Genomic DNA, 144,179 nt, shown 5'->3' on the forward strand with positions numbered 1-144,179 from the left:
TTTGTCCTTAACGACGTAAAATCAATTTTTTAATTATGTTATTTTTTATTTGGGATATACTCTGAAATTAGTTTCTTCTAATTATGGATTAGCATAGTTTAAACTATTTATATACTTCATGTACTTCATGTACTTTATAGTTTATATATACTGTACATATTTTTTTATTTTAATTTCAGTTGATGGTTTGTGAAATTTGATGATATAAAGTTGAAATTATCAATATTGTAAATCAATAATAAGAAATGACGTTTATTTTTCGAAATAATACTTACATTTATGCGTACGAACTTGATGTATATATGATAACTCCGCAATTTATAAAGTTTCTAAAGCTTCGTCAATAAATTCTAAGAAATAATGTCTTTCATTTAAAATAAATGATAAAAAATCTTATATAGACAATGTTTGTCTTGACTAAAAGTGAGTGAATTATCCCGATGTAAAATTTATCACATTATAGTTGTACCGATCGTCTAGTTCCCTTGTAATGATAAAAAATTATCTTTATCAAATTTTAAGTTTAATAATAATATGTTTTAGAGATACTACATTTAATAAGTTATCACATTATATAATAATAATATAGTACAACCTTTCATCCGCATGAGTCATTACAAACAGTGATATCATTATAATATAAATTAAGACCTCTTTATCTCTTATTATGCTTTAACACATCTTTTATTATTTATATATACACGTAAATTTTCACAAAATTTTGTTATCAGCAATTCGAAAAATGAATTTAATGAATATAAGTAATTTAGTAATTCTTTCTTTAAATAAATAACATTTTTAAGAATTTAACAAATATAATAAATTTAGTAATTAGAAGAATGTTAATAATTTGAAAATATTTCCTTTAACTACAAGGATTGCAGAAATCGTATTAATGGCTAATTTTATTACTATTTTATTCTAAGATTATTAATAATTTACGTAATAAATTTATTTGCAACATGCCTTCTTCTAATAATAAAAATTATACAGCTCATTTATATTTAGTAATAAATTTTATTATTATAACAAGATGTATGATTATACCATTAGTATACTTTGTCGATATTGTTACATATTACGTCTTTTACATAAGAATTTCAAGAATGTTCATTTATTTCTAAAGTTTGCGATTACGGATTTTAAATTAATGAAAAATTTATAATAATAAACCGGCAGTGCTTAAAATTTCATTTTAATTATGTATTATACTGTTAATGTTTATGAAGCAGGAATGAAAATAATATGGAAATTTTATTATGATATTTAGAAAATTTCTAAGTATTTGAATGAGTTATTTATTTATGGGTTATTTATTATAGCAGTAGAATAATAATTATTACAAACAAGTTTAAGTATTAATTATGGTTTAATTAAAATTAGATAATTTTTTTCTATAATTTGGAAGAGTAAAAATCCTTTGTTTAATATTACTATTGGTAAAATATGATGAATAGAATATTTAGGTACTTTGATAGAAAAGTATAAATCAATTTATAAAATTTTAAAAAATGATGTGAGTGCTTATTTTTATATATGTAAAAAAAATTTATATAATTTTTATGCATCACGTGAATTGTAAATTTTTCGGTTCACTATATTAAAATTGAAGCCATAAATATCTTTGTCTGGATATTTTCTAAGTCCGCTTGAATATGTCTTAGAGTGAGTAATATTAAATCATAATTAACCAAGTAACCAAACGAAATAGTTTAATTAAATTAGCTTATCTTAGAAAACAGTTGGAATAATATTCGCTCACAAAACATGATCATATTATTCATACCATAATGACATAATCTATTTAAAAGTATGAAGAATGTTCGTATAATAACTTTAATTTTAAAATGACTCATATTCCATTCCTGTCTTTCAAAATATTTCCTTTAATATTAAGCGATTTAGATGATTTTATAAAGATTGAAGATAAAATTTCAATGTAGACCATTTCACGTAAAAGGAATTAGTACAAATCTGTCATCAAGTGATAAGTATTCCATCTTCTAAAATATATAATATTCATTATAATGTCAAAAAATTATGGATGCTAATTTTAAGAGCGAAAAAATACTATATTCATTATCTTACCGTAATAGATAACGAAAAAATGATGTAAAATATGGAAACTTTAATAATAACATATATAAATTATTTTTAAAAGTTCGATAAAAATTTAATATATTGTATTTATAATTCATATTAAAACACAAAATTAAATGATATTTATTATAAATACGTAAAAAATCAATGTAATATAATTAAAAAAGTTAACTTCTGTGGATAAAATTAACCTTATAATTGATTTAACTAGTTTTAATACGTTTTCCTGCTTTAAATATTTTAAAATTTGAATAATATTAGCATTAATAAAATAAAATAAAATAAAATAAACATCATCAACGAAGCTAAATAAATATTTACCACTATCGTCTTGGATTTCATCTTCAGTGTTTCGCTTTTTTAATGAGGTTGAAGAATTTTGAATTGTTATATTTTGTGGTAAGCTAAATTACAAATTAATATCAATTAATCAATACATAGTTTAGTAAATCATTCAAAGTATAATTGTGAATACCTTATATCAAGCTCATTTTCTTTCGAAATATAATTATAATCATAATCTAATGAAAATAATATGTATTTTAAAGATTACTGTATATAAAATACTTAATTACAAATTAATTTTTTTATAGTAATACCTTGGTTATTACCAAATGAAATTGTTGATGATGAATTTGTAGATAAACATTTAGAAATTAAAGCACTTAATGCTTGTATAAATGGCTTCTGGGTGATATTTTTTAGCAAATTGCGGACCAATCTTCTTTGATTCTATCAGTTTTTCTCTTTTTGCTTCAGCTTGAACAAATTCTTCTTTGTTTTTACCTTTATCAGACCAATTATAAATAGTTAAACAAATTTCTTTTATTGGTGGTCTTTTTTTTGGATCAGGATTCCAACAACTTTTCATTAAATTAGCATAACATTTTGGTGTATCTTCTGTAATTTTGGGTCGTTCTCCATCAAGGATTTTATAAATAAGATGAATATCATGTTCAACATTAGCAAAAGGTTTACATCCTGTTGTAAGTTCCCACATAATCATACCAAAACTATAAATATCAGCCTCTTTAGAAAATGCAGCCCCTTTAAATATTTCTGGTGCAATGTAAGGTATAACCCCATATATTTCATTATTTGGTGATTCACTATTTTCAGATTGTGCTAATCCCAGATCTCCAATTTTCCAATTATTTGCTGAGAATATATTTCCGCTATGGAAATCTCGATGTATAAATTTATTATCATGAATATATTTAAGTCTAAACAAAAAAAAAGTTAATTACTAAAATTTTAAGAATATAATGAGCACATTTAAAATATAAATACCCTTTTGAAATATCCTGTAAAATTTCTAGTTTGTTATTTTTCAAATAATTATACCAATTATTCAAACTATTAAACCACTTAAAATCTGTAAATTTCCGTTGTAATTTCTTATGTAAATCTCCTCCTGACGCATATTCCATGACTAAAATATAATCATCTGATTCAGGATCTTTTGCAAAACCATAAACTTCAATTAGAAGTGGTTCATTTTTACAAAGTTGATTTGATTTTAACTATTAAATTTAAAGATTTAATTAAGGCAGGATTAAAGACTAAATTAATTAGTAAAAATCACTCACAGAAATATTTAAAAATACTCACCTCGTTTAAGAAATATTGATTATTATTTTTAGAATTTTCAAATCTTTTTAAAATGACATCTATATATGAATTAGTACGATCTGATCTGTCCCAATCTGCTTTATATATAATACCATATCCCCCTTTTGTCATTTCTCTTATATTATTAAATTGAGAATAAGGTATCCACTTAACTGATTTTACACTACGTTCTTTATTAAAAATATTTAAAATAGAATATAATAGAGTTTCTGGTACAAAATATTTATCAATTGAGTTTGCAATATGATCAAAATCTAAGTAGTTGTTAATATCATTAAGAAGAGAAAAAACGAGATCTCTATCTACATTACTGTATATAATGAGTGATATTCTTTTACATTTTCTTCATTGAGTTGGCGTGTAAGTCCAAAAACAATGTTTGTTGTTAAACAATATCTGCATCCAATATAAGATATAAAACAAGTCTTACAATATTTTTGACTATCTGATGTAATCATTAATCTTGTCGAACAATTTATACAAGAATAACTATTGCACCACCATGGTAAGTAAAGAATTGAAATTTGTTTTTTAACCAAGGTTGATTCTACACATTTAAAAAAAATTCGACAACAATCTGAGCATCGTCTTATAGTACGTTTATCTAGTGACTTTCCACATAATTTACTATTAAAATCATTGATATTACTAAGATAACCATTACTTAAATATCCTTCTATTTGTTTAAAACTTAAAATTTTCAAACAATTTCTACAGCATTCTAGAATACTTTGTGGTACTTTTGTCTTACTTATCTCATGTTTATTACATCCCAAGTCCATTATGGCCCCTGAATACGAAGATATCACATTAATATAACTGTTTCGTACACTTTGGGAATAATTTCTCTAAGTAACATAAGTGTAACCATGTACACTTTGGCCATTTTGATACTAGTAAACATAGTAGATATCACATCAATTATCACGACGAGGTTCCAATCATCACATTCAGGGGTCCTTTCATCACCTTTATGCATTTTACTCTTCGATAAAGTATTTCTAAATTTAAAATGAACTTTCTATAATAATTCAAAATTCCATATACTTTCTGTATCACTAACAGAATGTTCTATCTTTTCAAACTGTATCATTCAGATATAAATAAATATATACTAAATAAATGTCAATAAAATACGTTCAAATTTTCCAAATTAAATTTATTTCTTCTAATGGATATGATATAAATTGTATTTTTTGTTGAAAAAAATATATTAAATCGCTTTTTTGTCTGATCAAAAATATTGCAAAAAGGGTTTATCGCGTTGTATTAATAATATTACTGATAATAATATATATTACACAATGGACTAGGTGATGAAGCAGAAGCAGGAGTGCATAGTGCATGGTTGGCTATGTATGTGGTTCAGGGACGATGATTTTTTGTGATCACAGAATTTCACAGAAAATCACAAAATTTGGCTATAAAAATGTTGATAATTTTCAAGTTTTTGGCCTGATTTAGGATTTGAAATTATTATAATTCCGGCAGACACTAAATTTGGCCAGAATTTACGAATCGTAATGTTGGCCAACCTTGCATAATTCTGGCCAAATCACAAAATTTCACAAAATTTACTTTTACCACACACAAAATTTACTTTATACCGCCGCAAAAAATCATCGTCCCTGATGTGGTTAAACATCACATGTGACAAGTCACGTGACAATATATACGTGACACAATAGATCGGTCCAGGCTTTTCCTTATTTAATAATAAACAATATAGATCTGTATGATACGCGAGTGATATTTAACAAAACCCAAGATATAAGATATAAATTCATACACTGACTACATGTTACCCATGAATTACTTACTTAATTAGTTGAGATGCATAAGATCAACTAGCGGAAATATTTCTTGCTTAAGTATCAGGCGTAAAAATATTTCGTCATAGAAGGTAATAATGGAAACAAAAAATGTTACACGAATTAAGAATCATGGAAAAGCGAAGGAAATCAATACTAGAACAACGAAAATTTGAACAATAATGGATAAAAAGAATTTTCTATTTTATCCGAATATGAAATAAGGTCGAAAAATAATTTTGTACGATACGTGTAAAATTTTTTCACGCAAAAGATCGTCTTAATAAATACTGAATATTCAATACTGTAAAATCTTGTAAGTTAAAAAGGATAAATACCAATTCTTACTAAGCAACACATTTAAGGGGTAGAATATTCTGTATTCCCCTTTACCTTTGGTTACTGAAAGTAAGTTTAATATTTGTTATTATAAAAGTAAGTTAATTATGTACTAGTGCGGACACTCTAATTTACTTATAATAGATATTTAGAATAAGTACATAAATTTATTTCATTTAATTTATTTAAAGAATAAATGTATCTTGCCCCTGTATGCTTAAATCTCGCATTTTGTAACAAAAATTTGTAAAATAATATACAACTTTTTTAAAAAATCATACGGTATATGCATTTTTGCCTGCCCTGCAAGTTTACTTAAAGCACTAAAGATGGTTTTGAATGTCATTTTGACTTATTTGACAATTTTTTTTTGGTTTTTTTCCGTTAAATCACATGACGTATTTAATTCTGGCCAGAATTAAACGATCGGCATAAAAATCCTTTTTGGGATAAAGGCGATTAAGATTTAAGAAGCACGTGAAACAAATTTGTGAGCCGTAATGTGTGTCAAATTGTCAATTGTCAAGCCTCATTGTTACGTAACAAATCACAAAACAGAGAAAATTTTCTTTTACATAATATTTAAACTTCTAAAATTCATTAAGTAGATATTTTGATTTTTTCAACAAATTGCTCTTGAATTATACCTAATTTTATCTCTATCATAATTTTTTGTTATTTAATCTTATTGCTTCATTTTTTTTCGTTTTTTGTACTGTAAATTGGATAGTAGATATTGTATTAAGAAAATATTTGATACAATATATTTCTCTTTAATTGAATATAATATATAGTGTGCAAAAAAAAAATACAATTAATTATTAGATTTTAATAGTTTATTAATATTCTGTACCCCATGCCTTTTGTATCACTACACCACGAATATATATTTGGTAAAAATTGTGCAGCAAAGGCTAGGGTTTTCTATGGCCGTGTTTTTTCTTTCGCAATATACGAAGGATTATTTTTTTTATTTTGTAATTTATTTAGACTATTTTAGATAATATATTTATATAATCATGTTATCACATTTTATATTTCGTATATGTGTATAAATATTTGCATAACCTAATAAAGAATTCAGCTTAACAAGATTATAAATAAAAATAAAAATAAGGATTTTTGTATAGTGTAATCACTTTATTTTGGCTTATTTTGATATGCGGATAACATTAAAAGGTATAGACATTTTATTTTTTACTAAAATGAAATAATCAATTTTATTAGAGAAAATAAAGAACTCTAAAAGCTATTATTGAATAATTTTTATATAAAAATATTCTTGGTTAGAGGTTTCGGGTAAACTATATAAATTTGATATACCAAATTGTTAGTATAGTTAAATTTTATTTCTTATTAATTAAATGATGGTAATACTAATTGATTGTAAAATTCGTGAAATGATAAACTGCGTATTATGACGATTAGTTTATCAGTATCTATAATCGGTTATCGTAATTATTTTTTTCATATAAAAAAAGAAAAAAGTATGCAAAAGAGAGCCCAGTGCAGGAATTGAACCCGCGTTTCCACGATTCACCTTTGAAAACTTATATTTAATAAGTTGTGGCGTTCTAACCAACTAAACTAACCGGGCAATTATTTTGTTTAACACCCCATTTTATTATTGATATACAGAAAAATAAACATAATTTTAATCTTTATTATATATAAAAAAAGTGTATACAAAAAGAGAGCCCAGTGCAGGAATTGAACCCGCGTTTCCACGATTCACCTTTGAAAATTTATATTTAATAAGTTGTGGCGTTCTAACCAACTAAACTAACCGGGCGATTAGTTTGTTTAACACCTCATTTTATTATTGATATACAAAAAAATAAACACAAAATTGGTTATCATTTCATAATTTTAATCTTTTTATATATATAAAAAAAAAAGAGTATGCAAAAAGAGAGCCCAGTGCAGGAATTGAACCCGCGTTTCCACGATTCACCTTTGAAAATTTATATTTAATAAGTTGTGGCGTTCTAACCAACTGAACTAACCGGGCGATTAGTTTGTTTAACACCTCATTTTATTATTGATATACAGAAAAATAAACACAAAATTGGATACCATTTCATAATTTTAATCTTTTTTATATATAAAAAAAAGAGTATGCAAAAAGAGAGCCCAGTGCAGGAATTGAACCCGCGTTTTCACGATTCACCTTTGAAAATTTATATTTTAATAAGTTGTGGCGTTCTAACCAACTGAACTAACTGGGCAATTAATTTATTCAACACCTTATTTTATTAATTATATAGAGAAAAATAAACCGCATATGATGCAATGTTAATAACTTTACGCATCTGATGACCTGATATGAGCGAAACTACTGCAGGAACATACATGATAAAAAAGTTATTATTACTTCAGAATCCAGATAGATGCAATCTTAATTATATAATATGACTCGTGAATATGATTCTTCTATAAATGATCATTTGCACCGCTCCTTTCTTACTGATTTAGTATATACTGAGCAAGAAAATGTTACTATTACATAGAGTATATCGATTATTAGAACATGTGACAAATTATTACTCATGATATGTTCTGGGATTTCAAAAAAAAATTATTAGATCAATGATCTTCGTGCTTTACTGCATCTGCGGCCAAACTTTGCACAAACTGTTACATCATATAATTGGGTTGATGGCGTAATTTAAGAAACTCAAATTTTTTCTCAACCTATAATACTAGCCAGGCGTTGCCCCGGTTTACTATAATATTTTAGTGTTAATTTGTTAAAACAATATAGTTTGTTATAATATAAAAGATTAAATTCTCGATTTTTCACGTGATCAGCGTATTGTGTCACCTCTTCTGCGGGGGATCACCTTATCCACCACGTGATGGCACGTGATCGCGACACATGGACACATGGTTCATTGATTTATAAGGCGTAAATTTTGTGTGAAAGTTTGTGGAATATATGTATATATTTTTTGAACAATCAAATACGATGATAAATATTCTTATTTTTAGCTCTAATGTTTGCATATAAAGTGAATTTATACTATTTCTAGTGATTAATCGAACAACGAAAATTCTAATAAAGAATTCTATTTATTCTATTTATTCCTTTCATAAGAAAATATTGTCAAATCACCTAAATCCTATCGGAGTATAAGACCGTTTACGTATGCTTATAAGCTTATAAAAAATACTTCCTTTTTTTTCAATTGGAATATTTCTTTTCCAAATTTTAAAATTTCATTATGGCCAACATTCGTTATGAATTAATTTTTAGTACATTAAATAAATCAAAATCATTAATAGATTTAAATATTCACAATAATTTAGAAAAGAAATATGAATACATAAAACAAATTATCCTTAATGATGAAGAAATTCTTACGAAAGATGAAAAGTTAGAAGCAATAAAATTATTAAGTAATACATTTGACAAAGATAAAATTCTTTATAATGAAGGAACAAAAAGAATTTGTGAAAATTGTCAAAAAGAATGTTTGGCCATATCATATTGTGAATATTGTATTAGAAATTATTTAAAAGAAAATTTTTCAAATTGGACTTCCGAAAATGTAGGTATTGATAATTTGATACGAAAATGTCAAATGGAATCATATGTTCCTAATAGGATAATAGAATGGATTCCATATAATAGTTTACAAAATACTAAATATTTAACTGAAGGTGGTTACTCCAAAATTTATACGGCGGACTGGATTGATGGAGAATATTTTCAATGGAATAATCAAGAACGAAAATTAAAAAGATTTGGAAAGCAAGAAGTAATACTTAAAAGATTGGAAAATGGTGAAAGCACTAACAGAAATTGGTTTGATGAGGTAAGAATTTTAACTTGATCAAGGGTGTTTATAAGAGTATAGGAGGTTTTACAGTACTCGTTCATAGTACCCCAAGAAAAATTTAACTACGCATAAATATTTTTCGTGTAACATCATCAGATTCGCACGCCGCTTTTTTTAAAAAAGAGTAAACTTTTTTTTTAAGCGACCTTAAAGTACTACTAGGAAAAGGATTCATTTAGGAAAATGATTTTTTTTAATAAAGAATGTTGTGAAACATTTTTTTATTTGTAATTTCCCTTTCCCAAACTTAAATAAAATGGTTAATCACAATCCGCTTAATTAACAAAGAATTTTAACCTCTTAAATTTTTATAACTTTGTACTAGAGTTTGGAACCGGTTCTATTTTCGAAAACCGAATTTAAAACGGGTGCAACCGGTTTAATCTGTTTCAAACCGGTTTCGCGATTGAAACCGAATAACCGATTAATTCTGGCCAGAATTAAATGTGACAAATGACAAAAGTTCGGAGTCGGAAAATGTTTAAGATAATTATAATCTTATATTAATTTTATATTTGTAGGTTAAATCTCATCTAACTTTAAGCAACAAATGGTCCGGCGTAGTAAAATGTTACGGTTTAACAAAAGATCCATCCGATGGAAATTATATGCTCGTAATACAACAAATGAATATGGATTTAAGAGAATATTTACAACAAAATCGTAACCTTACATGGAAAGAAAAAATTGATATTATTTTTTATATAATTAATGCACTTTCTCAAATTCATAATGAGAATGCAATTCATAGAGATTTACATTCTGGAAATATATTATTTTCCCAACTTAATCAAGAATTTTATATCAGTGATCTTGGATTTTGTGGACCAGCCGACAAAAAATTAGATAATATATACGGGAATCTATCTTATGTAGCTCCAGAAGTTATTTTTAAAAAAGAAACCAATTTCGCATCTGATATTTATAGTATTGCAATTTTAATGTGGGAAATTTCGTCCGGGCAATCACCTTTTATTAATTACGCTCGTGATTACTATTTAGCAACGGAAATAATGAATGGGATGAGACCGAAAATAATGTCAAGTACACCTCTAGAATATAAAAAATTAATGGAGCAATGTTGGCACGCTGATCCAACAAAAAGACCTGATATCAATAGTCTTCATAATAAAATTTTTGAAATAAGAAAATTATATTATCAAAATAATCAATACGAAAATAATAAGCAACATCAAACATGTAACGATAATATAGTTACAAGTAGTAATTATACAAGCGCTACTAGTATTTATTCATCAGATAACAATTCTAGTAAATTCGGAAATTTACTTGAAATAAGAACTGTTACCGAAGGTAAGATATCAGTCTGTATATTATTTTTAATTTATACTTTTTGATACTAAATTTTAATTAAACATTCTTTATATTATTTAGCTCATCGTAGTCAGGATAATTTTAGCATTCCGAACAGTAAGTAATTAATTTATAAATGAGTATATTAACTATAAATGAAACATAATTTATCTAATTCAAATAATTTTATCTTGTTTAGAAATTGAAGATATCGGGAATAATTCACTATCTAGTAAAAATAATTAAGGATGACATATATCATATAGTTCCAGCACCACTACAAGAAAGATTTCATAGAAAAAATCAAAAAAACATTGTATATGGCACGTTCATCATGTATTATAATTTTCAAATTTAAACCATTTTATTAGAAATTAAATGAATGGGGTTTGTTAACCTTTTCTTTATGTTTTGTCCTTTAGGAAGATGTGTTATTTGAAAAATGAAAGCTTATTTAGTTTAAAAATTTCGTGCTGTATAACATAAAAAATATATTTTGACAAATGTTCTTTGCGTTTTCTAACAATTTTCTAACAATTTTCACTTTCTTTAGTTTCTATTGAACAAAGTTGGAGAGTTTAGTTTCTACGATTTTTGTTTTCATTTTTTTTGCGTACATATCGCTTCTCAACTTTTTTTCCCATCTTTCAATAGGAGAAAATAGGAAAGCAAATAGAAGATAAAGCTGGAAAAAATAAGAAGCTTAATAAATAAATTATCTCGCGTCGGCACTACGAAGTTCTATACTGGCCTGCCGGCTATCTACTATTGGAATTTTGGAATTTTCAATTTTTTCGAGTGTTACTGATTTATTGCCATACAAAATGATCGTTCTGTATTTCTTATATATTTTATGTCTTATTATTTGTTTTGAGTCATCAGTTCTTGTCTTTAATCTTAATAATGAAAATAAAAATAAAATGTCTTATTATTTTTCTGTTGTTATAATTATTATAGAAATTATATTTTATTATTTCTTTATATTATATTACTATTAGTCTATTATTTAGCTATTTTATTGATTATCAAACATTTTATATAAATATCTTTTGTATTTATTCATGTAAGAGGTCAAGTTCTTGTATAATTAATTATAATATTGAATTTAATAAAGTAAAACCTTTAACATGAAAATTAAACTTCTTGTTGTTAAATATGAATAAAAGTGCTTTACTACTTCACTATAAAATATATGTTAAGCGCGTGAATTAAATGTTATGCATCGATAAAATTAGTAATAACTGTGTCACCAATGTGGCTTTGTAAGAGTTACATTAACTATTTTTCTTGAATATGCTTATTTATTTTTAGAAAAATGCAAGTTACAATTCAATATTTGTTCATTTTAATTAATGTAACATGTGGCGCGGTCAGGCTCAGCAGAAAGTTTGTCGAGTCACTGTATATGTTTTTTCATTTATAACCCGATTTGGAACATTAACAGAATAAATTGTTTAATGAAATATGTTTTGTCACCTGATTCAATTTATATAAGTGTGACTTATCTGACTAATGTGAGAAAAAAAGTAAACCGTATTTATACTTTTTTTTTAAATTTTTTTTTACAAATTAGATCTTCTATGAGGGAAACCAAAACTTTCTTATATATACATATATCTACATCTTGTGATTAATGCTGGATTATATATATACAGCTTGTCAGCTTGATTTGGAAATATGACGAGGTTATATTTGGAATGGACTTACACAAAATCTTTAAGAACTGAACACTTTGACAATTTGTTTACTTTCTAAGAAAATAAACATTTAAGTTCACGTTCAATCACAATTTTAATTTTAATAAAATTAAAAATTATATTTTTTTCAATTAAATCTTTCATGAATCTAAGCAATTTAGTTAATCTGATAATGAAAAAAAAAATAAATTTTGTATCCTTACTAGGGATGGCAACGGTCGGTCATGGTCGGTCATCGGTCGGTCATAACCGGTCAAGAACCTTTGACCGACCGACCGACCGTTTGACCGACCATTTGACCGACTGGTTAACCGATCCTGAAAACGTTTGCGAAACGTAATTTAATTGAAATACTTAATAAAAAACGTTTTCGCAACGTTTTCTATTAAAATAATTAAAAAAACGTTTGTGAAACATTTTTTTTATTAAATTACGTTTTGCAAACGTTTTCAGGATCGGTTAAACGGTCGGTCAAACGGTCGGTCAGAGGTCTTTGACCGACCGATATCGGTTACGGTCATGACCGGTCATAACCGGTTAATGACCGTGACCGTTGCCATCCCTAATCCTTACAAGAAAGAAATTCTTGACTTAGATAATTTTAAAATTATAATCATATTACTGCCTATTTCAGTTAGTTACAAATTATAGAATTAATCAATAAAATTTTTTTCCCCAGAAATCTTGTGCCATATTGCTCGTCCTTATTTATAAATGGTCTTTTATTTTTATAAATATAATTTGTACCACATTAATATCAACAATTTTGGTAGTTACCTCAGTCATAAGAAAAATACAAATCTAAGGAACTATCATGTCAAAGTAATTACCGCAGCTGATCGATCAAGGAAAAGGAATTTTTTTTTTTACTATTTTGTATGTATAATTAGAAAAAAAAATGATTTTTTTTACGTAAAATTTGATGATAATAAGCGAATTTCTAATCAAGCTGCAACAAATACAATTTCAAAATGAAACTATAAGGAAATAATTTTAAACTTTTTAATTTTTTTTTTTATTAAAAAAATAAAGTATTGTAACAATTAATTTTTATAAAGATGTAAGCTAAAAGTTGTATAATAAATTCATAGAGAATATAGTATTTGTGTATTATAATATGTTCTTATTATTGGGAATTTTTTTTAAGGTAATTACAAATTTATCTATCCTATGTACTGATATTTATGCACTGTCACGTTTAGCTATTTATTGTGTAACATTGGTAGTTAAAACATGTGATCCCTTTGATGCTGCGGTCGATCTAAAGAAGCAAGGCCCTTAAAATATTTTTGAGAGAATTTAATAAAAACATAAAATATTTTTAATCATTTTCCTTCAGTAAGTTTTATAATTACATACAATTACAACATTTCTGTAGTATACACTTTCAAAGGTTCATAAATTAAAAATATTAAAAATATTAGAAATTAATTCTTCCATATTTTCAAATAATAAAAGATTTTGAAATGGTTGCTTATCATTATTTGAGATAAATTAAAAATTAATATAAATATAAAAAGATTTTAATGTGATTTGAATTCAATAATAAAACTCTTAATCTTATTCGTAAAATTATCAGTATTTCCATTGGTCAGAAAATCATTATTATTAATTATCTATTTTTTTTTATTTTTATTTTTGTATTTTAATTTAGTAATTTTAAATTTTAAAATTTTAAAAAAAGAATATATATGTGATAATTTTTGATTATTAAGCAAAAGAATACTTATTAAAATAACAATACCATAAAATTCTATAAAAATTATGATACTGCAAACCTAAATATTCTTACTATATTATAATATTGGGAAATATTAAGAAAGTAAAAAAAGTAAAATATATATAGATTAACTAAATATACCTAATAAAAATAATCTGAAACATAATCTTGGGACAACTCCTGGTAAATAGTTAACATCATTGTAAGAAGTTTGACGATAAAAAATGTGCTAGAGACGGCACAACAGAAGCTTATAATGAAAATTTGATTAGAGTCTATAATGTAATGGTAGGACGGTCATGTTGAAACATCTTGAAGAATAATTTTCTTCTTGTTTATAGATTTTATCAGAAGGCAAATTAGGAATTAGGTTTGAATCCATATCTAATGATATCTTTTAGTTTCTAGTTATAAAGTATTGATATTTATTAAAACTCCCTATTTTTATTAATACTGCTATTAGGAGTATTAACAAATTATTGCATAAGCTACAAAGATGTTTTTTAAAGTTTAAACTTTCTATTAAAAACAAATTATACTAACAGAAATTGCATGTGAAATCTTACAAGTTATGACCATGATAAAGAGAAATAAAACTCATAATAATTAGTTATGACGTAAAAGGTTTTTGATTTGAGATGATTTAACAAATTTATAAGCCCGATAGGATACAAACCTAATCAGATTGTATGTTCATGTTCTTTTTTTTTTAGAATACATTTTTTATAATTTATTAATAATGCCTACCATTTTATCTCTCCTCCTGAAGAATTTACTAGATTGCTGGTGTTACTTTAAGATGATTACTATAAACAAAATTTTATTGGAAAGAAGGTATTCTGTTTATGGTCATGAGTAGATATTCTCTTTAAAAATGCAACATAGCTTATATAGTTATATCCATCATTAGGTATAAAGGAAAGAATTATTAATCCTTAAAAAAGAAAAGTTTAGTCAAAGATAATGACATATATTTTACTAAAATAGAAATTATTGAGTAACAACTTTTCATATTGAGTTCAAAATTACATATACTTCATCACATTGCATCAAAATTACGCCTATGATGAAGATTACAATATAAAAGCTTAAATTAACTTATTTTGATTTTTCATTTTACATGTCTTACATTTCATTAAAAACAAATAAAATGCCTCATCAACTTACTTATGATTGTCTCGTTGATATATTTGAATATTTATATGATGATGAAAATACCTTATATTGGGTCAAAATTAGTAAAATATAATATAAAAAAAAGCAGTTTTGGTGTTTCGTTTACTATGTAATACATTTGTTTAAAAAATATCATCAAAAGAAGTATAATTTATTGATGTCAATCATTATAAAAAATGACAGTTTGCTAGTAATTTTTTAGATCCATTGCTATAACTATATCTTTTAAGAATAATAATGAGTTAATAGTTTCTTGATCATTAAAGGATGTTAGTTTCAGTTTCTCATGATGTATTTTCTAGTGTAACATATATATTGAGGAATTAATAATTGTTGTAAAATATTTTCATATTAAAACATAAATTCATATAAAATATGGATCATTTTAATTCTGACCAAATTTACAGTTTTATCAGAATTAATGAAGTCATGAATAATAGTTAATCGGCCATAATTATTATTCATTTTAATATAATATTTCGCAAATTTCAATAAAATAGGCTTAAATGTACTAGTTTCTTTAAGGGTTGTTTTTTTCTTTTGTTTAATAATAAAAAATTATTACAAGTATATTCTCTTTTATACAAAAAAAACAGCTATTTTAGGAGTGGTGTCTTAGTATTTAGTATTTATAGACATAAATAGATTTCTGAAGTGCAGAAGAGAACATAAAACTAATTCATCCCTATAAAAAAAAAAATTCTTTAAAATGTACTTAAAATATACTTATGTATTTTTTTAAAATATACTTAAAATATACTTATATATTTTAAAATATACCTAAAATATACTTAACATTTTAAAATATACTTAAAATATACTTAAAATTGCAATTTTAAGTATATTTAAAGTATAAAATTTTGCACTTAAATTATACTTAAATTATATTTAAATTGCAATTAAGTATATTTTAAATGTAATTTAAGTATAAAATTTTATACTTTAAATATACTTAAAATTGCAATTTTAAGTATATTATAAGTACATTTAAAAATTTTAAGTACATTTTAGATATATTTTAAAATATATAAGTACATTTTAAGTATATTTTAAAGAAATTTTTTTTCATAGGGGCATATTTGATAAAAATTGTCTATCTGCTAGTTTCGAATTTACTTACTTCAAACTCACTTCTCTCTCTCTCTCTCTCATAAAGTAAGTATAAAAAGAAATCGACTAAACACATTTTGGTTTCCTAAGGAGTTGTATATCAACAACAATTTCTTATTTGGTGCCATATGAAATGCAAGAAAATTATTAATCAAATCTTTCAGGTAATATTATACTTTTAAAAGAAAATCTTCCGAAGTTTATATGATAAAATCTAATTATGGGATAAATCTACGAAGGGTTCTTTCCATAACTATTATTTTTCTCTTATTCTTCTTTTTAATTAATCTTGTTGAATAAAAGGAAACACCATTTAATCAAATTGTCCCATATATCAATTTCGTCCAATGATAAATCATCTCGTTTTAAAAGTAATTCTAATAAAGGTACCTCTAAATTAATAAATTTATCAGATTTAAATAATATGGTCCAGACAATAATCCATAAATCTTTAAAAATCTCATGTTTATAGATTGTTTCAAAAATTTCTACAGCATATTGTTGTAAAAGTTTATGTATATATCGTAAAATATTTGATAATGCTTACCACCCGTAGGCCGTAGATAATGACGCCATAACCTTCGCCAGTTTCAAGTAAATTTTCTAAATCGTTAATAACTTCTTGAGAATATCCGAAAGACATTTTCCTTGCAATAATACAATAATAAGAGTAAATTATAAAATAATAAACAAAAATAACCGGGAATAACAGGTATAAATACAAATCGGTACACTCTTATATAAAAAAAATATTTGGCGAATCAGCCGAATCACGTGCATATTCAAGAGTTCAAAAAAGTATATCACGTGATTATCAATTTTTCAAAAATCCAAAAGTAGGGCAAATTTATCCTAACCACAATAAATAATTGTAATTCACACGATCCATACCAAAATCAATTATCTAAAAGCTAACTTACCCGTAAAATGTCCTACATTCCTTACAAATTTAGTCCTGACCTAAGCCTGATTTAAGAATTTTTAGGTTGAGTGAATAATACATGAAAAAGAAATTAAAAAATATATATATTGACATTAATTATTGCCATAAAGAGCATAATTAAGTTTCATTATTATATTGTAGGTATATAAATTGTTCACTTTGAAAAGTATTTGCGATTATAATACAAATAATATGACTATACAATCATTAGATAAAATGGAAAGATCAAATACAATGTCATTGCTTTCCATACCAGAAAAGCCACAACTCATCATTTATCTGAATTAGCCATTATATTATTGTCGGTACTATCCCTTAAATAAATGACTGGTTTTCACTATATATTTCCCACATCAATAACATTGAAAATTTCTTACTAATTTGTTTAATGATATATTTGAATATTTAACATATTTGTTGCGAAATTGCAGTTAGGATTTTATGGAGAAATACTTGGAGCTTTTTTTATAAACCACGTAAATGTTCACTACTTTAATTGCTTGTCTTGGAATCAGAAGAAATTTTGCAATAAAAATGAGATATTATTCCAGTTTCAACTAAGAGACCTCCATTTTTAATTATGCATCATTTATCAAATTTAACTCGTTTTATGAAATTAGAGAAATAATTGCTCATATTCCTAGGTATTGGTATTAAAAATTAATTAATATTTAAAATTCTCTCGCGATGTTATTCATTTATTATCAAAAGAAATATTTTTTGAAACTAAGAGTTTTGGTTATCTTTTTTATTTTCATAAAATCCCCATTATATTTATATTATAAAAAAATTACAAACTTAAAATATTTAACATATGATTAATAAATAAATCTCACTTAAAATATTTTAATAAATTAATCTCACTTAATAAATTATATGCCTTTTATGATGTACAGTATATTATTACTTGAAGCTATAAATATTTGTTTATTTTTCAATAACTGTTCTTGTCGTAATAAAATAAAATTATTTTTCAATAACTTGGAATACTTCATAATCTTCTACATTAAAATCATTATAAGAATAAATATCTGTATTAGGATTTGCTGGTATATCAATTTTAGGATAAGAAAATACATTATAACTTTTCCAAACAGTGTCCTTATATTGAAATAAATCATGTCCATTACCAAAGGTTGGTCCATAATGTCTATTACAATAAACGGAATACCTAAAATATCCATCATTAATATGTCCCACTTTTGCTGTTTGAAGATTTGTTCTATTTGTAAATGAAAATATAAAACTACTTTTTGTAAATTTATACGTATTACTTGTATCCCAATAAAGTGGATTATATCCTCCTACTATTTGTTCAGAATCTGTAATTTTCGCTACAACTAAAGTAGCTCCTTTATTATCACATTTATTATGAAATTCTTCGGCAGTATTACCATCTCTACTAGCACGATAAATTAATTTAAAATAATAAGGATTATTTCTTAAATTATAATAAGAATCAGATTTTTTCTCAATCCATCTAGAAAAAATAACAAAATGTTGAGGTTTAATTATAATTGTATCGTATTTTGGTTTTCTAGGGTTTGGTATATTATCATTAAACTTATTTGTTGACATGTGAAATGAAAGTAAATTATTAATTAAATCTTCGGGTAATAATACTTTAAAAGGATATATTTCTAAACGAAAATCTTCCAAAGAAATATGATGAAATCTAATTAAAGGAACGAATCTTTGAAGAGTTCTTTCTAAAGTTGTGACTTCATCTTTATTCCATTTCTCAATTTCATGTTGAATAGAAGGATGTTGAGCTAAACACCATTTGACTAAGTTGTTCCATATTTCAATTTCATCCAATAATAAATCATCCTGTTTTAAAAGTAATTCCAATAATGGCGCTCTCAACTTAATCAACTTATCAGAATTGAATAATATATCTGGTTTTTCACAAATTGTTTCAATAAAAAAATTCCATAAACTTGTAAAGGTATTATGATGATAAACATGATAAATTGTTTCAAGAATTTCAATAGGATTTAATCGTAAATACTCATATTGATGATTAATCAAATATTCTCGAATACAAGTGATTAATGTTTGAATATTAAGTTCGTCTACTGCCATTAAAAGATCTAATAGTTCCGGTCCTTGTAATTTTGCCAAATCAATTTTTCCACAATAAATAAATCTAAAATTATAATTTTTTTTTAATAATAAAAAAAAAAACAGATGATAAAATATAATAATATTAAATTATTTATTCATTACCTTAAAATAATTTCAAATATTTGAGGAGAAATGTTGGGTTGCCTTAGAATAAACATTCCATCCTTTTTATTTGCCCATTCATTAGAGAATGCAGTACGAAAATATTGAGACCTAATACATAAAATAAGTGAGTGTGCACGAATTTCTTTTACATTTTCTTCTTCACCAGTGTAAATAATAACATCACATCCTTTATCATTTTCAAGTAATTTTTCATAATCATCAATAAGTTCTTGAGAATAATCAAAAGACATTTTACAAACAACAAAACAACAAAATAAAAAAATTTTTTTTTTTTGCAAAAATGAGTAACGTAAGTTAACCATGTGGTCACACTAATTGCTTTAAATGAATATGATCTGCATTTTATTGTAAATTTCCCTTTAGAAATATGTCAATCACATGATAAACTTTCAATTGTATTTCTATATGGGTCGTAAATTATGTAGCTATAATAGTTCAAAAAAAAAAAAACACTTGGCTAATAATCGTTAATCAGAAACTTAGTTGCGATAAATAAAGAGAAAATGAGTTTAAATTATCCAATCCGAATAAATGAGACAAAACCATGGAATTTCTCTGGATTTGTCCGGAAGTCAAAAGCGCTTCGTACATAAAGAGTGAGATAAAAAAATAAACAAATGTTTGCAAAAAAATCCACTTTCTTGGATTGATTTTTATAATATATGGTACTTTCAAAAATTTAAGTACGCTATTATCTTGTTAATTTAACGATATTTATTGTGGTTTTCTTTGAGTGAAGTCGATCATTGATCAGAAATTCGGGTTAAAAAATTGATCGTTATTAAAAGTATTTAAAGTTTAATTACAAAGAAATTAAAAAATTTTAAAATTCATTCAAAAATTTACTTCTGAATATTTTGCTATTCCTTATTATATAATGGATTATCCGTTCATCTAGGATCACGCCATGATTAATTTTAAATAATGTGAAATTATTTTAAGATTAAATTTTGTTTCCATGCAATATTTCAGCATTCTATTCTTTGAAAGTTCGTAGTGAATATTGTTTTGCTTTTTTAAGGTGAAAATGATTGTTTTAAAAAAGCCGAGATATTTGTCTTTGCACGTAAAATACACTGACAAGTAAAATCATATAAGAAATAAAATATTTATTATTATTAATAACATTATTTGCTATATAATTTGAACTAGAATAAATGAAAGTATTACGCCAATCGAGGTTAAAAGCAAATTATGGTACTATACTGTATATTACTGTGCATAACATAATTAATATATGTAACATATGTCATACAATAATATTCTTATAACTCTACTCAAATAAAAATTTTGTGTCACTTATATAATTAAAAAGTTTTCTAAACTTTTAAATTTACAAGAATTTGCTATATAAAAATTACCAAAAAAATCATGCATTATCAATAAAATTTTAAAGCAAGTGCAAAGCAGGGATTAACTTCAGGCGTGGCTTAAAAAAAATGAAAATTTTTTATCAATAAAATAAATCTTATATAATGGTTCCCCTGAAGCAGAGGGCAAGCTACAGATGTTGCTCAAACAAAAAGAAGTTTATGACTTTTTTAAATAACCAAAAAATTCTCAAATAAAAATAATTATTTTTTCATGAATTCATTCTGTATGTGGAATATTTACGATCAGTCTATTATTATTTTCCGGCTAGTTTTAATCAGACTATTAACGTCATGGATTTTATGTATAATATTTTATGCATTAAGTAGGTAATTATCTCTAATAATCAAGTCCAATCAGCGGTAAGCCTCAAACAAAAAAAAAAAACTGATTTAGCAAAGCCTAATTGCTGTGCATCTTAGTAAACATCTTTTAGCCCTGCCACACTTTGTCATAAGTAATTTTATACTTATTAACTCTTTTGAGTCTTTTCCCCTTTTATTTCTCTTCCACTTATTGCTTGATTAATATTTTACATATTACACTTTATCATCCTTGAATATTTTCCCTTTGCTATTATGTGCTCATTCCCCTTATTTTAAAAAACTAAATATAATTTTCTCTAGATGTTTTCATTAAAACAACAAAAGCCATACCTATTATTATCAAATATTTTGAGTACTCATGCCTTCTTATAATTTCACACAAATAAGTACATTAATGTAAACTTTTTATAGTATTGTATTCTTAAACCTTAATCAATAATTTTATTATTTACACATTAATTCTTTAAACAATAAAAAATATTCCCTTACATACAATAATATTTGAAGATTATATTTTACATCAATTTATTTGTTGAATTTTTAAAGCAAGAAAATAGCATTATACTCGGTTATGGGCCAGGAAATAATTTTCCCAATACAATAACCAAATTATTGGTTTGTAAATTATCACCCAAAAACTTTTGGAGACAGCTAGAAAATGTTTAACCAAACTATTACCAGTCATTTCATCTCTTTTACTGTTAACTTCAATATTTGTATTCACCTTTCCTTAGTCAACTATTCTATCGGGTTACTGATACGGTATGTTTTGATGCTGGTAATACTAGAACAACTTGTTCCTACCCCTCGTGTCTCTACTGCCGAAGATCTCTTTAGATTGACATCATCATTGGATTCAATCGCACTACTTCATCAACTTTCCACTGGAAATGCAAAAACATATTAAAACCAGTGAAAGGACCATTATGGGCATGGATGCAACCATTTACACAAAGAAAGCTTTGAAATGCACAGAATGCAAATTTCTAATACTGTAAAGGAATCATACTAAATACAAATTCGTATACTGGAACTTCAGAGATTGGATATAATTTCTACATTATTAAATATAGTATATGAATCCTCAAACATCAAATGCAGCATTATCAGTAGTACTGCAGTATCTGCTCATTATTATAAATAGTTACTGTTAGAAAGTAATGGCTAAACATTAATAAAACAGAATTTATATTCATTAAACAACCACCAATATAAAGACAAAATTTAATAATTATAATTTGCCAGGATTGGTAATAGTGGAATATTAATAACACTTTACCAATATCTTTAAATTACTAGAACATAGAACCACTTCTATTTGTTTTTTAATTAGAGACTTTAACATCAATTATAATTAAGTCATCTACCATCTACAATGGGAAAAATATTAATGAACTTCTTTGAGATACATATATTAGAATTATATTTTTAATATAAAATTTCATAAGAGTCTGAAAATATTTTCTCAATACATATCAAAGTCTTCTTACCCAATATTAAAAAGTTCACTTGAGGTTTATGAGTAGGCTTAATATAAATAAACATAATTTACCAATATCATATTTAGTTATTTTGCATTATGTTATTCATTGTAAGATATAGTATAAAAGTTGCAAATATTTAGCATTTTACAGTATTAATAGTATTAATCAATTCCATCCATATTTAAATAATTTAACAGAATTTATTAATATATTTGTATTATCATCAAGAAATTTTTATAATCCAGAATACTGACTATTCTTCCTTTACTAAAAATAGTCAATTTATTGAATTGGTATTATTAAAGAAATATCAGAACTCAAAAGACTCTTAATCAAGATTTATCAATCACTAGAATTATTTATCCTATTCCAAAAGTATCCATTTATATCATTAAGTTCTTTCATCATGTTGCAGAATATATTGTAAAATTAACTAATTTCTAATATTTGGCATGTAATAAAGGTTTACCTATAGAATATCAGGGCATTAAGCAATATATAAAGATTAAGAGGACAATTTTTTTCTCATATAATTCAAGTGGAACTTTACTATCCAAATTAGGAATGGGACCACAAGATTTTAAAATGAAAATTTATCAGTAATTATTCTATTTACAAAGTATTAAGTAATAATGATAAAATCATCAAAATACATATTGGAGATATAATAGAAATTAAAGTAGAAAATGAAGCAATAGTAAATGTAATTTTTTGCAAAACATATCCTTTCAAATTATGATTGATTTGAAAAGGTTAAAGGAAGAAATAGTTTTGATACTTTAATGACATGTAAAAGTACAAAGTATTTTTCTTGGATTGTTATTTGAAAAAAATTAACAGAATATCAACTGGAAAGAAATCTGCTGAAAACAAAACCTGTCATAATTTTTTCAATACTAAATAGAGATACTAGAAACATATATGGCTCAACAAATACTTATGTATATATATAGAAATAGAAAAATATTTTGATATTTCCCTATTTCTTAAATTTATTCAACTTTATCACCAATTACAAAGAATTACTAAGACAAGCATTAAATTATACTTATTACTGCATTCTACATTAATAAATATGTAATCCTCAATTTTATCACTATATTCTTCAAAAAACATAAAAATATCAAAGGAGATCATAACTGGCTGCTTCCATTCTATTCATATAAAGAAGAGTATAGGGTATGTAAATATTTTGGACACCCATTTAAGAAATGCCAAACATCATTTCTTCATTCTGAGAAAATTGTCATTTATATATTCCTGATAAAAATCTGTCATCATAAAAAGTTGAGCAAATGTGCTGATTTGTGTTAAAGAGGAATTAGAGGAATTGAAGTTTTCAGTTCCATAATTTGCATTTTGATATTGTATTAGTATCTAGAGTACAAGTTGTTTTCTTTTGGCTCTGGACCTGAACCTACAAACAGAAAAAAATCTTTTGATATATTCCATGATAACAATCAGATCTGGGAAAACAAGGATCTGATTGATTGTTACATTGGACTACAATCATCCTTCTGTTGGTGGCATAGGGTAAGTAATATGATAAAACTAGTTTTTGTCTTTTGAATCTCAGATCTCTTAGAAATTTGACTTTTTTCCAACGTCACATTATGGTTTTTTTGCATGAGATTGGTTAATTTTACACATTTTTGAAAATTAAACAAAATATATAAATATTATTAAATTTATATGAAAATTTATATAAAATATATAATGACATAAATATCAATATTACAGACTCTACAAAAAATACAACTCCTGATGTTTATCCTTTTTATTATTTGAATAACAAAAATAGTAAAAATAATAACAAAAATATTATATATTGATATACTACAATTAAAAAGTTAAAGTCTCAAGAATTTCAGACATTATAATGAACTGGAATCATTTTTCAAAAAATATTCAACCATTTTTTATTAACTATTTTAATGGATATTCTTAATATTGATTATACTAATTTAATATGTTAAAATTAAAGCTACAGCTATTCTGGAAATCCTTCTAATGAGTATAAAACTAAATATACTGAATATACTGAATATAAACATATATATATGCCATTATTAGATACACAACACTAAAAAATAATGTGTTTCAAAAATCATAAGATGTGTAATGATGATTGGAAAAACATTAGGACAAGTTATAGAAGACTGGAAAATAGAACTGATTTATCCAATTAATAAGACAATAAGATCAGATTGGAATCAGGATTTAAAATTGATGTGTCCAATTACTTTATTAGAGACTGTGAGAAAAATCTTTCTGAAAGTTTTAGTGAATAGATTAAGTGAAATCTTAACAGAAAATAAAATTTTAACAGTGAGTCAGGGACAAATTACACAGCATTAAAAAATGAAAGTACTTTTGAACCATTAAATATTATCCAAGAAGATGCAAATAAGACAGATGAAGAAGCATGGATTCTTTTGATGGACATCTCAAAAGCATATGACTCATGATGTTTGAAAAAAGTTTAAGAAGAATAAAGCTGCCAGAAAATTTTATTAATATAGTAATGGACATTAAATCATTTTAATAGAGTTTTAGCAAACAATAAGATGACAGAAGAATATTATGTGCAAGATGGTATAGATCAGGGAGGGGTATGGTCACCATTATTAAGGAGAATTTTTTATGATGCTTTATTAATGAGGTTAGAAGAAATAAAAGAAGAGGTACTAGGATATAAAGTGGAGATGAAAAGAATGAAGGATATAAATAAAAAGATAGCAGAAAATCAGTCAATTATTTTTAATGTGACAGCTTTTATAGTACCCTAGCCATGGCGAAAAAAAAGTAGCAGTCACGTGATATCAATCCACGATCACTGATATGATATTTCTAGCAAAATCTTTTTTTCGTTTAATTTTTTTTCTTTTTTGTTCTATCTTTTTGACAATGTAGAACTTTTTTGATATACAGTATATTTATTTAAATAGCAGCATATTTTACAGATATAATTCTTTCAGTTGTTTTTTATGTTATTTTATTATTAGGCTATATTCAAATAATAAACAATACTTTAAATTTATTCTATGATAACTTTATTTAACGCAACCAAAAAGCAAGTTTTACTCCATGTACTCTGTTGTGTATGAGCGCCTAGCTACTTTTCACACTCCTCTACAGCTTTGACGATTGGCTTCATAAGAGAATCAAGCTCTTTACAAAATGAGTATTATCTTTCTCTGTTTGATATATGTCAATTCCAAATTAAAGATTTTTTCATACCCTATAAAAATTTTTATCCGAATATTTCCATTATTTCTCCGTGTCTTCCGTAAAAATTCTGTGAAAATGATACATTCACGGATATCCGTGTTAGTGAGATGAAAATTTCCATGATTAATTCCATGAAAATGATACATTCACAGAAAAAACATGGAAAGATAAAACACAGATCAGATTTTTTACAAGGATAGTGAGCCAACTTCACCTCTATTTCATCTTTTGCACTATTTCTTTCTGCTAATTCTATACTCTGCAAATCACTAGAACTTGTGCGGGATTCTTTGATTATATAACCTTCAATAATAATTGAACGCATTAATCAAAAAATAAACGTCTGACATTTAATGGAGTCAGCCTGACTACGTGATACATCAAAAATCAATTTTCAGACATATAATGAGTCATGGATGTGACTGGCTCATGCCATTAGAGCTGCGACCTGCCCGACTCCAAAATGGGTATTATCCGTTTATATAGATATTATTCAAACTTTACTCCTTCCAAAAACAATCTACATGAGGAGGAGCGGCTGGAGCAGCTGAACCCATAATACAATCTCAATATATAATTCAAAATATTAACTGTATCCCCATTATTTATATTTAGTGATCTTTAATTAAATTATCATATTTTAAGTCTTACCTACGAATTTCCTAAAGGACATCCACCAACGCTTTTACCCTTATTCTTATTTGAATGACAGGCTCCATTACATCAACAATAATTGAGTCGTTAGACGCGTCAATTTCGTGTGGGTTCGTTTATGATAACTAAATAAAAGATGCATCAAATAACTTCTCATTTTAATTAGAAACCTGAATAAATTAAATTTTACCTAATACAATAAGAACTTTTAAATATATCCATATATTTAGAGAAAAATTAAAATTTTTTTAAAAAGACCGTTCTGGCATAATTTGAGATCTTATGGTCATCCTCGTGGCCAATTTTTTTCACAATAGCGACATTTAGCTGCAAAATGTCCAGCTGTTGCTAGTAAAGTGCTAAGGATGTCTTAATAAAATGCTCTCAAACAGGATCTTGTGGGTGTCAGCTTTACTTTTAAAGCCTTGAGCTTGTTGAACAGGTTGAAACTTTTTGCTGATAGTTTAAACGCTTCTAATGATTGAACACCAAGAATACAAATGAATAAATCAGAATTATATAAATAAATAACAATATATAGCGTATATTAACGGTCAAAGAAATTATATTTAACTTATAATAGATCAGAATATGTCTTTTTTTTTTTTTTACTAATTATGTTATTTTGTAATATTGTATTTTAAACTTATAATGGATCAGAATATGTGTCATATTTCTTGAAGATAGAAAGAAATTATTATTGTTATTGTCGTATATAATCCAAGTGAGGGAGTGCGTGCTCAGGGGTATTGCACTAATTACATGATCAGCGTCGTAAACTTGTGTCTCAAAACCTTCCAACTTTTCCAAAGATCATAGAATTATAAATAATCAAATAATATTTGATTGTCATCATCTTCAATACAACTTATTTAATGGCTTACTTAAAGCATATTGATATTAAGTATTAAAGCAGGATGAATTAAAAAAATAAAATATTTTTTATTATTCATAATTTTTACCATTATTTTATTTACCAAATCTCTTAATTATTTTTATTTATTTTTACTATATTTTAAAGTATTAAATTTTAATAAAACAAATATATTCTGAATATTTTTCATTTCAAATAATTTGCGTCTATGACGAACTATTTTTTAAAAACTATCCATGTATGTCCGATAAATATTCGGAGTGGGGTAATTTTCTGGACACTCGCACGCTATTATACAATATTTGATACAAATTAATACAAGATGCGGAAATTGAGAATTTTTAACCACATAAAAAACGTTCAATATCATGATGAATGTCCAATAAATGTCAAGTAAATGTTGGGGTCGATTTTCCGAACAAAAACGAACAATGTTTGGACAATATTTTTTATAGGGTATATATAATATACAGTATATCAGATTTACAGGTTGTAATATACTTAAGTTGATAATAATATATTTTTTTTTAAAAAAAAAATTTTTAACATCGACATTCAATGCTCTTTATTGAAGTTAATAGTTGAAATAATATATTTCACTATGTAATTATATTATTAAAAAATATAAGTAAAATATATAATTTTTTCATTCCACATAATAATGTATTTTTTGATTTAAGTAATAAATTCTTTTGCTATTTGCAATCCTTGAAATTTAACACACAGTATTCACAAATATCATTCCCAATATATCAATTACTTACATCCCATAGCTGTATTGTATCTTTTTTATGCGGATATTTGATCAAGATCTGCTGTTTTGCTTTTTCCAAGCATTTTTTTGAATCAAAATACAAATACACTATATTACCTATTTTATCCCGATTCCACCATCCAAATAATTCTGACATAAAATGTAATTCCATTATATTTTTATCATTAAATTCTTCAGGTGTATCACTGTAATCTATTTCAAGGACAAACTTATTACGAGGATGATAGTCTCCTTCAGTACATGCATATGTAAAATATTTATATTGACTACCCAAATAGTTATAAAAATGTCTTGATTTTTCATTAGCTGTTAAGTCATAATCACCTAAAAAAATAAGATTTCATGTTTAGAAAACTCATATTATTTCCAAACACTTTCAAATGCAAATAATTTTATTACCTTTTATCCAGAACCAAGTTTCTACTTTCCACCCTCGCTTAATGGCTTCCTTTGCTAAAGGATTGTAACTATCGTCACTTGAAATGATAATCATTGTACCAGGATCCTTTTCCTGTATGGTATTCATTCCAGCAATTGTTAAAGTTGAATTTATGAAAGTTAAGCTACCTTTTTTCTCTTTATTTATTGCATGAAATGTCACTTTATAACCCAAACTTTGAACATAATTCCATAGTGAATCCATTTTAGGTGGTTGAATGCCAACTATTGTTGGATTGTTGCTCATTTCTCGTCCACGTAATACTCTTGAAAGAAGACGGCCATAATCAATTTTGAGTTCATTAAGATATGCAGATTTTCTTCTTCGATCATATGCACTTGCATGCACAATACGTCCTACAGTATATTGTCCCTCAAAAAGAATACTCGAATTATCAATGAAAACAGATACAAGTTTTGTAAATGGTCTTGCAGTGCCTGTAAGAATATATGACATAATAAATGTGAATAGCTGTATAGGCCGCAATAAATCAATCATCATATTATATTTTCATACCTGGAAGATTACCCTTAGGAGCAATTTTGTTAGAAAAAGAAGTACTTGAAACATTATTAGAATGGGAAGCTCCTGAAACCTTGTTAGAATGAGAAGTGCTTGGAATCTTGTTAGACATTGTATAATTGTATAGTTAAAAAAAAAGGAACAGTTCAAAAAAGAATAATTGAATAATTTTGTAAATATTTTGTAAAATAAATGAAAAAGAGTTATATATATATATAAAAACTTGTTATGTTGTACTGATAAATTTTTATGTATTTTGTTATTCATTGACGACCAACATATAGGTCATTAGTCAAAATGATTCAATAATCAATTATTTGTCATCAAGCGAACATTATAGGAGACATCTATTTCTATTTTTATAAGTTAGATTAAATTTGGCTAAAACTTCATTCATGCTAGTTTCAAATTTAACTTTTATTTTTTAATAGTAATTTATTGATAATATTTCTCATCATCAGTAATGATTGACATCTTTAATTGATTGGTTTTATTAAGACACTTTCAATCAATAAGAATTCGGTTTCAAATGATTAACTGGTTTCAGTTTCATATATTAAATTATGACCGGCGCCAACATCTAATCAAGCATGTTTTTATATAAGAATAGGATGAATTTTTAATATTGTACTTTTATTATTAACATATTTTTTATTGCTTTGTAACATAACATATTTTTTATTACTAATATATTTTTATTATTTTATAACATAACATTTTTTATTGTATAATGGCTATAAGGATTGGTTAATTGCTTATTTTTTTATAATATGTGGCATAGATGACTCCATTGACTCCTTATCGGATTCATTGTACAAATTAGAACATTAATGTAAAAATACCAATTGGATGTCAAATTCCTTTACCAAATTTTGACAATCATAAATTGAGAAAAAATTCAAATTGAAATGAAATATCCATAATACACACAGTGTTAGTATATATTTTGACTACTAATGAAGCAATAAAATTGTGATATATATAAAATTATGGGATGCCTCAAAGGACATGTTCCTATAACTGCACATTTCTGAAAGATTATTTGAGCTGATATTTATTATTGAGACAAATTAGAAAAAATAGCTGAAAATGAAACTATTTACCATATTTCAGAATAAAAGCAACTAGTATTTTTCCAGTACTAGTAAAAAGTAATTATACAAGGTTTATTATTATTTTATATTATAACGAAATATATTTTTCCTAAGTCATTTGTATAATACATTTGTTTAATAAAAAAATTATCAAAAGTGTGTAATTTATTGATGTCAACCATTATAAAAAATGGCAGTGTGCTAGTAATTTTTTAATATAACTATCTCTTTTAAGAATGAGCTAATGGTTTCTTGATTATTTAAGGATGTTAGCTTTCGCTTGATGGTATTTTCTAATGTAACATATATGTTGAGGAATTATTAATTGTTGTGAAATATTTTCATATTAAAACATAAATTCATAAAAGATATGAATCATTTTAATTCTGACCAAATTTATAATTTTACCAGAATTAATGAAGTCATGTATAATAGTTAATCAAGCTAGTATCATTATTAATTTATTGTAATATAATATTTCACAGGCTTAAAATTATTTTAAAATGAAACCTATTTATTTGCTTATTATTGTTATCAATTAAACTATAAATCCCAGCATATAAAATTCCGATATAAGTCTTCTAGTCCCTTAAATTGAAAGTTTCAAATTTTTTTATAATGCCTAATTTCATATATTTATCAATTATTGTTTTCATATCCTTTCCCTTCACCTCTGAAATAACATTGTTACTAAAACCAGTAATGATAATTAATGAAAGTGATCTTTGTGATATACGATCTTGCCAGTTTACAAAAAATTCTTCTAACTCTTCATGAAGCTTCATTATCTACTATTTTACTATAATGACAATCTAAATTTAAACTATAAAAATATTTTTGTAAATAATTTGCCAAATCCTTGAAGATGGTTTTACCATTAAACCATTCATCACCATAACGAACTTTAATAATTTCTAAATATTGACAATTATTTAGAATTAATTTCAATGTTTCTGACTCATCATTCTTAAAAGGTGTACATAGATTTTTAAGATTTGGACAAAATTTAGCTAAAGCCATATTTAATGAATTTAATGAATCATAATAGCACATAGATATATTAATATGTGTTAAAAATTTTCAATTAATTTCCAAAAAGTTAATTAGAATTTTTACTCTTATAGATTTTATGCATATAAACTTTAAAATCTTTAATTGTGAAAAATGTATATACTGTAATTGGTCAAAATTAGAATTATTAAAATCTTGATGACATAAATTAAGTTCTTGTAAATTTTTGAACACAGCTATGAATGCTAAGTCTATATCACATCCAAATAATGTTAATTTTGTTAATGAAAAAGAATTCTTAACTAATAAAGGGATTATTTTATCTTTATTTTTGTAGTCAATTAACTTTATGACTTTTAGATTATTTTGTAAAGAAATTAAATCTTCTAATCCATCTGAAATCATAGTATAATAAAATTTTATACGTAATGATTGTATATTATGACATATTTGAGATATTTGACAAAAAAATTCAGATTTACATTCTAATCTTATGAGGTTTGCTAAACAGATTTTTGCTCTAGGTAATAAATAAATTTAAAATCTTCTGTATAACATGAATTAACCTCAAAAACTTTTAATAATGAAATTTGATTCATAAACATTTTTAATATTTCTTGTGATATTTATCCAGCATTTACTAAGCTTTCCGAAGTAATTGATTGTTGTTTTTTAAGTGTTCGTCTAGTTATTACTTTAATGTTATCAATCGAGATAATTTTGCAAAATGATGGATAATTAAACAATGGAGGTTTCTGAATTGGAATGGTAATACAATTCTTATGTAAAAGTTCTTTTGATTCCTTAGGAAGAAAAGCAATTAAAGTATTAATAATTGTATGTGGCTTATCATAATCACTAAACTTCCAAACATCCCTCCATAAATTCTAACTACAATTTCACAACAAAGACTGTTAACTAATAGACATGAATATAAGTTAGTATTTTTATCATCATTTAAATATTCAAATATATAATTAAGACAATCATAAGGATCTCTAATATATTGATGTGAGAAATGAATAATAAAGGTGAAAATCAGTTAAATCAGTTAATATCAGTTAAATCAGTTAAATCAGTTAATTTTAAGGATAATAATTTGTAAATAATTACGCTGCTAAAAACTTTTAATAAAAACTTTTAATATATTTAATAGGATTTAGCAAGTAAAAAAAATTACCCGCCCAATTATATATGTGAAATTATACAATTAAGTTATTAGTCATGATAATTCTACTAGTGATAAATGCTGAGCTAATATTATTCAGTTTTTTGTGAAAGAATTTGCATACGCAAATGAGTCATATTGTTGCACCATATAAGAAAACTTGTATTAAACATGTTTGATCAGCCTTTAACAGCAGGTCACGTAATCACACTCAGATGTGATAAATGGAACCATGATTGATAAGGTATTCATATCAAAGAAATTTTATGATTAATTTCTAATAAGCTGATTAATAGCCAATCAATAGCAATAATTTTATCTGTCAACGTAATTAACTATTTATAATATATATAATTAATAACTCAATCATAATAAATTCATTAGTAGTTTATTGTGTTTTTTTTTTTTTTTCACTCGCGTAAACGCGAAACTCCTTTATTAAAATTATAAAAAGCGCACCAATTACAAAATTAAACTGGAGAATCACTTGAAGTAACCAATGCAAGCACTGATTCAACCTCTCCATACCGGGCACTTCGGCCTACCGCTCGGTCAACCCACGATCCCCTTAAAATAACTACACAACTACGAAAAAAACTATCTATTTAAAAATTAAAATAAAATATCTACACTATACAATTTCTATATACGTGAAACTATTTCTTTTTAACTAATCTACGTCTGCCTCCTCTACCTCGTCCGCGACTACCTGGTTTTCCCCCTCTTTTGTTATGCGCTTCTGTACTTACCACCACTTGATCTTCTTCTTCTTCATCACTATCACTTTCTATTCCTTCTTCCTCTTTTACACGGTCACCTTGTGTCTTTCTTAGGCGTTTCCATTGTTCTGCTGCTTCTTTTGCTGCTTCGAAGACCTTCCTGTAATTATCACGCTGCGCTTGTCGTCGCTCCATATATTCTGGAGTACAAATCGGTTCTTTATTCTTTTTTTCATCTAGCCTCTTGCTACATGTTTCATTTATCGATTCATACTCGTGTAATTCTAATGGTGATACCTGTTTAGTATTTTCATTGGATTTTGCTTTATCTCTTTTTTCACTTTTAATCTTATCCAGTATTTTTTGATTTTCATTCACTTTAGTATGAACTACTTCCAATTCTTTTTGTAACGTATCACGTTCCAACCTTGCTTCATCCATCTTCTTTTTTCTTTCTTTTAAATCTGTAACTAGCGCAGCATACCCATTTCTACATCTGTCAATCCACTTTTCATCATCTTTTTCATCCTGTGACAACTCTTTGTTGATTTCTGCTCTCAAATCCAAAACTATGTCTACAACTTTCTTTGGTGAGGCGTAGTCTTTTATTGATGTTGATGCGATATTTTGTGGAGATTCATCTAATAAATTCTTCCTATATTTATTTACTACATCAACCACCTCGTCTGTACTAACGTTTTCTATAATTGTTGGCTTGGCTATAGGTTGTATTTTCATTGCAGGCATTACTTTTCCATTATTTCTTGGCGTAGTGCTGACCAAATCACTACGTGAGTCCCTTTTTGAGATCTCTACCGGTTGATTGCCCAAACCCTTACCATGAATAATCCAAGTATCGTCTGCTCCTTTGTCCAATGCCTTAGCTGCGTCCAACTGATCTTTGTCTTTAAAGTATGCAAGAAATACTAAGTTTTTTCCAAAACGCGCCGTTTTGCCGTACTCAAAAGAGTAATTTTTTCTAGCTACGTCTTGATAATAACTCGAACGAATTATTTTGTATGCCTTCCACTTACACTTTTCTTTTATAGATTTGACTGTACTTTGTCCTGGAAACCAACGAACTTGCATCGTTGTTTGTTTCTTTTCACTATTACCAAATAAAAGTTGTACTTTCCACGTTTCTCTCACAAACTCACTTTCGTATTCATCAAATAAACTAATTTCAGCTCTTACCGATTGGTATTTATAGTGCAGTTTATTGTGTTTTAGCTAAATGAATTTTTCGTTAATAAACTAAGTTTAAATATTATTCTGGTTAATAAAATTTTTGGAAATTGTTATACATTACAAACACAATTAGGAATTAGGCCGTTTTACAAGTGCAAAATTCAGATTCACTTAACATGATAATTATTTAATTCTTGTAATTGTGGAAGAACCTAGATATACTGTATAAGGCTAGTAACATAAACTCTGTTAGTCATTAAATATACATTAAGCAGTAATTGTAAGTTGTAACCTATTAAGCTTATGTACCATGAAATTTCTGAAATTATGTAAGTTTTGCATTTAGCTACAGTGATCGAATGGTAGTAGAAATTGATTGTGCAAATTATCTGTAGTTTTTGATTTAAAATAATTTTTTAAGAATTACATTAAAATAAACATCTTTTAATAATTCTTAAGATGTAATTCTCGATTGAAACAGCTTTTAAAATTATGTTGCATTGATGAAACAAAATATAAATAATTGCATGGAAGTAAGTAAAGATCTACAATACTGATAATCGCCCTAGAGGTCTGCAAACGGGACCCGGAACCCGGAAACCCTAACCCGGCCCGGACCCAGATCCGGGTCCGGGCCGGCACATGAATTTTCGTTGAACCCGGATTTTCGTAATTCTATCCAAAATCGTCTTAATTCCGGCCGAAATTAAACTGGCCAAAATTAAGTTGGCCGATTTTTTTGTTTTTACAACAAAATGATATAATAAAAGTCCGGGTCTGGTCCGGGCCAGGTTTTTAATATTTTAAGTCCGGGCTGGGTCAGGCCGGGTTGTAAAATAGTGGTCAATGCAGACCTCTAAATTTATCGCCCTATAAAAAATTTTCTGGGAAAAATTCAGATAAATGATCATTTTTCTAATTTGTATTCCAACTCCGACATGTGATCAATTTTCTAAAAAATTTTTTATAGCGTTCACATTTATTTGCGCCATAATCATTTAGGATCAGTAAATGTGTTAAAAACTTATAATTAATATATTATTGTATTAAAATTATTCAAATTTTAACTGTTAATAACATTAACAAGCAATAAACATAAAGACATAAATTGTTCTATTTGCAAACAATAGGAAAATGAATATGTTATGTAATTTTGGTTTATAATAATTAGTAAGTACATCAAATAATACGTAGATAGTAACAAATTGTGACAAATTTGTTTTATCACATTTTCAAAATTGTAAAATTTAAATTTTCCTTTAATGGTGTGGTGTACTTCAATATCGTTTTTGTATTATTTTTTAGAATATTAGAAGACAAATCGAGGACGGTCTCAAAATGCTAATAATGATTGGTAATAGATGCAACTTGATCAAGGGTGAATTAAGCACTATCAATGATTTTTGCTATTGCTAATTAGATATTGTTCAAGTGTATTATGCAAATAATGCGTATTATGGTTTCAAAAACGTTTTTACCATAAAGGTGAAGCACATTCAAAAACAGTATAATAATTATTTCCCTTCCTTTCATGCTAAATTGATTCTGCAACTCCGTCTAATATTTTCAACGATGATCAAAGTTGTACATGACAAAATTATTTTTATCAATTATTTAGAAAAATACTTAGCAGCAATGGTATAATTAATATTAAGATTTACAAGTTAAAACATATATATAAAGGAAAAAATGAAAAGAGAAATAAAGATTTTAAAATTCGTTTTTTAAAAAGTGAAAAAATAACTTGAAAAACTTTGTAATCATTTTTAAATATGTTATTATAATGCCCTTTACTAGGATCCCATATAGTACCATTTGTGTAAGATGACCTGAATTTTACTACGTTCCCTACTATGTTCTCTACACAAAAGATTTTCAGTAATTATGAGGGTTGGAATTAATTTTTTGATTATAATCATTTTAAGATGATGCGCACTAGAAAGAGATGATGATATAAATTATGAGTTAGAGGCGAATATTGAAGAAAATGATATTGAAACTATGATAAATGTTACTAGTAATGTTACTAGTAGCAAGAAAATGATTATAAACATTATATTAAGCTCGACATTAAATTTATTGTTTCCAAGTTTACAAGTATTAGACCAAAATTAATTAATAAAATCAAAGCACCTAGAACAAAACTAAAATTTATAAATTATATATAAGTTTTATTAAAATCAAAAATCTAATTTAATCAAACAAGATAAAATTTTACATTCACATTGAAATATTCTAACTTATTTTGTTTTTTTAAATAAAGATATAATAGAAGAAGATTTCTTTTCTTCTCTTTCTCTATCTTCTTCACTTATTTTATCCGCCTTCAAATTTCCTTCATCATCTAAATCTGGATCATTTTTTTGAATTTCAGTCTTCTTTTTTAAAGTATTTTTTGTTACCTTTTTCTTTACAATTTGAAAAACTTCATAATCATCTGTTTTTAAATTTCCTGTTGGAATTCCATCAATATTGGTATATGTATCGGAATTATTAATCGTCCATGTGTTATGATCAATACAATAAAAAAATCCACCAAATACTGGTCCATAATCAGGATAACAACCTATTGATTTTGTACCATTACTATAACCTAATTTTCCAGTTTTTATATTCATTCTATCTGTAAATGAAAATATAAAACTATCAGTTGTTGATTTATAACTATTACTTGAATCCCAATCAAATGGATTATATCCTCCAATAATTTTTTCTGAATCCTTAATTTTAATTATAATTATAGTAGCACCTTTATTATCACATTTTTTATGAAATGCTTCAGGAGTACCACCATCTCTACTAGCCCTATATAAAAGGTTGAGTTCATAAGGAATAGTTTTACTAGTATATTTCGTAATTTTTCCTTTTTTATCAATCCAATTTGAAAAAACTACAATATGATTTTGATTAATTAAAGAATATTTTGGACATCTTTGTGAAGATTTATCAAGAGTTGGTTTATATTCAGTAACCATATGAAATTTTAAAATATCATCTCTTAATTCTTTAGGTAAAATTTCTTCATAAGATTTAACCTTATTAAAATAATCATCAGAAGATATTTCGTAAAATCTAATTAAAGGTATAAATTTGTAAAGAATTCTTTGAAAATGATTAAAATATTCCTTGGACCATTTAGAAACATGTTGATTAGGTGTTTGTCCTTGTGCTAATCCCCATTTAATTAAATTTTCCCAAACTTCAATTTCAGGTAAATTTAAATCATCACGTTTTAGAATAATCTCTAATAAAGGAGCAGGTAAATTAATAAATTTATCAGAATTGAATAAAATTTTAGGTTCGAAACAAATTGTTTCCAAACAAAATTCTTGTAAATTAACAAGTGATTTATTATAATAAACGATTTGAAGAGTTCCGACCGGGTCACTTCGCAAGAATTGATGATGATTTTCAAGAATAAAATCTTCGGCAAGTTTAGTTAATTGTTCCAATTTTAATTCGTCAGAGGCTATCATAATATCCAAAAGCTCAGTTCCAGTTTTATCATCAACATTAATATGACCAGTATAAAGATATCTAAAAAAAAAATATATATGAATAAGTCAAATAAGTAATTTATAAGAAATAAAAAATTTGTATAAAAATAATTTTTATATAATTACTTTATAATAACTGAAAAAGCTTTAGGTGAAATATTTGGATACTTTATTACATATTTTTCATCTTTTTTTTCGATATTTTTTACGGAAAGTATTTTATTAAAATGATGGGATCTACAACGTAAAATATTAGAATGCGCATGAAATTCCCTAAAATTTGGTTTTTCTCCAATATTTATAATAACATTATAATCTATTTCTGTTAAGAGTAGTTGTTCAAATGCTTTTATAGCATCAGATTCAAATTTATATGACATGTTTTTATTTAACCGAATTTTCTGAATGATGTTATTATTATTTTTTTTTTTAAATCGAAAAAAAACAAGTTCTAAAATGGAAATAATGAACTTATAATTTTACATGATGATCTTTATAAAAGGATAAATTGAATATTACATAATCTCTTTTATCGGTCAATCATTTACCCGATTCCAGTCAACCAATTTTGGCCAAATTAATGTTTAATTTTTTTTAATTTTGGCAGAAATTTTATGACGCAGTAATCGAATTAAAATTTATTTTAAATGGTTTTTCTTTCAAAACATTATAAGTCAAAGACAATTTATTGTTACATAGTACCATAATAATCGTAATACTATCGTAATAGCTTACTTGTGAAGATAAAGTACTTACTATAGTAGCCAAAGTTATTTATAGTGCGAGACATTGTGATCTGCAGTCATGCTGTTTTGCTCATCGGTTTATTCGGTCACATTAAAAATTAATCAAGCCAATATAAACTAAATTAAATATATAACTGAACGTGGTTTTAGAGATGGTAAAAGATGAACAGGCTTTCTAAAGAATTAATAAAAATTGTTTTAAATGAATGTTATTAAAAACAGGAAATTTTGGCACCAATTTTATAAACAAACATATTTTAGCGACTGTTGTTTAATTTTCTGTCATTTGAACTGAGCATCAAGATAAGTCCGACTTCGTGTTCAACCAAAAATTCTTGGATAAGAGAAATAAATGATGGTCCCGCAATGATAAACCCATATTACAACAGAACTTCCCGAATACGAAGATATTACATTAAATAACTCTGTACACTTTATAATACAACTTCATATGTGTAAATTACTAATAAACTTAGTAGATATCACATCAATTATCACATACAGAGTTTATCTTAATCTGATATCTTAAACAATATTGAAAATCAGTATAGAAGAAAGTAGTCAGTATAGAAATACTTCTAAACTTTGAAGAATTAGAGTCTAGACCAAATATTACTTTACCGCAGATTATATAATTTAAGATGAACTTTATAAAAGTTTGATTTTGCAATTTTAATAATCTTTCATTATATAAAGTATATGACCAAGCACTCTTAACTGATAACAGATAATTACAGTTTATGTTAAATAAAAAATAATAATATCATCCTTTTATTGGTTAAATTTATTATTTTGAAAGCTAAATAATCCATATTTTAATCTATTAAATTTGAATAATAAAAACATCACGATATAAAATACTTTTGAAACATATGAAATAATTTAATCTTATATCGTTATCTACATAATTGCAAAATAAAATAAAAAAACTACTTGTTATAATAAATATAAAAAAATAATGAATGGTTTGATTATTAATTTAAATATTCCAATTAAAATATAATCTTTGATTTTTTTTAACTTTAACTGTAATTTTTAACTTTACCTTTCAATTATTTGAAAAACTTCGTAACTTTCTATTACAAAACTTTTTGGAATTGTTAATTTAGGATAATAATAACCACCATTATAAGACCAATAATTATTATCACAATGTAAATTACCCATAGTTGGACCATAAGTATTATGACAGAAAACAGCACATGTTGTACTAGTAACATACCCTATTTCTGCGGTAGAAATATTTTTTCCATCCGAAAAGTTAAATATAAAGCTATTTGTCGTAGCTTTCCATGAATTTCCACTCCAATCAAGGGGATTATACCCTCCAATTAATTGTGTTGAATTCTTAATTTTTGCTACCCAAATAGTAGCTCCTTTATTATCACAATGTCTATGAAAAGAATCAGTTCCAGCTCCATCCCGATTTGATCGATATAATAAATTAAAATCATAAGGAATTCTATTCTTGTTATAACCTGTAGCTTTTTTATCAATCCATGAAGCAAAAAGAGGAATATGACTTGATTTAATCAGGGTTGAATCTATGAAATTTTGTTTTCTTGAACGTTTTAAATTAATTTTAGGTTTCATATCAGGAACTATATAAAATTCTAAAAGATCATGAATTAAATCTTGTGGTAAGATTTCTTTATAACGATAAACCTTGTAAAAGAAGTCTGTTGGTTCGATATCATAAAAATGAATTAAAGGAACAAATTTATGTAATTCCTTTTTAATCTTGATAATATCATCTTTACTCCATTTTGTTGGATCATAATTAATATTTTTCCTACTAATACTCCATTTTAATAAATTCTCCCATATTTCAATTTCATCAGCATTTAAATCATCCCTTTTTAATAATAATTCCAATAAAGAAGCTTTTAAATTAATAAATTTATCAGAATTAAATAAAATATTAGGTTCTTCACAAATTTTTTCAAGATAAAAATTCCATAAACCTGTAAATGCTTCATGTTGATATACAATCTCAAGAATACCAGTTGGATTTTGATGTAAAAATTCAGTTTGATGTTCAATCAAAAATTCTTGAATATGAGAAATTAATGGATGAATATTAAGTTCATCAACTGCTATTAATAATTTTAATACATCAGGGCCTTGTAAATTCTTTAATTCAATATTTCCACAATAAATAAACCTAAAATTAAATTAATTATTAAAAACATTTTATAATAAAATTAATATATTAATAATATTATTTTAATATTACCTAAGAATGATATCAAATAATTGTGGTGAAATATTCGGTTTTTTGAAAATAAATTTTCCATTCCTTTTCTGAGCCCATTCGTTAGTAAACGCAGAACGAAAATATTGAGATCTAATACACAATATACTTGAATGAGCATGAATTTCTTTAACATTTTGTCCTTCTCCGGCATATATAATAACATCATATCCTATTTCTGTTTCGAAAAGTTTTTCATAATCGCTGGATAATTCTGCAAAAAATTTTGAAGACATGATTAAGAAATTAAGAAATATGTAAATTAAAGTTTTGAATCGAAGCCTTATTTATATTAACTTTTGATGATCGTGTACCAGTCGTGTAACCGTAAATTCTTGTAACCGGGAACAAATTCAAAATTACAAAAATTCAATTTATTTTACGTAATTAGTTTGAAGTTTCAAACTTAATTCATTTGAAATACTGTAAATTGGCTTATTAATGTAAGAAAATAAAATTTTTTAATCATAAAGGGTAAAAATAAATAATAATTTCAAATTTTATTTTTACCAACCTTTATTTAAGTGGTTATTATGCACTACACGCAGATATCGGGCAGGTGACATATGAATTAAATTAAATCATTTATTTTATATACATTAGGAAATATTTTAGGCGTAATCATGCAACAGGGGTATAACCTTGCGTAGATTTAAAGCTTACACAAGGATTTTGTAAACTTACGCCCTGATGCAAGGTTACGCAATTTCATCTCTATGACAATTACCGAATGTAGTTGAAATGATTGCTATAAACAATCTTCATTCATTATATATTGTGCATTAGCCTATCATTTGGTAAGAACGTAATCTCCCGAAAAAAATTTGCTTTCCAAATTTATATTTTTTTGATAATTTATTTTTACTTTTTTTTTTGCATTCATTAATTTATTTTTTTTCTTCGGTTTAGGTAACGATCGTCAAAAAATTAATTTGATTACCTAACGATCACGGAAATCCTCTTGATACAGAAGTAGAATATGGCGTTAAACAAAATATTAAATATTTAAATATATTAATCATTCTAAGTGATATTTAATTATGTTATTAGTTAAATTCCATTTTTATATAATAACAATTAACCTTATTTTGGGTTTATTTGAACTGCTGATAGCGGTAGATGAATTCAAATTGAATGTTTACGCTAAAATTCGACTGGTACTCTTGAGACTGCTTATCAACATGAAGAATTTACGTCATTACTGCTGAATAAATTTGTGAAGAACATGATATTTTATTTAATTACAATAAACTTTATATTAATATGAAGCTCAATTAGTTTTTACACCGCAAAAAGCGATTCAACAGTATGTAATTCGTGGGAGTTACTAATATGTAATCTAAAGTAATTTAACACCAAGAAAATCAAATTCTTTAAATTCTACCTTGAGCTTTGGTTAAATCAAGTCATTCTCTATTTTGCCTAATGAATTGAAAAAAAGATTCTTCACATAATAACAAATAGTAAATTCCCAATGGTTATAATTTTATATCATTCAACTTATCCTTTTCATAGAAATTGACTAAACAAAAATTAAAAATTCAGTACAATTAATTGGAAACTATAATTCACTTGATCGGAAAGATTCATGAAAAACTATAGCTTATGAATTCTGAGTTCAACTTGCCGATTTTTTATTGCAGACATGGAATACGTTAATAATGTTATATCTTGTACTGCTATTGTCATAATACCTATAGACCAACCATGGATGATCGCAATACATAAGTATATATAATTCCAAATGAGCTTGAAATATCAGACTTTTATAATAATGATATATATTTGTAACAAAATTAAGGTTATACGTATCAGTTTTCGTTAAATGTTGAAATATATTATTACTGTAACGGGTGAGCATGTTTAAAAATTAAATAGAACGGACCAAATCGAAACTTCTAGTGAAACTTAAATATCATTTTATTTTTCGTAATTTTCATTAAGTTTTATACATTCTCATATTTTAATAAATAAGAATTGAATCAAATTCACCAATTAATCTTATCTCGTTTTTATGATCGGTCAACGATTGGAAATCATATCTAGACATACTCGTTTATTATTCACCCTTGCTTTCAAGTTTCAACTTTATTTGTACTACTACTAAATATTTGAAATACATAATTCGCTAAACGTTAAAATATTCATAATACTATATATTACGAATTTGAATGGTGATTAGTTCTGATCAATGACTCATTTTTTTTATAAAAAACGTCATAAAAATTACAAAGTGATAATCATAATTTCAGTAAATGATTCAGCTTTTGTTACATCAACCTTACCAAAAAAATAAATTAATCTATGTTACTCACTTTATATACAACGTCGCATATTATTTATTAATTAATTATACATCCGCATTAAGATAAGGTATGACTCACAACATAATACTATACATAAGAGACCTTTTTTCCTTTATTTTTATTTATATTTTTATTAATTATATCGCCATCCTCGTCTCAAGTAGTGTTTCGATCCGTGACCGGGTCCAACCGGTTGGACCCGGATAATTTATTTTTTTCGGATATCCGGATAAACGCGGTTTTTATCCGGATAATTATCCGGATAAAAATATCCGGGTCAGATCCGGTATCCGGATAAAAAATATAAAAAAAAAATTTTTTAATATTAAATATCTTAAATAATAGTTCTTTTAATTTTCATTTTTATTTCAAAGTATATGATAGAATAATTTAATAATTAAAAACATGTAAATATTCTTATAATAAAATTCTTTATTTAATAAAATAAAATTCAATACATTTAATAAAAAATATTTAATAGAATAAAATTCAATACATTTAATAAAAATAATAATGAAAAATGTAATATCATTCATCTAATAATTCTTCCAATTCGTGTTCATCTTCCACATAATCATTATTTTCCACATCCAAATCTGGTGGAAATATATTAATATGATCCATAGTTTTCATGTTACGTTTTAAAAATACCATTTTACCTAATAAAGCAGGATCCAATAAGCTTCTTTTTGCTGTAATGTGGTTTCCTGCATCTGAGAAAAGTCGTTCAGAAGCTACAGAAGTAGCAGGAATTCCTAAATATTTTCGTGCAATAATAGAAAGAACTGGAAAAATTTCCTGTTTTGATTTCCACCAATCTAATGGGTTTTTATTTTCCCTAGCAACTGGTAAAAGAAAATAAGTAGTAATTTCATCAGCTATTGCTGATGATGAAGTAGAACTTTCTTTTGTTTGAAACACTTTTTTTACTTTTTGTTGACGTCTTTCTTGATGCTCATGTAAAGATCTCATGCTAGGAGTTGAACTTGTTGAGGTAGTTGAAATTGTTGAAATTGTGGGTGATGGTGGAGTACTAGTTTGTTGCTGCATTTCTCTCTTTAATTGATCATATTGTATTTGTAAACTTGAATGAATTTTTACTTTTGTTTCTTCATCAGTTATAAAATTAAGATCTTTATACCTTGGATCCAAAAGTGCTGCCATAATGCCAAACTCATCTGGCATTGCCCAATAATGTTTCAAACCTAAATAAATTTTATTTTTTACATTTTTTAATACTTCTGAAATATTACTATAATCTACTTCAATTTGTGAACTTTCTTCTTCTACTATATCAGAATTAATAGTATTATCATCAGAATCTTCTAATACTTCATATGAATTATCAGATGGTTTTAAAGAATTTGTGAGATCTGTAATAATAGGAAACATTTGACTTAATGTAACATAAGTATTTCCAGAAAAATCTCGTGTAGCTTTCTCAAATGGTGCCAAAATGTTACATAATTCATCTAATAACTCCCATTCATTATCTTTTATCATAATTTTTTTTAATCTAATTCCATCAGTTTTTTCTTCAGATATAAGAGAACAAGACAAGTTTACACTAAGTTGAAGCACAGCATATTGAAGAAAAATCAGCCGATCCCATGCCAAATATGAAGAGTTCCACCTTAAGTAATTAAACAACAATAATTATATAAATTAGGATAAAATTTATTAAATAATTAAATTGAATTAAATATTTACCTAGTAGATATATCTTGTATTAAATGTAATGGTTCTTCATAACCAATCTCTTTTTGCACTTTAATCAATCGTTCAATTTGTTTTTGAGTAGAAAAAAAATTTATTAGTTGTTTTGTACGTGATACCAAATTTTCTACAACTTTTAATCCTTTACTAATTGCCAGCTGCAAAGTATGAGCAGCACATGAGAGTCTTTTAATTGGTGTTAAATCTCGAATAGCAGCTACTACATTTGCTCCATTGTCTGTTGTTATTGATACAACAAGATTTTCAATTTCCCACTTTTGCATAGCATTTTTAATACCTTCAGTAATTGCTTTTGCAGTATGTGGTGTTGGAAAATAGGATATTTCAAGCAAAACATCCATTATTTCAAAATTTTTATTGATCCAAGTTGCTGTTAAGCCTAAATATCCATGTTTTGAACGAGAAGACCACAAATCAGTAGTTAAAGATATTGATTGAGCAGTTTTTAAAAGCAGTTTCAATTTTTCTTTATTATACCCATAACTGCGAGCAATCATCATTCTTAATTTTTTTTCTCCAGGAACTGTAAATTGTGGATCTATAATATACATATGCTCAATATATGCCTTTTGAGTTATGGTTGATAATGGTTGAGTTGTAAGTAAAATCCACCGTAGTGTTGATAATTCTTTTTCTTTTTGTCCATTTTTATTGGATGCAGATTGAGTATGCATTGGTGATATAATGCCGCTTTCTAGAGGTGGTATAATTCCATGTTTAACAAGATGGTAACTGAGATTTCCTGTAGACCCATCATATTTGTAATTTTTTGAGCATTTTTCTCCATCATCTAATAAAAACTGACAATATGCACGTATTTCTCCTTTATCATTTTGTTTTTTAATAAAATAATCCCATACCCAACTTACTTTTGTTTGTGGTTTAATTATTGCAGCAGTTTGTTTAAAGGGATTTGAATCATTTGGTGCTCGATCTGTTGATTCTAGTGTAGTATTTGTCATTTTTTGTTTTCCAAGGGCTTTAGATAATTTTGCAGGACGTCCTCTTTTTTGCTTTGCTAGTGGTGTTGGAGTAATTTCAACAATTTCATCACTAGAACCTTCATTTTCACTTAAGGTAATAATGTAATCTTGATCATTGTTATTTTCCATAATTTTGTGAATTATTTTAGCTTTCAATAAAATAAACTTTAATTGAAATTATGAAAAATTCAACAAGGGAATGTACAGTATTTATTAATCTTTATTATGGCTTAGAAGTTAGAACTGAATTAACTGTGATTTTATTTGTAAAAGTTTTAATAAACAAATAATAATTGTCATAAATCAATAGGTCTAAATAATAAATTTACCTGATTAATATTGTAAAATTTTACAAAATTTTATTGCTACAAATTTAATAAATTCCATGAAATTAATAATACGAAATTAATTAAACAAATTCCACGAAAATAATTAAACAAATTCCACGAAAATAATTAAACAAAGACATAAATGAAGTTAATTACAAAATTAATTAAGAAAATACTATGATATTAAACTAATAAACACTACGAAATTAATTAAGCAAATGCCACGAAAATAATTAAATAAAGCCATAAATTTAAGCCACAAAATTAATTAAATAAATTCTACGAAATTATTTAAATAGGTGCCACGAAACTAATTAACAAAGCCACACATTTAAGCCACAAAATTAATCAAAATGTTACGAATTTAATTAAATCTATGCTATGAATTAAATCTAATATATGCTATAAATTTCTTGATTTACAAAAAAAAAATTGTATAATTTTTATCCGGATTTCGGTTTCTATCCGGATATATCCGGATTTTTATCCGAACCGGATTATCCGGATAAAAACCGGATAATTTTTTTAATTTATCCGGATAACGGTTTCTATCCGGATCGAAACACTAGTCTCAAGATCATTCATTGCTTGGGCCAATTTTTTTAATTACCACACGTTTCTTATTATTTTTATATACTTATTCCCAATAATATGAAGTTTCTTTTAACATTACTAGTATGTTATTGGGTTATGTTTATATTTATTTTAGGAATCTGAACGAATACATTTAATAAAAATGACTATTCAATAACCATAAATCCAAAAGAAAATGCTTTAAAGATAAAGAAGAAAATCAAGGTAGGTTGACATAAGTCTTATTTTTTTATCGATTTTATCTGAATGTGTGTAACATCTACGTAATCTAGTCACCTATGTAGTGGATACTTTTATCATACATTAAATGCTCTGATAGTAAAAGCTCTTGTGAGTGACATATGCGTCAGTTCTAGTTACCTAGGAGGTTACCTACTGGTTTTATATACAACTAACAGTTTTTTACGCCTTTTTTCATGTTGTAAAAAATGGCTATAGATATACTTGAAATAAATACTTAACCTGCTGAAGAAACTATCGAAGGAAGTTCAAATAGAAGATCAAACAAAATTATTGCTTTTTAAAAAAAATAAAATAGAATACTCGTGAGAATTTTTCACACATTCATTTTTTTAATTTTTTTACTATGGCTATAACGCTATATATATTTATATATTGTTTTTATATTGCAAGAACTAAATAGTAATTAAGTTTGTATAGCTTTATTGTATTTTTCTTAAATGAGTAAACAATAAACATTTATAAAAAAATTCAAATAATATATAAAATATAAATTTATAAACGCGAAATTTTATATTTTTAAAATACGTCTCGAAATAAAAATAAATAAACGATTCCAAACTTTTAAATTTCAAATATGTGTTATCAACCATAGTAGGCTTTATCTGTAATCTTTTTTGAATATACGATCAATTATCTAATTCTAGCTTTGCATCATTAGCGACTACTATATCACCATAAGAATCGTTGGACTGACATCGAAAAACACGTGACTCAAGACATCATTCTGGTTACAAAAAGAGTGCTATAACAGCAAACCTTGTCATGAAGAAAACGTCATATGCAATTTATCACATTAACCAGAAGATTGTATTTCAGATTTTGGAGATAAAAAAAATAGAAATAGCACAGCAAATCTTTATTCATAAGCAAGAAAAATTTTTGCAAATGTCTGGTGTTTTACAGCATTAATTATGTTTTTCCAATGTTTATAGTTTCATTTACCACGCTAACAAAGAACTGTTCCATTAACAGCAGAATTTATTTAAAATATTATGTAACAAATGTAATCAATGCTGGTTCTCTCATATAAATATAGTTAATTTTTATATTGTATTATCTGGAGATACTGTAACATTACTGCAATATTAATTAATTGAATTATTTATTATATTGAAGTTGATCAAGGATATGCTTTTACTCCAATGACCGGGGCATGTAAAATAAAGTTATAAGGCATTATTAAAGTATTTGAAGGTATGTTTAATAAATTAAAATATTTGTCATTATAGATTTTTCAATATCTTAGTTTAACGCTGGAATTTTTTAATAATAAGTGATTTGATAGATAAAAAATCTCTTATTTAGAAAGCTAAACCTGGTTTAGTCATTCAGCTATCTACTTATTTATCCATTTTTATTTCTTTTTTTAAAAAAAGTATAAATATTCAATATAAATTTTCTCATTTTGTAGATGATGATAAAATTTATATATAACGGAAATCTGTGATGCGATAAACTATTAATTCAGTCAGTCTTATTTGATTCTCTGCTAGATACTGTATTTCACGAAAAATAATGCTGTTTTCGGCTAATTTCTTTAGTAAATGACCATTATCCTGAAATGGCTGATTTCAAGAACATATAGCTAATATCATCAAGCGAAAATTGTAACTAATGATTAGTAACTGTCATGGTGACTCTAATTTGAATATTTCACGATTAATTTCCGTAACTATAAAATCAAGCAAACCGTAAATAATTTGTCAGATAATATTCTTAAATAATAATACTTTATACTATAAAATGAGCTATTTCTTAATCGATAAATGATCACGTGATCATAGACGATAATTTCTTGTTCACATTCATATAGTCTACAAAATAGTGATGTTAGGGGTGTATGGCCATGATCTACCAGTCCAGTTGATTCTGAAAATAAAATAATTTATTAGAAAAAAAAAATTTACAGAAATTATTAACTGAATATGAAAATTGCTAACATGCATGATATTAAATAAACTTGGTTAATTCATCAAATGTCTCATAACCATATTTATTGCTTATCGAACACAGACCACCAAAATTCTCACGATAAATATACCTATTTCCTTACTTAATATAAAAGTAGATTTTTTTACACCATCAGGATAATTTTCCTGAAATTTTCCCCATAATTCTTGCTTCGTATTTGGAGGTAATGAACCGGTTCTTGTGTTAATTGTAAATAAGCATGATATTAAGTCATTTCAAAATTAAAAAAAAACTTGAAAGTTTGGAAAATTTTAATAAAATTTTATCACTTAAAATATTATCCTGTGTTACGCTCAATATCTTATCAAGATAAACAATATATCATCTGGTATACATGTTGTATATATAAGTTACTCAAAAACGCGTACATTACTCATTTTTTCTTTATCAGATGAATGTTAAATTACAATAATTTTGATTCTATTTCTACAATGCAAGCATATTTATTTATAATTATTTTTTTCATTCTTACATGGATCGTGTATACTGAGCATGTGTCAAAAAATAATATATTTGGTTCTTATATCATACATTAAATAACATCATGATATTAATTTTTTCACTAGATTAATATAAAAAAAATGTTATATTACGATTCTATTTATGCAATATGAGTCATATTTATTTATTCTTACATAGATCGCATCATATGTTAAATACATGATGATACTTATTTTTTCACTAGTTTGTTTTAGATTAATATGAAAAAATGTTATATTATGATTTTATTTATGCAATGTGAGTCACATTTATTTATTCTTACATTGATCGCATATAAAGTTTATAATCTTTTGTAATAACGGGTTGGACTGACAAAAGTTGAGTATTTATTAGTGCTTTTTTTCATGTCAATGAGTCATATGATTTTTTATATTTAAAATCCCTAATTTTTTAACTTTGCTTCTTTTTTTTTTCTAATACTGCTTTGCTTTTTACAAATATTGTTACTTTATACAATTAACTTTGCTTTTTTTTCCTAATACCATTTTGTTTTTACAAATATTTTTACTTTACAAGTACATATTATTTTGTAAGTTGACTTTAATAAATCATGAATGTAACTGAAAATTATATTGGATATGATGGTAAGAAATTCTAAATCTTTAACAAAGAGTTCATTCAGCTTCTAACTAACCAATTAACTACTATTATTAGCTCTTGTTTCTTACTTAGAATCAAAAAATCCAAGTTACCGTGGATTTTTGAATCTTAACCGAAATATCATTATTTCTTCACTAAATTCACTAACTAACTCTTCATTAACATTGGATAAATGGCAAAGCTTTGACATTACCTGGTACAAACGCTATTTATATGTAGCTAAATTATTAGAACCAGATATTTTTGTTACAATAGAGAATAAGGTGCGTTTTTTTTTATTTTGCAAAGTGTGGGTAACTCCTAAAACTTATAATAAGTCACTTAAGTGAGAATTACTGGATTTGTTCGTTTGGTAACCAGCCCAAGCTCTCAATTCAGGCACCCTAACTTTGTTGTTTAGTAAAGTCTGCTTGTTCTGGAGGAGGAACTGGCTATGTACCTTCTTTACTACTAAATAAAAAATTTGTGCACTATTAACAATCTCTTATTATTACAGATAAAAACAGAACATTTACAACGTATAAAAGAATTACAAATATACTGGCAAGAAATTATTAAAGAATGTGATCCAGCTTTACCTAAAAAGAAACAAGATATTAAGGAAAGTGATAAGAATTTAACACTTGCTGAAATTTCTCAACCAGATACATCACTTCCAAAAAAGACAAGTAAAGATTCTATTAAAAATCTTTCCAAAACTTTACAATCAGATTTACAAGAAGTTATTAAAGAATATGAAAAGGAAAATTTAATACTTGTTAAAACTTCACAACCAGATATATTACTTTCAAAAAAAAACAGTTAAGATTGAAAATCTTTCTGAAACTTCACAATCAGTTTTAACTAAAAAAAAGTTTCATTTTACTGACATTTGTTATGATATACTTCATGAACTTAAAAACAAATCTAATGCTAATTTATTCTATAAATATGTTGAAAAAGGTGTTAAAAATAAGGTTATAAAAAATCCAATGGATTTATTTACTATAAATTTAAAATTAAAAAATAATCAATACACAAGTTTAGAAGAATTTGAAAAGGATATTCGTTTAATATTTTGTAATTGTTATACATATAATGATGATGAAAGTGAAGTATATAGTTCAGGTAAAGCATTAGAATGTATTTTTAATAAAAAATGGAATGAAAAGCTTATTCTTCAAGGTAATAAACAAACAAGAGAACTAAAAAGAGTAAGAGATAATGATACTGAAGATACTGATAGATCCTGGAAGAAACAAATTCAAATTTTAGAACAAAATAAGAATAATTTAATGTATAGACAGGTTGTTGATGATGCACTTCTTATTGCTTCAGCATATGAAAATCTTGTTATAGGTAATATTATACCTTTTATTGAAATTCTAAAAACTTTTCTATTAACAAGATCAAAAATGTCTTTATCTTTGGCAAATGAATCTATGCTTCAAGCAATTGTTGAAAATCTTCTGCCATTAAAATATCGCATTCCAGAACTTTCATTAGTAATGGATGGCAAAAAATCAAAAGGATCAGGTCGCTTTGGTTATTCAGATATTTTTGTTTTAAAAGGAATAGGAGATAATTATATTAGTATAGAATTAAAATATATTTCATTGGTTGGTCTGATAAAAAATCATAAAGTTGAATTTGGTGCAAATGAATTAGAAAATTTAGATAAAATCCTTGAAAAAGAAAATGAAGAAATTTTATTAAAAAGAACATATACATATTGGTCAAAAGAATTAAGAAAAACTAATCAGACAACTATAGGTGAAATATTAAATGATGGTATAAGTCAATTGAAATCATATATGAATACAATTTCAAAAGGAAAAGTTGCTAATTATTCTAGTTCAGGAGTATTTGATAAACGTATTGAAATAATTAAATCAAATCCTAATAAATTAAAAGGATTTGTTATTTTAGTAATTGGCTTTCGATGTATTTTATGGAAACCTATTGAAGAAGTATTAGTCAATTATAATTATAACAAAATTTAATGAATTTTTACCTAAATTACATTTTTATTATTTTTATCTTTTAATTTTTAATATTTAGTATTGTAAATTGTTAAAGCTCACTGGTGATGATAGTTACTATACCAGCATTATGATGTATTTTCGACCAGAATTAAAAACCTAATAGAATACTGGCCGGCATTACATCATAATTTCACCATTTGTGACCATACCACCAGTGATGTTTAGCAATACCCTTTAGTACTGTATTTTTCTATCTTATTAGATTATCTATAACATTTTTTAAAATAATCTATAATATTTGCTATACTAATATAAATTTAATATCATATAATAAAAGTTATGAATAAATATATATATAACATCCTGTTATATATCTTATTGGTAATACCCTTATAAAATAAAATAATTAATAAATTCAATATATAAATAGAATTTAGATATACTGTATATAAAACAAGTTATAATTTAACTTTACTAATAGAAAAAAGTAAATTTAATCAAAATCAATTTGCAATTAATTCAACTATTTTTTTAAAATTATGGTTAATTTTTATGTTGTTGTCATTGCTCATATTCTGGATATCTTAATCATTTACAGTCGTACACACATAATCATAATTGATCAGCAGTAATTCTGGTCATAATTTTGGCCAGAATTAAAACACCGGAATGTTGATCATTTCCTTTTTTGTGATCTTAAATCTGAGATATACAAGTTACGAAGGTCTTTTTTTTTGAAGTAATCTAAATAATTAAAAAAAAGAATACAATAGAACAGATTCTATTTTTTTTAATAATATATATATAATTATCTAGGTTTTTTTATTAAAAAACCAAAGGCATAATTGTTTGAGAACTAAGATTTTTTTTTTCATCATAAATTTAAAATTGATCAAAATCTGAATAACAAAAATATAATAAAAAATAGAATAAAGTTCAATTTTACTTCGCATAAGTTAAACTAACCGAGTAATAATTTTTTAGTACTTGGATTTATATTGATTTACTAAACTAAAAAAAGAAATTAACTTCCTTTTTAAAAAAAAATTAGTAGTAATCCAGAAATAGCCATTTGATTTAACATAATACATTACTTTTTGATTATTTATGTAAATAAATTTATTTTTCTTCATAAATTTAACACCTAAATAAAAATTATTTTTTGTAACATTATTATAATTCCAATTTAACTAACCAAAAAAAGAAATGAATTATCAGAATTAGTAATCCATGATTGGCATATAACTACTTTAATCATAATTTGGTAGAAAAATTTATTATATAATTTTTTTTGCAAACAAATAAAAGATAGAGATTAGAAATAATTGACTATAAAATTTCTTGCCACATTTAAATCGTAAATATTAATTTGACATTTCTTAATACAATGTATAGTTATTTATTAGTATTATTTATAACAATAAATATCCAATTATTCTAATTACTTCACATTAAACAGTTTAGAAACGCCCCATCAGGGACTAAGGTAACTTGTGACTAAATAAAAATTATTCTTGGTTTTGAAACAAAAAAACAAAAAGCAAAAACAATTCGATTAAAAAGAAATATATTTTTTGGTTGTTTGAACCAAAAAAAAATAAAATAAAATAAAAAGCAAAGATTAAAAAAAAAATTTATTTTCAGTATTGAACTAAAAAACTGAAAATAAAAAAAAATCGATTAAAAATAATTTTTCAGTTTGACTGAAAAAATAAAAAAAAAAGGATTAAAAAAAAAATTTATTTTCAGAATTGAACTAAAAAAACCTAAAATAAAAAAATAATTAAAAAAAATAAAAAGTAAAAAAAATTTTATTCAGGTTGAAAAAAGAGGTGAAGAATATAAAAATATAAAAATTTCAAAAAAAAGAACAGTTTATAAGAACCAGTAAAAAAAAGGTATTTAAAAAAAAAATATAAAGATAAATCGGATATCTTCAGCGATCTGCTGCGGCTGATCGCATCGTACTGTAAGATCAGACGGATGTGTTTTAAATTGTTTTTATTTTTTTCAAGTCCTTTCACTAAAATGCGCTATTTCCTAATTATTATTTTTTCTTACTATTTTATTGTATAGTTGAAAAAGTTTTTAATACTAAAACACATACTTGAACCATTTTTATTGTAATAAATAGATTGGGATATCACATCTGCCCAGTAAATAGTTTTTGTATAAATTTGTTCCAAATGGGCTCATCCATATATAATTGGCGCTAGATTGGCTTAAATTTGGATTATTTTTTGCATAAATTTGAGCTAATTTCGAGCCAATGAGCCCGTTTGGCATAAATTTATACAAAAACTATTTACTGGGCTGATCTTACGTGATGTTATTTTTACCTTTAAAATTTCCAATCAAAATGTATGTATAACCATAATATTTTATGGAGGTAATCTAAATATAGAGATATAAGGTATAATGTGAAATTGAGTGTAAAGTTATTTGTTGCTGAAAAAAAAATTTCAACTGCAATGTAATTATATAAATCAAATTCGTAGTTATGGATTTACAGTATACTTCTTTTATAGTAACTTTCTGTTTGGAATTTCTCTTTCCTGATAAAAAGAAAAGTAAAAGGTGGGTTCTTGAATTTCAACCTATTCTATTTTGTGAAATATTAATTTTAAATCATTTCTGGAAAGAATCTTACCCTAATCTAAAAAAACTTTAGATAGACGTTCAAAATTCAATTAATCTTGGAATATTTATAAGTGGATTGAATATATTAAAATGTGTCTGTACTATTATAAATTCTTAAATATTTACACTTATTAAATTCATTTTCAATTTTTGAATTAATTAAAGCTTTCGTTTAAAATTACCAAATGAAGTAGAAATAGTAGAAATATTTATGATACATAATACAAATTATAAATTATATTTATTTAATATATACGAGGCATTAGAGGCATTCGAGGTAACCAAATTTTTTGATGAATTAAATTAAAAATGAAATCTAAATTTAATTAATTCAAAAATAGTAATTAATTTTCGATTTTTTCTACATTGTCAGATATGGAATGATATCAAAAGAGTGCATTCCAAAAAAGATTGAAATTATGCATGAAGATTGAATAAATAAGGCGGAAGCCTATGCTGGATCAAAATTATATTGTTATGAATGATATGATGTTGGCCTTACAATAACATACAATTACGAGTATCATATTATTTTGACTTGGTTAACTTGATCAATAAATTGATCTAATGACTTTTATTTTTTTTTCTCACAATTTAACGAATTTTTTTTTTTACAAAGATGTTTGGCATGCTATTGAGATGAACAATTATTAGCTCACGAAAATTATCAACTAAAACCTTAAACCAGTGGTATTTATTGAATTTTCTCTCTGTAATTCTGAAATCTTTAAAAAACAAAGCCCAAGGAATAAGAATAAACTAAAGAGTGAAATCTTTGACGTTAAGAATGATGTTGTTCGAAACAAAATAAAATGTTTAGTAAATTAAAAAAATGAAATTGGAATGTTCGTAACAATATTAACAAACTAAAAAACGAAATTTCTGACGTTGAGAAGAGTATTCAGAGTAAAATTGGAGATGTCAAGAATATTCACGGTGAGGTCCAGAATTTTTGCAGTGAGATTCGTGGTGAGATTTCTATGTTCATGAAAGTATTCGAAACAAAATGGCCAATCAGAAACTTCAAGTGTTTAGGTATTTCATGGATGGGAGTAACAGGTATTTATTTAAAATTATATTTCTTTTATTTCAGTATCTAAATTAGTAACTTGTTGAATTTTGTGACCAGGTATCTCTGGGCTCTCTGGAATCTCAGTAGTTTCAATGAGTAAGATTTGCCATTTCTCCTCATATTACAAAAAAATATTATCAATTAACATATTTATTTTACAATTTATCGCATGAAGCCATCAGATTGAAAAATTGAATATTCAAAATGAGTAAATCTTCCTTATATTACAAAAAGATATTATCAATTAACATATATTTATTATACAGTTTATCATAATGCGACGATTTACTGAAAAGATAACAGTGTAATCTTGTATTTTATGTAACTATACATATTACACTGTTACAGCTATTATTACTCAACTATAAATGATTTTAATGTAACAATGGATATTTGCTATAAATAAATATAATTATTTTCATTGCTTGTTAATATTGACAGTATCCGACATTGAATAAATAATGCATTGCTACTGGCCAACCATGATCCTTTCATCATTTGTGCTACAATATAAAGTCTGTGCAACAGAACAAGTTTATCACATACACTTACTGTTGCCGCTCAAATTCGAAAAAATACTAGGTATTTTTTATTTTTTTTTCACAATTTTTTTTTTCCACATGTATCACAAAAAATATTTCAACAGGATTAATTTATTATACGCTTTTAAATATTTTATTTTATATATTGAAATTTACTACAACTTATAATAAGGGGAAACAACAAAAAAAATATTACAATAAAAAATGAATAAAAAAAATAGTAGCAAAAAAAATCTTTTTTAATATAACTAGGACGGTCCGGAGCGTGATCAGAGGTCATTTGTGTAACATTTACTTGTTTGTTTTGACGTCAATATGTTCCAATCAGAAATGATACGGCGTGCACAAATGGAAAGACTAACCGAAAAATAAGAAAAATACTAATAATTTTTCGGTTTTGAACTGAAAAAGAAGAATAGAAAAAAGATTACAAAAAATAGGTATTGAGCTAAAAAACTAAAAATAAAAAAAAATTAAATTTTTACTTCGATTTAAAAAAAAAAGGAACCAAAAAAATAAGAATATTAAAATAAGTATTTTAGTTATAATAACTAGAAAAAGAAATAGATCATCTCGTACCTGCGGATTTTTCCGACCTCTTGATTTCAATCATTAGCATTTTAAATTTTTTGCATTTTATATCATTTTATTCTATAGCTTTTTTATATACTACATTTTTCCAACTTTTTATTTATTTTTTATTTTTTTTTAAAAAAAAGCCTTGCTTTGATAATTTACAATCTGAATAAATAATAAAAAAAAATTAACCTTTTTTTATCCTTTTCAATTTATTCATCTCTTGTAGATAAATAAATCATGTAAATATCTTTCTATAGATAGTTTTTTTAGTAAATAAATTTTAATAAATTTAAAGGTAATTTTAATTAATAAATAGTAATAATACGAAAACTTTTTTTTAATAGGTAAATACAGTATAAAAAATTCTTTGAAAGTAAATATGAAATTTTTAATACAAAGATATTTTTTTTAGTAAGTAATATAAAGGTTTTTTAACAAATAAATGTGAAGATTATTTTTTTTTTTAACAATCATTTTTTTCCTTGAAGGTTGGGATCTGGACCGGACTGGGCAGGATTTCAAAAAATAGACTTTGTACAGGACTCCACTCTTAGACTCTAGAACATTAAATTAGGAAATTTATATCGATTGTTAAATTTAAATCATAAAAAATTTCTTCAACCTCTCACCAAGTAAAAAAATACAAATAAAATTAAATAATTACATAATAAACATAGTAGATATGATATCTTTAAAGTAGTTTGAGCTTAATTACTTTCATCTATAATAAAATAAATATTTCAATTTAGTTAAAATCTAATAGATCAAAAAAATCACATGTAAAGAGTAATTACCTTTAGAATTAATATCAAGTTTAGTAAAATCCATTTTTAAAGAATCTATAAATATTAGTTGTTAGCATCATAAAAAAATTCAAATCATTATAGAAAACTATATGTGTTTTACCTGAATATTCTAAATCATTTTTGTCTGCATTTGTAGGTTCTAGAAGATTTTTAAAATCTAAAAGTCTGCTTGTGTAAACTGCTTGAGGATGTGTCATATATGAGAGAGCACTAGTAGAAGATGTTGGTGATTGAACTGTTGTGGATGACGGCTTTTCATTAATTTCATTTGCTTCATTAATTTGTTTATCAATTTCAGAATCTTCCTTCCAATTTGCAAAAATGTCAGTAAATAACTTTTGTAATTCATCTGCTTTAGGTCGTTTTAAAGGGTCTGCATCCCAACATCGATTAATTATGTCAAAAATTAATTGAGGAATTTTATAATTAGACTTTGGCCTTAACCCCTGACAAATTTTCATTGCTAAGAATTCATCATGAGCTATATCACAATAAGGAGGGAAACCTGTACAAATTTCATATGCAATGATTCCAAATCCATAAATATCACTTTTTTGAGTATATTCTTTTCCTCTTAAAACTTCTGGAGCCATATAAGGTAGTACTCCATATATTTTCTTATTATTACTCTGAGAATGTTCTATATTAGCTGGTTGACATAATCCTAAATCAGTAATATAAGCATAATCACCAAAATCACTTAATATATTCCCACAATGAAAATCATGATGAATTAATCCTTTATTATGAATATCTACAAGACCATATGTAATAAAACATAAATTATACAACTTTTGCTTCCAATTATGTGAAATGAAGTTATTATCTAAATGTTGTCTTAAGCTACCACTTTTTAAATTCATCACCATCGTAAAATTATTTGTTTTTGGATCTTTGGTAATGCCAAAACAACGAACTACCCAGCCATATGTAGATTCACATACTAAAATATTTGATTCAATCTTAAAAGAAATTATAGTTAAACATTTATAAAGGCTAATTAAGATTTATAAGAAAATATCTTACTTCTTTGAAAAAATCTGCTGTAATATCTTGTGAGTTATGTAAGCACTTTAAAGTAACTTTTGTTTCACCTTTTCTTTCCAATTGACCGTTATTATTTCTCCCCCAAGGACCATCTTTCCAAACTGCTTTAAATGTAGTTCCAAATCCCCCTTCTGCTAAATATTCAACATCTTTAAATTTATCATATTCAATCCACTCTATGGTTTGATCAAAATTTCTAGCATTTAATTGTGCTTTTTGAATAAATTCATCAACGTCATGATTTACACTTGTCCAATTTTTGAAATTTTGTTTAAAATATTGTGATTTACATGACTGACAATAACAATCACCAGTATTAAGCCGCTTACATTCATCACACAAACCATTTTTTTTATAACGTTCTTTTAATTCCTTGTCTGTTATTAGTTTATCAATTAACGATTCTTGCTCTTCAGTCAATTTCCGATAGTTGAAGTCTTTTATTTGTTCAAATACATCATCACTTAATTTAATTTCATCCATTTTAATAAACAATTTTTTAAACAAAAATATGTTATTAATTCGTATGTAAAAATTATTAAAAAATATTAACTGATAAAGAAAAAAAAAATGAAAAAAAAGTTATTTTATGTTGCAATGATTTTAAGATCGGCAACAACATTATTAAAAAAAGACTAGTTAAAATACACAGAGGAAGCACAATAATCTTGATCGGCAATTAAAGCGGTTTTACACCCCATTCGCCTGATCGGCAAAGGATATAACCTTATCCATCGCGTCTCAAATGCATAGGTTATATCCTCTACGGAAACCATGGTTTTTATTGGCCAATATTAAGCAGAGATCATGTGACCTTATAAGCGCGGACATTTTTGTCCTCATAATTTGAGGACATTTCTGTCCTTGTAACTTGAGGACAATTTTATCCTCGTAATTAAGGACATTGTTGTTCTTGTAAATTGAGTATATTTTGTCCTTGCAACTTTAAGGACATTTTTGTCCTCGCAACTATGAGGACATGATTTTTGTCCAACTATAAGGACACTTTTGTCCTCATATTTAAGAACATTTCTGTCCTTGTAACTTGAGGACAATTTTGTCCTTGCAATTGAGGATATTTTGTCCTTATAATTGAGGACATTTTTGTTCTTGTAATTGAGAACATTTTTGTCCTTGTAATTGAGGACATTTCTGTCCTTGTATTGAGAAGACATTTTTGTCCTTATAATTTGAGGACATTTTTGTCCTTGTAATTAAGGACATTGTTATCCTCATAATTTGAGGACATTTCTGTTCTTGTAATTTGAGGACAATTTTGTCCTTGTAATTGAAGACATTTTTGTCCTTAATTGAGGACATTTCTGTCCTCGTAATTTGAGGATATTTCTGTTCTTGTAATTTGAGGACATTTTTGTTTTTGTAATTGAGAATATTTTTGTCCTTGTAATTGAGGACATTTCTGTCCTTGTAATTGAGGACATTATTGTTCTTGTAATTTGAGGACATTTTTGTCCTTGCAATTGAGGACATTTTTGTCCTCATAATTTGAGGACATTTTTGCCCTTGTAATTAAGGACATTGTTATCCTCATAATTTGAGAACATTTCTGTTCTTGTAATTGTAGACATTTTTGTTCTTGTAATTTGAGGACAATTTTGTCCTTGTAATTGAAGACATTTTTGTCCTTAATTGAGGACATTTCTGTCCTCGTAATTTGAGGACATTTCTGTCCTTGTAATTGAGGACATTTCTGTTCTTATAATTTGAGGACATTTTTGTCCTTGCAATTGAGGACATTTTTGTCCTTGTAATTAAGGACATTATTATCCTCATAATTTGAGAACATTTCTGTTCTTGTAATTGTAGACATTTTTGTTCTTGTAATTTGAGGACAATTTTGTCCTTGTAATTGAAGACATTTTTGTCCTTAATTGAGGACATTTCTGTTCTTATAATTTGAGGACATTTTTGTCCTTGCAATTGAGGACATTTTTGTCCTCATAATTTGAGGACATTTTTGTCCTTGTAATTAAGGACATTATTATCATAATTTGAGAACATTTCTGTTCTTGTAATTGTAGACATTTTTCCTTCGTTGTAATTGAGGACATTTTTGTTCTTGTAATTTAGGATATTTTTGTCCTCATATTTTGAGGACATTATTATCCTCATAATTTGAGGATATTTTTATTCTCATAATTTTAAGGACATTTTGTTCTCAAAATCTTTACATTTTTATCTTTATAAATTTGAGGATATTGTTATTCTCACAATTTGAGAATATTTTTGTTCTCATAATTTAAGGACATTTTTGTTCTTGTAATTTGAGGACATTTTGTTTTTGTAATTTTGTTCACATAATTTGAAGACTCATAATTTAAGGACATTTTTGTCCTCATAATTTGAGAATATTGTTATTCTTGTAATTTTGAGGAAAACAATTTTATCTTCATAATTTTGAGAATATTTTTGTTCTCATAATTTTGAGGATATTTTATCCTTATTTTAGTCTTTGTAATTTTGAGAACATTGTCATTCTCATAACTTGAGGTTATTTTTGTTCTTATAATTTTAAGGCCATTTTGTTCTCATAACTTGAAGGCATTTTTGCCTTGTAACTTGAAAACATTTTTCCACTTAAATATTTGAGATTAGTTTTATCTATATGTTCTAGCTATCTAAATTAGGCAACAGTTTTTATCCACTAACTCATTGTATGTCTAATGGATGCTTTTACTAATTTTATTAGAAGTTATTTTAACATTACATAATACATATTGTATTGAAAAATAAAATTTATAAAAAATAAAAATAATTTTTAAAATTAATAAATTGATATATTCCATTAATTATTACATTTTGCTAATTTAATATAATTTTTTTTAATATAGTATGATGTATTGCATTATTTTAATCAATATATTAGACTAGCTATTGAACTGCTAGATCAAAAGTTATTCACAAAATATGTTTTTATCAAGATCAATTAGGGTCAAGTGAATCGATTCATATAGAATAATAAATTCTATCCAGAATTATATTAACTACAACTCTACAAGTGTCTAAAAATGGAAAATAGATAACATTACAGTACTATGGTTTTAACTTCCTGAGTTCCCTTCTTCCTTAGAAAATGATTTAATTTCTGGCCATTCTCTTGCAATATTTTAATTAATATATTATATATTATTAGAAGTTACTTTAACATTACACTATATATATTGTATTAAAATAAAAATTTATAAAATAAAATAATTTATATATATATTACCGTATAACGGGGGCCACAGTACCCTGGGTATGATACAGATTTCAGAGGTTTTGACCTTATACTTCCCACCATTTTGTGAGTTTTTATTATTAGTAGATATGTATAAAACTTATATAATAATTGGATATTTATTATGAGTAATACCTAGGTATTTATTAAATTATTTTAAATAATAAAATCGGTAGAAAATGGGAGTTCTTTTTTGTAGGGTACTGTGCATAGGGAGGGTACTGTGGCCTGCAAAATATGGTACATATTATTAGAAGTTACTTTAACATTACACTATATATATTGTATTAAAAATAAAAATTTATAAAATAAAATAATTTATATATATATTACATATTATTGGAAGTTACTTTAACATTACACTATATTATATTAAAAATAAAAATTTATAAAATAAATAATTTATATATGTTACATATTATTAAAAATTACTTTAACATTATATAATATTGATATATGGGGATAAGCACAGCAAAACAAGGGGATAGCCTCAAAAAAAAATTTTTTAAGTTTATATGATAATTATGCTCCAATTTATCCAAAAATTACAGTTGTAATGAAATCTCAAAAAAAAATTTTTAGATCCTATCCCCTTGTTTTGCTGTGCGTATCCCCATATATTGTATTAAAAATTTACAAAAATAAATAATTTATACTTAAAGAAAGCAATATCTTTTATTTACAAAAAAATTTATATGAAACTAAAATCAATAATTTTATTAATCATTATTATATTTTGTTAATTTTAATATAATTTTTTTTAATATTTTAATTAAGGATTTATTTTTTATTGCATCTGTATTATGTTGCACTCCTATAATATATTAAATATAAAAGTCAAAAATGACATTCTAAATCCTTTTTAATATATTAAGAAAACTTGTAGAGCAGTCAAAAATATACATAATATAAGATTTCTTATAATATATAGTAATTGCATAAAGTCTCATGCTAGGATTTTTGAAAAATAGAAAATTTTAATAAAGTGTCAGTAATCAAAATGATCAATATAATTAATATATAAAAATTACCAAAAAAAGAAGATGCGATATATCGCAAGTGCAAAAAAAACATATTCCTTTATTAATGCAATATATATTATTAGAAGTTACTTTAATATTATATTGTATAAATTGTAAAAATAAAGACTTATGAAAATAATTTTAATTAATATATATTACATATTATTAGAATTTAATTTAATATTATATAATATATATTGCATTAAAAATTTATAAAAATACAAATAATTTTTAAATCAATAATTTTATTTTTAATAAATTATACTCAAAGAGAGCAATATTTTTTATTTAAAGAAAAATTTACATGAAACTAAAATCAATAATTTTATTAATTATTATATTTTGCTAAATGTAATATATATATTTTTTAATATTTTAATTAATATATTATATATTATTAGAAGTTACTTTAACATTACATATAAATATTATATTAAAAAAATAAAAATTTATAAAAATAAAAAAGACAAATTTAATTATAATACCATACTATATATCTTATTTGTAATATTTTAAAATGGCATATTATTATTTATCAATTTATATCATATGATATTACACAAATCCCAAAAAAATTATTATACAAGATTTATACAATTTTTCAATTTTTTTACAAATTATTTAATAAAAAAATGCTTTTTATTAAATAAATCAAAAATAATATCTAAAACCAGTTTTGTCATCTTTAATAAATTTGCAAAAAAAGACAAAAATATATTATTTCATTATTTTTTATATTATATATTAATATATTATGAACTTTTTTTTTGCCATTTTATTTTAGAGAATATTATAAATAAAATATGTAACAAAATATTATATATCATATTTATTTAAATAAAAATAATTTTAATTTTTTTTTTAATTTATTTGTAAGTTGTCAGGATCCAAAATGGAAAATCTTAATGAAATCATGTGATTGAAATGATCAACATAATTAATATATAAAAATTACCAAAAAAAGGAAAATGCAACATATTGCAGATATAAAAAAAATATATTTTTCTTAATTAATATAATTTTTATAAAAATATAAATAATTTTTAAAATTAATAATTTTATTAATTATTATATTTTACTAAATTTAATATAATTTTTTTTTTAATATTTTAATTAATATTACATATTGTTAGAAGTTACTTTAACATTACATAGTATATATGATTAATATATATTACATTAAAAATTTATATAAATCAAATAATTTTTAAAATTAATAAATTAACATATTTTTATTAATTCTTATATTTTATTAATTTTAATATAATTTTTTTTAATATTTTAATTAATGTTAGAAGTTATTTTAACATTACATTATATATATTATATTAAAAATTTATAAAAAAATACAAATAATTTTTTTAAAATCAATAAATGATTTATATAAAAATATGTTAATATAAAAACATATACAAATAATTATAAATTATTGTATTTTATTAATTATTACATTTTATGAAAATAACTACATTTAATCAGAAGGGAATTTTCTCTTCCTAATATTTATTAGAGTAGGGATTAGATTAGATAAAAATGCTTGTTGAAAATAAAAAGGTCATTGCCAAAATAGTAGAAATAATTTTAATATTTTGATATAATGAAATGACAAAATTATTCTAGTTATTAAAATTGATCAAAATGTAAAAATAATTTTAACAATTTTGATATAACAAAATTCACTAATTTTGACAAGCAACTTTAAGGTTAGATTAAAATTAGATTAAAAGTTAGGTTTATTTATTACAATATATCACACCCTATAGTAGAACCCAAACAATATATATATAGGTCAGATAAAAAATTCAAAATTTACTAAGGTCAATAAGCAAATATTTTTTATATCTGCTAAGCAAACTTTTATCTAATCCATAAATTTTTTATACTGCTTAGCAACTTATTTTATGACACATATATATATATATATAATTTTTTTTATAAAATATGTATATAAAAAAAAACTAAAAAAAACAAAAATTTTTGAAATAATGCATGGATAAAGCTATTATTATTTTTTTGTAATATTACAACTAATAAATGTTTCTTATAAATATTTTCGTATATCTGTTCTGTGACTTCAGAGCGTAATTTAGGCACTTCAGTCAAAGGAAACATCCGATACCTTCTTAAGTAAAGTTGTTCAGCAGGTTTGAATCTACTTATATATAAATTGTTATCATGATTAAATAGATATTTATGGATTTATTCATGTTTTTGTAATGCTACCAATACGCGGAATTTTTATTTTTAGTAAAATTTATTAAAAAAAATATTTATAAAAAATTTTTTAATAAGTAAAAATGAAATAACTTTTATTGATTATTACAAAAATTATAGTGTAAAATTATAAAAAAACAGAAAAACGCTTATTTTTCCCTTTCTTTTAAATCTATATTTTTTCTGTGTTACACAGACGCGTATATGTTTTTATATTTTTAATGTTACGCAGACGCGTATTTGTTTTGTCAAAAACACGTTACACGATCACGTCTAAAAATGGTTCCTGTATCACATATACAATTAACTTATTCTTTGTGTTAAAAATAGTAAATTTCTTTTACACAAACATGTTTATAAATTAATAAAGCACGTTACTAATTTTTTTTTAAAAAAAACATGTTTATAAATTTGTTTACATATTTTATTAGATTTTTTTAATGTAAAAAAATGTAAATGTATATTTATATATATTAAAAAAAATCTATCCTGCTATATATATCTAACTATTAATAATTTAATACTTTGCTACACATAATTATATCTGACTATTTTAAAATTATGTTATCAAATAAGCAATAATAAATCTCTTTTAGGAAAAATTTTTATATTTTAGCTAAACAAACTTAAACCTACATTTATATATGTCCTTATTTTTGCTAATTAATTTAGGAATAAAAAATTTTTTTATTATTAAAAATCTTATTTGTCACTTCTAATTCATTACAGAAGGAATTTCCCCTTTGGTTAAAATTAGAAATTTTATATTTTATTATTTTAATAAATAATTAATTAATATTATATTATAGAAGTTATTTTGATATTACATATATATATATTATATTAAAAATTTATAAGGAAATATTATAATTATTAAAAATAAATGATTTTAAAATTAATTGTTGATAAATTATTATATTTATTAATTATTAAATTTAATTGTAACTTAGTTGTATGTGTATTGTATTAGCTTAACTCTTTAAAATCTTAATAAGGAATTATTTGTGCTGCAGCAAAAAAAAAAAAAAAATTTAATTGTAATAACCTATTATATATCTTTATTTATAATAATCTAATTTGGTATATTTTTATTGGCCAGCTTACATTATGTAATATTACACAAATCTAAAAATGGAAAATTTTATTACATAAGATTATACAAATTTCTAAAAAGGAAATTTCTTTGCTTGTTTTTATTAAATAAGTCAAAAATAGTATTTAAAATTATCTGTCATTTTCAAAGTAGGTAAAATTACATTCATAACATTATTTTTTAAAATCATACATTGTATTATAAACTTTTTTTTTGTCAAATTTTTTTAAGAGTATTACAAATAAAATAAATAATAGGATGTTATACAGTATGTATATTATAAATAGTAAAATATAATTATTAATAAAAAAAATGATTTATTAATTTTAAATTTATTTGTATGTTTTATTTTTTATTAATTTTTAGTACAATATATATGTAATATTAAAGTAACTTCTAATAATATTAATTAAAATATTAAGTAAAAATTAGCAAAATATAGTAAATAATAAAATATATTAATTATTAATTTTAAAATTATCAGTATATTTTTTTATATAATATATGTAATATTAATGTAATTTCTAATACTATAGTATATAATATATTAATTAAAATATAAAAAAAATTACATTATATAATAATTAACAAAATATACAAATTATGAGGACAAGAATGTCCTCAAAGTTACAAGAACAAAAATATGAGAACAAAAATGTTCTCAAAATTATGAGGACAACAATGTCCTCAAAATTATAAGGACAAAAATGTCCTTAAAATTACGAGGACAAAAAATTAACAATATTTACAGTTACAAGAACAAAAATGTCCTCATAATTGTGAGGACAAAAATGTCCTCAAAGTTGCGAGGTTAATAATATCTTCAAATTTATAAGGACAAAAATGTTAAGAAACAAGATTTTGAGGACAAAAATATCTTCAAATTTACAAGAATAAAATGTTCTCAAAGTCACAAGGACAAAAACATGAGGACAAAAATGTTCTCAAAATAATGAGGACAAAATGTCCTCAAATTTATGAGGATGAAAATATCAAGATTTTGAGGACAAAAATGTCCTCAAAATGAGGACAAAATATCCTTAAATTTACAAGAACAACAATGTCCTCAAAATTATGAGGACAAAATGTCATCAAGTTCCAAGAACAGGAATGTTCTCAAATTACAAGAACAATAATGTCCTCAAATTATGAGGACAAAAATGTCCTTAAATTACATGGACAAAAAATTAATAATGTCTCATAGTTGTGACTTGTGAGGACAAAAATCATGTCCTTATAGTTGTAAGGACAAAAATGTCCTCAAAGTTGCGAGGACAAAAATCATGTCCTCATAGTTGCAATGACAAATATCATGTCCTCATAGTTGCGAGGACAAAAATCATGTCCTCATAGTTGCGAGGACAAAAATCATGTCCTCATAGTTGCGAGGACAAAAATCATGTCCTTATAGTTGTAAGGACAAAAATGTCCTCAAAGTTGCGAGGACAAAAATCATGTCCTCATATAGTTGCGAGGACAAAAATCATGTCCTCATAGTTGTGAGGACAAAATCATTTCCTCAAAGTTGCGAGGACAAAAATGTCCTCAAAATATTGAGGGCAAAAATGTCCGCGTTGATAAGGTCACATGATCACTGCTTAATATTGGCCAATAAAAACCGTGGTTTCCATAGAGGATATAACCTATGCATTTGAGACACGATGGATAAGGTTATATCCTTTGCCGATCAGGCTAATGGGGTGCGGTTTTATTTAAATTCTCCATAATAGGTAAGATTAAAATAAATGAGTAAAATAAAAAAAAATGATTAATTAAATATAGTAAGTATTACGTATTTTTTATGTAAACTAGAATAGGTTGATGTGTGGCGACTTCGTCGTACTATGATAGTCTAAAATAAAATTGGTTAATTAAAAAAATTGGCAAAAAACAAATTAGTCATCGGTAAATATGCTGATCTACAAATTTTTCCAAATCAGCATTTCCCATTAGTCACTGGGTGATCTGCAATTTTTTTTTTTTATAAAAATAAATATTGAATTTTTTTTTTTTTTTTTTTTAAGATGTACACAACGTTAACTTTATTAAATAAGATATAAAATACAAATAAAAATAAAAATTACAATACTACAAAATTAATAGAAATTAGCTACACTAAGATCTACGACAAAGGGCATGCAATCAGGATAAGCAAACGTGAGTTGAATCACTAGCTACACCCTCAAATCCATCCAGTTTTCTCGCAGAAAAAAGGCCAGACCCACCTTAAATAGTACTGTAATTGAAAGGCACCAAATAAAATAAATTAATAAAATACAATAAATTCTGTAACAATACTATTTTAAGGAGTACAACTATCGTAGTATCCTAATATATCACTACCATAATATATATTGTTCCTAATTCCTATTAAATCTTCATATTTATTAATTGTTGACTGTTGTCTTAATCTATATAAACAATCAACACCATAATGCCTTTTCTTTAGATTTTTATTAATTCCTAAATCTTTGTCTTTTTTCTCCATTTCTTGACAACGTTTCAACCAATATTCATGGAAAATATGATGTCCCATTTTCATTCTAAATTGGTATAAAATTTTTGATGTTAATTTCTTTTGTTTGCTGAAACGATCTATAAAATGTGACAAATTTTTTGGGATAAAGCCTTTTATTAAGTCTATAAATGTAAATTTGTTATTATCTATATTTATATCCCAAATATCCAGATCATTAATTTCTTGATTATCTATATGCGTTTCATTGTTATCTATATGAGATAATATAGATTCTTTCAATGCTGTTTTAGTTGATGATACTAAAGTTAACATATCTAATGATCGGTCTACACACAACCATATATGATTAAAGTCTTCTTCCTCATTCTCACATATTGGACATAATCTATCCTTATAAAGGCTGTTCAGACTTTTTTGGATTTGGTGAATACAGGGAAGTTCTTCTATCATTAACTGTATTTTCCTTCGTCTTATTTTATTTTCAGCAAATGTAGTATATAAAGATCCTTCTTCTCCTTTTAAAAGAGAAAAAGTATTTTTAATATCTATATCCAGTTGTCGGTATTTCGCATTCCTATTAAGATTTAGGAATTTTTCTAAATTGGTGACATTTGTTGTTAATCTTAAAAATTTTCTTAATGGTTTTTCAATAATAACATTATTCCAACTAGGGATATATCGTATTAACTGAAGTGGTTGGTTTCTTATGTTAATACTATGTAGATCTACCTCATCATGAATACGTGCTACCTGTTGATCAACAAAATTATTATATATATCTTCGGCATGTGCTTGTACTTTAAATAAGGTTATATTTAAAGATAAAATTTCTATTATTTCCATTATTATTTGCCAAAGGATTCCATTATTTATCATTTTAAAATATTGTCTTGGTGTTATTTTAAAATTTTTTGACTGTAATTTATGGAATGTTGAAAAATTTTGATCATTATCTGTAAAAATATGAACTGTTGATTGTTTCGGCATTACTATTAGGCTGATTAAAAGTGGTAATAATTCAGACTTTACTACCGAAATATTATTTTCTCCACTTGAATAAAATTGATCTATAAATTGTTTTTGTGGTGTGTAAAATGTTGTTCCATAAACTAAACTTACAGAAGGTTTACCTAAATCTTTAACTGAACCATCTGTATAACAATGGAATTCTCGTTCAACATAAGTTTCTAATTTTTGTTTGATATAATATAAGTGAGGTTTGTCAATTGATAAATCAATATAATTATCTATAATATTAAATTTATATAAACACATATATTCATGATGACGAATATCAGGAGGTATATATAAATGTGGATGGAGTTGGAAATGTAAATGTAATTCTAATACTTTGTTAAGTTCTTGAAATTGATTTCCCAATAATTTAAAACCTTCTTTAAATGAATTTCTCTTTAAAGAATTATGTCGAATAAAAAATACATTATGTGAAGAAATAGATAAATAACATATGGGTTTCGACAATGATGATGAAAATATTCCTCTAAAAAATAAATATTGAATATAATACAATATAATAATAATGAACGGTCATTTAGGTCACACAAATTTCTAAAAAAGGTGATTTTTTTTGGAAAAGGAAATTGTTATTACACTAAAAATGATGTACATATATAAAATCATATTTGTTAAGGTAACACAAATCTCTTGGCGGATCATCCTTAATTATATTATGTTAATTATTTGAAACAAATTATTTGTCTAATTAAAAATTTTATTAATTTTTAGTTTAAATAAAAAATTATTTTATTTTATTTAAATAAAAAATAATTTATAAATAAAATCACACAAATTACATAAATTATATTTATTTCGATCTTGATCATCGATCCAAACCTAAAAGGCAAAAAAAAAATTTTGGTAAAAATAAAAATAATAATGGAAAAAAAATAAAAATATATTGCGGCAACTGAAATACAATATCAAAAACCAGTTAAAAATTATTAACCGACATGACAAATATGAACGACGTTACACAATTCAAATTATTTGTAATCTAAGCATGACAAATTTTAATTATATAGTTTATATAGATATGAAAATAATAAATTTAATATTTAAATTACAAACTAAGAAACCTTACTACTCTAGTCTTAGTGTTTAAATAATTTAGATACAAGATTACATATTTGTAATAATTTAATAAAAAAAATTAGCAATTGAAGTAAACATTATCACATTTTATTTGTAATTTACCATCAGAAATTTCCAATTCATTTTGTTCTTCGGAATGAAGATTTGGGTTATTATATATTTCAATTTCGTCTTAATTATCAAAATAAATAAACTGAATAAATACAAAAAAAACGATAGTATAAATAAATATATTTGACATTTTACTTACCACTAACGATATTAGACTCTTTTGTTTGTTGCGTTGTTTTTTAATTAAAATTACAATTAATAATTGTATGTATTAATGAATAATACTAGTTAATCTACTTACTATTCCTTATTTGTAGCTTTTCAAACATTTTAGATAATTTTTTACTATTAGCTAAAATTTAAATTATTATTAATTTACCCAATTATTCTCTATAAGAAAACTGTTATATAAATACATAAATAAATTTACTAACCTTTATTATTCATATTTGATGACATACCATCGTTCCTATTGCTTGATTTACTAAAATCATCAACTAGAGAAAAGTTAAAATCAATAAATATCTAACTACAAATATAATTTGAAAAATACTTACTATTATTTGGAATATTAATAAAATCGTATGATTTTTTACTATGAAATTCTGTTTAAAATAAATGTCAAATTATTTACTGTTTAATTTATTATGTAAGTAATGCAATATTATAAAATAATTTAAATGAAAAGTTGTATTTATATTACCTTCTAATTCCATACTTATTAATATTAACAAGTAAATAATAGAAATAATGTTTGTTAAAAATATTACCTCCTGTTGCATTTCTTGGTTCTGGTAGATTTTCAAATTGATGAATTTTATTTGTAAGTAATATACTGTTCGTACTATTATTTGTTTTATCTAGTTCTAAATTCCTATCTATTTCTGATTGAAATGATTCATCCGTCATATTTTGATAATATAAATTCGTTTTTTGTATCTTATAAAAAAGCGTATTATGATCAGGTCTTTTTGATGGATCAGCATCCCAACATTCTTTCATTAAATTTTTATATTCTACAGGAGTTCCTAGTATAATTTTTGGTCTAATACCATTAATAATATTTATTGCAAGATTATAATCATGCTCACGATTAATAAATGGTGGTTGTCCAGATGAAATTTCCCACATAAGCATTGCAATACTATATATATCAGATTTAAAAGTATATTCTTTTCCATTAATAACTTCTGGTGCTATGTAAGGAAGATTTCCATATATACATGTTGATGATTTATCAGCAGGGCCACAAAATCCAAGATCACTAATATACCAACGATTACTAAATTCTGAAAACAATATGTTCCCTGAATGTAAATCTCTATGAATTGCATTTTCCTTATGAATAAAATAAAGTGCCCTCGCTATTTCAAAAGTAATATTGATTTTTACTTTCCATGTAAGTTTATTGTAATTTTGTTGTAAATATTCTCTTAAATTTAAATCCATAATACGCATTACAAGCATATAATTTCCATTTGATATGTTTTGTGTTAAACCAAAGCATTTGACAATAGTAGAATATCTATTGCCTATGATTTAGCCTATATAAATTTAAAGACTTGTTAATAATATAAAACTGGTTACAGACTTAGTGTTCCAAAAGGGTCGGTTATTGACCCGACTCGTATTTAGGGTCGGGTTGGGGTCGCATGATTTGATGACCCGTAACCCCGTATGAACTCAACCCAACCAATCGGGTCGGGTTATACCTTTACTTTGACCTGGTGACCCTTAACTAAAAATTTAATTTTTTTATATTAAATACAACTTAACGGGTCGAACCCGGGTTATCCGAGTCAGACTATAATCAGGTTAAGTCGAATCTGAGTCATTACTTTTACACTCGTCGAATACACCTAAAACCTGACCTGACTTGACCCCTTTGGAACACTAGTAGACTCTTACAGTAATTACAAATACATTATTTAGATTACAAACCTCTTCAAACCAACTTTTATTTGCACTTTCGACATTTTCTAATCCTTTAAGTATCACTTTTAGTCTTCCAAATCTTTTTAATTGTTGTTTTTTAGAATCCCATTCTTCATACCTTCCATCAATCCAATCTGCTGTATAAATTTCAGAGAAACCACCTTTCGTTAGATACCTAATATTTTCTAAATTATTATATGGAACCCATTCAATTATCACATTTGGTTTAAGTGTTTCCATTTGACATTTCTGGATTAAGTTATCAATACTAACATTTCCAGATGTCCAATTTGAAAATTTTGCTTTTAAATAATTTCGAACACAAAATTCACAATATAATGTAGCTAAACATTCTTGTTTACAATTTTCACAAGTCCTTTTTGATCCTGAATTATAAAAAATTTTATCTCGATCATAACCTCTAATTAACCGCTTTATTCCATAAGTTTTTTCATCTTTAGTAAGAGAATTATCAGCAAGAACTATTTGTTTTAGAAATTCATGCCGTTTGTGTATATCATTATGGACATTATAATCTATTAGTGCACCTAATCTATTAACTGCTGCACGAACAATTTCTTCTCGAATAACAGACATTGAATTTTTTTTTTTAAGCAAGCTTTAGAAGGAAGGAAGTTTTATAAATTAAGAGCTAAGAAAAATTACGGCAAGAAAAAAAAAATAGGCTGAACGAAAGTTTTTGTAGCAAAAATTGATAGGTAATGATGATCTACGGTCTTACTAATCACTACGCACCAAATATCGTACAAATTCTACTAAGTATTGTAATGCCGCGACTTACTTAGTAGAATTGTTAATTGTGGGGCGCAGTATTATATTTAGTTTTAGCGTATAAGTGTAATGTTACAAGTGTAACATCCGTAATAATGATTCTTGTGTTCACTTTTATTTTTAGATATAGGAACGGGAACTAGGATTGAGATAAAACTATAATAAGAAGTAGGTTCGAAGATCAAATTGACAGTTGCTAATAGTGTAGAGAAAAAAGGTTTACTAAAAGTAAACTCATCAAAAGTGGAAATGGATGATTTCAAAATGAACTTAGAATTTATTTTGATGAAAATCATTTCTTATAAAAAGACGTATTTTTAGACTGGGATAACTTGATATGGAAATCCTTGATGGTGTAAACTGTAAGGTCAAATTTTACTATTAGATTAGTGGACCAGTTCAATATTTATTTTCAGTATGTAGTTTGTTTTGATGTTTATGTGGTTAATAGTCAGTGATCCAATATGATTATAGAAGAAAATACATTTATTATGAGATGTTCGAAAAGTGGTTTTTAAAAGATAGGATTAACATTTATCTTTAATCAGTCATTGAATAACCAGATCCAGCCAAAAATCCAGGAAAAAAAAAGCAGACTCGTGATAATTGCCGCAGTTCTTTTATCGGAATTCCAGAATCCGGTTAACTGAACGTAATAGATTCTTACAAATTTGCGTGTTAAAATTGTACCTGACCTAAAGGAGAGCTACAAACTAAAAATTCATAAACATACTAATGACTAATAATAATTCTATAAATAATTAATAAAAACTAAAAAAAAGTCAATCTATAATACAATTTAAAATAATTCTGAAAAAAATGAATAAAATACAAATTAATAATAAGTTTAATTATTACTTTAGAAACAGTATTTTAAAAAAAATACTAACCATCAGGAATTTCCAATATATTTTGTTCTTTTGAATGAAGGTTTGGATTATTATATATTTCATTCTCATCTATAAAATATATTTGTTAAATTATAAAATAATACAAATTTTAAATAAAAATTTTGATAAAATATTTTCACATACCATTAATATTAATATTCGCTCTTTTTATTTGTTGTATTTGTTGTATTGCTTCTTTTTTATAATAATCTCGAATATCTTTTATTTCAAATAAAAAAAAAATCATTGAATATTTTAATAAAGTTCATTGTTACTTGTAAATTTCTTTAAATGATATAAAATTATATTTACCATAATTTAGATTTACTTGTGACATTTCAAATATTTTGTTGGACAATTTTTTACTATTAACTAAAATCAACATATAAATTAATCATTAATGTTTGTATTAATTTAATTAATAAATAGAATTAATTACCTTTAATAGAAATATCCACATTCTGAATATCTGACTTATTAAATTCATTAACTAAAACAAGAAAGCAAGCGTAAGTCGGTCATTATACATTTTATTGTACAATTTTTAAAATATTAATAATTACTTACTATTATCAGGAATCTTAAAACCATATGATTTACTGTAGAATACTATTAATATAATATTGTTTTAAAAGTTATATCAATAATATTTAACAATCAAATAAAAAATACCATTACATACCTTCTTGCTCTTCTTTTATTAAATTAAATTAAAACAAAGATATTAATATACTGCATAATATACTGCATATTAAAAAAAAAATTTATAATAGATAGTAAGCAACTATACCTTCTGTCGCATTCTTTGGTTCGGGTAAATTTTCAAATTTATAAATATTACTTGAAAACAATCTGCTATTTGTAGAATTTGTTTCTAAACCATTAGGTTTATATACTTTTGGTTTTAATAATTCATTTTCCATATTTTGATATGATAAATGAATTTCTCTTATCTGCTTCCTATACGTTTTTATATTAGGTCTTTTTAATGGATCAGCATTCCAACATTGTTTCATTAATAGTTTATATTCTAAAGGAGTTTCTGGCACAATTTTTGGTCTCATGCCGTTAATAATCCTCATTGCTAGACTATAATCATGTTCATAATTTATAAATGGTGGTTGCCCAGATGAGACTTCCCACATAAGCATTGCAATACTATATATATCAGATGCAAAAGTGTATTCACTTCCAGCAATTATTTCAGGTGCTATATAAGGAAGATTTCCATATATAGACTTTGATGATTTATCAGCAGGTCCACAAAATCCAAGATCACCAATAAGCCAATAATCAAGGTATCGTAAATACAAAATATTTCCTGAATGTAAATCTCTGTGAATTGCATTTTCTTTAACGATTCTATAAAGTGCATTGGTTATTTCAGAAATAATCTTAATCCTTTCTTTCCATGTAAGTTGATTATGTTTTTGTTGTAAATATTTTCTTAAATCCATATCCATTTTTCTCATTACAAGCATGTAATTTCCATTTAATGGATCTTTTGTCAAACCAAAACAACGGACAATATCTACCCATTTATTGCCTATAGTTAAATGGGATTTAGCCTATAAAAATTTAAAACTTTTATTATAAAAATGTATTTAATTTTAAATGAAATTAGATAACAAACCTCTTCAAACCAAGTTCGATTTATACTTTCAGCATCATCTAATCTCTTAAGTATAACTTCTTGAGTTCCATTTCTTACTAATTGTTGATTTTTAAAATCCCATTCTTCATAATATCCATCAATCCAATCTGCAGTGTAAATTTCGGAGAATCCACCTTTTGTAAGATAATTAATGTTTTTAAAATTATTATATGGAATCCATTCAATTACTTTATTCGGCATGAAAGTTTCCATTTGACATTTTTGTATTAAATTATCAATATCATCATTTTCAGATGTCCAATTTGAAAAATTTTCTTTTAAATAATTTCGAACACAATATTCACAAAATGATGTAGCAAAACATTCTTGATTACAATTTTCACAAACTCTTTTTGTTCCTGAATTATATATAATTTTATTTCGATCATAAAATTGATATAATATTTTTATTATTTCAGTTTTTTCATCATCTGTAAGAGATTTATTAGATAAAAATGTTTGTTCATGAAATTCATTTTGTTTGTGTATATCATTGTAAATATTATAATCAATTGACATATATGCTTTCATACTCAATTCATAAATCAATTCATATCGAATATTAGGCATAATGAAAGTTAAATACGAATTCAATCAATAATATTGGATTAATAATAAAAAAAAATTTTGAATTTGATAAAAAAAAAAAGCATGAAAAATTTCAGAATAGGACTTTTAAACAATTTATATTCTATTTCGTAGTAAGTTTCCACGATTAAGGATCAGCGTTTGTAAAATTGCGCCAATTTCTTTCTTTAGCAAATCATTTCTATTCTAAGATTATAAAACCTTTTATTTTATATTTTTACCATACAAAATTTCATTCAACAATGGAATTAAGAATTTTGAGTAATTTACGATCTATATATATATGTGTATATATATATATATATATACGTATGTACATATATATGTTACTTGTACGCCTTTGTGAATTAATTTTGAATAATAACTTTTTTTTTGTTTGTTTATGTAAATTACTTTATAACAATGAATATGAAACATACAATAGTTTTATTATTTATATCTTGCATGCATTATTGAATTAGAAAATAATTATAAATTATTAAAAAAAGAAAGAGAAGGCCTGAAATACGGCCGAGTCGGTCAGGATAATAAATATTTAATATATTGTATTATTTGTATATGGGCTGGAATTGATATAAATATATATGTCGCCCCGGATATCCGGGCCCGAGCGACCAATTGCAGGCCTCTATATCGGATAATCTTAAGCCTTAGCCGAGTTATTTAAAAAATTTATCTGCATTGTCTATAATACTATCATCATTGTAAATATCGAAAATAATTTATATGTTACAAATATTTTTTCATAATAATAATATCGATTGTGTAAATCATTATCTTTTACATTAAAATGTGAAGATCACTACAATTTTTTTTTGTTTTAAATATTGTCATATCGAATAATAATTTTTTGATTGTGAAAGAAATGATTAGCATCCAAATAATAAATAATGTATCGTTAAAATTTCTTGACATATTATTTTGATAAATAATTACTTATTTTAATATAATATTTGATAAAAGTTCTTGTCCTATGAACTTTTTCATAATGGCCTAAATACTTTTCTTGTAAATAATTCAAATATATTTTCTTTTTCAACTACGACTCAAAATCATTTATTTATTATTATTTAAAAGAGAGAGTTTTTGATCGGTTTATAATTTTAAATTTAACGATAATGGTGGTTTTTGTGACGTAATTAAATTCTTTAGTACTACCAATCAAAATTATTAAAAAGGTTTAGAAAAAAAAAATTGGAGATCTTATTGGGCCAAAGTCACATGATAATATGAATGTTATGTTCGGATTCATGGGCGTGACAAAAATTTTACTAATCAAAATACTTATAAAGTGGTGGGAGGTGAACAATATTTTACAAACACGTGACTGAATTTAGGACGTATGCCAATTATGTAATCGTTACATCCTAATTATTACACAAAATCCAAAGGACATGTAGTGATAATACATTAATTTAATAATATTAGGAGGGTCAAGCAATTTTTTAGGGCTAGTAAAAAATCTACGTTACACACCTAACAAAAGTCATGTGATTTAAAATATCTTCGTTTAAATACCTTAATTGCGAATTGATGATAAATTAATTTGTAAACAATCCATGATCTAATAAGCAAACTTTATGTCCTTTTCTTACGTTGCACATACAATAAATGTCGTGTGATCTAATATTGGCAAGATTCGTAATATCAATCAATGAGAACTAATAAATACAATGAATAATATGACATATATGACGTAATAACAGTTTAGTAAGAAAAAGGCAAAAAAAATAAAATAAAATAACAAAATGTTTATGCCTTTTTACCAATTTATTGAACTTAAATGGCAATTTTAATTTTAAATACATATGTTATCGCCCGTGGTGATTGTCACACCTCGAATCTCCATGGAAAAATATGAAAAACGAAAAAAAAGATTACAGAAAAAAACGATAAAGATTATAAGTCTAAACAGTATGTTATTACATTCTTATTATGTAATTTACGCTTTTAAGAGGGTAAATAATTATAAATTAAAATCAATGGAAAATTTTTTTTTACGACCCATAAAAATAACAGTTTAAACAATTCTAATCGGATAAATTTCAATATCTTTCCCCGATTGAAATTGGTGGATTCTAAAATTAGTATACAAGAAAATAAGAATTTTACCATATCGGAGTTATTTATTGATTGTGAAAATGGGATTGGATCTACAATTACGAAAAATAAGGTTACAAATAAAAAAAAAAACTATCAAATATTATCGCAAATATTTCTCTTGCATATGATAGTTTATCATATGTAATTTTTTTTTTAATAATTTTTCTAGAAATTAAATTACTTAATTGCTTAATAATGTTTATTGTCATATTTTGTTAGTATTTTGTATATCAATCAATAACGAAAATCAATACTTAAAATAAAGTTAAGTTTTGTAACATAAAAAAATTTTTATTATTATTATTTTGTAAACAATTAATTCCTCTCTAAAGGAAATTTATTGAAATTTACATTTGTAAGTGAAATTGTACTTTATTATTAAAAAGAGGGTAATAAAAAGGAAAACAACAGATAAAAAAAAGGAGAATAAGGATTAAGATTATAAAGTTGTAGACTTATAGGATTTGATGGAGTTAATGAAATATTTAGTAAATTTATAGAAGGATTTAAATGTGTAGGGATAGAAAAAAGTTATATCGGAAGTTTCTTTAACTTTAATAAAAGAGGAAGTATTAGACGCTATACTAGCCCTTTTACAATTACCATCTTTTAGTAAACAGTTACACATAATATTTTAATATTTTTGGTGTCAAAATATTCAATAAATATAATACTGCGGATTTATTAATTTGCGTTGCAAAAAATAATATACACATGTCATCTTCCATTCCCGATTTGTAAATCGCGTTCATCATTTCATTTTCGTTGTTAAAGTATATTAAGATATATCTAATTTTGTTAATTTCCGAAAAATCCTCCATATTTCGTTAATAATTTCACCGTCTGTTGCATTACTTTCAATTGAAATTTTTTTACATGTTTGCCATCCGTATCTATTTCTTAATTCTTGTGGACCTAAATCAGGGTCGAACATTCTAAAGAAATATTGACGACCGTTCCTTATAATTGTGATATTAGCTCCACCTCGCTTTTTATACGTATTTTCGTACTCTTTGGTAAAGCGCATCTTAACTTTGACCATCTTATATTTATAACATCGTTTGACAGTAATTTTTTCCACATAACCTACAGTACATCTCTTATACATTCATAGATATCATCGTCCGACCAATACCTGATACCATACAATGTCATATCACTTGATTTATCAGAATAACTATTTACTTTCCATTTGGGTAATTTTGTGTATCTGAATTTTTTCCGACTTTTATGCCTCCATGCGCAAAGAATTTTTCTTTGTTTGGCCCAAGTTATCCTTGACATTTTTGTGAGATAAACTCGTGTCTTGTTCCTTTTTCTTCCCTAGATCCTTGACTTTTCCGAAGAATTCTAACTACTTCTTTCTCTAATTTTATTCGTCCTTTATCTGTTACATCAACTTCTAACCCCCCGAATATGATTTTCTAAATTTGTAATTTTTTCTTCGTGTTCCTTTATTGTTCGTTTCTTGGTGGTTACCTCATATTCTAAATTCCTAATTGTATCTTTATTCTTCGTTATTAATCGTATCTGTCTGTGTGGTCACCAAAGATTCCAATTTTGTTATCTTCTAACCCTGCTCACATGACTGTGAGTTGTTGCTGCGCTCGCTGGGGAGAGGAAATTTTTTAAGAAACTCACTAAAGTTTTTTCGTATTATACTAGCATTCCAGTCTAATAAAAAAAAATACTAAATATATTTCTTGAGGTGGTTGTACTATTCGTTTGTCTATTTCTGAAATAGCGTTATTTATTTGGTCTACTGGCACAGTTTTGAATGTCTTCGGCGATTTTATCTTGTATATTTCCGTTAAAAACCTCGAAACTTGCTATGAACTTCTCCATAACTATATTTTTTGATGGTTTTAGTGTTTTACTTAATAAAGTTTTGTTATCCGACTGTACAAAATTATTTTACAATCAAAAAAAGAAATTTTGAATAAATTTTTAAAAGAATTGAGTAAAAGTAATTAATTGTGATTGTTATTATAATTGATATTATAATTATTGTAATTGTAATTGTGAACATTAAGAGTTTGAATTCCAAATTCTTTCATAATTCGCTCATCACGTTCTTTTTCCTCGGCAAGTATCATTTCAAGTTCTGTAACTTCAACCTTACTATTTAAAGCAGCTTCAGCTTCGGCTATCATAACAGATATTTTACTATTAAGTCTTTTAAGGATAATATCTTCTTCATCATCGACATTATTATCGGTTGTATTATTGAAATTATTACTCATTTTTGAAGATGATTTGTGACGTACAAATCTACGGCAACAACGAACATGGAATTGTCTTCGTCGTGAAGTTGAATTTGTTGGTGAATGTGTTGGTGTCGATTGAGTAGTTGGGTAATCTTGTTATATTAAAAATTTTTTTTTTTATATGATCACTATATTAGAATCGTGTCAATCAGTTTTATACATCAATTTGATCCATCCTCCCTTTTTTGGATAGTGCCAGGCAACATTACGATATGCTGGCCCTGAAGAGATTGTGTAGAGCTAATAGTATTACCGCAACTTCACATAAAATGCGAATAATGACGTCATGCTAGCATCAAAGAAATTGAGTACGTGACGACTGACGAATAAGGATTTTATCTGTTAAAATTTTCTCCCACAATTTTTCGGATGATAATCTGAAAAGAATTTCACAAATTGTATAAATTTATAAAAGGCTTTTTTTAAAAAAATCCATGTTTCTTCGTGACTCTAATTAAAGCATCTTCATTAAGGATAATATTTCCTTCAACTTTACCCAAATTTCTATTTCACTTGAATTTAAGCGACCTCGTCTTATAATAACTTCCAGATTTCGAATGGATCATTTCATAAAAGTTTGTTGATAATACTTATCAAAGAAATAATTCTTCGTCAGAACTTGCTCAATCTATCTTCATCACCTTCTTTTCTGTTTCCAACTCTAACTTTTAACCTACAGGTGGAAAGCATACAATAACATATGCTTTGACAGGTTCAAATTCTGATCTACTAAGACAAAGTTTAAGATAATTTCGTGACTTTTACAAATATTTCACATTTACGTTACTATATTACATTTCAGCAAACTAAAAATTGATTTGTTTCAAGTTCAAAATGAATCTGATATGATTGCCTACTACAGAATTGCTTATTTAATAATATCTGTATAATTATTATTGAAATAGAAATATATATTTAGTACATTTTTTTAAAAAAAGTAGCAACTAACATACTGACTGTATCAAGTCGCGCCTTTCGTATATACGCACATTAAAAAAAAATACCAATTATTTATCATATGTTCCGCTATTTTCATAATGGCCTCCAGAAAAACATAGCAAACAAATAAAGGATCTATTTATTGTTCCTTTTTCCCTTAATACAATTTGTACAGTCGAACATTCAACATGGACGACGAAAGAAACATTAATAAAAGGTAAAATGGAACTTTATATCATTATGCATTAGTTCATTCTTTTCGATTTAATTCATTTTTATTCCTGTACCGTATTACCTTTACTGTTCTGATCGTATTTTCAGTAACATTTAATCAAAATATTGACAATTTTTCATTTGATTGTCTCAATAAATTACGAAACACGTTTTATTAATAATCACAATGGAAATCAACGCAATACGCAAGAGAAAAAAAAAGAATAATCGCAAGAATGAATTTTTTTCAAATAATAAAGTAATAAGGTTTATAATGTACAATACAGTTATATCCTTAATTCTTTTTAAAATATAATATGAATGACAACAGATTTTTGGTTAAATAGTACAAAATAAAATAATGCTAAACAAAATATATAAAAACTATCGTATTGTTTTTTTTATACAAAATCTTATAAATTTATAAAGTGAAGAAAACTTTTTTATAATAAATTGTAAATGAACTCATAAATTATGAATTCTCTACATAATGAAATGCTTATCATATAATTAATAGTTTTGCTACAGTCAAACTGATATAACGATATGTCGGGATCCGTATAAAATCTTTGAAATATCATTATACCAAAATTATAATAAAATTATAACGATATTCTCGTATAATATCGAGTTTTTAGTATCGGTATAACGAGTTTGACTGTATTTTCTATTTTCGATTTTCGATTTCCTGGCTACTGATATATTTCTATTGTATCATAATACGATTTAAACTAATCAAATAATAATATCTTTAATTTACGCCTTTTTAATAACCTGAAATACTTCATAATCATCCACGTAAAATTTCCCTATCGGCATTTCATCAATCTTTGGATAAGAAATTGAATCACTCTTACTACACCAATTACTGCCATTATTTTCATATAAATCAGTGGCTCCAAATACTGGGCCATGTACTGAATAATTTTGTATAGAATTTGGGTCACCATTACTATAACTTACTTTCGCTGTTTGAAGATTCGTTCTATCTGTAAGCGTAAATATAAAACTATCACTTGTAGATTTATTTGTATTACACTTCTCGTTCCAAAAAAGTGGATTATAAACTCCTACTATTTGTTCTGAATCTGTAACTTTTGCTATAACTATAGTAGCACCTTTATTATCACATTTTTTATGAAAATCTGCGGCCGTATTACCATCCCTACTAGCACGATAAAGTAAATTAAAATTATAAGGAATATTTCTCGCATTATAATGAGAATCATTTTCCTTTTCAATCCAACTAGAAAAAATAGCAAAATGTTGAGGGTTAATTAATGTTGAATCGTATATATCCTTTGATTTTCTAGGAGATTGTACGTTAAATATATTTAGTTTCTCATTTGTTACCTTAGCATTACTACTATGTAATGTAAATATATTGTTAATCAAATTATCTGGTAATAATTTTTTATAAGGAAATACTTTCAAATTAAAATCCTCTGGAGAGATACCATAAAATCTAATCAAAGGAATAAACCTATGAATAGTTCTCTCCATAGTCGTAAAATTATCCTTATCCCATTTCTTAACATCATGTGAAATATTAGAATGTTGCGCTAAACACCACTTTATTAAACCATCCCAAATAAGAATTTCATCTAAATTTAAATCATCTTGCTTTAAAAGGAATTCTAATAAATGTTCGCTTAAATTAATGAATTTATTAGAATTAAATAAGATTTCAGGTTCTTCACAAATCTTCCTGAGAGAAAAATTCCATAAATCCGTAAAAGAATCGTGTTGATAGAACGTATCAAGAATTTCTACAGAACATTGTTGTTGTAGAAATTCCTTTTTATATTTAATCAAGTATTCTTGAATACAATTGATTAAAGTTTGAATACTAAGTTCATCTACCGCCATCAGGAGTTCAAATACTTCGGAACTTTGTAAATTTGTAAAATCTATCTTTCCACAATAAATAAATCTAAAACAATCAAAATTTACGTTAGAATTAAGAATTTATTAAGACGAAATAATAATTTATCTATTTCATTACCTTAAAATGATTTTAAATATTTCATAAGAAATATTTGGTTTTTTAAATATAAATTTTCCATCCTTTTTCTCGGCCCATTTCTTAGAAAACCCTGTACGAAAATATTGCGACCTCGTACGTAAAACAAATAAATGTGCATGTAATGCTTTCATATTTTCGCCGGCGTATATAATGACATCATATTCCTCGTCAGATTCGAGAACTTTTTCAAAATCGGTAGCAACTTCTTGACAATATTCAAAATACATCTTTTTTATCAACGAAATGATAATGGTAAATAATTGAAATCTTTTGGCCGTTATATAAATAACTTCAATCACATGATTATCATTTCTTTTTTTTCACACGGACTTTGAATTTTTTACCATATATGAGTCAATATGACACGAAGATTTTCATGAATGACAAATAACATGTCATTTTAACGCAACAATTTGAGTCATTGATAAATCTATAAAGTTATAAAGTTAAAAGGCCAGGCACGTGACAAATGTAACACATGGCAATCTTTAATCAAATGATCAAGTCTAGCTGTTGATCATTATTTACTTATTTATATTGGTTATTAATAACCTTTTTTTTAGTAAATAAACATATGCTGTACCAATCTTTTAAAACATTTACATTGAAAATGATCAAATTTATATTTATTTAGAGGTTCTAATTGTCGATCATACAGTTATGGAACGTGGGCGTTCAAATAAGCCCTTTTATAGTATTCAACAATAAATTTCGTTTTTGGAAAAATTTCTTTGAGTCAGAGTTATTAATATTGTATAACCTATTAATTATCATTGCTTATTTCCTAATTTAATTCATAAGTTTTTTTTAAAAATGAAAAACAGAAATGTAAAACATTCATATTAATATTTTTTTATAAAAAAAAAAATATTAATTTAATATATGTTTTTTCTTAGAATAATTATTGTTAAGAGATTGAAACCGTCTAAAAGACCCTTAGCAGATTAAAAATCGAGTGACACGAGGGACCAACGATTCAAATAATAGTTATAGGGGGATTATAATTATTTCATTAATATTAAAAAAAAAACGGTATTAATTACTGTAAGATGTCTCCCTAATCGGTTAATCGTATTCGATCGGTAATCGGTAAAAAAAAATGCCGGGTCTTGTTCTAAAAATCAGGGAATAATTAAATACACCTTGTATTAAATTCCAAAATAATTTTTAATCACTTGAAAATGTACTTTGAATTTTTATGAATAAAGTTTCCATCTTTTTTAGTGGTCATTACCTTTTAATATATTAAACATGTAAATGTGCACGAATTTCTTCATCTTCACCGCCCATCCCGTGATCCGGAGTTAATCTGAAAGGATGATCCGGATAAGAAAATCCATAGATCATTATTTATACGAGGAAATAGAAATAAAATTTTAAGTGCGAAAATAATGCGAAAATAGTGCGAAAATAGCGCGAAAATAAGTTAAGAAAACCTATAATAAAAAATCCTTTGCGTCCCTACGTGCATTCACTTTATTTGCGTACTGCGTAACTTTTTAAATATCGCTATAAAATCAGTAATTTATTTTTGATACGTTGAAATTACAAATTTTGGTAAATAAGTTGTTTTTTCGATTATTAACAAATTTTTACTTCAAAATTCCAATATATTTTCAAATAAAATATCAGATTTACATACCAATTATTACACATAAAACGAAGGAATAAAAAACGGATCGTTCTATTTACTGTATATAAACATTCTACTATTTTCTACTCTATGTAATAAAATCATCGGCTATACGTCATACGCAATTGACTCTAAAAATTTTAACGTGAGCACATAAAATTATTATACAAATACTAAATTAAAATACAATAATAAACCTATTTCTTAAACAAAGATTTAAGGAAACTTTTTTTTTTAAAGAGTTTACGTTTATCATTTAAATTTTGTTTTAGCTTTTTAACTTGAAAAACTTCATAATCATCTACCTGTATACTTCCTGTTGGAATATTAATGTCAGGATATGAATGAAAATAATTATTAAATTTCCAATTAGTAGCACAATCTTTACAAGAAAAATCACCACCAAATATTGGTCCATGAGTTGGATAGCAACCTATAGAATATGTACCATTACTAAAACTTACTTCTGCAGTTTTCGTATTCTTTCTATCTGTAAAAGAGAACATAAAACTATCTGTTGTATATTTATAAGATTTACTTGAATCCCAACTAAATGGATTATATCCTCCAATAATTTGTTCCGATCCCTTAATTTTTATTATAACTATAGTGGGTCCTCTATTATCACATTTTTTATGAAATGCTTTAGCTGTTTTACCATCTTTACTAGCACGATAAATCAAATTAAATTGATAAGGAATATTCTTTTTATAATAATATGAATCACTTTCCCTTTCAATCCAACTAGAAAAAATCGCAAAATGTTGAAATTTAATTAATTCTGTATCATATTTTGGATACCTAGGGAGTTGAATATCAATATTCAGTTTCTTACTTGGTACCAAATAAAATACAAGCATTTCGTTAATTAAATCCTTGGGTAGCAATACTTTAAAAGGATATACTTTTGAATGAAAATCTTCTGAAGATATATGATAAAATCTAATTAAAGGAAGAAATCTATGAAGAGTACTTTCCATAATAGCAATTTCTTCCGTATTCCATTGTTTTATATCTTCTTTAATAGAAGGATGTTGAGCAAAACTCCACCTGATCAAATTATCCCAAATAATAATTTCATCCAATAATAAATCATCCCGTTTTAAAAGTAATTCCAAGATGGGTGCTCTTAAATTAATTAATTTATCAGTGTTGAATAATATTTCCGGTTTATCACAAATTGCTTCAAGAAAAGATTCCCATAAATCTGAAAAAGTATCACATTGATGAAATTGATAAATAGCTTCAAGAATCTCAATAAGATTCTTTTGTAAAAACTTATATTGATTATTAATCAAATATTCTTGAATACAAGTGATTAATGTTTGGATACTAAGTTCATCTACTGCAATTAAAAGATCTAATAATTCTGTTCCTTTTAATCTTGTTAAATCAATTTTTCCACAATAAATAAATCTAAAAATAATTTTTTTTTTAAAAATTTTTTTTTAAAAAAAAAATAATAATAAATAAATAAATAATATGACTAATTAGTATTAAAATATAATATTATAAAATTTATTTATTCATTACCTTAAAATAATTTTAAATATTTGAGGAGAAATATTTGGTTTTTCAAGAATAAATTTTCCATCTCTTTTTTCGGCCCATTCATTAGAGAACGCCGCTTGAAAATATTGAGACCTAATACATAATATAAGTGAATTTGCATGAATTTCTTTTGCGTTCTCATCTTCACCTGCGTAAATAATGACATCATATCCTTTATTAGCCTCAAGTAATTTTTCATAATCATTAATAAGTTCTTGAGAATAATCAAAAGACATTTTTCTCAAAAATGAAGGTAAAGTTTTTTTTTGAGTTTAAATGAGTACAAAAAATCAGCCATGTGGTTACACATAATTCATTACGTACAGTAAATGAAATTCTATAAACGGTGATCAAATTAATTTCACGTTAATTTTGGCTGGAAAATCCAATTGATCGACAAGTGAATTTCATACTGAAAATTAAGGTAATATTAACGAAAAATAGAAATCCGATCGTGTGGGGATCTAATTAATTTTATGTTAATTTTTGACCAAAATTTTATAGACAATCTAATTTCCATATGAATAATGAAAGATCAGAACATTAAATTTCTCAATTTCGCAATAAAAAATCTTCAGATCAATATAAATAAAAGAAATTATATTTTATACATAACATATGTAAATTCCTAATGAAGAACACGGATAATCCGATCGACGGAGATCAAACTAATTTCATGTTAACTTTGACCAAAATTTTATGGATAATCTTGATTTCCATATGAAACGAAAGATCAGATCATAAGATTTTTAATGCAAAATTAATTAAAATATATATAATTAATTGAAAATACATATATATATATTTTTAATACAACCGCTTTATTGAATATTTAGAAAATCTACATGAGATCATGAAAATTATACAGCATCATAATTAAAATAATAAGAAATTCTATATGATTATAAAAAAAATTCCTGAAAATTAATTTTGCCATATTAATTAAAATATCTTGCAGTTATAGAACTATTCTAAGATAAATTATTTATTTTTTTTTAATGACTTGAAATACTTCATAATCTTCTACATTAAATTCATTATATAACATATCGTTCGCATTGGGAATTGGGATATCAACTTCAGGATAAGATGATACATAACTTCTCCAAGTAGTACAATCAGCGTGAGATAAATCATGCCCGTGACCAAATGTTGGTCCATATTTTCGATGACAATAGACAGAATGTTCAAAATGATTAATATGACCGACTTTTGCTTTATTCGTAAATGAGAATATAAAACTATTTTTTGTAGACTTATAATTATCACTTAAATCCCATTCAAGTGGATTATACCCTCCTACTAATTGTTCTGAGTCTGCAACTTTTGCTATAACTATAGTGGGACCTTTGTTATCACATTTATTATGAAATGCTTCGGCTGTGTTACCATCCCTACTAGCACGATAAATCAAATTAAAATGATAAGGAATATCTCTTACAGTGTAATAATTATCATTTTTCCTTTCAATCCAACTAGAAAAAATAGCAAAATGTCGAGGTTTAACGATAACCGTATCGTATTTTTGGTATTTAGAAATTTTTTTATCGATATTTAATATGTCATTAGTCAAATCTTCGGGTAATAGTACTTTGTAAGGACATACTTTAGAAACAAAATCATCTGGGGGAATATTATAAAATTTAATTAGAGGAATAAAATTATGAAAAGTTCTTTCCATCGTTGTAATTTCTTCTTTATTCCATTTCTTGACATCTTGTTGAATAGATGGATGTTTGGCGAAACTCCACTTAATCAATCTATCCCATATAACAATTTCATCCAATAACAGAAAGTGCTCCTTTAAAAGCAATTCTAATAAGGGTGCTTTTAAATTAATAAATTTATTAGAATTAAATAATATTTCAGGTTCTTTGGAAATTATTTCAAGATAAAAATTCAATAAATCTTTAAAAGATTCATGTTGATAACACATTTCAAGAGTTTCTGTAGAAAAAAGTTGTTGTAAAAATTCGTATTGATGTTTGATCAAATATTTTTGAATATATTGGATTAAAGTTTGGATTTTAAGTTCATCTACTGCCATCAAAAGTTCTAATATTTCGGAACCTCGTAATTTTGTCAAATCCATTTTTCCGCAATAAATAAATCTATTAAGTAATTAATAATTATTGCGTTAGCTAACATATAATATTATTTTTAATTGATTTTCTTTCATTTACCTTAGAATGATTTTAAATATTTGAGGAGATATATTTGGTTTCCTAAAAATATATTTTCCATCCTTTATTTCGGTCCGTTTCTTAGAAAACTCTCTACGAAAATATTCAGTTCTCGTACGCAAAACAAATAAATGTGCAAATATTTCTTTTACATTTTCATATTCACCAGCATATATAATAACATCATATTCTTCGTCAGATTCAAGAACTTTTTCATAATCGTTTGCAACTTCTTGACAATATTCGATAGACATTTTTTTCCCCCCTATTGTAAATTCTCATTATTTATTTATATCCGCCACGAATCACATGACTACCATAAATGGACACTGATTATGTTTCAACACATACTAATTAAAATGACACGTCATTTATTTATTTATAAATTATATTACTCAATGTTAGTCATTGATATTATTTTATTACTTATTATAGCAATTAAAATCGGAATTATTGAGAATCCAGTCATGTGTTTCTTGTACAACACCGGGTTATCCCTTTTTTCATTAGAAATTTATTATGAAAGAAAATAATCCCAAAAATACCGATAATCCTAGAAGACCGTTTAAATATATTACTTTAGTCATTTTAAAGAAAATAAGAAGATATTAAAACCAAAATTGAACATAGGGTTAGCTTCGAAAAGATCCCGTATTGACCTATAATAATCTAGAGAAGAGGTTTTCCTTGAAGTACTGCGCCAACAAGTTTTGGATCAAGTGATATTCTCTAAAGCCATTTAAATTTTGATTGGATCGTCTTGTTACTAAGCCTGAGCTATTTATGCGAAAGGTTCTGCCACGTCTCAGTGGTACCTAATAGGGCTGTTGTGATTATTTTCAAAAAAAAAAAACCATCTTTATTGGGTTCATTTTATTTCACCGACAATTATTACAGTGAGTTCAACGATCATTTCATCGATAGGATTGTTTTACTGATAGCGCTATTTCATCAAAATCATTTTATTTCATCGAATTTTAAATTTTACTGTAATTGAAGAAAAGATCTAATAATCAATAACATAATTAGTTACAATTATTAAATAATATTTTTTTTTTTAATATTTAATACTATTTATTATGAAAATAACATAGCCACAATCATTTAAAGTGAATGCAATAATATATGTGAGTTTATTGTTTAAGGATCAATAGTATAAAGCGTTATTCGTATCTTTATTTCATCTTAATTTTATATATATATATATTTGTCTAAATGGATCCTCGTCATACATTGAAATATATTAAGCGTTTAATGTTTATATAGGACCCGAAAAATATTAAATTAGGTAAGGTCGAATAAAATTACTATTGGCTGTACGCATTTTTTCAGGGTCTTCAGGGCCGGGAATTATGATAGTGTCAGTCAGCTACTTAAAATTCTGGCCAACATTACCAAAAATTGTCAAAAAAAAAAAAAGATTTACATAACTAGTTTGACGCATTCTCTCCTACCTATTCCAGTAAAATTTGTATTTAATGATTATTATATTATGAAATATGAGTAATAAAAATTAATAAAGAATATAAAAAAGTCATTGAATCATTTTATTGAAAAGTTATTTACTTGGCATTTTCGGCGAAATAACTGTGTCGGTAGGTGTGACAATTTCGGTGGATAAATGGGGGCTACCGCGTAATCAGTTGATATTACATATCATGATTAAATATTCATGATGTACGATCCGATATATATCATATCCATGTTCTTATTCAAATTCTAAAGGAAAAAGATGTAGAAAATAACATTTGTTGTTATGACTTATGAATTTGTAAATTATAAGTTCATTAATCTTTGTAGTAATATTAATCAAAATAAAAAACATTTTAAACTCTTATGAGAGACAAAAGAATGAAAGTCTTCATGATCCGAATAAGACTTTTACATATTTTTTCTTGTCATTAATTTGTAGAAAAATTTTCATATAATAGTTTTTAATAAGGGTATTGCTAAATATCACCAGTGGTGACGGTCACCAGTGGTGGATTTATGATGTAATGCCGGTCAGTGTTTTATTAAATTTTAATTCAGGCCAAAAGTGCATCTTAATGCTGGTATGGTGACAATCACCGCTGGTGAGCTGTAGCAATTTTCTTTTAATAAAATATAAAGTTCTTAATTTTGTAATATGTTTACTAAAAATTGATTAAAAATAATTTAAATTTTGTGGTTTAATTCAGAAATAAAATAATACTTAATATTATATAAATATATGTCGTGAATATTTTACACGTAAATTTGTTGAATTTTCGTTCTGTTCTATTATTTATCGTTAAACCTAAAAGAAACGACAAATAAATAAATAACCCAGAAAATACGCCGAATACATTCCCTATTAGAAGGCAAAAAACGAGCGTTCAAATCCTATCTTCGATTCACCCAAAAAGTCCTCTTCGCAACCATGTCAAAAAAAAAAAAAAATTTCACAACAAAAGAAAAAGAAATGCATCTTAGATTCGTCTATTTAGTCATTATAACTGTTCCTAAAAAATTATAGAAAAAAGTTTGGCTAGAGAAAAGAATAAAAAAAAGGAGCGCCTACATAAATTCCGCTCAAAAGGACATTTAGTGTAACCTGTCTAGAAGGAAGAAATTTAGAAGTGTGACGAAAATAAAAGGAGAATGGTTGAATATAAAGGAGGTAAGGTGAAAGAGTAAATTAATCAAAAATCAAGATGATGATAAAATAAAAGAGGCGAAAATAAATGTAGGAGCATAGATGATAAAAAAGGAAGAATTTAGATATAAAGTAAAGAATAATGAGCGAAAATAATGGAAAAATAAAAAAGGAAAATGAGCAAAATTAAGATCAAAATAACCCAAAGATGGAAAACGAATATCCTAAAATAAAAAATAAAAATAGTTAATACATTATTCACAAAAATACTTTGTATAGGATCTTGTAAAATATTAGAATGTTTTGAGCAAGACATCATTAATTTTTTTTTTTTCGTCTAGCGGTAAATCGTCCCATAACTCCAATAAAGGTGCTTTTAAATTGGTAAATTTATTTGAAATAAATAATCTTTCGGAAATTTTCTTGATGCAAACATTCTGTAAATCTGTAAAAGCATTATTTGATAAACCTCTTCAAGATTTTCAATAGAATTTCATTATACATAACTAACATATCCACCTTTCATCAGATATTCAGAATGCAGTTAATTAAGGATTGAATATTGAACTTATCTACTGCATTAAAATATCAGTTGATTCAGTTCCTTGTAATTCCTTCAAATCATTCGCTCCGCAGTAAATAAATCAAAAAAATTTTATTAGAGTTTTTAAAAGATGTTATAACCATTTTAAATAATTGAGGGAAAATATTAGATTTCTTAGAAATAAAGAAATTCATTTGTATTACGTAAAAGATCACAATATTTTCGTCTAATAAATCGATGAAAAATTTATTTTTATCTTTACCTGCATAAACAATATCATCATAATCTTCTTCAGTTTCAAGTAATTTTTCATAATAATTAGGCTTTTTTTTAATGAAGTAAAAGTTCAAAGAAAATTTTTATCACGATGTCGGTAAAATGTTGATCCTTAAATCATGTCACGATTGTCACGTAATATGAGGCTAAGTAAATTAATCTATTAATAGCTCTTTCGGACATCAAATAATAACATCGTAGAAGAAAGATATAACAGACGTAACTTTAGCATCTAGTAGAGCACAAACCTCAGACCACTTGGTCAAATATTTAAACACAGTAAAGTCCAATATAATGGAACCATCAAATTTGTCAAAAATTCGTTATATTGAGAAATCCGTTATATCGAGGATAAATTAATTATAGATTATGACCTCAATTCCAATTTATCAAGACTTTACTTATGTTCCGTTATATCAAGGTTCCGGTATATCGAATTTCACTGTGTACTTGTTTCATTCGGATGATTAAAGTATGAAGAGCGATCACGTAAAATTACAAAATGGGTTGAAATTTTCTTGTATTGTTATTTCGCAACTTAATAATAACGTTAAAATCATCTGCATCATCATCTATATAATTGTAACGTTTAGATTACCTATTACGTAGTGACGTTAAACAAATTCAAAAAAGCGAAATTTATATGACGATCATATAATTCAGCTCCTGGTGCGAAGCAAACTAGTTTAATATTAAAAGAAACTTGAAAGAATATAAAAATTAAGGTCTGAGCCGAAAAGAAAATAAAATTTCAATGTAGACAATATCATGTAATGGAATCAGTGTCATCAAGTGGTAAGTATTACGTATGCAATCCTTCCCATTCTAGAATATATACTGTATATATTCGTTATGGTACTCACTATATTTTACAAGTTTCGATAAGAATTTAATTTAAGTTTATGAAATATTTGTTTAATCAAATAATTTTGATTCTGTAATCCATTTAAAACACGAATATTTCTTAAAATAAAATAAATGATATTTATTATAAATACGTAAAAATCAATATAATATACTTTAATAAGCCTAATAGTACATATAATTACAACGAATATTAACCAGTTTTAATACGTTTTTCTACTTTAAAATATTTTAAGTTTGAAAAAAAAAAAATAAATATTAATATAAACAAAAAGAAAAAATAAACAACAAGTATATTTACCACGATTATCATATGTTTCAAGGTTTAATTCTTCATTGCTTCGCTTTTTTAATGAGGTTGAAAAAGTTTGAATTGTTAAATTTTGCGATGATAAACTAAATTACAAATTAATATTAATTTAATTAGTACACAGAGTATCATTTAAAAAATATAATTGTAAATACCTTTCAATGTCTATATCAAGCTCTTCTTCTTTCGAAATATAATTGTAATCTAAATAAAATTCATTTTTAAAGATTACTTTATATAATATTTTTAGTTACAATTAATTTAATTAATTATTTTCTTGTAATACCTTGTTTATTACCAAATGAAATTGTTGAGAATGAATTGATGGATGAACATTTAGAAATTAAATCGCTTAATGGTCTACTTGTATAAATAGCTTCCGGGTGGCATTTTTCAGCAAATTCAGGACCAATTTTCTTTGATTCTACCAGTTTTTCTCTTTTTGCTTCAGCTTGTTTGAATTCTGCATCATTTTTACTATTAAAACACCAATCATTAACTGTCAAATAAATTTCTTTCATAGAAGGCCTTTTTTTTGGATCAGGATCCCAACAACTTTTCATTAAATTAGCATAACATTTTGGTGTATCATCAGTAATTTTTGGTCGTTCTCCATCAAGAATTTTATAAATAAGATGAATATCATGTTTAACATTAGCAAAAGGTTTACAACCTGTTGTAATTTCCCACATGATCATACCCAAACTATATATATCAGCTTTTTTAGAAAATGAAGACCCTTTAAATATTTCTGGTGCAATATAAGGTATAACTCCATATATTTCATTATCTGATGATTCATTATTTACAGATTGTGATAATCCCAGATCCCCAATTTTCCATGAAGGATCTGATAATATATTTCCGCTATGAATATCTCGATGTATAAATTTATTATTATGAATATACTTAAGTCTAAATAAAAAAAAAAGTTAATAGCTTAAATTTTGAGAATATAATGAATACATTAAAAATATAAGTACCCTTTTGAAATATCACTTAAAATATTTAGTTTATTATATCGTACTATATTATTATTCCACGTAAGATTTGTAAAATTCTTTTGTAAATACTTATGTAAATCTCCTTCTGACGCATATTTCATAATTAATATATAATCATCTAATTCAGGATCTTTTGTACAGCCATAAGTTGTAATTATATGATTACCAAATTTATTAAAACATTGTTGATTTGATCTTAACTATAAAATTTTAAGATTTAATAATCAGAGATTAAAGACTAAATTATTTAATAAAAATCACGCAAGTATTAAAAATATTCACCTCATTTAAAAAATATTTATTATTATTTTTCGAATTTTCAAATCTTTTTAAAATGACAGTTTCATTATAACTTAACCAAGTTGCTTTATATATAATACCATATCCTCCTTTCGTCATTTCTTTTACATCTTTAAATTGAGAATATGGTATCCACTTAACTGGTTTTACTCTATCTTTTTCTTCAAAAATACAATATAATAGAGTTTCTGTTTCAAAATATTTATCAATTGAGTTTACAATATTTGCAATATTATCATAGTCCTTTAAGTTATGAAATATAATATCATTAAGAAAGAAATCAATAAGATAACTATCTATATTACTGTTTATAATGAGTGATATTCTTTTACATTTTTTACAGTGAGTTTGACCTGTAAGTCCAAAAATAATGTTTGTTGTTAAACAATATCTGCACCCAATATAAGATATAAGACAATTTTTACAGTTCTTTTGACAATCTGATGTAAATGTTAACTCTGAACTACACATGTTACATTCAGAAATATTAAGCCACCATGGTAAGTAAAGAATTAAAATTTGCTTTTTAACCAAGGTTGACTTTACACATTCAAAAGAAATTCGATAACAATCTGAGCATAGTATTGATTGCCTTGCACATGCAGTAATTTTACCTAATGACTTTCCACATAATATACAATGTTTTTCACTTTCCATCACCTTATTGTATAAGTTGAGACTATAGTTACCAAAATAATATATTTGTTTAAAACATACAATATTTATATAATTTCTACAGCATTCTTGAATACTTCGTCGTACTTTTGTCTTACTTATCTTATGTTTATTACATTCCAATTCCGTGTAATGTATGTCCAAGTATATTTTATTATCAGTTATATCATTAATATAACGTGATAAACATTTTTCGCAATATTTTTGATTCCAATAAAAAAGCGTCACAATATATTTTTCTCCACAATAAATACAATTTATATCATTTTTATTAAAACAAATAAATTTAATTGGTATAGGACTAGATTTTAATCTTGGTGTTGGGTCAAAAAAAATTTCATCATTTGTATTTACGAGTTCCATTTTACTATATTAATTAATTAAGTATCGATAACAATAATGAATTTGGAAAATTTGAACGTATTTTATTGATATTTATTTATATTTTTATGAAAATATTATGTAATTTGAATTATTATGGAAAGTTCATTTTAAATTTTATCGAAACGTAAATGATGCATCGGCATTATTTTTTTACTAATTTAGTTAGTTGAGATACATAAGATCAACCAGCGGTTATTTCATCATAGAAGGTAATAATGGAAACAAAAATGTTACACAAATTAAGAAAGGAAAAATCATCACTTGAACAATGAAAATTTGAACAAAAATGGGTAAAAAGAATTCTAAATATGAAATAAGTTTAAAAATTATTTTGTAAGGCAATTGGACGTATAAAAATTTTATTCCGGAGCTCGTCAATTCATAATAATAAATACTACTGTAAAATCTCGTAAATTATCAAAATTTTATGGTTCTGTTAAAGCAAAAACAGGATAGAGTATTCCCTTAAATATACCAAAAAAATATTCGTAATACCAATTTTTTGTGCTGTCACTAGTATATCATTTTAATATTATTTATAGAAAGTTGAATAATTTATATAATTAAAAAAATTCTTTGGCCCGTGTAAATAAATTGAATTGTGTAACATGAAACGCGTGATATACTAATGGGGTAATTCAGTTCCTGTTAATGTCGGATTTTTTTTTTTATAATACTACCGACATATATTAGCTAATATTTTAAGGGGCGGTGCTACGGTAAGCACCGATATTTCTTTTTCTTTGTTGATTTTTTTTTATTCTTTTGCCTTTTAGGTTTAGATCAGGCAAGTTCTGCGATGCAATCGAAATAAATATTTTTTTTTAAAATATATCTTATACTGTATGATTTTTTTTAATTAGAATGAATGATTTTTAAAAAATATCCAGCCAAAAGAAAAAAATAAAATTAATGATTTTTTTAAATTATATTTATTTATTTATTATAGTAAAATTTTTATCTTTCGCCAAAATAAATTAAAATTATGTTTCCTAAATATATATCAGAAATTTCATCATGATTTAAACTCATTAATCCTGCTGCGAACGGGTTACAGCTAGTAATTATGAAAACTATAATAGTTATTTAGGAAATTTATTTAATTAATTTAATCGGACATTTAATTTATTTAAAATATATAATTTAATAAAACACTAAATTTTTTTTAAAAAATTAAGAAAATAAATTTTTAATAAAAAAATCACTATTATTTAAAACTTACTATTATCTTTTTTAAACTCTAAATAAGCTTTAAGAAAAATTCAAATTATACTATATTTCAGTTATTATTAAAAAAAAAAATAATAATTCTAATGGTTGCTTGAAGACTCTTGATGTCAGAACATCATCTGCAGTAATAGTAAATAGATCTTAAAAGTCTATACCTATGGGACCTCATCCTTATATCCAATTCCAAGTACGGTTATATCATGACTCAAGACAAAAATAAAATTTCGGTTCATCTTGAAAATATTTAAATATTATTAAATATTCCGTTATAATATAATTATCAATAACTTGTTCTCAAAGTTACTTTCTTTTTATAAAGAAATTGCAGTCCTGAATTTCATAAAATATCGTATTTCCGCCTTCAGCCATAAATGTTAAAATTCTATAATAATAATAAACAAATGAGCAAAATTATATTTAAGAATTCTTATTATTTTATTAAAATATTAATACTTTTTAAATTTACGTTAGTTTTCCATTCTACGAATATTTAAAAATTATTTACATATTTTAAATTTATTACAAGTTTTTGTTGCTTTTATTTCTCATGTTACTAAATTGCATGATATTTGGCGTGAGAAATCATTTTATAGAATATTTATAAATGGACGAAAGGAGTACGAAAGGCTTCGTAAGTTATCACGTGATAATTTGGAACAATTTTATTGGTTAAACGTATGCTGAACCAATTTTGTCTCTTAGTACATTAGTGAAAATATCAAAAAAAAAAAGTGATTATAAAAACTGATCAAATGATTCATTATTTATCACAATGTCATAAAATTACAAATTATTTTAATACTTAATCCTTACCATTTATTAAAAAATATAGGAATTTTTTTAAAAGAGGATTTTTCCATGAATACGTTCCTATTTCTATTTGATTGATTTTATTCGCGAAATAACAACCCTCTAAGGTTGAATTTCTTATTTTACAAATAATTAATTAATTATCCATTCCTGAATCATTCCTGAAATTACTTTTATTAGAACTTTGTATTCTAGTTTCACCATTTTAAAAAAAAAAGTCTTGTAATATGAATATTCATACACATTAACGTTAATCTTATATATAATGTTCCCTTTAATGATAATTTTTTAAAAAAAAACTGTATTGTGATTCAACTTGAACAACTTTTTACAAAAAGTAATTTGTTAAACCATTCCAAAAAAAGTCAAGTAACATGAATCATTCAAAAATAATGAAAAAAATCAATTCCTTATTAATAATATAAATAATACAAGATGTCCCTTGAAAATTTTTTATAGATAATAATTTAAAAAATTATTTCCTTTCAACATATTTTTGTTTACTAAACCAATTATACAGTTTTCTTTTTTATAAGATAAAATTTCTTTATTCTGATTAAATAAATAAAAGTAAATGGCAATTTATATCGCATTTTACTAAATTAATCATTACTTTATTTTTCATAGTAATTTCATAGTAATTATGATTATTCTTTTTTTTACTTAATTTTTCGTGAATACCGTAAATAAAGTTATTTATTTATTGCTTTTAAACAATTAATACTATATCAGTTGCTCGAATGTTAAATTGATAATATCCTGAAAAAAAAAAAAATCTCTAAAAATAATTTAATTTTTATTTTATTTTTATTACGCGATGAATATTTTTTATAAAAATGTTAATCGCTACCATTTTCAGCGAAATGTTCATTTGACGAAATGGAATTCAGCGAAATGGATTTTGGCGAAATGTACCGTAACCCCCTTTTGAATATTTATTACGATATTATCATTTTTTTATAAAAAAAAAAAATCGATAAATAAATAAATTAATAAAATATTTTCTTTCTAATAAAAAAGCGAAAAAAATTTACATTTTAACTATTTTCTTTTCTAATAATAAAAAAAAAAAATTAAAAAATAAATCTCTCTTCTTTTTTATTCGTAACAAAAGTGAAAAAATATTAAAAATATTAATAAATTTTTTTTTCTTTCTAACCAAAAAAAATTATCATTAATTTATTAAATGATCAAGAACTTTATAGCTTTTTTTTTTAAAAAAAAAATACTTTAGATAAAATTCTTTTAACTTCATATATATAAAATTTATCTGAAAAAAAAAACGAATGATTTCTTAAAACCTATCTCAGATGTAAATTTTATTAATTCTAATAATTTTACCAATTTAAATATAATTCATTGTTTAATCTATTTGAAAAAAAAAAAAATACCGTACCGCACTGCCTATAGTATCCCCAAAGTTAGTACCCCACGTTATAAGACCCGGGTATTTTACTAGATATAAAATTTTTACTCTCCCCCAAAATTCAAGTAACTTTAGCTTAATTCTGATTAAAATTATTATGTACCCCCAGGGCCCCCTCATATAATACCCGGTATCTCACAAAGTACCCACAGGTATTATATAATTTTTAAATCATGTATTTTGTATAATACCTGAGGTATTATGTACGGTACATATTTTCTTGTAAATTTATAAGGATTATTCTATGTTAAAAAATCAAGAATTAGCTTAAAAAAAAAAATTTTGTTTTCTTAAAAAAAAATAATAATATTTGACCAATCATATCATCATTATAATAATTTTATTTTTTTTATGGAATCTTTTTTTTAAAAAAAAAATATAAGACATTTAATAAATATTAAAATAGCAATTTCATAATTCTTATAAATTTATAAGTCAAATCGTATTACACGTTTACTAAATATCAGGATCTTCGGTTCTAACGGTGGCTTTTTCGAATTAAAAAAATTTCAGTACTGTGTCTTAAATCTTTTCAATTTTGATACTCTTTTATTGTCATTATTACTTTTATAGGCATTAAATATAGTGGGTTTTTCATTTAAATTTTAATAATTAGTTTGTTCAATTATCATAATTTGATTAAGTTTACAAATTAACCAATAAAATAATACATCGTTCTTTTCAAAAATAGATTAAATTAATATACTGTATTAAAATTAATATTAAATATTATCAAAAATAAAATATATAAATTCTTGTATCATGGAAGATTAATACATTCTAACCAGCAATAGTAATTGATATAAAATATTAAAGCATTTAGGAACGCTCGGCGATTGGATAACCAGCGATAGAGAAACCAGCAATAGGATAAGCTCTTTCTCCAAGACTCCCTCCAACTGTAGCAGTTGCACAGGCATATATTGGGGCTTTTGGATTAGTTGATACATCAAGAATAGCAACAGTAATACCGTATGTTTTGGGAAGTTTAGGTGTCTGAACATCTTTTGCAGTAATAGTAAATGGTTCTCCTGCGTTAAATGACTCAGTAAAATGTTGAATATCGGGGTCACCTATGCGATTATTACTCGTATCACTATATCCAATTACAAGCATGGTTTTTCCTGCGATTATATTATTAAATTTTAATGTACCGGAACCAGTGTAAGTCGCAGGTTTTTCAGAAACAAGAGGGTCAGGGTTGATTTTTACAGTGATTGGTTCGGCTCCACATGCATCAAATTTAGTTTCTCTTTTACGAAGTTGGTATGGAACGGCATTGATCATGGAAAATGTAGTTACTAATAAAATAAAAACAAAAATATAGTAATTTCGGTTCATATTGAAAATATTTAGTTGGAATTGTGGAATATTATAAAATATTTCATTATAATGTAACTTGGTCTTTTTATAAAGAAAAAAACTGTCTCCTGAATTCATGAATTATCGTATTTCCACTTTTTTTTGAAAAAAATTCCATTTTTTTTTTAAAATAGACGCAAATCAACATGTGTAAATTTTTAGCATGTGTAAATTTTTCGGGATTCGATTCCCATAATTAAGGGATTAGTCGTTTTACAGATTTAGATTCTAAAATTCGATTTTCGGTCTGACTAATTGAGGAAGAGTAACTCTGATGACCACAAATTTAATATAAAAATCATTTTATTTATTTAATTTTTTATGTTTTATGCATATGAATAAAGTATGTGATTTACCAGCAGAATTAAAAACGTTTGTAACATCATCCAAATTTTAAAGATCCATAATACGAGTAACACGAGTAAAATTGATACTGATTTTGATTTTGAAAATTTTATTATAATCGTCGAGCTTTTTTTTTTCGTATTTCGTAAAGAAATTATAATGCGTCGCATTCAACTCCGACAATCATTTTACCGACAAACATTTGGCGACAAACATTTGGCCAACAGGTACACATTTACCGACAATTGCTTACCGACAATAATTACTTACCGACAATTATTTATCGTCAAACATTTGGCCGACAAACATTTGGCCGACAAGGTACGCATTTTACCGACAATCATTCAACCGACAGGTACATTATACTGACAATTAAATTACCGACAAATATATTTATTTCATGGAGATTATTTTTTTTTTCTCGATTTTCAATATCTTAAATCTTTCTTTTTGTAAATTTAATGTCATTATTATTATATAGGAATTAAGTACTACAGTGTTCATTTTTTCATTTAGCATTCAGTTATTTTTTTAAAAATTGTAATAAATAGTTATAGTTTTTAAAAATAAAATTTAAATGATTTCGCTCATAAGAATTAATTATAAAAAAATCTGTTCTGGTTTTGTATGTTTGTTTTACGGTTACGGTACATTTCTCCGAATCCATTTCGCCGAAGCAATTTCGCTAAAGGGAAGTTTCACCGAAGGGACATTTCACCGAAAGTGCATTTTATCGAATCCATTTCACCGAATTGTCCATTTCGCCAATGGACGTTTCACTGAAAATAGTAGCGATTAACATTTTTATTGAAAATAAAATTTAAATTATTTTTAAGGATTTTTTTTCTTTCCAGCATATTATTACTTTAACATTCAAGTAACTGATATTAAATGTTAAGCGATAAATAAATAACTTTATTTTACTGAAAACATTTATTCGCGAAAAAGTAAGTAAAAAAAAAAGATTAATGTATTATAAACAACGAGATAAACTTAATAAAAATCAGCTAATTCAAAATTTTTTTTAGAAAAGATTTCTTTATGTAATTAGCATAAAAACGATAGAAATAAATAATTTTCAGCGAAATGTCCATTCGGCGAAATGTCCATTCGGTAAAATGTCTATTCGGCAAAATGTCCATTCGGCGAAATGTCCATTCGGTAAAATGTCTATTCAGCAAAATGTCCAATTGATAAAATGGCTTCGACGAAATACCCCTTCGGTGAAATATCCCTTCGGAGAAATGGCTTTGGCGTGGCGAAATGGGTTTCAGTGAAATGGACTTCGGTGAAAAGTCCGGATACTTTGTTTTACTATTTATGAATTATATAAAATATTTCTATCAAAATTTGTAAACAATATTGCTAACACTTTAATATAGTAGTTATTTCTTTTTTTTGTGTTCTTTAGTCATTTCCATTGGTAAAATTTTGTGCTATATGATTGAAGGAGGCAACAGTAGCTTTTTCTTGATACCAAGTCGCTTCTGTATTTGCTTCTCAGTGCTTATACTTTTTTTTTGGCTTTAGCAGCTTTTCCGTAATTGGCATTTTTTCTTGAGACGTAATTTCCTTACTTTAACCATATGTTTTGTTAGTAACTTGTTTGCTGAGATTAACTTTTTAAATGTGACTACTATGAAAATTATTCCATATTGCATTATAGTTTGTTTGATGATCTAAATTGCAAAATAATAGAATATAAAAACAATTGGGCAGTTAAGAAATTCAAAAAAAGGTAAATATAGATCTGAATATATACGAATATAGTTAAATGGGCCATCATAAATACTTTATTATTATTATACTAGGTGTAACCGTCGGGATAAAACTTCTTATATTTTGATAATAAATATTTACAATATGGTAAGGTTAGACTAATAAATTTATATAGTTTATATAATTTACATATTTAATTCTATTTCATCATTTTTAGGTCCTTTAGTTCTTCCAGTAAGGTTCAGTTGTTTTTCACTTTACATTTCGTTTCTTACTCATTTTTTTATTTTTTATTTTGTTTTTGTTTCATATTTCGTTTTTCACTAATTTATTTTATTTTTTTTCAGATATTTTAGTTCTTTTAGTTTTACAATTAATAAAGGTATTTTTTTTATTTTTTTTTATTTCGTTTTTATCTTATATTTCATTTCTTACTAACTTCATTTTTTGTTTACTTTATGGTTTATTTTTTACTTTGTTTCCTCATGATCACTTTTTTATTTTTGTCTCTCATTATTTTTCACTTTATACTACTTCTCATTATTTTCTCCCATTATTTTCTATTACATCTTCATTTTCCATTATTTCATTTTCTCTCCTATTTACTTCCCATCATTTCTTTTGTCTCTCAATCACTTCCATTACTTCTTTTCGTCTCTCATCACTCCTTTTTATCTTTCATCATTCCTCTTTGTCTTCCATCACTTCTTTTCGTCTCCCATCACTCCTTTTCATCTCCCATTACTTCTTTTGTCTTCTATCACTTTTTTTCGTCTCCCATCACTCCTTTTCGTCTCCCATCACTCCTCTTCGTCCCTCATCACTCCATTTTGTTTCTAATCACTCCTTTTTGTCTCACATCACTCCTCTTCATCATCCATCACTTCTTTTTGTCACCCATCACTTCTTTTCGTCACCCATCACTTCTTTTCGTCACCCATCACTCCTTTTCGTCACCCATCACTCCTTTTCACTTCTCTTCGTCTACAATCACTCCTTTTAGTCTCACATAACCCCTCTTCATCTTCCCATCACTCCTTTTCGTCTCCCATCACTCTTTTTCATCATCCATCATGTCCTATTTTTCCTTTTTGTTTTCTATCACTTCTCATCACTCTTTTTTACTCCCTTTCTTCTTGTATTACTTTCCATTACTCCATTGTTATTTCATTTTTTTTATTAGCATCTTTCTCCTTGATCATTGTCATTTACTTATCTTTTTTATTTATTGTTATTGTTTTTTTTATTGTATCACTTCATTAAAAATAAATACAGTGATTTTTTTCTTTAAAATCGAAAATGTGGGACTTAAATTTTAAAAAATTTCATTTAATAAGATTATTTTGAATAAATATGTTTGCAAAAAAAATTTTTTAAAAAATATCTTCGCAATAAAATTTTGTTTAACCGTCAAAAATTAGCTAAGTTAAAAAAATCTATACGTTTGCCGATCAAATAAATGGCCTTAACTTTTAAGTTTAAATCAGGCACTGAATCATGCTACACAATTCAAGATTATTTATACAGACTTAATCTAAACGTTAGAAGATCGACATGTATTTTTTTATTATATTAGATAGATAGATTCCCCTATAAGAAATATGTATACGGAAAGGATACGTTTTGTATACATTTTATGTACGTTTCTATAGATTCCGTATACAAATTCCATATATTTAATAAGCAATTCATTTTTGAACATTTTTTAAAAAAACTAATGTACTGTATACGGAAAAAATTAATCATTTATTTTTATTTTTTATTTTTAGAAAACAGAAAAGCGAACCCGTAGATTCAATTACACAGAGAACATAAAATAAGTCTATATATAATTCTATCACTACGCGGCAAGCCACCCCGAGGCGTGACGATTTCTGTCCTTTATGGAATAGGTAAACGCGAGTCAGATCCAAGAACTTTCCCAGGGACACCCGCCCGGTAAAATAAAAACCAGGAATAAGATAATAGAAAAAGAAAAAAGAAAAAAAAGAAGACAAGAAAAAAGAAAAAATAAAAAGATAAACTATCTAATGTCAAAAACATTTTTAAAGAAACTATTTTGTAAAGTAGAAAATAAATCTATATCATTGAACCCAATATTATCTCTATAAGTAGTCCAATGTCCTGAATGTAAATAATTGCTTGTCGTCCAACGAATATGGACGTGATTGTCATAAAAGCCGCCTTCCCTGTAATAAGGAGTAGTGGCAAAGCGCCAAGAGTTATAATTTCGACTTGGAGATAGATTGTGATCAGGAGCACCTGGATCGGGATGAGAGGGAGCTCTTTTCTTATGTCATTTTCTATAAAATCTTTTTTTGTTTTTGGTAATGGATAGAGTATTTTCCCATTGTTTAATTAAGGAAGCACGACGTATCCAAATAAGTGTATCAATTGAAGACATCAAAGTCGAAAAAAATTTTGAAAATAAAGAAAACCGTAATTTTTTGTCATTAATATAAATATTAAAAATTTTAGTAAGGTCACTCGGGACCAGATGGTGTATAAGTAAATAACCAGGATGTGATTGTGGTAAGGCATCAACAAAGGATATATCAAAAAGAGGAGTAGTTTTAATGATATCTTTCACAGTAAAGTTTTTATCCTTAGTATTCTTCATAATAAGTTCTTGTAAATCATGAGCAGCACGTGTTAATATATTCTTGATTTGATTTGAGTGTTCCCTGCATAAGCCCACGTGCATATTATCGTCGCGGGCATTGGCGCATTCAATGCAAGGTATGCTGCCTAGAGGGTATAAACGAGGGTAGTTGCATTGTTGTATATCGATAGTTGGATATATGAAATTACATTTTTTAATTCTATTTCCTTGTTGTTTGAAGAGTTTGGCGCTACACAGAGCGTCCTGATCATTAGAATTTAACCATTCTTTGGTGAAAGTCCAATCAATGTCACCATCGATAATTTGTTGCTTGATCGGAGATAGAGCTTTATTATTGACCATCGAATTGAATATTAAAGGTTGGATAACATTATCCGCCCATTTTCTGACGTTGCGGTCCACAATATGTAAACGATTCCAAGAAATGAAACCTAAACTTTGTTTGGAAAAAAATTTGTGATTAACAATAATAGGCTCAATAATATGAGCTCCAGCTTTTGCTAGTGAATCTGCTTCATCATTATAAGGATTATTGCTATGGCCAGAAACTTTATGTAAAGTGACTAAAAGTTGTTTTTCTTCAATTAAGAAAAAGATTAAATCCCATATTAAAAAATTTGATTGTTTCAATTTTTGTCTCGGACTAGCGATGCCTGATTGCATATGTGTGTTGAAAATGGTGATACAGTTGGCTGAATCTGTATAAATATTGATTCTACAATTGAAGGGAGATACCATGAGGGCCGTGAGTATACCCATGCTTTCACTTTTGGAAGACGATGGGAAGAAGACTGTGGATCCACTGAAATTGACTCGCGGCGTGAAGGGTTGAACTTGGGTCCATCCGTATCCACTAATACTATGAGTCGTACCGATATGTTGGACAGAACCATCTGTATAAAAAGTTAATAAATTTTCTAATTTTAATTATTTTGCACAAGATTTTAAATCTACTTTAAGGTCTGGATGACAAATTAAAGCCTGATAAATATGGTTATCTATATTATTTGAAGGCAAAGAGGGATAAGGTGTAAGAATAGCGTCCAAAGGACGTTGTAAAGAATTATTCAAGGGGGATTTATCTATTTTAATAAAATGTTCATATGCAATATGTCTAAGCGTATGAAAAGGTTTTGTAGCTACTACGAAATTCTGATGACTATAAAATTCTAAAAGTGATTTGTGTTCAAAGGAAGATTTTTTAAAAATATTAAATAATAATAATTTTTGTGTTCTAATTGCAATAACGCATGTCGGACGTGCGTCGTGTGGATAATAAGAGTGTAAAAGGCAGCCCTTGCACGCAACAAGGCCAAGTAATTGTTTTTTAGGTGTCAAACTGTTATTATGATGGGTTTGTTGGGGTATAAAATGTTGTAAATAAGAAATTGAAGTTGAACGATCTGTCTCTTGTGTTAAAGTTTTTCCAAAGATAATTTGTTTTTGTACATTATTCTAATGTATCGTCCATTGTGATTTGGGTGTTGTAACATCTGGTATAGTTGGGGGCGATTTATGTGTTCTATTGAGGTCGTACACAACGTCGTTGAGAGGGTAGATTAAGCGTAAATTAGTACTAAGTACATAATTTTCGGTTAAATTTTTATACCACGCCGGGATTGGACCGCTGTAGTTGTTGTTATTATTTCTTTTTACATCAGGCCACGAGAGTAGATAATTCCATCTGATGAAACGATTTGATCCATATAAATAATATTTTTAGCTTTAAGATATTTAATGTCGGCGGTAGAAAGATCTGACATATAATCTCGTATAGAGGTATTTCCTCCTAAAATATTAATATTAAAAGTGAAATTGACTGAAAATCCATATTGATTAAGCAAGCCTAAAGCTTACGTTAAATAGGTAGGCTTGACTATATGGTCCAAATAGGTATTAATATTGGATGGAATAGTGGGGTACCAGATCTCTGATAGCGTATTATATATTTTCTGAATCGCTATTTCTCGAAGAACCGGAGTGTTAAAAAGTGCACCTAAAATATTCAGTTGTGATTTCATTTGGATATCAAAAAAATTATTAATAGATTGGAAAGTATGGTTATAAATAATGTTATCCGCCGTATTTGACGGAAGGTTCAAACGTTGTTTGAATAGTCTTTTCAATGGTCCCATTAAAGACTGACATTGTTTCAAATTAAGGATCGTGTGTTGGAAAATATATTCCAATTTTGGTATAACTATTTTGTTAATAATATATTGTATGTGGTGATGTGTCAATTTTTTGTTTTTCATAATGTTGTAGTGAGCCATCACTATTTGTTTGCCTTTTCGTATCGTTTGCGTATGTTTATCTAGTGCATTAATATATAAACCTAGTATACGCTCGCCTTTGTTACGAGGTGTGACAGGCGTCTCGTATGGCCGATTGTTAATTGTAAGGGTGATATTCGGTTGTTTGATGGTACGGTCATTAGTTAGAATTTTGTATTTATCCATGTTAACTTTGATATTATTAAGGTCATAAAAGGAATTGGCAATTGATAGTTTTTCTTCGATTTGTAATTGTGAAGAGCCAAACCACGTAGTGTTATCAAGATAGCCCACTATGGAAATGTCAAAGGTATGAATAACATCATTCTCTATATGTTGACAATTTTTCTTCTGTGTCGCAAAGGTGGAGTAATGTAAATGTGTTAATTGGTTGATGCGATGAAACATCGGATCATAATATATATTCCAGAGAAGTGGTGAAACAACTTCGCCTTGGTCAATGCCTTGGAGAACTGCATAAGATGGCAGTAAACCATTCGTAGTTATGATTTCATTATGTCGTTCTGTAAATAAATTAAGAAAAAAAGTGATAATAATAGCAGGAATCTTTAAACGTTCTAGCGCCAGCTTCAATAATCGTAAGTCGATGTGATCGTATGCTTTTGATAAATCTTGTAATATGATCCAGATGGGTTTTTTCTTAATGCGCGCGTGTTCTATTAAATGTTGTGTAATCATAAGTGGTTCTAAGGTTGATTGGCCCAGGACGCCCGCTTTATTGTTGAATTGTAAAATCAGGTGTTTAGAGAGGGCTTGATTTAATCTAGTCGAAATAATATTGACTAGTAATTTCCTAGGAGTTTCCAGGAGAGTTATGGGCCTTGTATTGGTTAGTTTACTATTCCAATCGTGTGGTTTCGGTATCGGGAAAAGTAACGCGTGTTTCCATTTATCAGGAATCACTTTAAGTGTTATGCAGGCATTGAAGATTCTAACGAGGATCATTAAAACGTCCTCGTGTAAATGTGTGATATCTTCGTATGTGATTTTAGAAGGACCTGGCGCTTTGTTGTTATTCACTTTTTTGAAAATGGAGGAAAGGTCCAATAAAGTAATTGGCTCAATTAAATGATTCCACCATTCTTCATTGATATTTTGTAAAGTAGGATCATAATGATCTTTCCAGTCTTGTGGTATGGAGTCTAAATTCCAAATAGTCTTTTCATTTGGGGCCCCGCTTGATGTTGGAAATGTTTGATGGCTTCTTTTTCTATAATCTCTGGGTTGTTAGTAAATACATGTTCACCTTTGTTATCAATAAAAGAAAGTCTATCCAGCACTATTGCGATTTAAAATGGAATTGATCATTTTAGTTTGATCATGTTGTAGATTGTCATTGCGTTCTGTAACATAAGAACTAATTTTGTTGGAAAGGTATTTATCATACGCAGATTGATAAGCAATTTTCATCATATGAAATAATCGATAAATTTCGTCCTTTGTTGATATAAAATTATCAGGAGTGACCGTTAATGGTAAAATGATTGGTAATTTATTAAAGTCCAATAAAATCTTTAGGCGAGGGAGGTATTTCATCCATCCTTCATAATAGGTGACCCATATATGTTGTGGAATGTTGTGTACGGTTGATGGTGTGGGTGTGAAATTTAATTTGAAACGAATTTTAATATGTTTTAAATTTAAAAATTGTTTCACTTGGTATAAAAGAATCACGTGGTTATTCATCTGTCGTAATTCAAGAGGCAAATCTGGGTTTGATGATGTATTAAAGTTGATAGATTTTTGTGGTATAATATGTTCTTTGAGTTCAATTAAGGTTTTCTCAAAGAGATCCCATTGTCGGTTTAAAGTAGTTTTGTTATTAATTTGTTGAGGTTCTTTAGAAAATCTATTTTTGAAAGTTGAACGGCTACGATTCGTGTAAGAAGACCATAATTCAACAGTCATTTGATCGTATTTGAAGACTTTCTTAACTTCGTCATTCCGCTTATTAAAAGGAAGGACGTCCATGAACTTTTCAAATAAATGCTTATTTCTTGAATCGAAAAAAGTTTTTTCTAAAAGGGTTATAACAATATTATGATCAGTATTAAAAAAAGATTGTGGTATTGATTGTGTATATGAATGAATCGATTGTTCTAATAAATTCGGATTTCCATAATGGTAATCAATTCTATTTGTACTATGAGTGGAGTTATTATCTAAGGATACTTGATGATATTTAATTATATCTTTGTATCTGTTATTTTTGAGTAAACGGATGGAAGGATAATTCGGGTCTGATTTGTTCTTTGTAGTCATGTTAAAATCGCCAATAACAATGGCGTATGAATTTTTTGTCTTGTTGGATTTAATAATTAGTTTGTTCAATTTTTCGACACAAATAGCGCTGATTTTGGTTTTGGTGACGTCATTCTTAGGACTGGATGGTAAGTAGCAACAAGTTACGTTCAGTTGTTTTGATTTCTTAAAACCGAAGATAAGATTGATGATACGTCCTTCGAGAAATTCTGTATGATTAAGATGTTTTTCCATTTTGTCGGTAATCATGATGGCAACTCCAGTGCCTTTATTAGCGCCGGAGGTGTCGTGAACTATATATATAAAATTGTTAGGTAAGGTAGGATGCTTGTGTTTATTAATAATAATATTCGATTGATCTCCAAAGAGACTAGTTTCTGCTAAACCAAGGATATCAAAATTGTGTGTAACAAAATAATTAATAATATCATTAAGTTTGTTGTTAAAGGCTGTTTGAATATTAATACTGCCTATTTTAATGTAGTCAATAAAAAATTATTATCATTAATGTTTTCTTGATTGATTACTTGTAGGTTTGTAATATGTTCTTCATTAATCAAGTGATCGGGATTTTGTGACAAAGAGTGTGAAATATTAGGAAAGGGATCAGATATATTTAAGTTGGTGTGTGACATTATTTAAAATATTTTTGAAATTGGGATGTATGTAAACCAGAAATTGGGATAAAAACAATAAGGGGAATCAAAACGTTATGTCTAAATTCTTTATGATTATAAAGAATGAGTCACAGATTAAACCTGGGGTTTATTGCCCCAATTAAATGGGTTAAGAATGAAGCTCGATTGTCCTGAAGTATCTTGTTCAGCCGCTTCATATGTATTTTCAATGGTGCCTGTATCGGAGATATCTCCAGATTCAGTGTAATATTCGTCTGAAAGTGGGAGTGCATCACTGTCAGTCATAACCGATTCAGCAGATGGTTGGATGAATCGTTTTTTCACATCCTTCAGAGGAGTTTTTTCATATGGAGTACTAGTACGTTTGGCTTTCCTAGCTGGTTGTTGTCGGGTGGATGGGGTTTGTGATGCTTGTAAAGTGTTGATGAGCATTTGCATCTGGGTCATCAAGGTTTTATGTTGATTTTCAAGACTATCTTGTCTATGTGTAAGTAACGCTATATTAGTGTCAATTGTGGTTAGTTGTTGATGGTGCGAAGAGTATTGCTCCGTGAACGTTTGGTGGGAACCTTGTAATATGTTAACGTGGTTTGTTAAGGTAGTAATTTGTTGTTCCATAAGTGCAATTTTGTCTAAGATTTCTTGGGGAGTTGTTGTTGGGACCAGGATGAATTAGGCTTCTGATGCGTCCTATCCAGGTGATTCGTAGTGTTATTATAAGTTTGTTTTTGTTTGCCTCGTGTGTTCGGTTGAGGACGAGATTGTCCATTTGAGTTACCAGGATTGTCTTTGGAGAGTTTTATGACATGGTTGTAATTTTGTCTGGTTGTTTCATTGATGAGAATGCGATCTTTGTTACGTATGATGAAACGTTTTTTGAATATTTTACGTTCATTTTTGTCTAAGACGAAATCAGTACTAGTGCAATTTTTATATTCGTGTGTATGGTTACCACATACATTGCATGTTTTTTTGGTGTTGGTGTGTGGAAAAATAAAGATTGTGTGTTCACCAAATTTTGTACCCGTAATTGTGGTATAATCCTTTTTGATATCATTTGGGTGGACGTATATAAACGCGTTCTTGAAAAAAGATGAGCGTGAGGTTTGAGTAAAAGTACACGTACGTCCCTTCAAGTGTGTCACTAAAGGGCTTAAATCTCTTGCGTTCGTGTTTAAGGGTAAACCAGTGATTTTATAGAAAGAAGAGGTTCGTTGTGTGTATATTGGATGTTTTGGATTGCCTGGTAAGATTCTAGCTACTGAGTCCTCAATAGCTAAGCACCAGTCTTGTTCTAGTAGATAATCTGCTGCAGCTTTGTCCTCGAAGCTAATTATAAGTTGTTTATAAATTGGCTTGATGAAAATTGGTTTGTCATTTCTATTTCAGTTTTGGATTTTTTGAGGTGGTTTTTTAATTTCTTTGTAAGTTGTGATTCTTTTTCCCGTTGCGTCAGTTATTTGTTTTATCAGTAACGTGGCATCGTAATTGATAGGGATATCTAATATTTTGATGATGGTGTCATCTTGTAATTGGAGTTTGCGTTCAATTAGGGTATCTATATTTTGTTGTGTATATTCATAAATTTTAACATTAGGAAGGGTTGGAGGTGATGTTTTGATAAGGTGTGACAATTTCTCCTTAGTCGACACAGATATCATATAAAATTTGAACATCATTTTTTTCAAAGATCTGACTTTGATAAAGTCTTTGTCTCTGACAAAGATGGTGTTAAGTTTTTGTAGAATTTCTTTGTCTGTGAGTTTTGGTGGAAAACTATCTCGTGGGATAAACCCTTCAAAAGAAGTTTGTACTTGTGTGTTTGAGGCTGAAAATATGTTGTCGATCATGGGGATTTCCTCCATTGGTGATGGATTAGATCCTTCTGAAAGTTGTTGTGTGTCATTATTATTGGTAACTTCTATTTCCATTTCATCAATCGTTTCAACGATTGGTGCATTTGGTAAATAGGGAGTGGAGTCACGTGTTTTTGGAGAATTATTCCCAGGGACTTGCTCCACGGAGGAGGAAATTTGAGAAGGTGAAGTCAAAGCAGGCTCGGCTGTCTTTTGACTATTATTGTTGTTAGTTGTTGACATGTTCGACATTTTTCTATTTTTGTTATTTATAACGTTAGGAGCAAAAGTTCTATATATGTCTTCTTTATCGGTAGAAGAATGATATGTTTTTTCAATATTTTTTAGAATTTTTTGAGAAAACTTGGAACGAGTGTTTCTATTCATGTAAATAATGTAAACAAGAATGTAGAGTCCGAAAAATCACAAATTAGACCAGGTTTATATGTAGGAAAAATGGTTTCTATAGTATATTTCTTTAGCTAAAAAAATGGTCAGAGTGATCGTCCGGAAAAGAGTCTCTCTTTTCGGAAAAAATTAATCATACGGAATGTAAAACTTAATTTATTTAGTACAAAAATTCCGTATCATAACACGAGATCACGTGATTGTTTATTGTTTTGTTATGATACGTTTTTTGTTTTTATATAAACCCTTACTTTGATGAATTTGATCTTCCGATCTTCCTTTCAGTCTTTCCCTTCCTTCTCTTTTCTCTTGTCTTATTTTGTTATTTTTTCTAAATTTTTCTTCTTTTTTCGTCACTCCCCCCCTTTAAAAAAAAAATTTTTTTTTTCATCACTCTCCTTTAAAAAAAAATTTTTTTTTTGATTTTATTCTTTTATTCCCACTTTTCTTTTTTTAAAAAAAATTTTCTTCTTTCTATTTCTATTTCCTCTTTATAAAAAATTTTTTATTTTTCTAACTTTGACGTCCTCCCTTTAAAAAAAATATTTTTTTTGATTTATTCTTTATTCCCCTTTCTTTTTTATTTATATTTATCCCTTTTTTTATTTCATAGGCCAGCAGATTTTTTTTGTGAGAAGATTCAGTTTCTTTTTTCTTTTTTGTAGATCAGTTTGGGAGTCCTTTCCTTTTTGTAGGATTGTTCAGGATTTTTTTCTTTTTTTAGGTCAGTTCAAATTTTCTTTTTTTTTTTTTTGTAAGTTGGGTTCAGATTCTTTTCTTTTTGTAGGTTGTTTCAGTTTTGTTGCTTCAGAGTCTTCTTTTTTTGTAGGTCAGTTTTGGATTTATTTTGTTGTTTTGGTTTCTTTTTCATCAGATGTTTCATAATTCTTTTCATTTATGTAGGTCAGACATTCTGGAGTTCTCTTTCTTTTTTGTAGGAATGCTGACTTGGATGATTGCAGATACTATATGAAGGGGGTTTTTGTTTCCAATTAAGTTAGATGTTCTTATGTTTTTTTTTTTGTTTTTTTTAGGTTGTTTGACTCCAAATGAACCTAAACTTATAGATAATTTTGGTTGCAATAGGTAGTTTTAATAAGGAGGGAATTCATAATGTATTTGTATTTTGTTTATTTTTTATTTTTTATTTAATTTAATAAAGTAAAATTAGATTTATGTAAATATAATTATAGTAAACTGTAATACAAATAGTAAATTCAGTGACCAAATCATATAAATTTCGTGATAAAATCAGTGATCAAATCATGTAAATTCCATATGAATTCTGTGCAAATTCCATATTCAAACCATATTTTTAGTGATACAGAATTGTGCATTTTTCCGTATCCTATTATGATATGTTATTTCTAAGGAAAAAAATCGTATAAAAACTTTATAAAAAACGTATCCAATTTTTTTATAGGGATTATTTGTATATTTTGATTTTTTGCCTATTCATCATCATCATCGTTACAGAATTCTTTGATAATCCCTGTAAGTAATTGAGATATTTTCTAAAAAAAAACAAAAATGATTAATTAAACGAGATTATAAATATTGTTATAGCCAGTTCTTTAGCGTTTATAAACGTAAACAAATGGAAAAGGGTAAGCAGAAGGTATTTAGGTAGGCGGGTATAATCAATAAATAAACTATATGTATAAACACTTAATAAACAATCCAATCAGACGTGTAGTATAGCACTGTACGTCGGCATATACTCCCAATACGAATAAAGGATAACAAATTTATATTTCGTTAAATTCAAACAACAGTTTATTTAATATAATCATTAGAACCATTTTTATTAAGAAAACTCTTCTACTGAACTTGAACTTCATTCAACTACAGGTCTAATTACAGGTCTATATATATGTAAAAATACTAGACTAAAAATATCTAACATATTGCATTTATTGAATATATTAAATAAATTGAACATATTTGATATGTTACATATATGCAACATATGCAACATTTCGAACATTGATCGTCACCTCGTGATTAGGCCGAATTTTGGTCACGTGATCAATTGTTCGCTACAATATCAAAATTAATAATTTAACAAAATAATTTTTTACCAGCTCAGAATTTGTTTACAAGATAAAGAACCTTCATATAATCCAAATTCAAAATGTTAATTTTGAAAGTCCTGTATTAAAAAAATTTTATATCGAATATATCAGGTCAAATGCTGATAATAATAAAGGGTAATAAAATTTACCTTCAAGTTCTTTTACACCTTTATCTGTAACACAAGTGTATCCAACGCTAAAATATTTTAAACTCCTAAAATGGGGAAAATGCAGAATTACCAATTATTCGTAAAGATTCATTTTTAATCCTTGTTTAACTTAATATCTAGAAATTATAAAATTTTAGTTCTTTTTTTTTTAATAATTTAAATCGGAAATTCCAGAACTAACTTCGTAAATTATCCACTCCGATATTGATGATGTACTGTATGTTCCGATCAAGATACAACTTGGCCAAGTTTTCTAAATAATAATCAGAAAAAAAAACTAATTAAATATTCAACAAATAAATATATCTAATATATATAAGGCTAATGGTGTATACTTCCTGAAAGAAGATTGGTGACGGAAGTAAAAAAAAATTTATATAATAATATGATGACTTAAATTTATTAAAAAAAAACAAATTTTCATACTTTATAAGGCTATCAATTTATTCAATTAATTTAGTTCCAGATAAGTATAATATGTTAAGCTATCATAAAAAAAAACTATTTTTTTTTTAAATAAATAAATTTGAGGAAAAAAAAATTTGTTTAGTAATAAATTAATTATACTTTTCATAGCTTCAATGTACAAAAATACTGACAGTAGCATTGTTAAGTCGAGCTTATTAAAGGCAATTCTACAAGCAAATAAGTAAAAAAAATCAATTTATTTAATAAACCAATAAAAAAAAGCATATTCATCTTGCCAGAAAAGTTATGCAATATATCATCTAATCCATCTTGTAGTTGATGAAATTGAGAGACTTGTACTCTAAATAATAAAATTAAGATGTGAACATTAATTAATAATTAAAATAACAATAAATATACCTATTGCTATCCATTTAAATCCATTCGACCAATTCCTGTAGTTTCGGGTCAAAGTTCATTGCATCTTGATCACAAAGTTTCATTCTGGAAATATTGAAAAACTCTAAATGTTGAAAACATGAAGGATTAGCTGAAACTTGAGGTGGTGTCAATAGAGTGCTGTCAAGATTAAGGGAACATATGTTCACCCTATTCACCAATGCCAAATTCATTAATTATTTAATTAATCTATGGTCCTGGAAAATACATTAAGAGTTTAAAATAATATTTACGCTGTCTTCCATTACAATACCATTACAGTATGATAAGTCCATCACTTCAATGTTTTTGCGAAGAAACAATTTGCAAATAGTTTTCTCAAACGCCAATCTTTGATAAATTTAAATTTCAAATCCTATAATTTCTTATTTAAAAAAAAAAATTATTTATATAAAACAAAATTTTATGATTAAAAACCTTTTATTAATTAATAAAAATTAAATACCTTGTAAAGCTGGAAGAGCACGATCTTTAACCTTACAAGACGAAACTCTAAAAATAACACCAAATTTTTAATTTAGATATCAAGGAATGAAATGCATTACATAAAATCGTTATAATTTTTTTAAATTGAATCTCGTAATCCATCAATCCCGTATTGGTTAATACTTCGCATCATCTTACAGTAAGCTGACTCTCATAACTAAAGCAAGCTTGAGTGTTACTGATAACTTCCAATAAAGAGTCAGTTGCCCGCAGATAATTATCTAATACAATATTCTGTAAATTACTGATTATAAACAATTAAATAATTAATTTCAAGGATTCTATACCCTCCGCAAATCATCTAAAAGTAAGGGAACCAATTTTGTTTAATTTTATCAACTCTGCCATTTCCTAGCATATGTTTATGAACCTTAATGACATATATGATCACGTGGCGAAGTCCGTTTATCTATGGAAAGCCGCCATGGTCAAAAGTACATAGCAAAACATAGCGTGTATATGCTATGTTTTGTAGCGCGTATACGTTATATTTCATGACGGGTTACCCCTGTTCTGTCTGTTTCAGGGGTAACCTGTTGCGTTTAATACGCTATATTTCATAGCATTATATACGTTATATGTTATGATGGGTACCCATTATAAGAAACGGCGGGTACCTGTTATAAGGAATGGCGGATACCCGCTATAAGAAATGGCGGGTACCTGTTATAAGGAATGGCGGGTACCCGTTATAAGAAACGGTGGGTACTCACTATAAGAAACAGCGGGTACCCATTATAAGAACTGGCAGTCAGCATATTAACTTTTGATAGACATCCATAATGATAATTATTTATTTAATGAAATTTTATTTGCAAATATTAAAATTTAAGTCACACATTTACGATTTTAAAGAAAAAAATCACCATATTTATTTTTATTGAAGTGTACAAATAAAAGAAACAATAACAATAAATAAAAAAGATAAGTAGCTAATAAAAAAATGAAATAACAGTGGAGTAATAGAAAGTAATAGAAGATGAAAGGGAGTAAAAAGAGTAATGAGAAGTGATAGGAAACAAAAAGGAGAAATAGGACATAATGAGAGATGAAAAGGAGTGATGGGAGACAAAAAGAATGATGGGAGACAAAGAGGAGTGATGGGAGACGAAAAGGAGCGATGGTTGGCTTTTTTTTATAAACAAATTTTGTAGAGAATTTTTATTTTTAATATAGGCAAAGGCTTTGTTTGATAGAATTTCATTGGGAATTTTTTTAATAAGAAGATTTTTTTTGATAAAAAATTTCGTTAGAAAATTTCTTTCATTGATAGGGACATTTCTGAGTTTTTTTTTGATGGATAATTTCGTTAAAAACTTTTATTTGATAGAAATTTCATTGGAGAATTTTTTTTAATAAGATTTTTTTTTTTTTGACATATACTTAATTTGTTAGAGCAATTTTTTTTAACAGGAGTGATTTTTTTGATAGAGAATTATTTGAGATTTTTTTTTTTTTTGTAGAAGATTATTTGAAGAATTTTTTTAATAGAGAAGATTTTTTTTTGATAGATAATTTCGTTAGAAAATTTTTTAACAAGTGAAATTTTTTTGATAGAAAATTTCGTTACGAATTTTTTTTTAATTGAGGGAGGGAGTTTTCCTTGATAAAGAATTTCTTTTGGGAATTTTTTTAATAGGTGAAAGTATTTTTTGACGGAGAATTTTATTAGAGAATTTTTTTTTAATAGGGGGATTGTTTTTGATAGAGAATTTCATTAAAGAATTTTCTTAAATAGATTTCGCTGAGAATTTTTTTTTTTGATAGAAATTTCATCATAGAATTTTTTTTTGATAAATAATTTCATTAGTGTAAATTTTTTTAACAGGGAGATTTTTTTTGATAGAGAATTTCGGTAAAGATTTTTTTTTTAATAGGAGAGAAGTTTTTTTTTTGGTATAGAAATTCTTTTGAGAATTTTTTTTTAATAGGTGGTAAGAATCTTTGAATTTTTCTTTAATCGGGATATTTTTTTGATTGAGAATTCATTAGAGAATTGTTTGTTGAAAATTTTTTTTATTTTTTTGATGGAGAATTTTGTTTAGAAATCTTAATAGAAAATTTTATTGAAAATAGTTTTTTTTAATAAGTGTATCGAGAATTTTGGCTTGAAAATTTTTTTTAATAAAGAATTTCATTAGAGATCTTTTTTTTTATAAAAAATTTATTGAAAATTTATTGGAAAATTTTTTATTAAATTTACAATTTTAATAAATTTTTACTTCTCTTCATCTTCCCATCACTTCTTTTCATCTCCAATAAAAAAAAAAAAATTTTTTTTTAAAAAAAAATTAAATGGCGGGTACCTGATATGTGAAACGGCGGGTACCTGATATGTGAAGCGGCAGGTACCTGATATGTGAAGCAGCGGGTACCTGATATGTAGAATGGCGGGTACCTGATATTTGAAATGGTGGGTATTCGATCCCTTAATAATTTAAAATTTGGTCCAAAATAAATTAATAAACCGTTATAATATAAAGCGCATACGCGTTAAATTATGTAGCGTATACGCATTGCTTTTTATGGCGGGTTACCCCTGAAATTGACAGGTTAACCCAACAGAACAGGGGTAACCTGCCGTGAAATATAACGTGTATACGCTATGTTTTGTAGCATGTACACGCTATGTTTTGCTACGCACTTTTGACCACTACCGCTTGCCATATTTATCCGCACGCGATACGTTCTACATTGATAAAAATAAATATTTATAAAATAAATTGTGATACACTGATAAACAAGATATGATAATAAAAAATATTTTTTCGCTCCAGACTCACAACGGTTTCCGTTTTCTAGCTTATAAAATTATTAGTATGATTTTTCGCATATCTATAAATTACCTTTAATATAACATTAGAAACTACAGTAAGACCTCTATATAGTCACACCATATAGTCATATCTTACGATCTATATAATCACATAGGTAATTATAAAGAAGTCCCACTGTAACTAATTTATTTTATTTGTGTTAAGAATCAATTAAAGTTTTAAAGAATAAAAAAAAAGTAGAGTTTACTGAACTTAATATCATTGACAATAATTATGCACTTTAATCGGAATAATAAATAGCTATGCACTATTTTACTTTATTTTTATAATGAACTTTTTTATAATTGATTATAAATTGGTTCTACCTCTAGAAAGAATAATACTTTATAATAAAACATAATATATCATTTATAATTATTCTAATTATGGTAATCTCTTCTTTATTTCTTGCATTTCTGTTAACATATTTTGTGAGGAATTCTTCATTTCTCGTATTTCTTCTAATATATCCTGTAAAGAAATTTCATATTCAAGTGGAATATTGAGTTTTTCCATTAATTTTTTTTTCGATTCTGGAATTTTATTGATATTCCATTCACCCTTATCAATCATTTTTTTAACTTTTTTACGAGTCTCATCAATATTAGCACAATAATATCTTAAATTAAATTTGTGTTAAATAGGTTAAATTATTTTAAAAAAATAAACAAATAGTATATTTTACATACACCACTTCAGGAAACCAGTCATTCCAACGTCTTTGATGTGGTAATAGGTAAAATAACTCAATTTTAGCCAAATACTATAATAAATAAAATTTTAGCAATTTAAGAAAAATTTCATATTAAATAGTTATTAAATTAAATACTACCTCTGCTCTTGTTATCAAAAATGAGTCTTCGTGATCTACGGTTGCCTCACTAAATAGAGTGATAAATACATTCAGAATATAAATAGCCATAAAGAATGCGAACAAAACCACCAATATCATAAGTGTAGGATTTTCTTCATATGACCAATTAGAAAAGGAACTTGTATCGCCTACATATTTAAACAAGTTTAATAAAGTTAATTAAATTTTAATAATAGATACTTAATTAAAAATTCATACCAGTGAGTAATAAACATGTTGCAAAAAATGAAGTAGCGAAGGTTGTAAACATGTTTGTGTTCTCATCAGGTTTTTGTAAAATAAATAAATTGGGATTAATGCTAGTATTATTTTCAAATACTTGATAATTAGGGGTCAAATTCCAAGGATTGTTAGGGTCATCATTAACTATACGTTCATCTAAGGGATAATTCATTTTTGGTGATAATAAAGTATAAAATGCATATGAAAAACTTATTAAAATAACCATTATAAAGTTTGTGAAGAAAAACATGACCCGTTTTGCAATTCTAATGACGATTGCATAATATGTTTCATAATATTTGAATACCCTAAAAAATGACATTAATTTTAAATTTAAAAGCAGACACGAAAAAGTAATATATGGAAGTATCTTCTCATGATCATTTCCTTGAAGCCACAAAATTGAAGTGCAAATAGAAAATACGTATACAAATAAATCTATATAATGATAAATATTTAGTTAGTACTTTCTCGAGTTTCTTATTAAAATTCTCTAAAATGATTATAATTTTATACCATATATTTTCCCAATATCAAGAATCCATTTAATAGGATTATAAATAAACTGACGAACTTCAAAACTTAGATAAATAAATTCAAATAAAGTTGAAATAATAAAAAGTATTTTTTGAATATCTACATATTCTTGTTGAGAAATTCCGGCAGCTACATTAAAACATATAAGTAAAATTAAATATCCACTCCAAATAAATATATGATAAACTATTCCATATTTCTTCCATTTAAAATTAAGTAATGCTTCTCCACTCCATGTTTTATAAATATCACTATCTATTGTTTCAATAAATGGACTGGGCTGAGGCCAAAATAATTCTAAAAACCTATTGTAATCTTTTGGATAGTTTACAAAGTTAATATATGGACTTGCGAAAATAAATGATGGTGTTTTTTTAGTTATAACAGTATTAAAATCAAAATTGATAAATCTTATTATTCTATAAAAAGTACCTAAAATTAATAAAAGAATAATTAATGCTAAATACATTAAAATAAATATTAAAGATATAATGAGAGTTAGTATTTGGGTCCTAATATTATTACGACGAAATGATTTCAAATATATAAACTGTTCAAAGAATGCTTTAAATTGATAATCTTTTTGAGGAAATTGAAAAGAGGAAAGATGTAAACTGTTTACTATATTATAAGAGGGTGAATCTACGATAATTTCTGTTTCCAATGAGTATCTTAATATATATTCTGGGTAATGTTTATCCAGTAATGGCAAGTTAGAATTAATGATACTTAAAAACATTATGTTATTAAAATCCTTTTCAAAATAATTTATACATTTTTTATAAATTTCTTCTATTAATTCTAACTTATGTTCTTTAATTGCAAATTTTAATAATCCTACACCATATTTTAAGAGACTTGATTTATTATTTTTTACATCTAAAACCCATTCAACATTATATTTAAAACTCTCATGATTTGGTAAAGGTAAAGTAGGTTTTGAAAATATTTGTAAAAGTTTTGTATTATCTTTACTGATTGAATTGAGAATTATATAATAATAATAATAGCTTAAAGAAATGGATTTATCATTCTCATTAAAATGGAAAATTAAAGGACCGATACTTGTTAATATGATGATGTCATCGTCGTTAATTAATTTAAATCCAAGTAATGATGAAACCACTGTTAACTCTACAAACTTTACATCTCTCGTGCAAATTGAAACATTATTTTTAAAAACTTGCAGTTTAATTTTGTAATCATTACAAGTAATTCTCCATTCAATCGAATTTTGACTCGCTTTTAGTTCATATTTACTATTATAATTTGTTATAGCTTCTTGAAATAATTCACGTACAGTATCCATATATGAATTAAGAAAAAGAATATGTAAGTGATCATACATCTTACTCATTTCCTCATTGATCTTAACGTCATTATCATATTCTTCATTGGTCATCGTTTTTTTCAAATCAATTTTCCAAATATTTCCATCTATAAATACGAATATGTGTTCACTTGTAGCTCGAATGACACTTGGAAAAAATTCTTTTGGTAATAAGTCATTCTGTTTTTTTAATTGGCATAAATACTTTTTCCAATAATCCTTCATAATCATGGAATCCGAAAATAATAGAGAACATAAAGTAGGATATTTGTCAAGCATACTTGGTTGAATATCTAAAAAAAAGAATGTTGTTAGTAAAGTTTAATAATATAATAATGCGATGTATAACCTTTAAAAAAACAAAATACCATTATTTAAATTCAAGGAAGCAACTGGAATTTTCAATTCAACTGAATAAATAATGATTTTATCCTTGATTCTCGTACAAATAAACTTCTCATTGTCGATAATTCGGATATTTTCTCTGATATTTTCTCCAATATTTTCGTCAATCACCAATATTTTTGTACTCATAAAAGTATTAAGATCCCATTTATAAATAGATTTATTTGAAAATAAATAACATTCATTATTGCATGATATGCTAATCAACCTAAAATCTTCAAAATATGTAGATATTTGAAACGTTCCTACGCAATACCATATATTATTTTTAGTTTGCGTGGAATAAAATAAAAATCTTTTATGTTCATCATTGTATAAAATAAGAACACGTTCTGAGTTAAAGGTACAGTAATCGTAACTTTTACGATTATTCCAATTTAATTTAATTTTTTGGTCACATTTCATATCGTATATTTCTAATGAAGGTATGATTAAATACAATCAGTATTAGTTGCCGTAGTTATCTTATAATATTTTTAAGAATTTTAACTTACTTAAAGTTCCATTTTTACTGATATACACAAGTTCTCCATTATTAGAAACACACATATAATGTAAGTCAAAATTCGCTTCTTCACTTAATTTAACCGTATTTTCTATAAATGGGTCTTTAAATAGAATATTCCAACAAACAATCGAAAGATCTTCATGACTATAGATAACGAGATAAACTTCATTTCGCGAAACTTCTATTTTTATAATGGGTTCAATTTTATCGTCAATTTTTTCATCGATTTCTAAGGTAATTTCATTCATTTGACTCATGGAATAATAAGGAATTTTAATTTTGTAAAAAAAGAAACGTTCTTAAAGCAACCACCTGTTACAGTTTATTTAATATAAGCTAAAGTAATACAAAGATTTATTGTTGGGAAAGCAAACTGGGAAATTGTGCATGATAATCATTCTGACGTAATAAATTTGGCATATCACGCTAATAATTATTATGTCGTACTAAAAAAAGCGAACCAATTACATTTAAATCTTCCTTTTGTAGAAACTAATTAATTTGGGGCACATTAGATACTATTATGTTAAACAATTATCAAAGTGTCCCGCATAACGGCTAATCTTATTGTGTGATTATGAACATTAAGTTGTGACTCATTTTGACCAAGCTCGGTTATAATATTTTTTGGAAAATTATATCTACATTGTTTATTAGCAAATAAGGAAAGGACTAGACCGTTCTATTGTGTATAACGTGACTTTTTATGTGATACCCTACATATTAATTATGTATTTTCTGCCAATAGCATTATCACCGTTAAAACGGTGGTAATTAAATTTTAGAATAAATTGCCAGTCTGACTGTACGATCAGCTAAACTGTACTGTACGAATAATCATTGTACGATTTTTTTTTCGTATAGTACAGTTCTTTTTTCACGTGATTTTGTCACGCGTATATTTAATCTTGATTATCGCAGATAATCTTTTTTTCATCCACTTTTCGACTTTTCGTGTATTATTTTTTTTTCTTTTGTTCTCTTATTTTTTGAAATCATCTTTTTTTTAAGACTCGGAATGACTTTCTTAGAAAAGTCTAGCGCACAGTTCAAGGTAATTTTTATTTTTTTTTATTATTTTACTGTTTTATTTATTTATTTATTTATTGCTTTTTACTTTTGCTAACTGTTTTTTTAGACAATTTCAACATAGTTGCTTCTTGCTGAAATATTTTAGCTACTAAGGAACTGAAGTATGTTATTTTTCCTATTATTTTATTGTTTTCTGTTACTTCTTTGATTTTTAAACTTATTAATCATTTCTTCTTTTTCATGGGCGGTGGTTTTCTTTTTTTATTTCTAATTTTTTTTTTGTTACTGTCACTTCCTAACATCTTTCTTAGACACCTTTTTTTATTTTTTTTCGCTCTTGACGCTTTCTTTCTTTTGTTTTCTGTCCTTGACGCTTCCTTTAATTTTTTTTCATTCCTGATACTTCTCTTTTATTGTTTTCCATATCTGATACTTCTACGTCTATTTGTTTTTCGTTTCTGACGTTTCCCATTTATCATTTTTTATTCCTAATATTTCCCTTTTGTTGTTTCTCATCCTTAACACCTTTCTTTCATTTTTTTCATTCCTGGTACTTCACTTTCATATTTTTAATTCCTAACAATTGTTTCTACTCATGATATTTTCCTTTCGTTGCTTTTCTGTTCCTTTTCATCTTTATCCTATCTCTATTTTTTACTCTTTTTAATTTAAGAGGCAGTTTTGAAAATAAAAAAATATTAAATTAATCGTATTTTATAAAAATATTAAATAAATACCCTTTAAAACTCATTAGAAATAAAAAAACTCCGTCAAATTGTAAAAAGAATTTTATGTAAATCAGTAATATTAAAATAAATAAAATAATTTAAAATAATTTTTTATTAATCATTATTACGATTGAAATTTTATTAAGAAAAGTGCAGTTACAAGTGAAAAACGTATAGGTTAAAAAGTTATTATTTGAACTAAGTTAATCAGTATGTCAAAAATTATTTACATGCCTATTATAAATATAATTACAAGTATAGTAATAAACTGTACTGTACGAATTTTTTTAATTTATCATACAGTACAATATAGCGCTTTATATAGTACTGTATTGTACTGTACGATAAATTTCGAAAAAAAAATTCGTACAGTACAGTTTAGCCAATCGTACAGTACAGTTTATCTCTATACCTAAGTAAATCTGTTGTTCTTTTATTAATAAACTAGCTGGATGCCCGCGTTTCACGCGGGCCTGGCTAATTAAAATTATGAAAATTAGTTGTTATAATAGTTATAATAGTTATAGTAGTTATTTTAAATAGGATGAAATATTTCATTATAGACAATGTTTTTGTTTGGCAGGTTTCACCATTACCTGCAAGAACTTTGACATGTTAATATGAAGTAAAAAATGTGATATTTATTTTTTAAAGAAAAAGAAACATCCCATGTACCACTAAAATTTACTTTTTTTAAAAAATACGTTTTTTATTTTATTTAAAGAATTTTTTTTTAAAATACAAATTATTATGATCTTGTTGGCGTACAAAGCTACATAATGTTAAGTCACTTTAACATGTCTAACTTTCTTTTTGATCTACCTATTTCCTTTAGTAATTATACTCTTTAACAGGAAAATAATTATTTAATGAATAAATTGGTGACAAACAACCTGTTGATTAACAATTTTGCATTTTTAATTATTTTATTTTACGTTAAATATATTATTATTCTGCTATTACTTTTTTTTTTTGTAACATAGAAAAGTTGAAAAAAATATTGTAGAATACTCAATTAATTAAATCTCATTTCAAATTTATTTACAGAAAAAAAAACAATTTTTTTTTGTATTACAGCAGGATAAAATATGTGAAAATATTTATAATTTAATAAATTATTAAACTTTTGCATGGCCTACGCGTTTTTTTGATGGAGGTGTAGTTGCAGGTGTAGTTGCAGGTGTAATAAGTATAGATGCAGATTCTTCCTGTTCTTCCCGCTCTTGAATTTCTTCTGTCACTATGAGTGTGGATATCTGAGAATTTTGTTAATTTAGTTAATTCAGTTGGCTGAAAATTTTTGTAGTAATTTCATGTTTTCCTAGTACAGGTGCGGATTGTTCAATTTTTTTATGGATTGCAGATCTCGTGGCTATCATATGTGGTGATGATGATGATGATGTAGAAGACCAGGGCATTTTCCTGGTAGATTGATATAAAATTTGATTGTTGAATACGAATAAAATTAAGATTATATAGTTCTGGATAAAACTTTCCTCAGTTGATGTTAAAGCACCTGTTTTAACATTGTAGTCTGACTTTTTAAGCAGCTTTCTTTTGGATGGAATAATGTGATTGGAATCTCAGTTGGTTTATCTTTACCAATATAGTACATTCAAATTGTATACCAAGATTCGTAGTAAGTACTAAATCTGATACCGAAGCTGTGCCTACAACATTTATAGGTAAAATAGTAGCAGTGGTTAAGATTAACTTGATACACATGCAGATAATATATGTATAATATAGTGTGAAATTTAATTTTAAAACAGAATAATAAATATATTTAAAAAAAATTAAAATAAAGTAATTTCTTACATCAATTTGATTATCGACAGGTCCAATTGCAAATTTTGAATTTGCAATAGATAAGACTTGTCCCTCTTCCAATTTTGGTACATAGCATGGTTTGTTTTTCTTTGTTAAGAGGATAAAACACTGTAATATTAAATTCTTGGGCAACTGAGTTACCCTCAAGTCTTGTGTGTCCAGTGACCATTCCTATGAAAATTTTACCTGATGTTTTCTCCCTATATTCTGAAATATAAGGATTGTTGATAGTTGGGCAGGCATTAAAAATTAAAGCATAAAATTTTTTAAAAAAAAGGTGTAATTTTTTATAAAGAAAAATTTTTAAAAAAAAGAAAAGGATTTTTTTTTCGTGTGGGAAATCCAAAAAAAAACTGAAAATTAGAAAATTCGTCGTATGAGAAAATTCAAAAAACTGAAAAATAATTTTTTTAAAAAAAACAATGACGATTTCTAAAAAAGTCAATGATGATTTCTCATGTGAAGAATTTCATTGTCACGATCAAATTGCTTAATAAATTTTTTATTTTATATTACAATTACTGATTAGATTAGTTTCATTTCGTTGCTGTAAATTTGTTCTACGCCAACAGCCTAATTAAAAATTGTATTGGGATTAGGGTCTGCCCAATTAAGCTAATCAATAGCAAATGATGCGCCACTCCGAATCTTATAAAAATCTGTAGCACAGGGCGCAGACACATGATGCTGGACGATCCAATTTAAATCCACCTTTTTATGCAGGGTAGTCTTAACGTCACGGTCGCACAATGCTTTTTTTTATAGATATAGAAGATTATCTGTTACCAGAATAAAACTCAGAAATTATTTCTTTTTTACTTTCAATGTATTTTCTTGTATTCTAAAATGATAAAAATACAAATATATAACGTTAATGATCAAGTCATCATGCGTCTATTATAAAAATATAACTTGTGAGTTATGATATAATAATAATAATAATAATAATAATACAAAATGCAATATGCCAATATGCGATGCAAAGTACGTCTAGTAACATTTTGATTGTTATATTTATTGTGATTTTCAAAAAAAAGGGAATTCTTGCACATCGAAGATTATAAATTATCAGATATTTGTATAGAGTAAAATAATGTCTATTTGACCGGAATTAAAAAAACTAGACATAAAATTTTACTTTAAATAATAAATATGTAAAATATACAAATAAACATGGTTAGATAATAAACGCACTAAAACTTTGAGAATTTAATTTTAAAAGAATGTTTTAAAGCAAATCAAAATTTTCTTACCCTTTTCTTACATCTTTTTGATTTTTAAAAACTTGTTATTAAAATAAAACAGGTTAACGGTAAACGTAAATCAAGAGAGGGAAATTTTAATATAAAGTTTGAAATCCTGTCAACCAATAATGTTGACAGTTTACATTCTACAATCTTGAAACCAAAATCCCGATAAACCCAAATTCCGGTTGAAACAAAATCCTGATAGTCACAAATCCTGACAGTTAAAATTCTTGACGGTCAAAATCCCAAAGTTTTCTTTTTTTTAAAAAAAAAACAATTACATAAAGCGCAGTATTGGTCTTAACTTATCTGATACACAGTGTATAATTAAAATATGATTTGAATTATTTGATTAGTATTAACGCAAAATATTTGTAAATTTTATCAATACAAATGCAAACTTTTTGCAAATTTTATTAATATTAATGCAAATCAACGAACATTACTATATTATTAATGAAATTAAAAGGAAAATTTTATTATTTTAACTAAAAGGACTGTGTACAGTAATATTACTAGATTACTAATCTTCTGAAATTAGAAACAATTGCATTAAAAATTAACTAATCTTAAACTCATCCCAGTCAGGATTTTGGCTGTCAAGATCGGGATTCTTTTTTTTTTTTTTTAAGTGGATGCAAAATCAAATTTGGATACATTGTAAAAGGATTATAATTGTATGTTATTGAACGGGGCGTCAAAATATCGGCCGAAGGCCGATATAGCCCCGTTCAATAACAATATTATTATACGTGATATTAGGATTAGTGCGTGTGCTAATATAATTATATTGTCGATCATCATTAAAAATATTTCGATTAATTCGATTAGGTAGGATCGATCCTAATTTGCTAAATTATTATGAGTTGAAAAATTAATAACGAATGTAATTATTTTTATAGCTGTTACACAAAAATATAATTTTTAATTTTATCACGATCGTCGATTATAAAAAGCCGCGTTATTTTTTTTTTTCGTAAAGGAATTAATCATAATGGGTTCCGACAATCATGTAACTGACAGGTACATTATACAGACAAATATATTTATTTCATGGTAATTATTTTTTTTCTCAATTTTCAATACCTTCAATCTTTTTTTTTCTTTTTACGAATTTAATCAATTTTAATATTCTATTATTATCATTATTATTATTTAGGAATTAAATATAGTGTTTCATTTTTTCATTTAACATTATTCAGTTATTTTAAATTTTAATAAATAGTTTTTAAAAAATAAATTTAAATAATTTCGCTCATAATATAATATAAGTAAATTGTAAACTTTTATGTCGATTTCTGAAACTATAAAAATGACATATTGTTGTATATTAAAAATACTGGGTTAAGAACTTTTTTTTAAATTTAAAATCATGATTTGTTTAAATTTTACAAGATTAAATTAATATATTATATTAAAAATAACATTAAATTTATCGAAAAATAAGTTCTCGTATCATGAATTATAACCAGAGATAGTAATTTATTTTCGTTGATACAAAATATTTAAGCATTTAGGAACGCTCGGCGATTGGATAACCAGCGATAGGGTAACCAGCAATAGGGTAAACTTCTTCTCCAGGAGTTCCTCCAACTGTAGTAGATGCACAGGCATATAATGGGGCTTTTGGATTATCAATTATATCAAAAATGTCAACTTCAATAACGTACGTTTTAGGAAGTTTAGGTGTTGGAACATTTTTTGCAGTAATTGTAAATGGTTCTCCTGCGTTATATGACTCAGTAAAATTTTGATAATAGGGGTCACTTAAGAGTTTACCGGCCGTATCACCATATCCAATTGCAAATATGGTTTTTCCTGCGATTATATTATTAAATTTTAATGTACCGGAACCAGTGTAAGTCACAGGTTTTTCAGAAACAGGAGGATCAGGGACGATATTTACAGTGAGTGATTCAGCACCACATGGTCCAAATTTAGTTTCTCTTTTACGAAGTTGGTGTGGAACGGCATTGATCATGGAAAATGTAGCTACTAATAAAATGAAAACAAAAATATAATTCCGGTTCATCTTGAAAATATTTAGTTGAAATTGTGAATATTATTAAATATTTCATTATAATGTAACTTGGTCTTTTTATAAGGAAAAAAAACCAGTCTCCTGAATTCATGGAATATCGTATTTCCGCCTTTTTGAAAAAATCATTTTTTTAAAAATGGACGCAAATCAACACGTGTAAATTTTCAATTCCCATAATTAAAATTGATTTAGGATCGACTGTTATATTTTAAAATTCGATTTTTGGACTAGTCGCTGTGACACTATTAAAATTATGGAAGAGCAATTTTGGTAATCACAAATTTAACATAGACATCTTATTAAATTAATTTTTACGTTTTGCATTAAAAATAAAGTATGAATAATCATTGATCGACGGTAGCTCTAACTTTATTCAAAAGATCCGCTGTGTAACAGTACTTTTTTTGTCATGTGATTAGATTTCGTAATTCGGGCCGGCACTATAGTATCGATTTTTTTTATTCGATAAGTAAAATCGATTCTGATTGAGTATTAAACTTTGATCGATTCCAATCCTTATTTTCGGCAAATTTGTTAAAGTTACTGAGTTGCAAAATTAATTTTAACACTCCAATTATGTCTATAAAAATATTTGTCATATTTATAGCGTTAAATAAATTCCTTTTTCACTTAGAATTTAAGTGTGTCAACCGAAAAATATTTTTATTGTCATAAATAAAAATCATTCTATCAATGCAATCATACTTTTTTCCTACATTTGAGCTAGTAATGCGATAATTATACATAGTAATCCAAATTAATAAATTATCAGACTATTTTAATTGATGAATGAAGTCTAAATTTTCAATAAAAAAACTCTTGTTTATATTTATTCATAATATGTATAATATTCATATTACTATGATCAATTAGCATAGGTGAAATTTATTGACCAATTTATAACAAAAAAACAAGTTCACAAGTTAAATCTTTTTTAATATAGAAAAATTATTATTTCACTTCTAATGCAAGAAATTTTTAAAACAAATAATGGAGAATATGATACAAATATGCATTATTGCTTTTAGCTTTCAATTGAGTTATCATTATCATAAAAAAAATAAAAAATAAAAAATCCGCTTAATTACTTTAATATGAATAATATCAAACCATAAAAAGAGTAAATAATTCTATTGATCTCGTTATTGATTGTGATACTTGAGCACAATGATATCAAATTGAAGGAGCTGCTTGAGAACGGCTGCTGATCAATCTTGCTCGATTAAGAGCCCTAAACAAAACACAAATCATTAATAATCTCGAACAATTTCGAACGCGTTAGATTTTAATAAGAATTTTAAGAATTTTGAAAAATTTTATGTCAAATAAAGAATCAACCTTATAGTGCCATTTAATTATAAATTGTTCATAAAAAATATTTGCAAAACATAATAAAAATTAGAAAAAAAAGCACAACAAAATAAATAAACACATAATTATACTATCACCACTGTTTTATTTCATGCTCATATTTTAATATATCTAAATTTAAGTAACGTGATCATGCAAATTTTCTAGCGTTGGCTGAGTTCTGAATCTTGATACAGATCTACATTCAACACTATCATAAATCTTTTTTTTTTTACAAAATTTAATCAATTTTGTTACTCTTTTATTTTTTTATAGGTATTAGATTTTTCATTTAAGCATTATTTCAAAATTTCAATAAATAATTAGTTTTCAATATATATATATATATAATATATATTTGAGAAAGTAATACAGAAAAATAAAAATTGACAATTTATTATTTTATGAGAACTGCAAAGAAGACTAGTGTGTCCCTGTATAATAAAAAAAAACTGGTTTAAAATTTATTTTTTAAAATCATGATTAAATTTTAAATTAATATACTATATTAAATTAAAATCGAAAATAAAATAAAATAAATTCTCATATTATGGAAGATTAATACATTCTATAAAACCAGCGATAGTGATTTTTTTTTTTTCTTTCATTGATAAAGACATTTAGGAGGATAAACTGCAGCTATTGCACAACCATAGATTTCGTATGGTTGTCCTGGAACCCAAATTGGAACTACAACTCCAATTTCAATACTGAATGCTTCAGGAAGTCTAGGTGTCGGAGCATCTTTTACAGTGATAGTAAATGGTTCTCCTGCTTTATACGACTCTGTAAAGCTCTGAAAATAGAGTTCCCCTATGGTTCTTTCGAGATCACCATATCCAATTCCAACCACGGTTCTTCCCGCAGTTATATCATCACTTAATGTACCGGAAACAGTATAAGTGGCAGGTTGTTCAGAAATAGGAGGGTCAGGTGCGACTGTTACATCAATAACTCCTTTTATTCCTGGACATGGATTGAATTCAGTTTTTCTTTTACGAAATTGGTATTGAACGGCATTGGTCATGGAAAACGTAGCTAATAAAATGAAGACAAAAATAAAATTTCGGTTCATCTTGAAAATATTTTAAATATTTCGTTATAATGTTTGAAAAAAAAATTTTTTTTTTTTGTTAATATTTAATATTGTACTTAAAGTCTATTCAGCCCTAACTCGTAACACAACTAAATGAGAACATTTTCGTCCCAGCCCAACTTAAAAAGGAAAAGATTGGGTCCACATCTGCATCGAAGGTTCTAAAGCAGAAAGCAAAAATTCCCAAGGTTCATTTTACAATGCGAATCAACACGTGGATTAATTCCAAATTAGGTCCGCAAATCCACGCTGATTTTCAACAGGTTAATCGGCACTGAACAAGCAGATCAGCAAAAAAATTTCCTTAATATTTGGAAAAAAAAAATACATTAAAGTGAAGCAATTAAAATAAATTTTACATCTTTTGAAATTGAAAACCTGTCAGCTATATTCATTTTGGTGTTTTTTCGTTTGAACGGATGAATGGTATATTAGGTAAAGGTAATTTATTTTTTAGTGTCGATTTTTTCATTTTCTTATTATAAATTCCTTATATTTTATTAGGGTCTTTGCCTAATAGCCACTGCAAAATTTAACCCGAAACACATATAAACGAAGTATTTTGAAGGGCGTCGGTGTAGTTTGTTAATTAGTGATTAAGAAAATTTAAAAATTTTCGGTGATATTAGGACAATATTTTGAATAAAATACATAAAATATTTTAAATTTTAATATAGGTAAAACTTGAGATAGAAGTAATAAATAAATTAATAGATTATTTAACTGATCCTAATAACCCTAAATAGACGCAATTAATGCTTTGAATTTACAATATTTTATAAAATGACATTTGACTTTAATTATTAGTATCAAAACTGCGAATAAGATGATGCTAATTTGGAAAATTCGTCCTTAATTTTGTTTGTAATTCATCCTTTAATTTGTCTGATTCAATTCATAATTCATCCATTAATCATCTGTAATTCATAATTCATTCAAAAATTTCCTAGAATTTGTCTGGAATTTTGTACCCAGAATTTATCCTATTCTATTATGCAAAAAAAAAATTATTTCCGTTGTTGAGTCCGAATCCATAATTATAAAAAAGTGAAAGTCAAAATGTTAGTAAGACATTTCGTTAAATAAAAACAATCAAAGAAAACTCTGATATCCACTAAAATTCACAGTCCAAAGTGCGGTCGCTTAAAAAAAAAGTGAAAAATTAAAACGTTAGTAGAATGTTCATTAAAGAAAATATAATCAAAGTAAATTCAGATACCCACTGAAAAATCTAAACGTCCAAGATCCGGTTACCTAAAAAAAGAGAAATTGAAGAAATTCCACGCGTCCAGATCTGAAGAATAAACTAGCATTCAAAAAAGATAAAAATGAAACGTTAATATTCGTTTCATTAAAGAAATACCTATTCAAAGAAAACTCCATACTGAATTACCCAAAAGAAATAAATTAAAAATTAACTTGCAATTCCCACCAAAATTCCACGTGCCCAGAGACTCAACCATCTAAAAAGAAAATTGAAATCTGAAACATTAGAAAACGTTATATTAAAATAAACAATTAAGAAAAAAATTTTCCTACCATATTCCCATTTCCCATAATCCGTCTAAAAAAAGTAAAACCAAACTATTAGAACTATTAGAAATTGTTTAAAGAAAAAAAATGACTAACTTACTGAAATGTCGCGTCCAGGAAGGCTCAAGTCTAACAGTGTCTCTATAAAAAGAGAAAAAGAAATATTTCTCTTTTTACCTTGAGCCTGAGGAAAGTCGGAACTCGGTGTTTCTACAGAGATACAAAAGAAAAATTCCCCCTCCGGCTATTTTTACAACAAAAAAATAATCAAAATATATAGGGGTACGCATTACTGGCGTTGCATAAAATTAATTTATTAGTCATATGATGTAATCATGTAATGAAAGGAACCAATTATGAGCAGACAGGCGACACTTTTTGTGTGACCATCGACAAAACATATATAGTCCTTCGCAGCGCTTCGGACTAATAATAACTTTTTTTTACTTATTTTTTCGGGAATAAATGTTTTCAGGAAAATAAATATTAATGTATATTATAAACAACGAGATAAATTTAATAAAAATCAGTTAATTCAAAATTTATCTAGAAATGATTTCTTTATCATGTATTTATTATAAAAGCAAATAAAATAACCAAATAGAATAAATAATTTTTCGGCGAAATGTCGGCGAAATGGAATTCGGCGAAACGTCCTTTCTGGGAAATGGTTTCGGCGAAACGTCCTTTCGGCGAAATGGTTTCGGTGAAATGGACTTCGGGATACCGTTATTCACTGTATATCAATGTTAGTTTTGAATTCGGGTTTTCTAATTTAATTTGTTGATCGTCAGATCCCCTGTATTATAAAAGGCTCATATTTCCGGAATTAATAACGGAATTTATCGAATTATTTTCATTTTCCGTAAATGGATCCGTGAAAGGCTCATTTTATGGAGTTTTTATAGAAATAACGGATAAAATTTTTTATAGAGATCATCACCTGATTTTTGAAAGCGATAATAAAATGTAGTAGTAACTTCATGAGTTTTATTTATTTTATTCCTTCTCATAATTAAGAAGTCAAGCTCTAAGTTTATTTAAAATATCAATCTCAAAAATTCGAAATTTATTCTTATTTCAAAAGATAAATTGTAAAAAATTATAATTATTTAAATGAGATTTACATTCCTTATATCTCGTTTTGACCAATTTATTATAGTACCGATTTTACTGGGACAAAATCATAAAAATCGAAATTTAAATGACCATGCAAATTTTAATTTTTTTTTCTAATGGTGGCTTTTTTCGAATTCAAAAAATTTTCAATACTTTAAATCTTTTTTTTTCTTTTTTTTTTATAAATATTTTAAATTTTAATAAATAGTTTTCAATTATAAAAATAAATTTAAATAATTCTGCGCATAAGATAATAAAAGTGAATGAATTGTAAACTTTTATGTCGATTTATGAAACTGCATAAATGACGTGGAAAGATAGTATATTACTATATATTAAAAAGAAAACTGGTTAAAATTTATTTTTTAAAATCATGATTAACAAATTAGTCAAAAATAGATCAAAATTAATATTAAATATTATCGAAAAATAGAATAAATATAATATATTAAAATTAATATTAAATATTATCGAAAAATAAAATAAATAAGTTCTTGTATCATGGAAGATTAATTTTGTTTCGTTGATATAAAATGTTAAAGCATTTAGGAACACTCAGCGATATGGCATGTACGCTCAGCGATTGGATAAGCTTACTCTCCAGATTTCCCTCCAGATTCTGCAAATGCACAGGCAATTGTTCCAAGTTCTTCATCCCAAATAACAACGTAAGTATCGTATACTTTAGAAAGTTTAGGTGTTGGAACATCTTTTGCTGTAATAGTAAATTTTTCTCCTGCTTTATATGACTTATCAAAAGGCAGCAAATAAATGTCACTTAAGGGAACACTGCCGTCCGCATCGAGATAACTAACTCCAAGTGAAGTTTTTTTTGCGATTATAGCATGACTTAATTTACCGGAAACAGTATAAGTCGCGGGTTTTTTAGAAACAATAGGGTCAGGTGTGACTGTTACATCGATTTGTTCAATTGCTGGCATACTACAGAGAACAAATTTAGTTTCTCTTTTACGAAGTTGGTGTGGAACGGCATTGATCATGGAAAATGTAGCTACTAATAAAATGAAAACAAAAATATAATTTCGGATCATCTTGAAAATATTTAGTTGGAATTGTGAATATTATTAAATATTTCATTATAGTGTAACTTGGTCTTTTTATAAAGAAAAAAACAGTCTCCTGAATTCATGGAATATCGTATTTCCGCTTTTTTGAAAAAAATTTCATTTTTTAGAACGGACATTTTATAACGCAAATCAACACGTGTAAATTTTCGGGTTGAAATCAGAATTGATTTAGGATCGTCTGTTATATTTTAAAATTCGGAAGAGCAATTTGGTGATCATAAATTTAGCATAGACAACTTATTTATTTAATTTTTACGTTTTTGCATGCATGAATAATCTAATTCGTGCCAGCAGAATTAAAACTTTTGTGTATCAAAAGATTCGTTGTGTAACAATACTTTTATCATAAGTCATGCGATTAGATTTTCGCCATTCGGGCCGGCACTATAGTATCGATTTTTTTATTCGATAATCAAGTAAAATCGATTCTGATTTGATTTTTGAATTTTGATTAATTCGAATTTTGTAGAATCGATTCCAATTCTCATTTCGGGATAAATTCCAAATTTGTTAAAGTTACTGAGTTGCAAATTAATTTTAACACTCCGATTATGTCTATAAAAATATTTATCATACTTATGGCGTCAAATGAATTCCTTTTTCACTTAGAATTTAAGTGTGTCAACCGAAAAATCATAAATAAAAATCATTCTATCGACGCATACTTTTTCCTACATTTAAGCTAATGCAATAATTATGCAAATTAATAAAATTATTTCAAATTATCAGACTAATTTTTAATTTAACAAGTATTTTAATCGATGTAATGAAGTTTCGTATTAAATTTTCCAAAGTAAGATATGGTAAAGTGTATTAACGACTGTAGATACTAGACCTTAATCCTATCTTTTATAGCTGTTATACAAAAATATAAATTTTGTAATAAAAAAAGGGTCGACTAATAATAATAAGCCACGTTAGTTTTTTTTCGTAAAGAATTTGTAATACTTATTTGAAGTAGATAGAAAGCTGAAATGTTTTATTTGAGATTGTTTGTACTAGTAATCAATTATTTATATATATTCAAATGTTCAAAATTAAATAAATTAAATATGAAATAAAATATATAATATAAAAATATATGTAAGTATAAAATATTTTATCACCTTGTATTTTAATAGACCTCTTTTATAATAAAACCCGACGCTATATCCTCATGAATAACTATCACGCAAATCACTCAAGATGATCGTCTAAAATTATTAAATATTAATAAAAATTATAATTTTTGTCTAAAAAAAAATTAAAGAAAAAGATTAAGTGTCAGGATAATGAGTGTCAGGATTTTGAACTTTCGGGATTATGATTTATCAGGATTGTTATAACGACATTCCAATCGTCGGGATTTTGAACGGCTCTCATTATTATTAACAACCAATACTCCTATTTTCATTGAATTTTTATAGATTTAGTTATTTTATTATTATATTATCTTTATGATATTGTATTATTTTATGCATATTGATTTTTAATTGTATTATTTTAGTTAGAATTTATAGATATATTTTACAATTATTATTGGCGCAGGGCAACATGTCACCTAAGACTACTGGCAAGTTGTAAATTGTCCGGTATAACGCTTAATCAAATTATCTGTTGGAATTTGCGTTATAGACATCACTCAAGATTAAGGAGGTAGAAAGATTGTCAGATTTTTAGGTTTTAAATCCCAATATCATCAAACTCAATAATTTCTCAAAAGAAAAAACTTTTTTAAGAGTGAGGCAACAGTAAAAATTTGTATTGATTATCAACACATCTTAATAAAATTTCTCATACAATTTATTTTCGAAACCCTCATTTTAAAACGTATAAACTATTACCTTTTAATCGTAAACTATTCCTTTATTTTCTGTTATTATCTTGTATTTAACGCGAATTCATGAATAAAAAAAATAAATGTAAAATTTTGAGAAATGATGACGAGAAAAAAAATATACATTGAATGCTAATGATTGGAGTGGTTTTGGTACGAAATCTCGAAAATCATTTGAATGACTGACACAGGACCGACAACAAAATCTCGACAATCCAAAATCTTGACAAATCAAAATCCTGACAAATCATTATACCGACAAGTTGATTATCCTGACAATTTTAGAACAAAATTATAAAATTTACCACATTTAAACTAAATATTACATATTGCAACAAATTATTTTATTAGAACACACATCATTAGATTTACAAAATTGTCGATATAATGACTTGTCGAGATTCTGTCGTCGATCTTGTGTTTATTACTTAATGAATACTACTATACTAGTTAGTCTATTCAGCCCTAACTCGTGAAACAACTAAATGAGAACTATTTATACATTTGTCACCCAACCCTAACTTAAAAAGGAAAAGATCGGGTCCACATCTTCGTGTCTATGCATTGACCTTTCATTACCTTCCAAAAGGGTCTAAAGCAAAAATTCCCAAGGCCGGCCAAGAACATTGGCATAAAAAGCCAAGGGATAAGGATTATCTTCATTTTACAATGCGAATCAAAATATGTAAATTTTTTGGGTTAATTCCAAATTTGTTAATTTTTTAATACTTTATGATATATCAAACCCCTTCCTTTTGCAACATTTCTTATCGAATATTTGGGAAATAAAAAATACATTGAAGTTTAGCAATTAAAATAAATTTTAGTAATTAAGAAAAATGAAACATTTTCCAAACTTTTGGGTGATATTAGGATAATATTTTAAATTTTAATGCAATAAAGCTTGAGATAGAAGTATTAAATAGATTAATAGTAGATTATTTATTTTGAACTGAATGCTTTAAATTTACAATATTTTATAAAATGAAATTTGACTATGATTTTTGGTAATTGGATAGAGTATTATAATATCACAAAACTGTAATATTTTTAATTTTAATAAATAGTTTTTCAATTATAAAAATAATTCTGCGCATAAGGTAATAAAAGTAAATGAATTGTAAACTTTTATGTCGATTTATGAAACTGCGTAAATGACGTGGAAGGATATAGTGCTATATTACTATATATTAAAAAAAACTGGTTTAAAATTTATTTTTAAAATCATGATAATAAATTAGTCAAATACCATTCTTTTCAAAAGTAGATTTGAAAATAAATACATTATATTAAAATTAATATTAAATATTATCGAAAAATAAAATATATAAGTCCGCTAGCGACGGTAATTTTTTTCGTTGATATAAAATATTAAAGCATTTAGGAACGCTCGGCGATAGGGTATACACACTCAGCGATTGACTTTAGTAAATACACAGGCAATTGTTCCAATTTCTTCATCCCAAATATTAACGTAAATTTGGTATACTTTAGAAAGTAAAGGTGTTGGAACATCTTCTGCTGAAATAGTAAATTTTTTTCCTGCTTTATATGACTTATCAAAATACTGCTTATAAGGGTCACCTAAGCGAACAATGCCATCCGCAATAAAATATGTAACCCCAAATGTAGTTTTATCTGCGATTATAGCATGACTTAATTTACCGGAAACAGTATAATTCGCAGGGTATTCAGAAACAATAGGGTCAGGTTTGACGGTTACATCGATAATATCAGTTTTTGACATGCATGAATGAAATTCAATTTTTCCTTTACGAAGTTGGTGTGGAATGGCATTGACCATGGAAAATGTAGCTAATAAAATGAAGACAAAAATAAAATTTCGGTTCATCTTGAAAATATTTAGTTGGAATTGTGAATATTATTAAATATTTCGTTATAATGTAATTATCAATAACTTGATCTCAGAGTTACTGTCTTTTTATAAACTTAGAAAATACAGTCCCCTGAATTCCATAAATACCGCCTTTTAAATGGATGAATAATTATAGCGTTAGAATGAGAATTTGAATAATCAACTTTGCAAATCAACACAGTATCAACACGTGAAAATTTTCCGCCAAATTTGAGTTGCAAAAAATTAATTTTCAATACTTTGATTTGCAGAACGGCCATTCACCGAAATACCAAAAAAATTACCGACTAGTTATAGACTTATAGTAACTGAATTGATATTAATACTGACCCTCGTTTATGTTTCGTACTGCATATTGGCCCTTAAATAAATTCAGTTAGCTGCGCTATTGCGTCTTAATTTCAAATTATTTTAAGTAAAATTTACTGCTTTTAAAAAAAATTTATAGGCATATTTAAGCTTTTTTACTTTCATATTACAATAATTATTCAGTAAACAATATCCAATTTTTTTAATAGTTTCAATATTGTAAAAAAAATAAAATAAAAATTGGTACTGGTTTCACATGATAAATGATTATTACTTACTCGGTGAAAACCTTTTTTCGTTTTTAGTGATTAGTAAAAAATAAAAGATAATTTCAAAAAACCTTTAATGAAAGGTAAAAGTGTCGGCAAATAAACTATCGGCAAAATTGTGATTCGTTGAAATAATTTCGGGAGGATGTGATGCTGGTGAAATAGCAAGTCGGCAAAGTGAAGTCAGCAAATCTTAAGTAGGTAGATTGACAATCGAGTTTGTGAATTGATCAAAATAATTTATAGATCTTTTCTCTTTTTGAAATCATCTACTGATAGTAGATCACTTATTACCTCTCTATCAGCTATGTATTTGTTACTATCTGTCTACATCGAAGTCACGTGCTAGTAACAGAAATATGTGTTATGTTTCGTAAAATAAAGTGAAACAAAGTATATATGTAAATTTAAAACTTATATATATAATTTTAGTGTATATTTATTCAAAATAAACAATATCTTAAAATAAATGGAACAATACAAATAAATAAATGCTAATACATAATAAATTTCATAAATCCTAACGAAATAAAATATTGCTGCCTCTACCGGCGATCTGCAATATTACCGATAAACTAAAGTTTAATTTAGTTACTAAACTAAACTATGACTAAAATAAACCTCTCTCTAAGTCCTTTTTTCCTCACCGTTCGCCCGTTCTATATATGTAGTTCGTAATTTCGGTATAAATTATACCATGTATAAGTTAAACTTCGTATAAATTACACTGAGTGTAAATTAAACTAAGTATAAGTCACGAAAAGTATAAGCTACACCGTTACACTGCTGATCACTGAAATCTTATGCCAATTTCTTGAACTTTCGATGTGGCGCAAATTCGCGTAACATATTGCTAGTGAATACGGATTATATTTATCATACTTATGGTATCGAACGAATTGTTTTTGAAAACCTTCATCACTGAGAAGTTTTTTTTTTAATAAATGTGATAACCAAAAAAATAATTCTTTTATTGTCATGATTAATATCAATGTAATTATACTTTTTTCCTTTAATTGCAATTACATTATTTGAACTAATGGCATAATTATATATCAGATATAAAGTAATTAGTAATTCAAACTAAATAAGATTATTTGACAAATTTTAATTTTAACAAGTATTTTAATTGACATTTATTTGAATTTTTCAAAAAAAAAAAAAATATGGTAAACTGTAATTATCTTTTATGTTACACAAAAATAAATTTTTTAATTCTAATAAAAAGAGGATCGACTTAACAAACGATCGTTAACTATAATAAGCCGCGTTAATTCTTTTTTTCCGTAAAGAATTTATAATACTGTATTTGAAATAGATAGAAAACTAGAAAACTGAAACCTATTATTTAATTAAAATTGTTAGTAATCATTATTTATATATGTTCAATATTTAAAAACAAATATGAAATAAAGTAAATAATTTAAAAATTAAAATGTATAAGAAACCATTAAAAATATATGTAAGTATAAAATATTTTATCACCTTGTTTTTTTTTATAAATATTAATTGGGAAAATTAGGTAAAAGATTTAAATTTATATTAACTGGTAAACTGACAACATTTTATTAAGGTCGGTCGATTTCTTTGTCAATGTACAGTACAAAAGGGATTACCCTCGCTCGGAGTTCTGTAATAATTACTAAAAGCAGGTGCAAAATATTGATATCTAGGTTCAATGTCATCATTTGAGATCATTTGCCACTATAACTCATTTAGATAAGTGTTATGGCAAGCGGTAGTGGTCAAAAGTGCGTAGCAAAACATAGCGTGTACACGCTACAAAACATAGCGTATACACGTTATCTTTTACGGCGGGTTACCCCTGTTCTGTTGGATTAACCTGTCAATTTCAGGGGTAACCCGCCATAAAAAACAGCGTGTATACGCTACATAATTTAACGTGTATACGCTTTATATTATAACGGTTTATTAATTTATTTTGGACCAAATTTTAAAATTTTCAAGGGATTGAATACCCGCCGCTTCACATATCAGGTACCCGCCGCTTCACATAGTGGGTAAACGCTATTTCACATATCGGGTACCCGCCATTTAATTTTTTTTTAAAAAAATTTTTTTTTTTCTTCTTTTTTTTATAAACAAATTTTGTAGAGAATTTTTATTTTTAATATAGGCAAAGGCTTTGTTTGATAGAATTTCATTGGGAATTTTTTTAATAAGAAGATTTTTTTTGATAAAAAATTTCGTTAGAAAATTTTTTTCATTGATAGGGACATTTCTGAGTTTTTTTTTTGATGGATAATTTCGTTAAAAACTTTTATTTGATAGAAATTTCATTGGAGAATTTTTTTTAATAAGATTTTTTTTTTTTTGACGTATACTTAATTTGTTGGAGCAATTTTTTTTAACAGGAGAGATTTTTTTGATAGAGAATTATTTGAGATTTTTTTTTTT

General features: G+C 25.9%; 25 protein-coding genes across 25 annotated transcripts; 2 read left to right on the plus strand and 23 right to left on the minus strand.

Annotated features, from left to right (window-relative positions):
- Positions 1–2,303: 2,303 nt before the first annotated feature.
- On the minus strand, positions 2,304–4,514 carry OCT59_003705 (uncharacterized protein; the record flags this gene model as incomplete). The annotated part of the gene is made up of 7 exons (XM_066147822.1): positions 2,304–2,329; positions 2,422–2,504; positions 2,576–2,621; positions 2,818–2,963; positions 3,391–3,623; positions 3,712–3,986; positions 4,163–4,514. The coding sequence occupies 7 exons, from the start codon at positions 4,512–4,514 to the stop codon at positions 2,304–2,306; spliced, it is 1,161 nt and encodes a 386-aa protein (XP_065996487.1).
- A 6,280-nt stretch (positions 4,515–10,794) lies between these two features.
- On the plus strand, positions 10,795–11,284 carry OCT59_003706 (uncharacterized protein; the record flags this gene model as incomplete). The annotated part of the gene is made up of 3 exons (XM_025323430.2): positions 10,795–11,038; positions 11,120–11,155; positions 11,238–11,284. 3 exons carry the CDS (start codon positions 10,795–10,797, stop codon positions 11,282–11,284), a joined length of 327 nt encoding a protein of 108 aa, XP_025183054.2.
- A 17,345-nt stretch (positions 11,285–28,629) lies between these two features.
- On the minus strand, positions 28,630–29,725 carry OCT59_003707 (uncharacterized protein; the record flags this gene model as incomplete). Its single annotated transcript, XM_025310363.2, has 3 exons — positions 28,630–28,976; positions 29,052–29,528; positions 29,608–29,725. The coding sequence occupies 3 exons, from the start codon at positions 29,723–29,725 to the stop codon at positions 28,630–28,632; spliced, it is 942 nt and encodes a 313-aa protein (XP_025183051.2).
- A 1,753-nt stretch (positions 29,726–31,478) lies between these two features.
- On the minus strand, positions 31,479–31,727 carry OCT59_003708 (uncharacterized protein; the record flags this gene model as incomplete). The annotated part of the gene is made up of 1 exon (XM_066147823.1): positions 31,479–31,727. The coding sequence occupies one exon, from the start codon at positions 31,725–31,727 to the stop codon at positions 31,479–31,481; it is 249 nt and encodes an 82-aa protein (XP_065996488.1).
- A 1,629-nt stretch (positions 31,728–33,356) lies between these two features.
- On the minus strand, positions 33,357–34,694 carry OCT59_003709 (uncharacterized protein; the record flags this gene model as incomplete). Its single annotated transcript, XM_025325039.2, has 2 exons — positions 33,357–33,487; positions 33,581–34,694. 2 exons carry the CDS (start codon positions 34,692–34,694, stop codon positions 33,357–33,359), a joined length of 1,245 nt encoding a protein of 414 aa, XP_025183050.2.
- An 11,333-nt stretch (positions 34,695–46,027) lies between these two features.
- Positions 46,028–46,445, minus strand: OCT59_003710 (uncharacterized protein; the record flags this gene model as incomplete). The annotated part of the gene is made up of 2 exons (XM_066147824.1): positions 46,028–46,123; positions 46,203–46,445. The coding sequence occupies 2 exons, from the start codon at positions 46,443–46,445 to the stop codon at positions 46,028–46,030; spliced, it is 339 nt and encodes a 112-aa protein (XP_065996489.1).
- Positions 46,446–50,504: 4,059 nt separating this feature from the next.
- Positions 50,505–52,536, plus strand: OCT59_003711 (uncharacterized protein; the record flags this gene model as incomplete). Its single annotated transcript, XM_066147825.1, has 4 exons — positions 50,505–50,538; positions 50,609–50,817; positions 51,051–51,354; positions 51,497–52,536. 4 exons carry the CDS (start codon positions 50,505–50,507, stop codon positions 52,534–52,536), a joined length of 1,587 nt encoding a protein of 528 aa, XP_065996490.1.
- A 5,522-nt stretch (positions 52,537–58,058) lies between these two features.
- OCT59_003712 (uncharacterized protein) lies at positions 58,059–59,687 on the minus strand (the record flags this gene model as incomplete). Its single annotated transcript, XM_066147827.1, has 6 exons — positions 58,059–58,072; positions 58,146–58,190; positions 58,258–58,530; positions 59,005–59,119; positions 59,184–59,338; positions 59,534–59,687. The coding sequence occupies 6 exons, from the start codon at positions 59,685–59,687 to the stop codon at positions 58,059–58,061; spliced, it is 756 nt and encodes a 251-aa protein (XP_065996491.1).
- Positions 59,688–60,290: 603 nt separating this feature from the next.
- On the minus strand, positions 60,291–60,524 carry OCT59_003713 (uncharacterized protein; the record flags this gene model as incomplete). The annotated part of the gene is made up of 1 exon (XM_066147828.1): positions 60,291–60,524. One exon carries the CDS (start codon positions 60,522–60,524, stop codon positions 60,291–60,293), a length of 234 nt encoding a protein of 77 aa, XP_065996492.1.
- An 8,552-nt stretch (positions 60,525–69,076) lies between these two features.
- OCT59_003714 (uncharacterized protein) lies at positions 69,077–69,565 on the minus strand (the record flags this gene model as incomplete). Its single annotated transcript, XM_066147829.1, has 1 exon — positions 69,077–69,565. One exon carries the CDS (start codon positions 69,563–69,565, stop codon positions 69,077–69,079), a length of 489 nt encoding a protein of 162 aa, XP_065996493.1.
- Positions 69,566–74,942: 5,377 nt separating this feature from the next.
- Positions 74,943–77,257, minus strand: OCT59_003715 (uncharacterized protein; the record flags this gene model as incomplete). Its single annotated transcript, XM_066147830.1, has 11 exons — positions 74,943–74,953; positions 75,034–75,102; positions 75,178–75,252; positions 75,346–75,405; positions 75,473–75,523; positions 75,601–75,642; positions 75,716–75,727; positions 75,824–75,836; positions 76,569–76,601; positions 76,667–76,821; positions 77,221–77,257. 11 exons carry the CDS (start codon positions 77,255–77,257, stop codon positions 74,943–74,945), a joined length of 558 nt encoding a protein of 185 aa, XP_065996494.1.
- A 2,899-nt stretch (positions 77,258–80,156) lies between these two features.
- OCT59_003716 (uncharacterized protein) lies at positions 80,157–80,420 on the minus strand (the record flags this gene model as incomplete). Its single annotated transcript, XM_066147831.1, has 1 exon — positions 80,157–80,420. The coding sequence occupies one exon, from the start codon at positions 80,418–80,420 to the stop codon at positions 80,157–80,159; it is 264 nt and encodes an 87-aa protein (XP_065996495.1).
- A 928-nt stretch (positions 80,421–81,348) lies between these two features.
- On the minus strand, positions 81,349–81,621 carry OCT59_003717 (uncharacterized protein; the record flags this gene model as incomplete). The annotated part of the gene is made up of 1 exon (XM_066147832.1): positions 81,349–81,621. The coding sequence occupies one exon, from the start codon at positions 81,619–81,621 to the stop codon at positions 81,349–81,351; it is 273 nt and encodes a 90-aa protein (XP_065996496.1).
- A 13,063-nt stretch (positions 81,622–94,684) lies between these two features.
- On the minus strand, positions 94,685–97,143 carry OCT59_003718 (uncharacterized protein; the record flags this gene model as incomplete). Its single annotated transcript, XM_066147833.1, has 7 exons — positions 94,685–94,710; positions 94,793–94,887; positions 94,957–95,005; positions 95,088–95,411; positions 95,502–95,716; positions 95,785–96,005; positions 96,088–97,143. 7 exons carry the CDS (start codon positions 97,141–97,143, stop codon positions 94,685–94,687), a joined length of 1,986 nt encoding a protein of 661 aa, XP_065996497.1.
- A 4,306-nt stretch (positions 97,144–101,449) lies between these two features.
- On the minus strand, positions 101,450–101,971 carry OCT59_003719 (uncharacterized protein; the record flags this gene model as incomplete). Its single annotated transcript, XM_025311439.1, has 1 exon — positions 101,450–101,971. One exon carries the CDS (start codon positions 101,969–101,971, stop codon positions 101,450–101,452), a length of 522 nt encoding a protein of 173 aa, XP_025171625.1.
- A 4,381-nt stretch (positions 101,972–106,352) lies between these two features.
- Positions 106,353–107,021, minus strand: OCT59_003720 (uncharacterized protein; the record flags this gene model as incomplete). Its single annotated transcript, XM_066147834.1, has 1 exon — positions 106,353–107,021. The coding sequence occupies one exon, from the start codon at positions 107,019–107,021 to the stop codon at positions 106,353–106,355; it is 669 nt and encodes a 222-aa protein (XP_065996498.1).
- Positions 107,022–111,987: 4,966 nt separating this feature from the next.
- OCT59_003721 (uncharacterized protein) lies at positions 111,988–112,491 on the minus strand (the record flags this gene model as incomplete). Its single annotated transcript, XM_066147836.1, has 1 exon — positions 111,988–112,491. The coding sequence occupies one exon, from the start codon at positions 112,489–112,491 to the stop codon at positions 111,988–111,990; it is 504 nt and encodes a 167-aa protein (XP_065996499.1).
- A 767-nt stretch (positions 112,492–113,258) lies between these two features.
- OCT59_003722 (uncharacterized protein) lies at positions 113,259–113,981 on the minus strand (the record flags this gene model as incomplete). Its single annotated transcript, XM_025311438.2, has 1 exon — positions 113,259–113,981. One exon carries the CDS (start codon positions 113,979–113,981, stop codon positions 113,259–113,261), a length of 723 nt encoding a protein of 240 aa, XP_025171624.2.
- A 6,813-nt stretch (positions 113,982–120,794) lies between these two features.
- OCT59_003723 (uncharacterized protein) lies at positions 120,795–121,819 on the minus strand (the record flags this gene model as incomplete). Its single annotated transcript, XM_025332467.2, has 4 exons — positions 120,795–121,170; positions 121,241–121,314; positions 121,384–121,553; positions 121,624–121,819. 4 exons carry the CDS (start codon positions 121,817–121,819, stop codon positions 120,936–120,938), a joined length of 675 nt encoding a protein of 224 aa, XP_025171623.2. The 3' UTR covers positions 120,795–120,935.
- A 779-nt stretch (positions 121,820–122,598) lies between these two features.
- Positions 122,599–124,675, minus strand: OCT59_003724 (uncharacterized protein; the record flags this gene model as incomplete). Its single annotated transcript, XM_066147837.1, has 4 exons — positions 122,599–122,616; positions 122,807–123,807; positions 123,883–124,335; positions 124,414–124,675. The coding sequence occupies 4 exons, from the start codon at positions 124,673–124,675 to the stop codon at positions 122,599–122,601; spliced, it is 1,734 nt and encodes a 577-aa protein (XP_065996500.1).
- Positions 124,676–127,305: 2,630 nt separating this feature from the next.
- Positions 127,306–128,260, minus strand: OCT59_003725 (uncharacterized protein; the record flags this gene model as incomplete). Its single annotated transcript, XM_066147838.1, has 5 exons — positions 127,306–127,443; positions 127,516–127,741; positions 127,847–127,857; positions 128,006–128,104; positions 128,204–128,260. 5 exons carry the CDS (start codon positions 128,258–128,260, stop codon positions 127,306–127,308), a joined length of 531 nt encoding a protein of 176 aa, XP_065996501.1.
- A 2,517-nt stretch (positions 128,261–130,777) lies between these two features.
- On the minus strand, positions 130,778–131,296 carry OCT59_003726 (uncharacterized protein; the record flags this gene model as incomplete). Its single annotated transcript, XM_025311437.1, has 1 exon — positions 130,778–131,296. One exon carries the CDS (start codon positions 131,294–131,296, stop codon positions 130,778–130,780), a length of 519 nt encoding a protein of 172 aa, XP_025171621.1.
- A 1,435-nt stretch (positions 131,297–132,731) lies between these two features.
- Positions 132,732–133,790, minus strand: OCT59_003727 (uncharacterized protein). Its single transcript, XM_066147839.1, has one exon. It carries the CDS (start codon positions 133,728–133,730, stop codon positions 133,260–133,262), a length of 471 nt encoding a protein of 156 aa, XP_065996502.1. The 5' UTR covers positions 133,731–133,790; the 3' UTR covers positions 132,732–133,259.
- Positions 133,791–136,996: 3,206 nt separating this feature from the next.
- OCT59_003728 (uncharacterized protein) lies at positions 136,997–137,455 on the minus strand (the record flags this gene model as incomplete). The annotated part of the gene is made up of 1 exon (XM_025327375.2): positions 136,997–137,455. The coding sequence occupies one exon, from the start codon at positions 137,453–137,455 to the stop codon at positions 136,997–136,999; it is 459 nt and encodes a 152-aa protein (XP_025171619.2).
- A 3,263-nt stretch (positions 137,456–140,718) lies between these two features.
- On the minus strand, positions 140,719–141,159 carry OCT59_003729 (uncharacterized protein; the record flags this gene model as incomplete). Its single annotated transcript, XM_025311436.1, has 1 exon — positions 140,719–141,159. One exon carries the CDS (start codon positions 141,157–141,159, stop codon positions 140,719–140,721), a length of 441 nt encoding a protein of 146 aa, XP_025171618.1.
- Between the last annotated feature and the right edge of the window lie 3,020 nt (positions 141,160–144,179).

This window comes from Rhizophagus irregularis, chromosome 12, assembly GCF_026210795.1.
Source record: "Rhizophagus irregularis chromosome 12, complete sequence".
NCBI lineage: Eukaryota > Fungi > Glomeromycota > Glomeromycetes > Glomerales > Glomeraceae > Rhizophagus > Rhizophagus irregularis.

Excerpts from the sequence above, each read along its gene's own strand:
- OCT59_003727 (XM_066147839.1), bottom strand. The coding sequence starts at position 133,730 with ATGAACCGAAATTTTATTTTTGTCTTCATTTTATTAGCTACGTTTTCC.